Source organism: Sminthopsis crassicaudata, chromosome 3 (assembly GCF_048593235.1).
Source record: "Sminthopsis crassicaudata isolate SCR6 chromosome 3, ASM4859323v1, whole genome shotgun sequence".
Taxonomy (NCBI): Eukaryota; Metazoa; Chordata; class Mammalia; order Dasyuromorphia; family Dasyuridae; genus Sminthopsis; species Sminthopsis crassicaudata.
The window spans coordinates 552,856,417-553,000,595 of NC_133619.1; the positions used below are offsets into that span (position 1 = coordinate 552,856,417).

The window sequence follows — 144,179 nt, forward strand, 5'->3', positions numbered from 1 at the left end:
AGGAACTAGAGACTTTAGTGGAGAAGAGAAGACCTTGGGAAGTTGACATGACAGCTAACTTTAAGATTTAGGGACTATCATGAGGAACTAGACTTGTTTTACTCAGTCCCCCTCATCTGCTTCCAGAAGCTAGACTTAGGAGCCATAGATAGAAGTTGTAGAGAAGCAAATTAAAGTTCAGAACAAGGAAAAATTTCCTAATAATAAGTGGTATCCTAAAGAAATGGACTATTTTAAGAAGTATGAGATTCAAAGTCAGGATCTAATCCTGAAACAACATCTGACCCAGTCCCTTTAGCCATGTGTGCAGCCCATCAGATGGAGAAGTCTAGAAGAAAAGAAAAATGGGAAACCCCAAACCCAATGAAGAAATGTAAAAAATATCTTTTTAACACCTTGTTGTGATACAATTCAATTCATTAGCTTTTGAATGTAATCATATTGGGTCTTTCATAATTACAGACTCACATGATCTTGTACATTAGCCATACCTGTCACATCCTTAATAGCATACCACAAAAAAAGTTTCACAAAGATTGACAACATACAATGGTAAGTTTGTTTCTAATTTGCATTTACGTCAATAAGTAAAATGAAAAAGTTGGATATATGGCATTAAAGAGGCACAGAAAAAATAAGTGCTTCCATTTTTTAGTTGGCTTAGCCAAGTTATACATATACAAGAATTGAAGATTTAAAACACAAACGCACCAAAAAATAACATGAAAGGTGATGAGTCAGAAAGTTATTCTATCATATGAAAGAGATGCCCAAATTATAACTGAACTTGCTTCTATGAACCAGAGTTTCTTAAGGTGATTGAGAAATACACAAAAAATTGTTCTGTATATGTCTCACTTATCACTTCACTGGGCAACATATTTGGGAAAAAAATCAAAAACATACAAATCATATTTTATTCTTGGTGGGTATGGCAAGAATTATCTCAATAGGCATTAATTGTTCAAAGGCTTGGTGGGCTGCCATCAAGACTGTGCTCTGCTTTGAACCCTGCATTGTCATCAATTACCACAGTATTTTGGTCGGCTCTGCTCTATACATTTAACACTATCCTCAATTTCTTGGAGATAATTTGTTACCTTAGAACAATATTATTATTTGCTGACATTTTTAAAAAATCATTTTCAAATGTTTTCTTCTATATAACATTGGTATTAGGGAAGAACAAGGGGGAAGAATGAAGAAGGAAGGGCAAAATAGCAGACAGTAAGGAAGAAGAAATGATTCCCCTTTCCAACACATCAAAAGAGAAGTAGAGCTCTTCTGAACAGCTCAGTTCTAATCTAGAAAAGGAGGTAATGAAACGTTGAGAAACAGCAGTTTTTATTATACTTCCCCTATTTATTTCTACATAACACATTCAGAGGATACTAATGTAGTAAAACGTTTGGTCTAAGGAATTGTCAGCTGAACCATTAGCACCAAAAGGAGTCACAGGACTTGTATCCTTTGTTATCCATGATTGTTACTGTTGGTTGTAGATCAAAAGTCCTTTAAATTACTCAATTCCAAAGTTCTTGAAAGGGAGTATGGACAAAAGATGTAATACTTTTCAAACAAGTGGTGCTGAAAATTCCTCAGGATATGGCAGATCCACCATAGATATTATAGTTGGCCTTCCCAGTGTTCATTTGGCTGGCAGGCTAGAAAAATCGAGGTGTCAAAGGATCCCAGAGAAGACCCTACCCATTCACCAAGTGCTGGGCAGAGTCACTCCTTTGGGGGGTGATGGAGAGAAGTTTTCCCTCCTTTCAGTCCAGAAAGGCTGATTTGTTGGGGGGGATTTGTTTTTTTTGGGGGGAGGATGTTTATTTTTTGCTTTTTTAAAAACAAAAAGCAATTATCACAGCACATGCTCAGCGTCTCAGGGAGCTCCTAGTGCAATCTTCCTCTCACTCCAGCCCAAGCCTGCAAAAGGGTCAAACCATATGAATGTTTTGCTAGTACTGGTCTGTGGACAATGCCCTTGGCCTGCCATGCTTTTTTAAGCTCAGGAACCTGGAGAAGTCAGAAGGTCCAAAGAGCAAGAACCACCATCTTTGCTCTACCTCCCAGGAACTCCTGGCCTCTCAGAGCAGGTGTGGATTCTTTTTCTCCTTTTCTGCCTTGTACCAGCTTTTAATTGAAATTACAACAAGTCAAATAGCTGATGCTTTTCCCTTCTCCTGGTAAAGGGGAGGCCACATTGTTCACAAGAGTATTCTGCCTGGCCTCACTGATGAGTCGGCATGCCAAGTCCAGGAATAGTTTCTCCACATTATCAGACTCCTTGGCTGAGGTTTCCAAGTAATACATGTCCTGAGCCTCAGAAAATTCTTCAGCTCTTTGCTGGGAGACTTCTCTCCTTTCAGCTAGATCAATCTTGTTGCCTGTAGCAGGAGAAGGAAATAGAGGAGTTACCATTTAGGAATTTGATGGGCTCAGAAACATCTCAATTGAATTAAAATCTTGAAGTCAGCTCCCATTGGTGAGAAATGAAAAGCTTATAGTTACTCTTACTGCCATTTATTTTTCAGAATGCCATTGCCACCTAATGCAGTCTTTCACATGGAACTAACTGGCTCTTGCCCCTTCAGTCTCTCTTTACATCTTCATTTAATGGCTTTGGATGAAATCCCAGAAAGTGGTGTTTTGACTTACAATGGCTGAAAGGTCTCTCTGTGATGTAAAATCCTCATATTCCAGATACTGCGACTTACACATTTACCCAGTGAAGTGTTTCAAGCTGATATACACACTGACCCAAATAAAGTATTTCCAGGTTTGCCTTATAAAAAATAAACTAGTTATTTGTAAGTTTTTCAGCTGAACATATGGAATAATGGAGGGTTATAAGTCTTTGCAGCCTAGAACTATAAGCTACTAGGGTTAGTCAATCAGGCAATCACTAAAGGAAAAACCCAGTTTTAAGATTTATACTGTAACAGTGCCATAATTCTGATACCTGAATTTTCAAAATTTGAGTTGCTATTTCTCACTTGATGAAACTGAAGCAAGCATTCTTAACAGCCAGGCTTCCATTATTAAAAATTAACTACTAGCACTTTTACATGATTGCTAGAGAAGGTAGTTTTGAGGAACAAATTTAGAAGTCAAAAATAGTTTTAGTGTATTTTACTAAAAATATCATTTCTGCCTAGTACATCTACCACTTATAGAGCTCTTTTACATTAGAATCATTCTGAATGTGTTCTAAAAGATCAAAAAAAACAAAACAAAACACATTCTCAATCAGGCTCCTCCAATGATTTATAATTGTATAAAATAATTAAATGAAAGGAGGAAAAATAATTAAAGCCACTTAGATATTTTAATGATTTAAACAAAAACAACTCATATTTCTTTAGTGCTCTGACACAGAATGACTTACACAAAGCCATGCATCTTGTTAGCTAAAAACAATCTATTTTTTAAATCTTCATATATGCTATATAAAGAAAAGGCTTATGATAGGAAGAAAACCAATCAAGTCATTTGTACCATAGCTACAGCCCTGGAGAGGACTTTCTTTTATACTATGCTTGATCTCTATTGGCCTAAATCCCATGGCTAGTGGAGTGAAGGGTCAAATGTGCATGACCACTAATCAGTATTCCCTTTCCCTATATTTTCTGGACCTTACCTCTTCAACTTATATAACTTTAAAATTAACTTTAACTATTAAAAATAACTTTAAAATGTCCTCTCAGCACAACACTTTGAGGTAAGTGGTTAGAGTAGCATTGTTTCCATTTTACAAATGAGGATTCCAAGGTTCAGAAGTGAAGTGAGTCACAGAGCTAATATGTGTCAGATTCATGATTTATAGAAAAACAAATTTAGCACCAGAAGGATCTTCAAGATCATATAAGCCAAGTTGAGGAGATGTCCAGAGATGAAGTGACTTGTTCAAGGTCACACAAGTTATAAGTAGCAGACTCAGTATTAGAATTCACCTTTCCTAATCCCAATTCCTGACAATGATATAACTTGTAAGTCATCTCAAGGAATATATCTTATACCTACTTGAAACACAGTCTATGTTTCATAGATATCTGAAGTCATTTTTGTGGATTCTGAAAGTGTTAAATAAGTGAAAAGCTACATGAGGCCAGGCTCTATTATTAGCTGTATAAGCTTGAGCAGGGGCAGCCAGGTGGCACAGTGAATAGAACACCAAACTTGGGGTTAGGAAGATCTGAGTTCAAATCTGGTCTCTGACTCCAGCTGTATGATCCTGGGCAAGTTAATCCGATTTGCCTCAGTTTTCTCATCTGTAAAAAGAGCTGGAGAAGAAAATGGTAAACTACTCCAGTATCTTTATCAAGAAAACCCCAAATGTATATGAAGGCTATGGAATATTACTGCTCTGTAAGAAATGACCAGCAAGATGAATTCAGAAAGGCTTGGAGAGACTTACATGAACTGATGCTGAGTGAAATGAGCAGAATCAGAAGATCACTATACACTTCAACAACAATACTGTATGAAGATGTATTCTGATGGAAGGGGATATCTTCAACATAAAGAAGATCCAACTCACTTCCAGCTGATTAATGATGGACAGAAACAACTACACCCAGAGAAGGAACATTGGGAATTGAATGTAAAATATTAATACTACTGTCTATCTACTCAGGTTACTTATACCTTCGGAATCCAATACTTAAGGTGCAACAAGAAAATTGGATTTACACACATATATTATATCTAGGTTATACTGTAACACGTAAAATGTATGAGATTGCCTGTCATCTAGGGGAGGGAATAAAGGGAGGGAGGGGAAAATCTGGAAAAATGAATACAAGGGATAATGTTATAAAAAAATTACTCATGCATATATACTGTCAAAAAATGTATAATTATAAAATTAATAAAAAAAGAAAACCCCAAATGGGGTCACAAAGAGTCAATTATGACTAAAAAGTGACTGAGCAAACTTTGAGCAAATTATTTCACTTCTCTTAACCTCAGTTTTCTTAATGAAAGATAATATTCACAATCTCTATCTCACAAAGTGATTTTAAGGAAAGCCTTTTTAAAGAGACCTTATATATGAGAACCACTATTAGCCTTGTTATTAAAATGAATATCAAGGCATGGTTTTTGTACACTAACCGAATCTCTGATGCCTAAAGATCAATATCTTCTTTGAAAGTAAAGACAAAGTCATTTCTTAGTATAATAAGAGTAGTGGATTTAGAATCAGAAATGTGGGTTTGGCTACCAGTTCAACCAATTACAAGGTATATGAATAAGGGACAATAAGTTGTTTTGTTTTTTTTTTTTAATCTGTAAAATAGGAATAACACTTGCACTGCCTTACAGAGTTGGGAGGTTCAAATAAGCTTTGCTTAATACATAGATGAATATATAAAATAATGCTAATAATAAAATTAGTACATGTTATATAAACTCAAACCAAGTCCAATGTAAATGTGAACTTTTTTATTATTGTGAGTTATTTTTGAGCTTCACTTACCCACTAATACAGTGATGACCTTGTTGCTGGCATACTGCTCTATTTCTCTTAACCATTCTGGCAGACAGCGAAAGGATTCTTCACAGGTGATATCATAGGTGAGTATCAAGGCATTGGCACTTCGATAGTAACTCTGGGTAATTGATCGGAATCGTTCCTGTCCTGCCGTGTCCCAGATCTGCAGCTTTGGATACATTAAAAAAAAAAGGAAAGGGTAAGAGACAGGAAGAAAGCACAAGTTACCATGCCTTCATTTGGAAATGTTCAGGCTTCCAACCAAATGCTTCCAAAAACATTTTCTATCCTAAAAAGACATCTAAGACTTCTTATTTTTAATGAGTGTTTTAGAGTGGAAACCAGAGAGTGAAAAGAGGGATGAAGATTTTTGTTTTTTGTTTTTTTCTGGTATTGCTTTTTTTTCAAAATCCCTTTTCAGCTTTACTCCTCCAAGATTTTTAAATTCAAATCACAGAAGAGTCAGACATTCCAGCTTATTCCCTAGGAAGCTGAAGTGCTATGCTCTTTCATGTGACTTTTAGTTTCAATTAGCAATTGGAAAAGCAAAACAGAAAACCTATAACCCTCCAATTCTCCATTTAAGAGACAGTTATTAACATATTTCTTCTGATGACAATAGGAGCAATACATGGTAAGATAAAGCAGTATACAGACAAAAGTGGAATAGTCCCTGATCTCTAGGAGTTTACAATTTAGCAAAGGGGAGGTATATAAATATAGGTCTCTACAAAATATAAAGGAGAGAATTGGGAGAGAAGTGGGGGGATCTAGCAGGGCTTCATCAGGAAAGGCTTTCTATAGAAGATGATTTTTGAACTAAGCCTTTAAAGAAGCCAAGGATTTCAAGAGGGATGGGTGAGGAGATAGTGAAGGTAAAGCACATGATTCAGGATCAATAAGAAGGCTAATCTGACAAGATCACAGTGTTCCTGAAGGAGAGTAATGTATAATAAAGCTGGAAAAGTAGGAAGAAGCTGAAAGATTTTAAATACTAAACAGAAAAGTTGAAATTTAATCCTACAAGTAATCAGGAGCTACAAGAATATACTCAGGAATGACATGGTCATTTTAGGAAAAGTTACATTGGCAGCTGTGGAGTATGAATTAGAGGAAAAAAGACTTAAGGGAGGGAAACCAATTGAAGGGCTAGGTTATTGCAGTAGTCCAGGCAGAGGGTTAGGAGGGCTTGATCTAGAGTGCTGGCAATGTGAGGAGGAAAAAGGAGATGTATGTAACAAACCTTATAGACATAAAAACAAGTTTTGGCAAATGACTCAGTAATAAACTCTTTAACCTTTACCAGCTGTAGGACAATGGATCAAGACAGAAAGGAGACATAGTAAATCTCTCTATGAAATTTTGTCTATACAATCCCATATAATGGGGGGGAAATGGAAACTTATTCATATAATATTGTATAGTATTCTGTATGAGTTTTATTCTTGAAATATCTTGTAAGTTCCCCTAGGACAGGGACCACGTCTAATCATATCTCTGTTAAATTTAGCGTCTCCCTGAGTGGATTGTATAGTACTTTGCAATCATTAGGCACTTAATAATTGTTTGTTAAATCAAGGAATGTACAACATGAAGGATCATAAGATCAGATATTTAGAACTATAAAATACCTCAAAAATCAACATTTTACAGATAAGAAATTGAAAGTGATTACCTATACTAAAAAAACAAGGGATCTTTCAAAGAATCTTAAGTCAAAAATAGTCAGATTTAGTTTTTCCTGGTTTTCTGGGAAGGAGGTGGGGAACCATGACTCATCCATCCAAATGTATGGAAGTAAATGCAGCCAGTTGCAGAACTATGAGAGATGAGAAATGTTTAACTGAGTGTTATCAGTCTGGACAAATATTGCAAATAATGATGGCCAGGAACTTTGAGCACAAAGAAACTTGAAAATGGACTGCTTTTGACCTAGGAAAGATACTTATTCTGAGAGTATCTCCTTCCACAACAGCCTGAAATTGATCACTTATCCTCCAGGTTTTTCATATTGCCCACAAGTATTATTGGTCTGTAAATTGTCTCAGTAGTCCCAGATCTTCTACTGACTCTATTTACTTTCTATGTGGTAGGCAGTAGTTAGCACATGTGTTAGGTTCTTAACTTTCTCTTTCCTAGGGTCAACTAAGTGAGTGATTTGTGACCCCAAACATAAGGCCAGCAAGCACCACTGGTCCTGAATTCATGTCTCTCCTTCCTGTCTACCGAGGCCTTCTGCAAGGCCAACTAGAACGTGTATCATCCTGAAACAATGATAAAGCCTCAAGCTCAGGGTTTGAGACTTAACTCTTCTACCACCACCTCCTCTAGCTCTCACCTTGGTAACTTTTGGATCAGTGAAGAAATGTAGCGACTCTTTTCCTACCTAGCCCAGGAAAGGCTTTTAAGCCTCTTCCCTGCAGCCAAATCTTTGAACCACTTGTTGCTTGGCAGTGGTCCTGAGTGGCTAGAGCTTAATCTTCCTGGTTTTTATCTCTGGAGCTTGACTTTCAGACAATTATCATTTATTTAGGTCTGCTGTGTGTTGGCACTCTGCTAAGCCCTGGGGATAGATAGAGAAAAAGGCCAAAAGGGTCCTGGCCCTCTTGAGTCTCACAGTCTAAAGGGGGAGACAACAACTATAACAGAACCCAAAGTGAAACATAGTTGTTTTGATCTGAGGTTCAAGGCCTGCCACGACCCTTAGTTGAACTGTTTAAGCCAGCCATAAATTTGGCCTTGCTTACAGTGCCATTTAAGAACTTATCCTGGCTTCCCCAGCATAAGGTGACTGTTTTGATACTCTGTGTAAAGGGCTAGAACTGAGCAAATGCACTTAGATAATGGAGCACGTGAGACTAATTGTCAATTGGACGGTTCTCTATTAACGTGTTTGAAGGGTGACCCTCCCCAGCTGTTCTTGACTTGATTGGTGGGACAAAGAGGGGGAAGTGATGTGGGGGGAGGGGGAGTAGGAAGAGGAAATTGAGGCATTCTGTCATGGTGGTGGAGAGAGGAAGGTGGTGTGGAGATTACTAGATCTAATCCCCTGATGGTGACCTCAAGAGACCAAGAATAAAGACTTTTGGTGATCCTGACTCCGGCTGATTTCTGGGAAGACAGTTCCAACAACTCTGCATGCTAAAACCTTTGTTTTCTTTGGCCTTTTAACCTTTATTTGTTTGTAAGGTCTTTGTTTTATAACCCGAACCTCTTTCTTGGGTACATGAGAAAGATAACTGACTATACTGAAAAATGGACTTGGAGTTAGAAAACCTGGTATCAAATCCCACTCCAACACTAGCTAGTCACGTGACCTTGAACTTAAGTCTCAGTTTCTCCATCTGTACAATAAAACTGATATCCTTTACAAGGCCTATTTCATAAGGTAATTGTGGGGGAAATCTTTATACATTTTAAGGTGTTCAATATATGAGTTATTATTAACAGGAAGAAAAGTAAGGCCAGGCAAATATGGATAGGGAAGGAATCAACTTTCCCCAGTGACCAAGCAAGCGACAATGGCAGCAAGATCTCTATCCCCAAGAACTTATGATACAGGCCAAGGAAAGTCAAGCAGAGTTTTAGGAAATGTTTGCTGAATCCTTTTCTTGACTGGCTGAAAAACTGAAAAACAATTCAGATTTCCACTAATTCTATGTGGCCTTGGTCAAATCCTTCATTGGAGTTCTCTGAGCCTCTGTGGGAAATAATAATTCATATCTTAAAGGCTTATTTAATTTTTTTAATTGCCTAAATACAGGGACCTGGATCAGATGAATCTGATAGGGAAAGAGATAGGGACCATCTTAACCTCCGTGTTCTCAAGTTCTTCTTGGAATACCCACAAAAAGCATGATAGATACTTGGTGTCCTTCCAGAGGAAATGGTTCTTAGCTCAGAATCTCTGACATATTCCAGCAACATCACTGTAGATTTAGAGATAGAAGGGACCTTGGACATCATCTAGCCCAAACTCGGTCTGCAGATGAGGAAAGTGAGCCTCAGTGAGGAAACACAGCTAAAAAGTGGTAGGGAGGCTTCAAACTTGGGTCCTCTGACCCCACATTAGATTGCTTGGTTGGTTGTTGTCCTTCGTACTGGAAGAGGAACAAAATGACATCATGATGTTGGAGTCGAGTTACAATGTGTGTGACTATGGTTAATCAAACCACTATAAGCTTGGAATGCTCTGCCACAGGTCAGACACATGTAATCTCTTTTAATGTTTGGAGTAGCTTCTCTAATTTTGTATATCTCACATTTATTTTGGGCTAATTCAATTCTGCTTAGCTCATTAGGCTAAGTTGCTACTGAATCACCATTTAGTCCTCAAAGCTATATTAGAAAGAACAGTTTTTATTCAGAAGACCCTGAGTACGAGTGAGTCTCAATGCTGCTACTTATAAACTGTATGATCTCAGACCAGGCTTTTAACTTCTTTGTAACTCAGTTTTCTAAGGATGAAAATATTTAAAACCATTCACTGAAATGCTACAAATCGCTAGCAAAAAAAAAAGAGAGAGAGAGAGAGAGAGACAGACAGACAGACAGACAGACAGACAAATCAAAACAACCTCAAGGTTTCCCTTCACATCTAACAAACTGTCAAAGATGACAAAAACAAAATTCTTACAACCAATCAGAATTTAAACTCCTTGAGGACAGTCATCATTTCAGTTTGGGAGCTGTTTTTTGTGAGGGTTTTTATTTTTTGTCTTTATATTCCCCTATTGAGTTCCTTGTATATTCTGGGTGCTTAATAAATATTTATTAAATCAAGAAAGTTCTCTTAATTTTTTTTTTTCTCCATAGGCTCTGAAATTGATGTGCTAATAGCTTAGAGCTGCTTTTAATGGTAGATTCCTTGATTTATGTCCAAACTAATGCTTTTATGAATTAATTAATAAATCAGCATCTATTAAATGGTGAACCACCCACTGTGCTTAGCACTTGAAAATACAAAGAAAGACAAAAAATAACGATTATAATAATCCGATACAATTTAACTATTACTATGGTAACTCAAGTGCTACTTTATTCTTCTCCAATCCAGAGAAGTGCCTACATGGTAAGCACTTACTGTGATCAAGACAATAAGAATAAAAAAATAGACAGGTGGTACCTGAAGAGAGGAAGACCTAACTTTAAATCCTGCCTCAAGTATTTACTATTAGTATTCTAGTGAAACCTAATGGATCCTTCTCAGAACAATATTTTAAGTGCATAAAATAAGACAAAATACATAGAATTATAAAGTAAACCATATGTGCAGACATAAAATTATAGTTATTTTCTCATCCAAGTTTAGAGATCCTTAAAATCCATGGACCTCTTGATATCTAGCATCCATAGACCTACAGGTTAAGGACTCCTAGTCTAGTCCAACCCTTTCATTTTATGGTTTAGGCTCAGAGGTTAGATGATTTGGGCAAGGTCACTCAGGCAATAAATAGTGGAGCTGGAATATAAATTCAGAGCCTCTAACTCTAAATCCTAAACTCTTTTCTACCATATGATACATTTATGAGCATTGTTGGTATTCTCAAAAGAAAGTGGATAAATTGTGTTGTATCTCATCTTCATATATGTTAATTTGTTCACTTTACTTATTATTATTATTTTTTTTAGAAATAGCTATTCCAGTGACCCTACTTAAATTATTTAACCTCTTCAAATGAGGATAATACTTATAGTACTTAAATAGCAAGGAGTTGATTGTGAAGTTCAACTGAACTGAGATAAAATATAGACAGCACTTTATAAACTTTAAAACACCATATAAATGTCAGACCTTATAACTATTAAAAAAAAAACCTCATTTTTAAAAAATTGTTCAAGCAAGGACAATAGATCTTCTCTAAGCAAGATTCACTTATTTTCAGAGGTAGCTAAAGAAAAGTAAAATACAGGATGAAAGAAAACTTATGTATTAAAAAGTCCTTCATATTCAACTTCTTTCTTTTTAAGAGCCTATTCCTAAAGTTTTCTGGGTTAGCAATCCCTCCCCCTCTTCTGCAAGCATCAGACTTGCAAAGGCCTTCCTCCACTGGATTCTCTTCCTCCCTCCTCCCCCCTGTAACCCCAGTATGCTGAGCTTTTGAATTTTCTATTTGGCATTCACATGGCTTTCACATCCTGCTTTTGTTTTCCAGTACACTTAGCACGCCATTCATTATTGTATTTGGTATGGATTTCATTGCTATGAGGAACTAATTTGAGGAGTGAAGCCAGCTGACTGCAGGGGCTCCAAAGACAGCTTTCCAAGAGGATCTGCCCATCCACTGTTTCTGTCCCTAACTCAGAAAAAATAATTTTAAAACTAACTAATTCATTCTCTCTCTCTCTCTCTCTCTCTCTCTCTCTCTCTCTCTCTCTCTCTCTCTCTCTCTCTCTCTCTCTCTCTCTCTCTCTCTCTCAATCTCTCCCCCCCTCTTCCCTCATCTTCTCTCTGTGTCTCTGTCTCTGTCTCTTTCTCTCCCTCCTCCCTCTCTGTCTCTATGTGTCTCTCAACACAATGTCTCCAAAGCACCTAACGCAAAAGAAGGATTTTTGTCTTAGAAATCCAAAGTGTTTACTTCTTAAAACTTAAATGCTTAAATTAATATCTAATGCCTAAATTGTCTTCAGTTGAAACCTTTGGGATTGATATTTTTATTATTAATGTTTTTCTTTTAAGGGACTCAAACTTCATTGTAAAATCTCATTTCAAGACCTCTGTGAAGAGGGGCAAACGGCATTTCATTGCCAGAGGAATGATGCTAAAATGATAGAATTTCTGGTCCTGTAACACAGTAGGGTATCTTCAAGTAAGGGGCTCTTATCAATACTACTAAATTACTCAATTTACTTAAAAGGTAAGTCCTGTAGGTTTCAAAGAGTTAGTGGAAAGTTATTATTTTGAAGTCAAAATACAGGCAAATAACTCATCCTTAAGAAAAGGGTTTAAAGGAACAGAAAAAAAGAGATCTACCTATGTAAGACGTGCAATTATTAATAGGATCTAATCTTCAGTAGGCTCTTTTTATGAAGTTCATAGGGACAGAACTGTTTAATAGACTGAATTTAGAAATTGCTAAATTGTCTCAAGTATTTTACCTCTTAAGATAATTCAGTTTTAGGGTAAAAGGGGCTTTAAAGATCATCCAGTCCATTCTCGTCATTTTACAAATGAGAAAATTAAAAACCATAGTAGGGAAGTGTTCGTATGTCATAGAATCAGGCTTCAAAGCCAGTTTAGCTCTAAATCCAGCAATCTTTCCACTTTCCAATTTATCTCTAAGGTGAGAAATGCTAGGCTATCTATAACCATCCCCATTCTAATATACAATATCTTCTCTTCCCATACTGCAAAAACTGTTATCCATATTGATTTACCTAGAATCATGGAATAAGAAAGCTTTAAAAGGCTCACCTAAAGTATGAATGCTCTCAACAACCTAGCTCAAATAATGATTATCTGTATTCTGACCTAACACCTCCAATCGCAGGAAAAAGCAACCTTTTTTGTTTTTTAATAACTCTAATTGTTAGGAAGATTTTCAGACTCAAGATTTTGCAAGGGTGAATGTTGAAAATCATCTTTGCATATATTTTGAAAAATAAAAAGGTATTATAAAAAAAGAAAGAAAGAAATATGCAACTAAAAAAAGGAAGTTTTCCAGATATCAGTTAAAATCTTCCTCCTTGTTATTTCAATCCACTGAAACTACTTTTGCTCCTTAAGACCAACCAGATCTAGTTCCCCTTCAGCATCACAGTTCTTCAAAGATCTATAAGACAACAGTCAAGCTCCCACTACAGTCTTCTGTAGAAGAACATTCCCAGGTTCTTCAACTAATCCTCTGATGGAACAGTTCTAAATCCTTAATCCATCCCAGTAACTATATATTAAGAGCATCCCACCTGATTCACAGAAGTGCTAGAAGGACTTTAGAATTCTACATAGGCTAATGATTACAGTTTTACTTTAAAAAGTAAATTTAAATCAGGTGACTTAATAAAATCTATTATGTTAGCTATTTATGTAATGTATAAGATTATGTATTATAATGTATATGATATATCATATCACATATAATTTAACCTGTTTGCCTCAGTTTCTTCATCTGTAAGATGGAGATAACAATATAATAGTATCTATCTCTCAGGGTTGTTATAAGGATCAAATGAGATATTTGTAAAGAGATAAGCATATATAATATGCATGTGTGTGTATATATAGATATAGATATAGATATAGCTATAGATAGATATATCTATCTATCTATAGCTATATCTATACACACACACACACACACACACACACACACACACACACACAGATATGTTATATACACACATAATATATATCACATTTGGCAAAGTGTCTTAAGCTGTGGGTCACATCCACATGGGATAACTAAATATGAGGATTGCAAAAAATTTGGCAATAGTAAAAGGTATCAAATATTCTACCAAGATTTAATTCTTTATATAAAAATAAGTAAGCATATCCATATAATTAGTATGCAAATGTGCTTTCACTTTTAATAAGTGGTAAAAAATTATGTGTATACCAAAGAATTATTTTAAAATAAATTATCTTATGATTTATTATAAGTAAATGTTTGATTTGTATATCTATATATCTGGGGTCACATAAAAATTTCTTAGATGCAAAGCTATAATGAAAAAGATATAGTGAAAAAAGTTTAAGACGCCCTAACAAATGGTATACATATCATATGATATACATTTGTAAGTGAATAAGTGTGTGTATATGTGTATGTGGGTGTGGGTGTGCAAAACCTGTTATAGGCAGTTGATGGCACAGTGAATAGAGCACTGTGCCTGAGGCGAGTAAGATCTGAATTCTAATCCAGCCTTAGACACTATATTATTTTATATATCAGACACTATATATATTATATAGCTAGTAAGCTAGCTGTATAACTCTGGGCAAATCACTTAATCTGCCTCAGTTTCCTCATATATAAATGAAGGAAATAATTACACCTACTTTCTAGGATTATTGTGAAGAACAAGGGAGAAAATAATTTAAAGTACAGTGCCTGGCACATAGTAGGCATTATATAAATGCTAGCTATTTTTGTCAGTATCATCATTATTATCAAGAAAGTTCACTTATTCCCCTAACCTCACAAACAACACAGTGTCTCATTAAAATTCTAGAAACTTACCTTGACTTTCTCACCATTAATCTCCACTGTTTTAATCATAAAGTCAACCCCAATTGTGGCTCCCTGACCTGGTGGGAAAAGACCCTAAAAAAGAAAATAGTGGAGTTAAATAAACTCTGTAGGAAAATGGAACCATACCAGACAATTAGGTTGATATATTGATATTTCAAAATGCTAGATCCAACCTAGTCATTTCCCCTACTCAGAACCAAAATTATCTTGTTTGACATGTAAAAAAAGCCCTCCATAGTCTGATTTCAGTCTACCCTTCCATTCTTACTGCACCATCCTGTCCTTCACAGAGGCTACAATTCAGCCAGACTAAGTCTATTTGCTGTTCCTCATATACAATACTCTATGTCCTGCCTGCCTCTCCATACCTGGAATACATGCCTTCCTCCACTCAGTACCACAGAATTCCTAGGCTTCAGCTCAAGTGCTCCTTCATAAGTACTGTTTTTATTCCCCCTAAGGTGTTAGTTCTGTTTGCCTCCAAATTTAATTATTACATATTTTCAATTTATTAATACATGTTCATGATTTTTTTTTCTCCTGATGAAATGTAAACCATTAGAGAGCTGGAACTGTTGAATGTCTGTCTTTTTGTCCCCAGAACTCAGCACAGTATCTGGCACACAGTTCATGCTTTAGCAAATGCTTGTCTAATTGGCTTCTATAGAAAAACATTCCTATTTCTATGAAGGTTGCTTCATCTTGATCCTGAGTGGTCCTCAAACTTTTTAAACAGGGGACCAGTTCACTGTCCCTCAGACTGTTGGAGGGCTGGACTATAGTAAAAAAGCCCACACTCTGTCTCCGCCCCTCAGCCCATTTGCTGGAAGCATAAATGTCCTCAGCGCCACATCTGGCCCTTGGGCCATAGTTTGAGAACCTCTGATTCCAGACCCTAAAATATCTACTCATTCTGAGTAAAGGAGAGAAAGAGCAAGTAATTAAAATGCCATTGAAATTTTAAAAAACAACAAGTTTTGAGAAAAAGAAGAGATGGAATTGAAGCTAAAAAAGACAGAAGATTGCTACTGAGACAAGACCATGAAAGTCTCAAAAAAGAAAATCAAGTATGGCTTTGATAACATGAAATACAATCCTTAGAATATTATTAACCAAAAATTCAGGTTTAGGAACATGGTCAAAGAATTACAGCCATGCACAATGATAATCAAAATTGGAATTTTCCCTATTTTTATAATTTCCTGACACTTCCCTTATATGGCATTGTGTTTTATACATCTCTAATGTACTTATATAATATTTTATTGCATTTTTGCATGTCATATCTTCCTAATAAAAATAAATAAATAAATTCAGTGGAGGCAAAGGCTGTCATATCTAAACTTTATCTTATTAGCACAGTATTATGCATCCAATTGGTGTTTAAAAAATGTCCAATGAATGAATAACTTTTGAAACTTGATTTTTTTTAAATTATGCCTTTCATCAAAGGTATAACAATTTATTTCACTTTTATATCTCAACTTCCCCATCTCAAGAATGGGATGTACTACCTGTAGAAATAAGAACAGTAATAATAGCTCACATGTAAATAGCACTTGACCAGTGACATGTTTTCCTCGCACCAACCCGGTGAGGTGAGACAGATATCTAAACACGATCATTGTGAGGAAAATATTTTGTAAACCCTAAAGCTCTACCTAAAAATGAATTGGTTTTCTAGTCCTTTCCTTTTTATTTTTCAATTCAATTAGCATTAATTAAGTGTTCTACCACAAACCCTGAAGATCCAGTCACAAAATGAAATGGTCTCTGCCCTCAAGGTCCTTACAATTCTAAGTGGGGTGGGGATAGGCAACCATAAGAACAAAATCCAATTATCAATATCAAATGCAGGACTCAAGTTTGGCTCAGTAATGGAATAGAAAGATTGCTGGATTGCTCGCCGTGTAACATTGAATAAGTCCTCCAAGCTCTTTGGGTTCCAGGTTCCCTATCTGCCAAAAGGGGAAGAGGGGTGAGGGTTAGCCTCAATAATCTCAAACTTTGATCCTATGAATCTTCCAGTTTTTCTTTATAATTATGTCCCAGCAAGCTATGGCTGAGGCCAAAAGGGCAATCTTTTGATAGGCCAGTTAGAGATGTATATTTAGAGAAGGTAGAAGGAAGAAGACTGGATAGAAGAAAGGGGAGAGGATAGGAATTATCCCTTTTACACCTAAACTAGTCACTTCTATACCTAAATTTTTAGCAGGCTAGATGGTGGAGTGGAAAAGAGGTTAATTCTGAAATCAGAAGAGCTAGTTTCAAATCCTAGTTCTGATATGAATCTGTGTGATCTCAGCTAAATCATTTAATGTCCTGAGCTTCTGTTTCCTCATTTATAAAATGAAAAATTAGACTCGATGGTCCTTTATGTTGGTCCCTTTTTGGTTTATATCCATCATCTTGATTTCATGATCATGAAATGACAAAGGGGGCTTTTTCTTGTAGCATCTTAAATATTGAAGAAATCTTAGCGCTTATCTAGTGTAGAGGTATCAAAACACATGGCTGTGTTTGATGTCCTTCCATTGCTGTTCACTGGAATTCTTCAAATTAAAATATGCTTGGAAAATATTTAACAAAATAAATAAAAATAAAATAGAACACAGCTAATGTTAAAAATCCTATTTTCTAGTCAACATGCAACTCAAGGAGATCTTTGTATATGATTAAGTGATCCTGTTTCTATTTGCTTTTGCAACCGGTGATTTAGTTTATTCAATAGCTAGATGAAGTATGAATCCCCTAACAATATTTCTGACTAAATGATCATCTAGGCCCTCTTGAAATACCTCCAAGGAACTAGGGACTTAATCCTTAATGAGGAAGTCCATTCTAATTTAATGGTGGGTAACTTTCTTGTAAATGGAAGGCTTGATGTTCTTCAAACCTGGCACAATTACATTAATATAAAGCTGTCCAAAATTATTTTAAAATAACAACAAAAAAAGATGATGACAAATAACCCTGCAACTACCCCATCCCCAAGTATTCCTTGATTCCTACCAATAAAACTAGGATGGACTATGTTTAGGACTTTTTAACTGGCAGCTGTAACTGGGTCATTCTAAGTTAAACTTGTCCCTAAGAAATGAATTCTTTAATTAAAGTTTGCCCCTCACAGACAGAGCCTGAAACCAACAGAAAATGTTCCCCTACATGTCTGCAAAATATGTAAATGTAAACATTCATAACTTTACACACAAATATTGAAGTAATTTCATTCTCATTTGGCTCAATTGAATCAAAGGCCTGCCAAGCTTCAAGTTTATAGCCCCAGCTGTTTTGTAATTTAACAAATGCCAAAAAATTTTTTTTAAAAACTTCTCAATGTTCTTCCCTGTCTTTTTTCCAAATTCACATAACTAAAAAAACAGCTGAATCAAATTTGTTCAAACTTTCTAGTGAGCAGAAAAGTATTGAAGCAAAAAAAAGTTTGGTTTTTTTCTACTTTAAGGGTGAAAAGAAAATCCAAAACGAAGCAAACACATGAAGTAGGAGAAAGGAACGTAGTCATGGAAATGGAAGCTACTTTAAAATTTTCATTATATAATTGAGATTTTTAAAGATATGGTTGTTAGTCCCATAAGCATTATAGAAACAATTATTCATAATATTCTAATTACTGGACTCAGTCAAAAGACTTGAATTTCCAGCTCAGAGCTCTGGTTCACCAAAACACAATTTCATCTTAGGCAACTCATTTGCTTTCTCTGAGTTTCAGTTTCTTCTTCAAAATGGACAAAGTTATGGCTAATATCTTTCTCAACACTAGCAATTGGATTTATTCCAACACAATGTAAATAATTTAAGGGTAGAGAACATTTCTTTTTTGTCTTTTTTATGCCCAATATCTACAATGCTTTTCAAATAACAGGTTTTTCATTGTTGGATTATGATCTTTAACTAGGCACCTTCCATTGACCAGCTCTAGGATCAAGACACATATAACTGAAGCTGGTTTCTATAGTTTCGTTCACCTTTGAGCAGCAGAGAAAATTGCTGAAGTTTCCATGAACTGAAACTATTTCTTATTTCAGTCAAGTTTCAGTTGAATTTTGGGGCTGACTAGGTTTAAATGCCTGCTGTTCACTACTTGCTTTTACAACCTCACAAACCAAGAGAAGAGGGAAGACTCTAGCATTCATTTTCCAATTAACATAACAGGGGGAAAACTATGTCATTTTCCCAACGACTCCCCCCCAACTAATCCTGCTCCAAGGTAACCTGGCTATGTTACCCAATCTGTCACATGAATTTTTCTTTGTCCCAGTTTAGAAGCCAGGTGTAATCTTTTTCCAAATCACCTTTCATAAAGGCAGAAGAAATACACAGAGTATGTGGACTTATATTGCCAGAACCATTTTTTCACTTTCTTTACAGAGACAGCATGGTGCAATGGAAAATGCACCATATTGGGAGCCAGGACACCTAGATCCAAGAACTGACTCCATCCCTAACTAATTATAGAACTTTGGTCAAATCACTTCATTAAGTCTATTTCCTCCCCTGAAAAATAAAAGTAATTATCTAACTCTCACAAGACAGCATATATAAATTTTGCAAGCATAATATAAATGTAAACTAGAAAACTGGAAGAAACCCAGAAAGATGGTCAAACAGGTTTAAAACTAATAAGCAATAGTTCTAAAAGCCCTCCAGGACAAGGCTTCTTTAGGTGATCTAAAATCTGTTTAGTAGAGTATTTATGCTTGTGACAGGTAAGTATGCAAGCCAAGTAACATGCCATTTCAGGTTTGAACCAGAGAATAATTCTGGGTTTTCATTCCAGCCAAACAATTTTAGGAGAAATATATAAAAAGATATACATAAAAGTATGTACACATACATATGGATCCCAATACTATGCAAGTAATATCCAACTCAAATCCAAATGTATTTCTATATATTCATACACATGTGTATGTACATACACATATATATATAAACACATATATACATTTACATTTAAAATGGTTCATAGGGCACTTTGGGTGTTTGTATGTATGGGTGTATATTTAATCCTGGATTGTTACTTGAAATTAAAATACATATGTATAGATTTGGGTGCATGGGCTAGAAGGGAACTTAGAAACCACCCAGATGTCCAGCTCCTTCATTTTACAGACGAGGGCATGAGGCAGAGAGGTTGTTCTGATTGCCCAGAGACACCCACTTGTACCGGGATAAGATTTGAATCTCGGTTTTACAGACTCCAGGTCCAATTTTTGTTATGAGTTGAGTGTTCAACATAGTTGGAACTCACAGTCCTGGCAGGAGGGCAAAGAACGTGGCGTATGCCATCAAATTAACTTTGTAATTCAAAATAGGAAAACAGTCCAAGAGTTAGGAAGGCAAATTCATTTGATCAGATGGGACGTTACTGCCACGGAGGCTCACAGATGACTGCTATTCCCATAGCGTGATCCGGTAACTTCCTATTTCAGCTCATTTTTCTGGATAACAAACCCCTGGGTTTTACTGGTTACTTCTGTACATCTAAGTCAAGTTGTTCAATTGTGTGCCTTCCAAATGTTGCTGCCCTTACGCAAAGCTGGGGTGGCTCCGACCTAGTTACATTCTGGTCTTCAAAGCACTTTGTGGTTCTATTATTCAACTCCAATCTCCCACTTAGGAGCCCACGTTTGTTGTTGTTCTTTTTTAAACACATCCCGTGTCGTTAAAAACAAAACTGTTTTCCTCATTCATTCCAAGTGACAAATGGGTCTGAAAGGAGGCCCATGGAGGGTTTTGCCTTGAATGGTCACAAATATTGGAAAAGTGTGAGAAGGACTGATCAGTCACAGCGCCACTTCCTTTGGAAGGCCCACACTCGGCCCTACCGTTGGAATTCAGGGACCGGCATCCCTCCCGTCATTTGTCCTTCCCAGTCTGTCACTCAGGACCACTCCCTCTCCCCACCAAGAGCCGTTACCTGAGTAAAGCGTCGGACCAGGCACGTCTTCCCCACGCCGGCGTTTCCAATTAAAACAATTTTGAACAGGAAATCATAATCTTCCATACTCATTGACACAGCTGCAAGGCAAAGAAATGCGCGGTTAGGAGGCTCTGGGGGGAGCGGCTCGGTCAGACGGGCCAGGAGCGCTCTGTGCCGCCTCCTCAGAAACCGCTGGCCGGACTCATCCAGAGGCAGCGCGGCTTCCCTCCCAGAGCGCACCGAGCGGGACCGGTGCGCAGTCCCAGGCGACCTTTGCTCCTCCACGCAGCCGCAACCCCGGCCCTCCGACGCCAGTTCTGTTTGCTGGGAAGGACGCGCTGGTTCAAGGGTCAAAGGGAAACACAAAACCCTGAGTGAGCCGGAGGATAAGCACTGCGGCCCGACGCGGGGAGATGGCCTTGCGCCGCCCGTGATGCTCCGGCAGACCCTAAGCTTGGGAGAGCAGCTAGCCCATCTTTCCTGGTGCCCCCGGCCCTGGAGGCACCGGGGCAGAGGCGCTGGCGCCAGCCTCGGGATCGGGAAGCCTCGGCGTTACACCTGTTATTCACTGGGTGACCCGGCCTGCACCCCACTCCCCGCGCCCCACAACCCCCCGCGGCTCCAGAGCGGGCAGCCGGCCGTCTTACTGAGGGAAGAAACGTCCTCACCCTGCGGAACCACAGCCCGAGCCCGAGCCTCCCACCCAGGGCACTCGCATCGCGTCCTGCCCGCCCTTTATCACATTCTCTAGTGTGATGTTATCTGTCCCTTGAAGTGGCGTGCGCGCTCCGAGGCCGCCCGCGCCGCCGCTCTCTGCCGCCCAGGGGTCCCACCTCTCCGGGAGCCCACTTCGGGGTTTCTTGACAAAGGCACTGGGGGCTTTGCCACTTCCTTCTCGGGTTCATTTTACAGATGAGAAGACTGAGGCACACAGGGGAAGTGACTGGGGTCACACAGCTAGGGGGCATCTGAAGTCAGAAAGTGTAAGTGCATCCACAGCCCGTGGGGGTTTTTGCCTTATTGGAAAAGTGTGAGGACGACTGATGAGAACATAGACCCGCTGCATTATTAGAATGGCCCGGCTCCTGGAATTCTGGAACCGCTCATCCACCCTATCAACTGTCTTCCCACCTCGAGGCCCAGGACCTACCCACTGCGGCGCCGCACTGCACAATCTCCTGCTTCAGTCAATGGTTCTCCAACTTGTTCCCAGCATCCTTTTCTACTAGGAAGAATTACCGAGGGGGAGGCCGGCCGGTGCAGTGGATAAAACTGGCTCCGAGTCAGAAGAGCTGCTTCACTTAACAATTCCTAGCCTTGTGACCCCCCATTCACTTTACCCCAATTGCAAGGAAAGGAAGGCAAAGGGAAAGGGACGGGGAAGGGAAGGAAAGAGAAAGGAAGGGAAGGAGGAGGGGAGGGGAGGAAAAAGGGAAGGGAAGGGAGGAGAAAGGAACTACACAGAATGCCTATTCCCTATTATTTTAACTAGATTGTACAGATGATATATGGAGAGTATAGATGATGATTATGGACTTGGAGTCAGGAATAGCTAATTAAGTTCAAATCCTGCCTCAGATTCGTAACTAGCTATGTGACACCAACCAATTCCTTACCTTCTCTCAGTCTCAATTTGCTCATCTGTAGAATGGAAATAATAGCGCCAAACTCACAGGGCAGCATATATTTGTATATATAAAGCCATATATGCAAAGTACTTTGAACATCTTAAAGCGCAGTATGTCATATTCTCCGGCTATCATATTCTTCTTATGTGGCAGCTTTTTATATATTTGAAGACCTCTGTCATGTTCCCACTAAGTTTTTCTCCTCCAAGCTAAAAATGCCTATTTCTGACAGTCAGTCGTCCCTAATGACACAGTTTTGAGCTCCTCCTCCCTTGCCATATACTTTATCAGAAAATTAAGGATCTTCCATGATCTCTTCCAGATGCTCTTCCAAGCACCCATGCTGAAACATTCTCTTTGCCACCTGAGAAAAGGGACAGACTTGCATTGTAGATTGAGATTCTATTTTGGGGACACAGCCAATATGGGAATTTTTTTTTTTTTTGCTTGACTATACTAATTTGTAATAGGGATTTTGTTTTTCTTGACTGTTCAGTTAGGAAAAGAGGTGAAGAGAAGTGGGAAAAAGAGAATGTCAATCTGAAAATAAAATTTAATTTAAAAAAGAGACTAAACATGGAGTGAAAAAGAGGCTACATCCAGCTTAAAGGAAAAAGGCTACTTGGTGGAGTTAGGGGCAGGTAAGGGAATGGGAAGGTAGAAACAACCTTTCCACAATGGTGATCTGTCAGTAGGCCAAGTCAGCAGGGGGAATGTAGGCTAAAGGCAAAGCCTGCTGCATGAAACCAATTTTAGAGCCCAAAGGGCAGACTCTTAGAGATCATTCCAACTGGATTCTGAGGTCTCTTTGGAATAATTATAGACTACTTTGCCAGGGTCCAGATGGTGTTACAACCCCTCCAAAAGCACCGCCTTCTCAGCCTGAGGGCAAACAGCAGAGCAACTTGGGCAGACTTCATTAAATATTTCTCCTTTGGAGCATCTGCTTATTGTGGAAGATAAATTGTCCAGATTATTTCCATCTCTCTCCCTCTCCCACCCCTAGAATTAGAAAATCATCTGAAGCCCAGGAGAAATTATAAAAAGAATGAGGGTCCTTTTTCATGAAGTAGTTTTTGTTGGGGGAAATAATACAAGACTAGGAATTAAGAGTTTGATTCACATTCTAATACCAGCTGTATGTAAACTTGGCCAAGTCACAAAATGTTGGAGCTAGAAAGGATGTTCCAAAACAAAATGTTGGAATAAGGAATGGGAGAGCTAGATAGGACTTCAGAACAACGTTGTCAAACTCAAACAGAAAGAGATCCCTCTGGCCACATAATGATTTAGAAAACCACAAATTAACATTATCTATGTTGGATAATATCTTATTCCTTTTATTAAACATTTCCTAATTACATTTTTATCTGGTTTGGACTATCCTTAGGAGTTATAAAATAGTGTGCTTGACATTTCTTACTTAAAGAATTATTTGGAGACAGAGTGGTATATTCAAAAGAGCTTTAAGGAAAAGACTTGTCTTCAAACCATCAAATCAGAAGTTTGAACATTGATTCTGATCTTATCATCAATGTGACCCTCAGTGAGATCACTTAGCCTGAGCCTCAGTAATTTTGTCTATGAAATGGGGATAATAATACTTGTGCTATCTACCTCAGGTTATTGTAAGCTAAGTGATCTTGTTAACTGTAACTCACTATAAATACAAGTTATCGTTATTATATTCCCATCTTCCCCAGGGGAATATAAGCTACTTAAGGGGAAAGAAGGCTTCTTGTTTTGTTTTTTATATCCCTGGCAACTAGCATAGTACTCTGCATATAGAAGGCGTTTAAATATCCATGAAAAATTGAACTAATATTATTTTATATATAAGATAACTAAGACCTACTGCCATTAAGATATTTGTCCAACCCACACTTAACACCATACACCAAGATAAGATCAAAATGGGTCCATGATTTAGGCATAAAGAATGAGATCATAAATAGATTAGAGGAACAGAGGATAGTCTACCTCTCAGACCTGTGGAGGAGGAAGGAATTTATGACCAGAGGAGAACTAGAGATCATTATTGATCACAAAATAGAGGATTTTGATTACATCAAATTAAAAAGCTTTTGTACAAACAAAACTAATGCAAACAAGATTAGAAAGGAAGTAACAAATTGGGAAAATATTTTTACAGTTAAAGGTTCTGATAAAAGCATCATTTCCAAAATATACAGAGAATTGACTTTAATTTATAAGAAATCAAGCCATTCTCCAATTGATAAATGGTCAAAGGATATGAACAGACAATTTCCAGAGGATGAAATTGAAACTATTTCCACTCATATGAAAGAGTGTTCCAAATCACTACTGATCAGAGAAATGCAAATTAAGACAACTCTGAGATACCACTACACACCTGTTAGATTGGCTAAGATGACAGGAACAAATAATGATGAATGTTGGAGGGGATGTGGGAAAACTGGGACACTGATGCATTGTTGGTGGAGTTGTGAAAGAATCCAGCCATTCTGGAAAGCAATCTGGAACTATGCCCAAAAAGTTTTCAAACTGTGCATACCCTTTGATCCAGCAGTGTTACTACTGGGCTTATATCCCAAAGAAATACTAAAGAGCGGAAAGGGACCTGTATGTGCCAAAATGTTTGTGGCAGCTCTTTTTGTAGTGGCCAGAAACTGGAAGATGAATGGATGTCCATCAATTGGAGAATGGTTGGGTAAATTATGGTATATGAAGGTTATGGAATATTATTGCTCTGTAAGAAATAACCAGCAGGATGAATACAGAGAGGTTTGGAGAGACTTGCATCAACTGATGCTGAGTGAAACGAGCAGAACAAGGAGTTCATTATACACTTCAACAATAATACTGTATGAGGATATATATTCTGATTGAAGTAAATATCTTCAACATAAAGAAGATCTAATTCACTTCCAGTTGATCAATGATGGACAAAAACAGCTATACCCAGAGAAGGAACACTGGGAATTGAATGTAAACTGTATGCACTACTGTCTTTCTACCCAGGTTACTTACACCTTCGGAATCCAATTCTTAACGTGCAACAAGAAACTTGGTTTTACACACATATATTGTATCTAGGTTATATTGTAATACATTTAATATGTATGAGATTGCCTGTCATCTAGGGGAGGGAGTAGAGGGAGGGAAGGGAAAATTTGGAAAAATGAATACAAGGGATAATGTTGTAAAAAAAAAAATTACTCATGTATATGTACTGTAAAAAAAAATTATAATTATAAAATTAATTTTAAAAAATGAAAAAAAAAAAGATATTTGTCCAAGGTCACAAAACCAAGTGGTAGAGTCAGGTCCAATACCTATTAATCTCTTGTCTTATATTCATATTACTAAAAAGGTAAATTTACACTAGATCATCTTGTCCTCCAAGACCCATAGTAAGGCTTAATTGATTCCTCTAGCAAATGGACGTTTCATTCACTCATACAAAACTGCACAAACACTCATTAAGTACCTATTATATCCTATATCCTGCACTAGGACCTGTGGGAGATATAATGATAAATAAGAAATATCCCTGATCCATCAATTGCAGAATAGCTAAAGAAATTGTGGAATATGAATGTAACCATCCTGCTCATCCTTAAAGATTACAGAGAGGAAATTTCCAGCTAGAGGATTCAAGGATGTCTTCATAGAAGAGGAAGTGGTATTTAAGCTGTTTTGAAAGATAATTAATAATGAAGAGATCTCATTTTTATACCCTACTTTGCAATTTACATGGCATAAGAACTTAACAACCCTGTGAGATAAATGGTTCAAGTGCTATTATCTTCAGCTTTATAGATGAGGGGACAAAGTTTCAGAAAAGTTAAGTAATCCAAAGCTACACATCAAATAATAGAAATGGGATTTAATCAGAGAATCTTTGAAGGAAACCTGAGTCAACCTCCATCTATCCCAACCCATTCCCTCTTGAGAAGTATCCTTTACAAGTGGTCATATTGTTTCACTTTAGAGATCTCACCAAGGAAGAACTTATAACCTCAAGAAAGCTCACTCTATTTTCAACAAATGATATAATAATAATAATGAACATCTATCTATAGACTACTATGTGCCAGGAACTGTGCTCTGTGCTTTACAATGCTTTATTATCTCATTTAATTGTGACAACAACCCTGGGATATAAGTGCTACTATCATTCCCATTTATAGATGAGGATGCTTGAAGCAAACAAGGATTAAGTAACTTGTCTAGCTAGAGTCACACATTTGAATTAAGGTCTTCCTAACTCTAGGCCTGGCAGTCTAACCACTGCAGCATCTAATTGAATCTAATAAGATACACTAGGAAGGCATCCTAAATTGTGCCCCATGTGTGAGCACAATAATACCCCATCAGGGTTATTGTGAAGATAAATCTAGATAATGCATGTCAAAGTGATTTAGAAACTTTCCTATGCTACAGATAAGACTATTAGATTATAAGCATCTTCAGGGCAGAGACTGTTTTTGGTATTCCCAGAGCTTAGCACAGTGCCTGGCACAGGTTGCTATTGTTGAGTCATTTCAGTCACATCTGACTCTTTGTCACTCCATTTGGAGTTTTCTGGGCAAACAATTTGCCATTTTTCTTCTTCAGCTCATTTTACAGATGAGGCAACTGAGGCTAACAGGGTTAAGTGACTTGTCCTGGCTCACACAGCTAGGAAGTGTCTGAAGTTAGCTTTGAACTCAGGAAGATGAGTCTCCTGACTCCAGGCCTGGCATTTTGTCCACTGTACCATCTAGTTACCTGACTCTGGCATATAGTAGGCACTTAATAAATATTTATTGATTGATTTATTATCAGGCTGAACTTTTATTTCTTGCACATCTCTCTTCTCCCACACATGTCATACCTCCTTCTGTCTCTTAGCTCATTATTAGTAAGTTGGCTGAAGAAATCATTATGACTAAATTTACATTTTTATCTTCTAGATTTACTTACAATACACACACTCACACTCACACACACACACACACACACACACACACACACACAATGTTGAAAATGGTCCATAACCCAAAAAAGAGTAGTTTCATAAACACTTAATATGAGTCAATAGAAAGAACACTTCTGTGAAATGATGGTGACCAAGTTTGGCTTAAAAGAGATATGAGAATATGCCTCCCACCTGTCTTTGCAGAAGTGAGATATTCTGGGGTAGAACACTACATACCATATTAAATGTGCTTCATATCATCCTTACCCTCTGCCTCTCTGATTGGAGAATGGGGCCATGAAATCTACATCTCCATTTAAGGAGATAGCTCAGACATCTCTTCATTTCTGACTTTTCCTAAATCTTCTCCTCCACCCCAAAATTTTCTTTTTCCTTTTATGTTTTGTCTTCCTTCATTAGACCATAAGCTCCTTGAAAGCAAAAGATAGCCCTTAACTTCAGAGTTTACAATCCAAAAGGGAAGAAAACATGCAAGCAAATATATACAAAGAAGCAATATATAAGATAAAAGGGAAACATTAAGAAACAGAAGGGAAACACTAGAATTAAGAAAGATTAGAAAAGGTTTCCTGTAAAAGAGGAGATTTTAGTTGGTACTTAAAGGAAGTCAGGAACAGGAAGGAGAGCATCCAGGCATAGGGCATAACAGAGAAAATAAATATACAAAGCTGAGAGCTGGAGTGCCCTGCTCCAGGAATAGACAAGAGGGCAGGATCACTGGATAAAGGACTAGGGAATGGGGAATAAGGAGTAAGAAGACTGGAAAGATAGGAGGGGGCTAGGATATGAAAGTCTTTGCACAATTAATGTTTGACCTTAAAAACAAAAGGAAGCCACAGGAGTTTACTGAGTAGGGGAGTGATATGGTCAGATCTATTATTTAGAAAAACTGCTTTGGTGACTGACTAATAGATTGGATTGAGGAGAGACTTAAGGCAGGCGGACCCACTTGCAGCTATTGCAGTAATCTAGGGATAAGCTGACAAGGACCTGCACTAAAGTGATAGCAGTGCTGGAGGAGAGAAGGAGCATGTAGAAGAGATGTTGCAGAGATAAAATAACAGGTCTTAGCAACATTTCGGTATGGCAAGATGACTCTTCCATTGGGAGCCTGAGGAAATGGAAAGATAGTATAGGTGTGTGTGTGTGTGTGTGTGTGTGTGTGTGTGTGTGTGTGTGTGTGTATACACCCTGTATAGTAATAGGAAAAGTAGGAGACAGAGAGGGTCTAGGGGGAATTCTGTTCTGGACATGTTTAGTTTAATATGTCTACTGGACATCCAGTTTGAGATGTCTAAAAGACAATGAACATGGGAAATCAGAGATCAACAGAGAGTTTAGGGCAGGGGTTCTCAAACTACGGTCTGCAAGCCAGATGCGGCCCGCTGAGGACGGTTATGCGGCCCACTGGGTTATGGCAAATGGGCTGAGAGGAGGAGACAGTGTGAGTTTTTGTTTTTACTATAGTCCAGCCCTCCAACAGTGTGAGGGACAGTGAACTGGCCCCCTATTTAAAAAGTTTGAGGACCACTGGTTTAGGGCAACATAGGTGGACTTGAAAACCATCAGCATAGAGATGATAACTAAATTCATGGGAGGTGATGAGATCATCAAATAAAATAATATAGAGGGAGAAGAGAAGAGACAAAACTTTGTAGAACACCAAGCATTAGAAAGTGTGATCTGGATGAGAATCCAACAAAGGAGACAAAGAAAGAATAGATCAATAGGTGGGAGGAGAACATGAAATGAGGGGCATCCTAAAAACCCATTGAGAAGAAAATATTAAGAAGGCGAGAATGATCACCATTGCTGAAGGCTGCAGAGAAGTCAGGAAGAATGAGAATTGAGAAAAGGCCATTAGATTTGGCAACTAAGAAAGCATTAATAACTTTGGTGAGATTTCATCTCATTTAGTTAGCTCCCAGTTATCTCCAGGATCAAATAGAAAAGCTTTCCCCTTCTCACATGGCCTTTAGCTTTCCATTCTTCTTACATTTTACTGCCCTCCAATCTGTCCTCACTATTCCTCACATGACATTCAATTGCCTCATTCTTTCACTGGTGGTTTCCTATGCTTGGAATGCTTTCCCTCCCTTGCAGTCTCCTGACTTCCCTGGCATCCTTCAAAATTCAATTCAAATCCCATCTTCTGCAAGAGGGCTTTCCTAGTCTTCCTTCATCCTAGTGCTCCCACTCCAGATTATCTCCAACTTACCTTGTATATACCTTGTTTATTCATAGTTGTTTCCAATTCCCCTCCACTTCCCCTCCACATACTCACTGATCTAGTGACATTCTTGTTGATCCTCATCTGATAGCCCCATCTCTTAACAAACTCTAGGCTTTTTCCCTAGCTGTCTTCTGTTAGTATAATATTCCAGATGTCCAATGGGTAGTTGGAGATGAAAGACTAGAGAGACAGGAGAGAGATTTGGGCTCAAGAGAGAGGTTAGAATTAAGCTCACTTCATATCTACTTTTAAAACCTACTATGATTTGTCTTGATGTCTTTCAAAATGTAAAAGCTATGAAAAGAGAATTGTCTTTTTAAGTGAGAGCCTGTACAGAGTCCGCGATGTAACACTGACCTCCTGTCCTTGGATTATTCTTGGAGCAAATTTGGGTCCCTTTTGGCAAACCTTTTCTGCTCTTATCATAGGAATCATTCACAATAATGATCATAGCAAGAACTAACATCTAAATCTGTCTTTACAAAAAGTTTTCTGTGCTTTACAGAGGTAGAAGCAAAGAAGGTCTAATTATTCCCATTTTACAGGAAATTAGGGATCAGAGAGGGTAAAGGATTTTCCCTGGTTCATGTGCCTAATCTGTATCAGAACCAGGTCTAGAACTCAGGTTTTCTGCCCTGATTTTTTCCACTGCATCAAAGTGCCATGAAGCTTTAGCCACGGCACCATGTTTTTCCTTGTGATAACTTAACTGAAGTCTACTAGGGGTCTAGAAGTCAAGTAATAGATCATTAGAGTCTCAAAGGACCAGCTTAGTCAGAAGACTATAGGATTTAGACAAGAAAGGACCTTTGAGAGCAAAACAGTATAACCTTTTCAATTTACAGATGAGGAAACAAAGACCCAGAAAGCTTTAGTAACTTACAAGGTTACATTAAGGCATTAAATGGTAGAACCAAAATTTAACTCTAGGTCTTTTGACTCCTTTGACTTTTGTTCTTTCAACTGTTAGAGGTTAGTGATCATCCACTAAACTCCTCATTTAAGAAAGAGATATTTGAGGTTGATATGATTTTATAGCATACCTAAGATCACAAAGCTAGCCTGGTTCTCAAATTTTATCAGTAAGAAAACTGGAACCCAGACTTTATCTAAAGTCACAGAGCTAACAGCAGAGGTTTTGTTTGATTCTCACATCTTATTACTATGAAGCATTTAATATACATTATCTCATTTGAGCTCCACAACACCCCCATGAAGTAGGCTGTGAAAGAATTTTTATTTTGAGTTCCAAATTCTCTCCCACCCTCCAACCCCCCCACATCCATTGAGAAGACAAGCAATGACACCCATTATACATGTTATATAAAATATATTTCCATATTAATCATGCTGTAAAAAGAAAAAGAAAGTGGAAAAATATAAATAGGAGTATTTTTAGAAACCCCCATTTAAAGATAAGAAAATGGAGACTCAAAGAGTTAAATTAAACACATCATAGTCATCTATCTAGCAAGTGGCTAAGTCAGGTTTGGAGCCCAACCTTTTGACTCCCAATCCACCATAAATAGTATAGACTATCCTTGCAAACCTAGATCCTATATGGCAACTTCAAAAAAAATACTATTGTGAAGATAGGAAATATCCTGTATGGATATAATAATAATAATATAATAATCCCTGTATGGGATGTCTTTGTTTTTCACCGTCCCAAAGACATCCAGTTGAACTGGATGTGGCCTTAAGTTCCCTTTGAGCTATAGTATTCTAGGATTCTCTGTTCCCCTAGAGACATCTGGCCTACAGTTACCAGTACTCAGGGTAAGGCCTTTTAAAGAAACCCAACCCAGAGCAATAACCCTGTTCTCCCGCAGTGAAGTCAAGGCAAAGGCCCAAGTAACACAAACCAAGGAATAGCTTCCCACAAGTGCATACACCCAGTGGAGATGCAGAAAAGCTGGAGAATTTTAAATAGATGAGTGAAGAAAGGATATGGGAAATTTTTATTAGAAGCCTGAAGCAAAGGGCTGTAAATATCAATTGCAATTCTAAACAGTGCTGATTTTGGCAACATAAGCCATTTATCAAAATGACCTTTTTCAAGCAGATTCAGAGTTACATGAAAGTACATTTTTTCTTCCCTCCTCCTTTCATGAACTGATTCAGTTCATGCACAGTGAGATGAATAAAATGGAGATTCCTGCTGAGCTGGGACTCAAAGAAACAAATTATACTTTGTGGATTTTTCATTGTTCAAATGGAATTTATACTAACATGTGACCACCTACTAAGAGATTCTCTAACACTGCAGAAAATCCAAGCCCTTCCACATGCCCATTTTTTCTCCCTTCCTCCCTGTCTTTATTCTTTACCTTCCTATCCTTTCTGCCTATCTGCTTTCCCACCTTTTTGCTTTCTATCCCCCTCTTTGCTCTTTTCTTCTATCATTTGTCTTTTCCATCCCTCCCTTTTTCTCGTTTTTCTATCCCTCTTTTTGTCTTTTCTTCTTTGCCTTCTCTTTCACTCCTTCCCTTTTTTTCTCCTTCCTTACTTTGCCTTTCTTTGCTCCTTTTTTCCTTCCCTCTCTTTTTCCTAAAAAAAGTCTTCCTGACTGGCTTCCTTTCAGAAACATATTCTGAGCATCTACTATGTGCACATACTGCATAGCAGGTCTTAAGGGACATTTAGAGGAAGCAAGTTATGAATCCCATCCTTCAGGAGTTTACAATCTGGTTGAGAAGATACAGGTAAGTAATAATGCATCATCATATATCGTTAAGGGACCAAAGGAGTGATATAGATAATAACTGTTGTAGGAACGGAGAGAAAACAGAGGAAGAAAAAGATCTCCTTGGACTAAATGGGCCAGGGAAGGCCTCAGAGAGGAAATAGAACTTGACCTAGACTTTGTTTAGGAAGGATTAGGGTAAGGGGCTGGAAGAGGGAAATGATAAGAACAAAAAGAAAACTGAATTACAGATAGAGGACCTGGACTTAGATCCTGGCTCTGTCACTTACAACTTGAATGAGTTTAAGAAGGCATTATCCTTTCTAGGCCTCAGTTTCTTTATCTGTACAATACGAATCAGTGTTTACCCAACTTAACTATTAGAGTTGCTGAGAGTGAAAAGAAATATCTATAAAGCTTTTTGTAAATTGTAAAGTTCTATAGCAAACAAATGATGATCTAGCAGAGAACAAGGACCAGAATTAATAGAACACAGGACAAATAAGTTTTGATGGGAAGGTAGGAGGTCACAAATAGTCTGGAACAAGGATCTGTAGCAGAGAGAGTTACTGCTTCAAAGGCATTGAGAGCCTGAAAGGGAAATGTAGATTTATAGAAGGTCAGGCTTTTGAGATTATCTGCTCTAAGCTCCTTAGAGAAGAAGACAAAAACCTGGAGAGATCAGGTGGTATTATCTGAGATTCCATGGTTAGGTGGGAACAGAGCCCTGACTCGAACCCATGTGTACCAACTCCTAGACCAGGTCTCTGGGAAGACTCAAGGAAACCTGACTCCTTATTCCTGTGTTTTCCTAGTTCTGTGTTTTGGTAGGGCATACCACCATCTCCCCCAAACACACAAATACATATACACACACACACACACACACACACACACACACACAACATTTTGTCAGGAACATGCTCTCATTTCATGTTAGTGAGGTAGCCACAGCAGAGGGGATAGAGTACTGTACTTGGAGTTAGGAAGTTCAAATTCTGCAATAAATCTGAGGAAGTTCAGTTGGTTCATCATTATTATAAGTCCTTGAGAGCAGGGACTATCTTTTGCCTTTTCTTGTATCCCTAGGGCTTAGCACAGTGCCTGGCACATAGTAGGTGCTTAATAAATGTTTACTAAATGGATTTGTAAAATGGGGATAATAATCCCTATGCTTTTTTTGTGAGGATCAAATAAAATTATATGTGTAAAGTGTTTTACAAACCTTAATGCACTATATAAATTGTAACTATTATTGTTGTTGTTAATATTAATATTATTTACCCAATGCCATACCAACTCTCTTCAACAATGGTCTTCCATGGGCTTTAAAGTCAGAAAGTCTTACCTCTTACTTTTCTCACAAGGCCTAACTCATGGATCACATTTCCTGGTCTCTTTAGCTTAAAATGTTCTCTGCTGTCTCAAATTTTCCTGTAACTTTACCTTGTTCTTTTCTTTGTTCTTATCACACAATACCTTTATATTATTGTTGTATACAGGTTAAATCAACTTCCCATCCCTCTCTATAACTCTCTTCCTTCTCCTCCCTTACTCCATGTCCCACTCACTGGGAGGTAACTAGGTAGTACAAAGGACTGAAGGTTGAGCCTCGAGTCAAGAAGACCTGAATTCAAATTCAACTTCAGATAATTACTAGTTATGTGACTCTGAGCAATTCACTTGAACCTCTTTCTAAGTCAATTCCCTCAAGTGTTAAATAATACCTAGAATTAAATAGCACTCCTAGAGTTGTGAGATTCAAATGAAATAATATTTGTCATTCACCTATCATGGTACTTGGTATATCATAGGTGTTTCATAAATGCTTATTTCCTTCCTTCCACTGCCCTACCTCTGATTGTAAACTTTCTGATTTTTCATTTCTTGTCTTAGTATTCTCAATACCTAGGCCTAGGACTGAAAAATGGGAAAAACTTAATAAATTTTGAAGAGATAAATGATGAGATAACAGACACACTTCACAGGCTCTATTCCTGTGTTCAGCACTAGCCTGCCAGGTAGTCTACCTGCCTCAGGCCCCTCCCCAATCTAATCCATCCTGCATTCAGCTGCCATACTGCCAAATTAAAACTCTAAAGCTCACCCCACCCTATTTTTATTCAATAAAGTCTAGTGACTCTCCATTATTTCCAGTATCAAATGGAAAATATTCTGTTAGGTTTTCAAAGCTCTCCATAATCTGGCCTACTTTTCCAATTTCCTTAAAGCTTATTCCCCTCCACACACATAGCTTTCTTCTTATTCTTCAAACAAGACATTCCATTTCCTGCTCCTATACATTTTCATTGGCTGTTCCACTGTCTGGAACCTTCTCTCTCTTCATCTGTCTCTTGGCTTCCTGGGATTCCTTCCTATTTCAACTCAAATCCCATCTTCAGCAAGAAGCATTTCTGTGGCAGCTATCTGGTGCAGTGGATAGAGCACCAGCCTTGAATTCAGGAGGACCCGAGTTCAAATCTGGCCTCAGACACTTAACACTTCCTAGCTGTGTGACCCTGGGCAAGTCACTTAGCCTCAGGGGGAAAAAGAAAAAAAAAGAATAAGAAGCATTTCCCAATTCCCCTTAATTCTAGTGCCTTTTTATGAAATTGCTCCCAATTCATCTTATATATTTTTTGTTGTATTTAGTTATTTGCCTATTGTGTCCTTCATTAGACTTTGTACTCCTTGAAATCCAGGGCTGTCTTTTATCAGCACTTAGCACAGTATCTGGCACATAGTAGGAGCTTAATCAATGTTATTTGATTGACTGACCAGCCCTGCTCCATATGCACAAAGGAAGTACTTTTTGCTTCCCTCCCAAACACTTTCACGGAGCAAGACACAAACACTAATAGAAGCATAAGGAAGTTGGTGCCTTTAACATCTTCCAATCCTGCCACAGCCAATTCATTTCAAGCAAGATTTAAAGAAACTCAGAGCTCAGATGAGCTAAAAAAAATTGCCAAAGGTTAAACTAGTAAGGTACTAAGTGCTAAAGGTGATATGCAAATTGAAATCTTCTGACCTAAAGACTAGTAAATGGCTAAAGAATGCTCTTTCCTCTGCTTCATGATGCCTTTTTAGTTTTTAAAATTCAGTGTCCATGGTGAGCCCTGGATTAGCCCTCTGGGACCAAAGTGTGCAATAGAGAAAAGAATATCTGATTTGACGACAGGAGACCCAGCCTCAGATCTTGACTCTATCCTCACCTTAGACAAGCCTTTTCTTTGCTCCAAGGCTGCCATTCAATCCTGAAACAGGTATGATAGTCCCTATACTACCTATCTCAAGGGGTTATTGTGAAGAGAGTCCTGTGGAAGCCTGAAAATGCTATATTCATCATTATTAATCTCTAATTCACTAGCCAGTGCTAGAACTCCTGCTAAAAAAGAGTTCTTGGCTAAATGCTAAATGCTACTATTAGTATTACCATAATCAATAGGTATAAGCTCTTTCCATAAACAATTTCTAGATTTATCTTATTGTGAGCATCTCTTTGCATACATAGGTCAAACTTTAAGTTACTATCTTCAGCAGATTGAATCCTTCCTTCCCCCCATTCACAGAACCTAAATTTGTCTCTCTAATAGAAGGAACAACAGCAATAATAGTACTATTTAAGGCTCAGGAACCAAGTCTGTGCTCGCCCTATCCATATTTTCAGGATCCTGCCTCTACCAGAGAGGTTCACAAACTCTCTAAAACTTAGGAGTTGGCCTTCATTGAGATGGTGTGGCCAAATAATTTGCACATTCATGGACCAAACTTCTGGTAATGTGACTCTCCAGATTTCTTGGAGAATAGAAAAACAGTCCATTGCTAGGCCCATCTTCAAAGCTTTTCTAGTTGCTATTACTTAATCAGATAAGCTTTAAGAACTCAGGGATTTGTGCAGAGTGTTAGTGGTATGCCTTTAAGAATTTAATGTGTTTCATTTATTATATATGGGATTGCCTGTCATCTAGGGGAGAGAGTAGAGGGAGGGAGGGGAGAATTTGGAAAAGTGAATACAAGGGATAATGTTGTAAAAAAAAAAATTACCCATGCATAAGTACTGTCAAAAAATTATAATTATAAAATTAATAAATTTTAAAAAGAACCTTGAAAAAGAAGGAAAAAAAAGAATTTAATGTTTTTGTTTTATATCAAATATATATATTTGTATATATATATTCCCATTCCCTCCAAATAGAAATCTCCCTTGTGACCCTCCCCCCCCAAAAAAAGACAAAAATCAAGCTAAAGTATTAGGTACAAAAGCCTTGTGGACAACGTACAAAATATTCTGTTCTAGTAATCACCAACTTGTCTGTCAGGGAAGAGGAGGTATGTTTCATTATCTCTTCTTTATTTTCCATTACTGGGAGTTCAACTTCCTTTTGTTGATCCTTACATTTCTGTGGATATTCACATCTCTGATCTCATTAAAGCTTGAGGAAACCACAGTTTTCAACATTCATTTTTGTAAGATTTTGAGTTCCAAATTTTTCCTCTCCCCTCCCTCCAATTCTTCTTCCTTCCTCAAGACAGCAAGCAATCTGATATAGCCTCTACACATACAATCATGTTAAATATATTTCCATATTAGTCATTTTCAATTCATTTCAATAGACATTAAGGTCACAAAATCATAGATTTTGAGTTGGAAGAAAGATCATTTAGTTCAATCCCCTCATTTTGCAGATGAAGGCACCAGAGCCACAGAGATGTTAGGCTCCACTACTGATTCTCCCAATAGAAATCTCTTTACCCTGGAAGCTCACTAAGTCTCCTGGACTTCACACACTGGAAGTACCTACCAGCTCTGTGGAGTTTAGACTACATGACCCCTAAATAAAACCCCTTTTGGATCTAACATATTATGATTCTAAGCCATATAATACATTCCTTGATTAGTAAGGGGAGAAAAAAAAGATGGGGTGGGATTATATGGTCTCAGATCCTTCATGCTGAGACTCTTTGATTCCAAGAATCTTTTTCTCCTAAGTAACTGTTTACAATGAGGACCCCCTATATCATCTTAGTATGGAATTTGACAAGTAGATTACTCTCCCCAAACTCTCCTACTTCAAAAATAAACAAACCCATCTCTAAAATGCTTTATGTTTTGACCCATTTCCCTTCTTGAATTCCTCCCAAGGCTTTATGTAAACTAATTTTTTTTCCTTGTGGAACATTTTCCTGTCTCTAAACAGAAACAGAAAAGGTTTTCTCCTTATCTCTGTCATCCTCCTCTATGCTCAGCACACAGTGTGAAGCCCTTTTGACTTGGTGCCCGAGCAGTCAAAGTTCAACACTATCGATGAAACAGAATCCAGCCAGGAAATAGAGCAACAATTGCCCACGTCACAATCCACTAGGGCTTCACAGGCCTTGATGTTGGAGAGACATAGGACTAAAATAAAAAAACATCAACAGAGACAACTCCCTCTTACATTGGAATGCTACTGCCTCTGAAGAGAATGGTTTCAACATAAATACCCAAATTAGGAAAGCAAAATGGACCTTACAACATAGACTGGTAGAGCTGAAAAAGACTCTAGAACACAGAATGTAAGAACTAAAAAAAACTTTGAAAATGTAGAATATTAGAGCTGGAACAGAACTTAAAGCCTATGCCATTATAACACTAAACATTGAATGTGAGATCTGAAAGAGATGTAGCATCAGAGCTGGCTGGTTCCTAGAGATAACACAATTTACAGATGTGGAAACTGAAGTACATTGACTTATTCGTGGTTACTCAGCCACGTAATAAAAGACCCAGAGAGCAGCATCTGTTTTGGAACTCCAAGTGTTCTTTTAACTTTATCTCTCAACTTTTTCTGAAGGTCTCCATCCCTAGTCCTGGCTCTGTTCTTATTAGTCCATCAGTTAATAAATATTTACCAAGCTCCTTCTAGATGCTAATCCCTATGTTAAGTGTTCAGGAATACAAAAAAGGGCTGCAAGGAGTTCACCTTGGTTGGTTAGTGATCCTTCATTCTCATCACTGTTTGAGTCGAGTTCCAGTGTGTCTGACTGTGACTGATCAGAGCAATACGAGCTCTGCCACAGAAGTCACATCATACTGAAGAAGATTTAGGTCATCTTAGAGGGAAGGCCCTGGCAGTGAAGAAGACCAGGAAAGATCTCCCTTAGGAGGTAGGGTTTGATTTAATTCTGGAAGGGAATCTGGTAGACCAGGAAATAGGAGGGTGAATAGATCTCTCCAGGTTCTCAAAACAAATGAGATCCTCTACAATGTCTCAACATGTGGAAAAGCATAGCACAGTCTCTGCCAAGAGCCATCAGAAGACTAAGAACTAGTGGTCACAGAGAAAGCATAGGATCTTTTTTAGAAGCTCCTGGAGGGCAAGGATTGCATTTTGCTCTTTTTTATCCCAAGTTCTTAGCACAGTGCTAGCCCATAGTAGGCACTTAATAAATGGTTGCTGGTTGGTCCTATGCCATTCCTGACGGAAAGAGTGAGGGAGTTGTGACAAAAGAGGACACACAAAGTCCTCTGGCTTGGGAGCATTCCTCATCATACCAGAGCAGAGATAAGAGCAGAGACTAACAGGAAACAGCAGAGGAATGGCAGGGAGCCCAGTGTCTTGAAAAGCTACAGGCTATTGTGGAAACAAAAACAAAACCACAGCCTCATACAGTGGATTTGGAGGCAGAGTTCAAGTCTCTGGGGCACCACTTTCTAATTGTGTGGCCTTGGACAGGCTGCATTCTCTCTCCAAGCCTCTCAGGACAACAAACCTCAAGGTGCTACAGAAATATTTATTACCCTCTTTATCAACATCATCTGAGGATAGCTGGAAAGCACAGTGGATAGAGAATTGGCCCCGACTCAGGAGGACCTGAGTTCAAATGTGACCTCGGACGTTTAATGCTTCCTAACTGTGTGACCCTGGGCAAGTCACTTAACCACACAAAAAACAAACAAACAAAAAATCATCATGAGATAAGACAGCATCTAAAGCACTTTATAAAGGGGTAGTCCTCAGTGTGGTTTTAAGCTATTAAATACAAAACTAAATGTTTCATAGGTTGCTTTCACTTCATCAATTTCAAAATGATTTTTAGCTATTGAAGTAATTTAATAAATTTAAATTTATACACATATACCTATACAGTTATATTATTTCATTTGATGTTTACAACACCCCTGGAAGGTGAGTGCTAATATTTTCCCATTTTACAGATAAGAAAATTGAGCCTTAGAGAATTAACTTGTTACACAGCTAATAAACATCAAAGACAGCATTTGAATTGAGATTTCCTTTCTCTAAGTGGTACTCCATGTTTCAAGAGATCAGTCAATGCTAAAGCAAGAACTTAAAAAAAAAAAAAAAAAAAAAAAGCAAGAACTAATTCAGATAGCTAGATTAGTTATTTAGGGGTACTCTGACAGAAATTAGTTGTGAAATAAATCGTTTCACCTCTCATTTGATCCACACAAATGTAACTAGTACCTCTCTTATTTTATAGATGATTATAGATAATTGTAGTTGAGATAGATTAAATGACTTTCCTTCCCAGAGGCACAAAATTGGTAGGTTATGAAATTAGATCCTCTAACTCTAAAATTGGTGGTTTTTTTCTGGTAGACCTTGCTGCATCACATAATTCTGTGATTCCCTCATATGTCTAGTTGATTTGACACAGGGGAAGTCATTGGGCAGTAGCTGAATAGGTGGTACTGAGCTTCCACTTCTCCCTCTCCGTGGTACCAGAGTGATAAAGGGCATCGTGGTCTTTCATCAGGGAAGTGACTCACATCCCGCTAAAACAATATACACATTCTTCTATGTTGTAAGATCTTATGTTCAGCACTGAAGACACCAGGCCTGACTGGAAAGATGAAAATGTGAGTCACATTCTGTCTCATATAGCCTATACCATTCTCTCTGTGGTGACTGTCCCCTCTTCAGTAAAGGTAACTTTTTTGAAAATCTTCCACTTTTCCTGACAATCTGCTAAATGAGCTTGCTTGCCACCAACCATCCCTTTCCCAAATGCTGGAAATCACTCTGGTCAATTGGCACTGCCAGTTTCCAAATAGCCACAAGCAGTCCCACACCATCCTAGACCACTATATAAATGTAAGCTGTGTCATGGGTAATTCAATCCCTAAACTAATCTGTTAACACTAATCCTACCAGGAGCCAGTCACAGGCAGAGGTTGTTTATTTATTCATGTCAGTGATACACAGCTGGCATATCCTTTAACTCAGACACTTGTGCATTTGACAGGCAATAAACATAATTGCCTATAACTGGCAAAGACTACCATGGTATGGTAGAAAACAGAGCTGGATCCAGTCAGAAGACAAGACTTTGAACTCTAGCTCCCACACTCTCTAACAAGGCATTTACCTCTCTGATCCTCAGTTTCTTTATCTAATAAATGGGGACAAGTTCTACCTACTTCATTTTAAAAACCTTAAAGCACTCCAGAAATAAATTTCCAACCCCATGCGCTTGCCCTTATCCACCACTATACCTGGAACACCCTATACCTCAGCTTCCTGGCTCCTCTGGCTTGCTTCAAGCACAGCTCAAATCTCAACTTGCATGAAAGGCTTTCCCCACTCTTCACTCATTAGCAGTGTCTCCTCTCAGAGATTACCTTATACAAATATTTTATATGTACATAGTTATTTGTGTCTCTCACCCTCTCTTTGAACTTCTGTATCCCGAGTTCACAGTTCCTGACATACAAGTGCTTAATAAAAGGATTGTTGAAGTCATCATAGAATGTTTTCATTTACAAAATATTCTTCCCAGCTCCATGAAGAAGATGGTACAAGCAAATAAATGTTATTATCCCTTCCCCCTTTACAGAGGAGAGAACTTACAACTGAAGTAACTTGTTCAAGGTCCTGCATATACCAAGGGTTGGAGTCAGGATCTGAACCCAGATGTTCATACTCCAAGCTCATGGCTCTTTTGCATGCTGGTAGTTCTCAAGCAAGACTTAAGCACCAAGTAGACTCAAATTCTGCTTACAATACTTACTAAATATGTGGCCCTAGGAAAGTCAGTGGATTTCTCAGAAAGGCTCCTCATCCATAAAATAGGAATAATTCTTTCTTTGGATAAACTCATAGGCTTATTGCAAGAATCAAATAATGGGAATCACTCTACAAGCCTCAATCAATAACATTTACTAAGCATCAACTATATGCTAGAAATTATGGTAAATTAGTTGGTATCATTATTATTATTGAGTCATGTATGAGTCAGTACTCAGTTATTAGTACCTGTGACGGTATCTTTTTATGTCTACCAAGTATATTAAAAAAAGCACTTCTGTATACTTACTTTTGAGAAAGCACCATTCAAGGTCACACAAGCCTCAGGTTTTTTTTAACTGAAAGACCAAGGAGACTGCCACCACAAAGAGTTGGAGGCCTTGAACTGGTATTTCTCCAAGACATTTTGTGTGTGTGTGTGTGTGTGTGTGTGTGTGTGTGTGTGTGTGTGTGAATGTAGCTACATGCATTCATATACACACATGTGGGTATATTGTGTTGTGTGTTGCTGTTTGCATATATGTACCTATTTGCTTGTATATAAACATGCAATGTACACTACAATAAAATGAAAATTATATGTAATATTTATCCTTAAATTTAATACTCATAGGTAGGGCTATCTAAAAGTTCTTAACCATGGCTATTGTAATCTGCATCAATTCATTCATTGAACCCACATGTGTTAAGGCACCTTTCCCAATGGGTCTTTCTGCCTCCTGTCTCTTTTCTCTTGAATTCCTTCCCTATCAAGCAGACAAATTGATATTCCTAAAGCATCAGGCTAACTATCACTCTCTTGCTCAAAAAGCTCCAGTGTTTCCCCACTGCTTCTAAAATCAAACACAAATTCTTTGGCAGATTTCCAGCTCTAGACACTTTTTCCAGGTTGATCACACTTCACATTTCCCTTTCTGTAGCCTCCATTCTAATCAAACTGGCCTGTCTCAGGATATTCTGTGTTCTATCTCTGTGTCTTTGTCTAGAGAGTTTTCCTGAAAACTATTCCTTCTTCATCTCTGCCTCTCAGAATATCTACTTCCTTGAAAGCTCGATTTAGATGCCACCTACTACATGAGGCCTTTCAGTCTCCCTGCAGTTACTAAAGTAGAACCCCAGAAAATTGCTTTGCCTTTACTCCTTAATGTTCCCCTCCACACACACACACACACACACACACAAACACACACACACACACACACACACATTCCCAACTTAAACACCCCAGTGGGAACAAGAACAATTGCTTTTTTGTCTTTGAATCCCGAGGGCCTAACTCAGAACCTGGCACATAACAGGTACTTAATAAGTGCTTATCGCTGATAAGATGCCCAGTATATTAAGGAAAACACACAGATGAACAAAACCCAGTTACTGGCATTTGGAAACTTATTGTCTAATACTGGAGAATAGATATGTAAACCAAAAATTAACTAATTAGAATCTTATAAGCATTATTGGAGGAAATGGAGTATCCAATTTGGGAGGAACAGAAAATGCAGATAAAAATGTGAAATAACACTGGGAAGGAAATATGCCTTTGTGGAGGTGTTTTGATGCCATGAAAAGAACTTCGGATCTTATTTGGTAAATAATGGAAAATTCGTGAAGACTTCTGAGTTCTGAGAACATATGTTTTGCATGATTTCACCTGGGCAGACAAGGCCAGTGAAAAATGGATTTCAGTAAAAGAAGGACAAGAAGCAGGAAGGCCTATCAGGTCTTATCTACTAGAAAAGAGATAATGATAACTCAAAATATAATGGGGGCCCTGGGAGTAGAGAGGAAGGGATGAATGTGAGAGAAACTGAAGAGACAGAAACAAGAATTGGTTTCTGATTGAATGTGGGGAAAAAGGTGGTAAGGAGTTAGGAAATATTCAAGATAGTCAACTCTCAGCTCTATAACCTAAGTGACTAGAAAGTAGGTAATTTAATTGAATGAAATCAGGAGTACCAGGTTCTCAAAAAAAGGGGGTGAGTTTAATTTTGTGCATGTTGACAATTTCTAGTAACTTTTTCCATCTTTTTTCCAAATTATATTGCAAATTCTGTAGATTGATAAATATTTGTATTTGCAATATGAGTGTAGAAGAAATAACAAAATTGCAAAGAATTTTAATTTTTATACTTGAGGTTATTTCACACAAAATCTTCTTTGGAAAAGTGAAAGAAAGTTTTGTGAGTTTTTTAATGGCAATTAGCAACCAGAATTAAGGCTCATGAAGATGATGATAATGAATTTGGTAACTGATATTATGTAACTTGTTAAGGTTTGCAAAGCACTTTATAATTGAACACAACATTCCTGTGAGATAAGAATTATAGCCATTCCACTCATTCTACAGATGAAGAGACTGAGGCACAGGGTAGTGAAGTAGCTTGCCCAGACATGGTTCCATGCCCACGCAAGTTTATCAGAATCCAAGTTCAAACCTAGGTCCTCCAAACTCCTACTCTACTGATCTTTCTTCTATGCCTTGCTGCTTCTCTCAAGCTGAAAAGATTTTTAATATTAGTGTGTATACAAGATGAACAGAAACTAATTAACAGAGAAAAAGCACTACAATTAAGAGAGGTTGGGTCTTCAGGAATCTAATATATTTGGTATTGCAGCTAGTTAAGTTTATGTCTTATCCCCAATTAGAAGGCAAGAACCTCCCTAGTACCTAACACAGTGCTTTGTACACAGTAGGATTTAATAAATGTTTCTTCAACTCCATGAAACAGTGATAGGTTTAAGGTTTTGGTTTTTTTTTTAAATAAATGTTCAGTGACTGTAATAGAAGCAGATAGCTTTTAAAAAAACAAAAACTCACACACTTTTAAGATAACAATCTTTTTTAGTTACTCTGATCAATACAATGATCTAAGATAATTCCAAAGACTATAATGAAAAATGCTCTCTACCTCCAGAAAGAGAACTGATGCACTCTGAGTACAGATTGAATCATACTTTTTATACTTTCTTTATTTTCCTTGGAGTTTTTGTCTGTTTTCTTTTATAATGTGACCAATATGGACATATGTTTTGCATGATTTCATATCATATAATTAATATCAAACTGCTTTCCTTCTCAGAGAGAGGGGAGTAGTGGGAAGGAGGAAGAGAATTTGGAACTCAAAATTTTTAAAAATGAATGTTAAACAAAAAAATTAATGAAGTATTAGTGTTTAAGAAAGAGGGAGAGAAGTAAGGTTACTAAGGTTTTAGCTCACTGACATTATAACCAAGGAAGGTAAACAGCTATATAGGCCTACTCAAGAACAAAAAGACCTTTCTTTAGCCATTTCTTTTCTCATCAAAGAAGAAATAAAAGTTAAGAAGAAGGAGGCTACTAATTCTTCTAATGTCCTTCCCAAATTTAGCCCCATCTAGAATATCATCCTCTGTTCTTGTCACCCAAATACATTCTTGCCAGTCCAGCCCTCTGCCCCCCAAGCTTCCCTGGCGATTTTAGCTCCCATTCATCTCTGACTTCTTTGAGCACTTTGAGACTGAGCCACATAACTCAGCACCTGATTGTCTGTCCCATACTATTATTTAATTTGGAGATGTGTTACATGTATCTTCCAACAAAATATTTAGTTCTATAAGTGCAGAGGTTGTGCTTTATCCTACTTTCATATCTTCCACAGCACCAAAAAACACTGCATGGCAAACAGGAACTTTATCTTATCTTTCTTCTCCTCTCCTAGAGGAATGAAGATTAGGTGAAATTCTGTCAAAGGTGATGTCAAGTCAGAGAAAATTGGTAAGAGTTGTCACAAACTCCACAAGTTGGACAACAATTAAACAGACTCCAAAATTCAATTTTGGAACCCTTATCCAGCTTCTATTTGCAAAAGGCAGCAAAATTGTACTGAATATTCTGGATCCATCAAACACTTTTTTTCAGGCTGCTCAGAAACTAAAAGAAATGGGAAAACCATGTATCACAGATAGTACTAGACAGAATTAAAGCACTCCAATTACATGAAATGAAATGATATATAACACTTCCTCAGGCTTAATTGAAAAGTTTCTTGAAAAGGAAGAGAATCAAATTTTACACCAGAATCTACCATTGATGACTACACCCTTCCAGATTCAAGATGGCATACCTGAACTATCTTGGTATTTTTAGATTTTAGATTTAGATTTTATAATCAGTCAAAATACGTATTCCATGGGTTTGGTTTTAATTTTATCTTTCTTTGTCTAATCTTTTATGCATGGTAAGCAGTTAATAAATAACTGTTGGGTTAATTTGTTTAATCTTTTCAATCATGTCCAACTCTTGATGATCTTCATTTAGGGTTTTCTTGGCAAAGATGCCATTTCCTTCTTCAGTTCATTTTACAGGTAAAGAAACTGAGGCAAATAGTTTTGACTTGCCCAGGTCACACAATTAGTAAATATATGAGATAAAATTTAAATTCAGGAAAATGAGTCTTCCTGACTCCAAGCCTGGTACTCTATCCACTGTATCACCTAATTGCTGGATTAATAGATTAGCTAAATACTTGATCACTAAATTTATCATCAAACTTTATATTATATGAGGACTATTTTATACAAAAAAAAGGTCTTTAACTTTGACAAAATTTGTGACTTGATCACTGTCGATACTTCCTCTAACAATTCAATCCCTTCATGCCATATTACAGGAGTTCTTTTAGTCAAAGATATGTTTGGCATTCAAAAGTGATATCATTTTTAATCTCTTTGATTACAAAGGACAACAACCAACCCACACCAGTTCTTAACACGTTTTGAATCACGGGTATCCTTTGGCTGTCTAGAGAAATCTATGGTCCCCTTAAGGCTGTGCCCCCTTCTCAGAAAAAAAATTTTAAGTACATAAAATAAAATATATAGATATCTAAGAGAAACCAAGTATATTGAAATAAAGATATAATTTTATTCCCATCAAAATTCACATCCACTAATATCTATACATGAGCCCTAAGCTAAGACATTATTATAAACTGTCTTCATGAAAAACATCTATATGTATATAAATTAATATATGTATATAAACATACATGCAGATATGTATGTGTATAAATATATATATGTGTGTATAAATTCATGTGTGTATATATATGTATATATTTGTGTATATACATATATACATACATGTATATTACCTAATAGCCAAAATCCTAGTGACAAGTTTTTCCTTATTCATTGATGTCAATCTACAGATGACCAACACAGAGTGCATCAAAATACCTGTATACAAGGCCTTTCCAATTTGGTAGGACATAAACCATTTGACTTCCATGTCCCAATTTGAACACGGAAGCTTCTCAAGTCTTTCCTCTTCAGAGAATTTCCTAAACATTATTTTATCAGTCCTTCCAACATTTCCTACAGGCAATAGTGGCCTCTTTTTACAGAGAGCCTGGCTAAATCCCTTTGGCCACTGAAATTTCAGGCCAGCTAAAGGAAGAAAAAGAATGTTGACCCTTGTCCCACTTTTCGGGTGTTCTAATTTAAGAAAAGGGAGCCAAAGTCCAGTCCTGAGAGCAAGGTGGCAGCAAAGAGTACCAGAGAGAAATGCTAATGTATATGCGTAGGGATACAGTCTACATGCCCATTCATGCTAATTAAAGAAAAAGTTTCTGAGCTATGTGTCATCATAACCCTGGAGAAAGAGTCCTGAACTTCATATCAAGAGAAATTTGGGTTTAAATTCTGATTCCTAAATTTCTTAGCTGAATGATACTGGGTCACTTCTTGAGACTCAGTTTCCTCATTTGTAAAATGGGGATGGGATTATCTAATGTGGGCTGCCTTCTGGATTTGATGTGAGGAAAGTACTTTGCAAACCTTAAAAAACAACTTCATATGTGCCTTTATAAAAGTAAAACCATGACAACTGCCACTTCAAGTAAAACTGATATCAGATGGTAGCCAGGTGCTAGTCTTGGCTCTGACACTTACTAGTTATTGATATTAAACAAACCACTTTACCTCTATTTCCCCCTATGTCAGATGGTAAAATTTAACTAGACTAGAACAGGGGTTTTTAATCTGGGATCCATAAACTTGGGGGGTTTTGCTTTTTTTGCTTATTCTTTTCATATTGGCCAGGGGGAGGTACAGTGTAAAGAGTCCTGGATCTTGAATTAGGAAAACCTCAGTTCATATCTATCCTCAGACACTTACTGGCTGTAGGTTCTCAGGCAAGTTACTTAACTTTGGCCTACCTCAATTTCTTCAGTTGTAAAATGGGGATAACAACAGCATCCCTTTCCCAGAATTGTTATAAGGCTAAAATAATATTTGTAAAAGGCCTGACAGAACTTAATGAACTATGTAAATGCTAGCTAGTGTTGTTATTAACTATATTTCAATATAATTAGGTTATATTTGTAATTTAACCTTATGTGTTTTATTTTATAAATTTAAAAAGATGCTTCTTAAGTGAAATGAGCAGAATCAGGAAAACATTGTGCACATTATCAACAACATTGTGTAATGATCAACTATGAATGACTCAGTTCTTCTTAGCAACACATTGATCCAAGACAAATACAAAAAACTCACAATGAAAAATGCTATCCAAATCCAGATAAAGAATTGATGGACTTTGAATACAGATTGAAGCATATTATTTTCACTTACTTTATTTTTTCTCATTTTTTTCTTTTTGTTTGTTTCTTCTTTTGCAACTGTGATTAATAAGAAAATATGTTTTACATGACAGCACATGTATAAACTATATCAAACTGCCTACTATCTTCAAAAGAGGGACGGGAGAGGAGAAAAATTTGGAACTCAAAATCTTGTAAAAAATTAATCCTAAAAATTTTCTTGATGTTTAACTGGGGAAAAAATAAACAGCATTAAATTAAATTTTTTAACTCCATGATTATAGAATTCATAGTTTTCACTAGATTATCAAAGGACTCAGAACACAAAAAATTTAAGAACCCTTGGACTAGAGAGTAGTTGGGGTCCCTCTCAGTTTGGGAATTCCATGTTTCTACAGGATTAACTATCCTTAAATCTGGTAGGTTATCAAACACCAAAGACAAAAAAGTTCACCCTGAATATCCATCTCTTCTGAGTTCCAATCTGGTAAACTATTATTGGCACAGATTATTCAAAGGTAAAACAAGGAAAGAATTTGGCTCTCAAAAAAAAAAAAAAAAATCTTCAAATGTTTCCAGAATACTAGCTAAGAATTAAATTGGTTTAACAGTTTATAGAATTGCATTAAGAATGAATGTTGTAAAAACTCACTATTCTTTAATCTTCATCTAAACACATATAGTTAGTCATATAGGATAAATCTCTGGACCATGACTTAAAATATAAAAAAAGATGGGCTCTTAAAAAAAGCTACCTAATGAGGGCTTATTTTTTTGTCCTAGAGTCTCTAATCAAGAGATTTATAAACTAAAGAGAAAGGAAAGGAAGACAAGTATCCACAAAACTCTTAAAAGTCTGGTGCCAAGAAGAGTAGCAGATATAAAGTAAGAGAAAGAATAGAGTAAGAGAGAACTAGTAACTCAAGAGAGATTACATCTAAGACAGCTAGCAATAAAACCCATAGGTGTAGATGTCTACGTTCAAATACATTAAGTATACACAGTAAGTAAGGTGAAGTGGGTGAACTGAGAACAGGAACTATTTCTACTATTTTGATTTCATATTCCTTATACTCAGCACAATACCCTCCCTATAAGAGGTGAGGTCAGTCAATGAGCATTTATAAAATGCTTACTATGTGCTGGGTAGTCAGCCATTCATATAATAAGCATTTATTAAGTCCTTATTACAAGAGGCAGCTAGTTGGCACAGCAGATGGAGTGCTGGATTTGGAGTCAGGAAACCCTGAGTTCAAAACCACATTCAGAAATTCACTAGCTATATGACCCTGGGCAAGTCACTTTCCCCTTAAGATGGAAATAATAATAGCACCTACCTTTCAGAGATGTTGTAAGGACAAACTGAGATTTTTTTAAGTGCTTTGCAAACAATAAAATGTTATATAAATTCTAGCTATCATTATTATTATTATTATGTGCTAAGCACTAGAAATACAAATAAAGGCAAAATTCATGCCCTCGAGGAACTCAGTGGTAGGTACTTAATACATGTTAAATTGAACCCATGATTCCAAATTTGACCTGTTAGATATCATGTCTTGATAAGATGAGGCTCTTAACCAGAGCTTGGTTAGGCTCTGAAAGTGTATGCCGTCTTTAAAACAAATATAATACATAAAGGAACTTGTGCAACAGACTTGCATAGTAAGACTATGTATTCATAGGAAGAAATCTAGAAACTTAAGGAGAGGGAAACATTGTTGAAAGGATTTGGGGGAGTAGCAACAGAAGTGGAAAGGTTAATTGTACTGTTTCAAGAGTATACCACAGACTACCAGGACAGAAGAAGGAATTAGCTATTTTTTTTTTCCCTGAGGCTGGGGTTAGGTGACTTGCCCAGGGTCATACAGCTAGGAAGTGTCAAGTGTCTGAGACCAGATTTAAACTCCAGTCCTCCTGAATTCAAGGCTGGTGCTCACTGCACCACCTAGCTGCCCCCTTAACAGACAGTGATTTTTTTGTTTTTGTTTGTTTTTTGTTTTTTTTTAGAAGAAGGAATTAAATGAGGAGTTTGGGAAATGCATCAGAAATCTGCCCTAGAAGCACAATACTCTGATGATGGGAGACTTCTATGATCTGTATTACTGTTGGTACTCCTTCTGTCAAAAGCAGAACAGCTATATTTCTGACTTGCCTGAAGATAATTTCATCTCTCAAGAGCAAAGAAAATCACAAGAAGTGTCATTCTGGATCTGATTCTGATCAACAAGAAAAGACAGTTTACTAATATACTCTGGATATACCATGTGTGAAGATACTTATTTACAAGTCACCTCTTCCATTAGAATATGTTTTTGCCTTTTGTTGTATCCCTAGCACTTAGCAAAGTACAAGGAACATAATAAGCACTTGTTGCCCGGAAGGGCACACATGACAGGAAGTTGGGGACAAGTGACAATTTGATCATAAAGTTCATGATGGGCATACTTGATCATGGTATTAATGGACTATTTTGTAAGGGCCCTTTAAATGGGCGGACACAGTGCAGGGAGATTGAGGCCCAGAAGTATTAGGACTGCCCTTGGGCGGGATCCTGGCCATATTGAGATAGTTTCGTAATGGGTGACTCTCTCGCTGATTGGCTGTGTGTGTGACCTCACAGGCCCTATATAAGCCCACTGCAGGCAGCAACCGCCCTCTTTAATCTCCTGCTGTTCACCCTGGCTCCCCAGCTGGGTGGCCAAGCCAAGATGGGTAGCCGAAAGAGGTAAGGATTTTGGTAGTGAACACGTGGGTCTTCTGACCAGGTGTTCACTCGGGAACCAACAAGTCAGGGCATCAGCTAGGGCATTATGTGAGTAGGTATAATAAAGGCTTTTAAGATTACACGTGGTTGTTCTTGAGTGCGCTACCGGTTACTAAGCTATAGATTCAAGAGATTGTGGCCAGAGACCTTAGAAGGCCTCAGAGGAGGCGAGCCGGGTAGAGCTCACACTGCAAAGGACAGTGGTCAAAGGTACTCTGGTGGGTCTAGGACAGACTAGTAATTGTAACTGCCAGGAGAGCACGCTACAAATGGCGCCCAACGTGGTGGACGCATCAGAAATTATCAGGTTTTGAAAATATTTAATATTCAGAATTAAGATTCTGAAAGATCCGGTAGAAACGCCACTTAAGAGGGAAGACAGAGAAGCAATATGGACCCAGGTAAATCTGGGATCAGACTCAAGGACACAGCTGAACATAATGCTTATTATATAAAGAGGTTAAAGAGCCAGATGGAAGATCTTTTAACAAAGATCACCACTGAAGAACAGCAGGAAGCTTGTAATCAAGCTCCACAAAGGCTATCCCCACACCCAGTAAATAGAGCTCAGAGAGGGAGCAACCTAGAGCTAATGCGATTGTATGACAGTAGAGAGTATAAAATGCCACAGCAAGAGTTGCTGGAATTGCAGGTTAAACTACAGATGGAGATAGAGAAAGAAGAAAAAGCTAGGTTACTACAGACAGAACAGGAAGAGTTCAAACCAGTGGCTGAAACTAAGGAAGGAAATAAAGGAACCACATGGACTAAAGTTGTAGAAATTCTTCTTAGCATTTTGTTGGTTTACCTCCTGCATTGTTGTTTTAAGGAATTTATCCATTACTCTTCCATTGAGAAGAAGTTTAGTTCTTTTTATGTGCAAAGCTCAGGTTTGATTTGGAATCAGCCTTTGGGGGATTTTCCAATTCTTCTTCCCTCTGCCTCACCTTCTTGGGCCAAGGGAGAAGGGGGAGGAGGAAAAGGAAGGGCGATAATACTATCAGCACTGCCCATTAATCCATTCAAAACTCCTGTGTCTTCATTTCAAAGGACAGGAGTAGGCTTTATGCCCCAAGGCAAAAAGGAATTGTGGGGTATTGAGTATAATCAGAAAAGTTTTAAAAATACAGTTGAGTTAATTTCTAAGAAACCTTACAGGGACAAGACCTTGCAGTTAGAGAGAGTGGAGTTTTATACTTGTAAAACTGCTAGGATCGTCTTTGGAGAGTTGGAACTCCTCTTTTCTTACCTCGTGGATTTTCCACTTCCACAGGTGAGCTTGATTTCCCAACCCCCCACGGGTACTTATAAAACAGTGTTTATGTCTAGAATGGGTTGGAAAATTGCTGTTTTAATCACTAGAATAAATAGACAGTGTGTGATCTTTGACCCAGGAGGAAAATATCAGATTTATTGATTCACACTCCTGGAGTACAATTCGGTATCAGAAACTCAAACTTTGATTTTTAGGCAAAAGAATTCAGGGATATAGCCAGAGTGTTCTAGTAAAGTCATTACTGCACAGACTATCCCCAAGATCTCTTCTAAACAAGAGAAGGGAATTTTGGGATATGTGATTGCTTACAATTTTAAATTTTGATTTTACATTTTTAAACATTTTTGATTTTACATCTTCAAAGTATTTTGATTTTACATTTTAAAGTTATTTTGGTTTTATATTTTTAATCTATTTTGGTTTTACATTTTTAAATTCTTTGCCTTTTACCTTAGCAATGCACTTCGGGCATACACAGAAAGTGCAGCTAAGTGACAGACTAACTTTTGTCTGACTTTTGATCTTTTTGACAACAACTTTGTTTCCACTGTGATGTGGAAAGGCCTGGATGGCATTTGGAAAGGCCCAAGTTGGGCCCCGAGTACATTCCTTCCTAGGTGCAGATCCAGCAGTAGAGTTCATCCCCACCAGAGACTTTTGTAACCTGGGGATCCAAGAGAAGGACCAGACAACAGCCCAGAAGGACCAGCCAGATGTCCGAAGCCCTCCAGACACTGATGGCAGCAATGCCCCTCCTGACCGTGACACCAGAGACAGCAGACACGGTTCCAGTGTTGCAGCTGAAATGGACTGTTTTGGGTGATACGCAATATAAAGACTGTAAATGGACAATGGGCCTGCTTGCTTCTCCCGTGGCCACTTGCCATATGGTGGCCTGGGAAGAGGCTTTGCCCTATGCTTTCTATTGAAGGACTATGCTTTTAAATTAGTGGGTGAAAAACCAACACACCCACCTGCCATTGTTATTGAGACAATGTTACTGGACATGACTGCTTATGTGCACCTGTGAAACTAGAATTGCTCTAGGAGTGTGAAAAGTGTAATAGAGAATTGTGAGAAACTAGAATTGCTCTAGGATTGTGAAAAGTGCAATAGAGAATTGTGATAAGCTAGAATTGTTCTAGAATTGTGAAAAGTGCAATTGAGAATTGTGATAAACTAGAATTGTTCTAGGAGTGTGAAAAGTGCAACAGAAAATTGTAAGAAACTAGAATTGGTCTAGAACTGTGATAAATGTAACTAGAATTGTGGCAACCTACCTACTGATATTTGTTAACTAGAATTGTGATGTTTTACCTTGTTGACTTCCCACCTCAGTGTTGACATCCTACCTCATTGGCATCCAATCTCTTTGGCATATTATCTCGAGTATGACTTTGATGAATGGGTTGAACACTTGGGCCACTGTTGAGCCTGATTCTCATTGTCATACTTCTGTTTACTGATCTGCTGCTTTGTACCTCCTTGGGCATAACACTCTGTCATCTCATGGATCAAGTGAACTATAGCTGGTGCTAAAAGTTTAGCTTGATGAGATGTGCGGTTCCCGCAAAACAAGAGAAAGGGAATTGTAAGGGCCCTTTAAATGGGCGGACACAGTGCAGGGAGATTGAGGCCCAGAAGTATTAGGACTGCCCTTGGGCGGGATCCTGGCCATATTGAGATAGTTTCGTAATGGGTGACTCTCTCGCTGATTGGCTGTGTGTGTGACCTCACAGGCCCTATATAAGCCCACTGCAGGCAGCAACCGCCCTCTTTAATCTCCTGCTGTTCACCCTGGCTCCCCAGCTGGGTGGCCAAGCCAAGATGGGTAGCCGAAAGAGGTAAGGATTTTGGTAGTGAACACGTGGGTCTTCTGACCAGGTGTTCACTCGGGAACCAACAAGTCAGGGCATCAGCTAGGGCATTATGTGAGTAGGTATAATAAAGGCTTTTAAGATTACACGTGGTTGTTCTTGAGTGCGCTACCGGTTACTAAGCTATAGATTCAAGAGATTGTGGCCAGAGACCTTAGAAGGCCTCAGAGGAGGCGAGCCGGGTAGAGCTCACACTGCAAAGGACAGTGGTCAAAGGTACTCTGGTGGGTCTAGGACAGACTAGTAATTGTAACTGCCAGGAGAGCACGCTACACTATTTACTGGAATTCTCATAAAAGACATTTTGTTGTTAGTCATATCTGACTCTTCATGACCTCATCTGACATTGTCTTGGCAAAGAAACTGAAGTAGTTTGCCATTTACTTCTCCAACTCATTTTACAGATAAGGAAACTGAGGCAAACAGGGTTAACAGACTTGCCCAGGATCACACAGCTAGTAAGTATCTGAGGCCAGCTTTGAACTCAGGAAAAGGAATCTTCCTGACTCCAAGCCTGATACTTTCTGCACTGAGCCATCAAGCTAACCCCATAAAAATATACTGAAATCATGATAATGCTTCTTTGTGGCACATAACAAATACTGAATTGCTTCCTGTGGATATATAGCAGGATTGAAAAGAAGTAGAGAGACTGTTGTGAAGGAGGCAGATTTTCTGATGATCCCTTCCCTTGAAAGGCATGGTTCCCATCTTGTTGACATGGATATATTACACTTTGGGGTAGTAATATGAAGACATATTGCCTGGGTTAACAACTCTGAAACCAAACCTTATTCAGAATTTAAACTAGGATTAAAACATGACAAGAAAAACAATGCATGTTCAGGCTGTAACTCCCAAACCCAAACTTGGCAGAACATAATCTACAAATTTGTTCTTACTCCCTTCCACATTAAATTAGGATGATCCTTGAAGACATCTAAACTATTTGTAACAATTTTTTGTAGTATTATCTAATTTGCCTATGTAGAAAAGAAACAGTGAATGCAAGGTCAAACTAGAATACAAAGAGAACAAAGATTACTCCTAGACAGCCCCACTTTGGGAAAATAGAGATTATTCGGTACCTAACCACAGGCCAAAATAATAGTTTGCAAAGCCTGTGTACTTTTATTTTTTTGGTTTTTAATAAAAGGCCAGAAGACCATGACCTTGAAAAATCCCAGATTGTAACAAATTGTAAAAGCTGCATTCAGCAGTATGAAATATACAGTGTCCCAAAAGTCTTAGTATTATTTTAATAAAGCTTAAAATGGCCCTAAGACTTTAGGGTGTGTGTGTATCTGTGTCTGTGTGAGAGAGAGACAAAGTTGAAGAATTTTTAGGGGCTATTTTATTTAGCTCCTTTTTTTTTTTTTTTTCTGAGGCTGGTGTTAAGTGACTTGCCCAGGGTCACACAGCTAGGAAGTATTAAGTGTCTGAGACCAGATTTGAACTCAGGTCCTCCTGAATTCAGGGCTGGTGCTCTATCCACTGCGCCACCTAGCTGCCCCCATTTAGCTTCTTTTCTGATTTGAAGAACTCAAAGAACCATCCTTCCCTTTAAATTTTCTTATACTTTACTTCCCACTATCTATTCATAGAATAAGACACTATCTCTTGCTTTATGGCATTTTCCCTGATTCTCCCTCCTGCCTGAAATACTTCTCCTCAATTATGCCAATGAACTTCCTTGGCTTCTATTAATCCCAATTAGAATCCCATTTTTTAACAGGGAATCCTTTTTCAATTTATTTTAATTCTAGTTAATGTCTTCCTTTTTATCCTATAATATAGATTGCTTTGTAATATAGTTATTTACATGTCGTCTCCCTCATTAGATTGTGTGCTCTATGACTACAGGGATTATCTTTTGTCTCTTTTGAATCCTTAGGATTTAGCACTTTGCCTGGCAGAAAGTAGGCATTTGATAAATATTGATTGATTAATTATTACCACCTTCCAGGTTTGGTCCTAAGGACTAGGGATACAAAGAAAGGCAAAAAGCGTCCTCAAGGAACTCATAATCTAATAAGGGAGATGTATGCTAACAATATGTACCAAAATAAGATATATAACAAGAAAAATTTAAAGTAATCAAAGAAGGAAAGTCCTTATCTTAAAGGGGATTAGGAAAGGTTTTCTAGCAAAAAGTGGGATTTTAGCTGAGATTCCTTAGAAAGCCAGGGAAGTCAGCTATAAAATGCTTGGATTTAGAATAATGACAAAATAATTAAAATTATTTCTGGAAGATTTCTGCCTAAATGCAGAGCATAATATTAATAGTTTCTCTTTAACATGATCAATGAATATTTTAGTTTTGTGTGTTTAATAAATCTACTCTCCTATTTTCAAGGAAAGGCAAATGTAAGAATATTAATTGTTGGATATAATGTGCCAAAATGATTATGGCCAAAGCTAAAGGATTTCAGTTTACAAGACAACTGGGATATACAAAAGGAACAAATATCCATGAGAGGTATGAACTTCATATTTAGAGAGTTCAAAAGATTGTTATGTTTTACTGTATATTGGTATTATAATAAAAATTTAATTTGTTTAGATATTTTTAGATAATTTGTTAGGATAAGTTATATAGATTTTACTGGCTTAAAACTTTGAAGAGGGAAATCAGGCTTAAATAAGAAGTTTTTAAGAATAAGAATTTTAAGATACGAGCAGAAATTATCCAAGTGAAGAAAAAAGAGAGCTCACCAAAGAGATCAAATCATATACAAGAAGACAAAAGTATACGAACAGACTTAGATTTTTTTTTTTTTTTTTTTTTTTTGAGGCTGGAGTTAAATGACTTGCCCAGGGTCACACAGCCAGGAAGTGTTAAGTGTCTGAGAACAGATTTGAACTCAGGTCCTCCTGAATTCAAGGCTGGTGCTCTATCCACTGCACCAAATAGCCACCCATAGACTTAGCTTTTTAAAAGTCACATATAGGAAACCGAAGTACAGCCATATAATCATTAAACCTTGAAAGGCAGATGACAGCCTGAAGGTAAATTGTTTAATCCTTACTTTATTTTTATCTTCTCTTCCAAGAAAAAAAATTATCTCAGGACTGGGAAACATAGAACCTCCCAAAAAAGTTACCAAGGAGTGAAACCTCAGAATAAGTAGAGAATAAGATAAGCAGAGATCAGATAACTCTTACCTGCTTTTAGTTCATTCAAATCACCAGGACATGTTGGACTGCATTCTGGAATATCAAAATAATTGACAGAAGAGATTTCTGAGCTTCTATAGGTGGTCTCTAAAAAGTCTTAGAGAACAAAAGTTGTGGCATAAGATTAGAAATGGACAGGTAGGCTAATTTGGAAGTGAGGTGGAAGAGAAGAAACTATAGAGCCCACAATCTTGACTTTTACTCCTGGCAAAAATCTAGAATAAATAATTGAGGAACATTTCATGGACTTAGCAAGGAAAACAGTAGTCAGATAATAAACATTTATTAAGTATCCATTATATGTCAAACATTACGCTAAGTACTAAGGATACACTACAGGGATAAAAAGTCTCTGCCTCAAGGAGCTTATAATATAATGGAGAAACACAACACAGAAAAGGAAGGTGACAAGTGGGGATGGGGGGGAATCACTAAAAACCAGCATGGTTTGAGTAATGTCAATTTAGAATACATTTCCATTTTTGACAGAATATCTAGATGGGTAGATCAGAAAAAAAAAGTGATAACAATCGCAAACTTATGTTTCAAAAAACATTTGGAGATATTTATCATGTTATGACGGTTAAACTAGACTCAAAGAATAGTCATTAGTTAGTCAATTTAGAGGGAAATCTCTAGGAGAATATTTCAGGGATTCCATGCAGTTCAATATGTTTATTAATTATTTAGATATATGGCAAGGCTGTCAGATTTGTGGATGACATGAAACTCAGGATGGTGGTTAACACATATCATCCCCATCCATCCTCCCCACCAAAGAGAGTTCCCTTCCCAGCATTGGAGGAAGGGAGGTGGGGGAAAATATTCAAATAAGTATTCATATAGCTCCATGTACCAGAAACTTGTGCTGCTTTACAAAGATGACTTTATCTGATCCTTACAACAACTTTTCAGAGGTAAGTGCTGTTATTATCTTAGTTTTACAGAAAAAGGAAACTAAGGCAAAGAAACATTAAGTGATTTACCCCCAGTGTCAGTTGGTAGATTTGAACTCAGGTCTTCCTGATTCCAGCCCAGAACTCTATCCACTGCACCTCCTAGCAATCTCTTTGCTGCCTCATTACTCTCCCATCAAAGTTGTTCTATATGCTCTCAAAAGAAATCACTAATTTAATCAATGAAACCTCCATAAACCGTTAATCCTCACAAAATCCAACTCATATGGAAAGAATGAATTCCCTGACAAGGGGTTATCCAGGCTACAGTAAAGCCCTTTAGGGAGTTCCCCACCCTCTTCAGCAGCACATTCCATTTTTGGACAGCTCTAAGGGTTAGGAAGTTTTCCTTATGGTGGGCCAAAATCTGCCTCCCTATAATTTAGAATTATTGTTCCCAGTTGTGCCCCAAGGGCCAGAGAGAACAATGTTAAATCCTCCTCCTCATGCCAGGCTCTCCCAAGTTTTTGAAAACTGTTGCCATATCATCCTAGAAGAAGGCTAAATGGCTTATAATGAATCTTCCTAAAATGCCGCTTTAAAGTTTCTCATGCTGGCTAATCCCTATTAGAGGAGTTCCATCTTTCAATGTCCCTTTTGGAAATGTGGTAATTTGAACTGAATACAATCCTCCAGATGTACCCTGGCCAGGGAAAACTACAGTGGAACTATATCCTCCCTTGGCCTAAATATTACAGTCCTTTTAATGTTGTCTCAGAATACATAAATTTGTTTGATAACCCTATCTCTTAAGGACTGACAATAGTGCCTGGCACATAGTGGTGCTTAATAAATGTTTATTGCTTTATATATATATATATATATATATATATATATATATATATATATATATATATATATATATATATGCAGTTGATTAAGTGAAGCCCAGGGCAGGACTTGACAATTGCATCTATTGAATTTTACCATCTTAATTTTACTTCAGTCGACTTACTCATCCAGTCATAAGAATAAGGTCCTTTCTGATTCTGCATCAGTCAAATAATGTTTTAAATTATCTCTTTTACCTTCATGTCATCTGCAAATGTGAAAAGCATACCATCTATGTCTTCACCCCAATCACTGATAAATATTGAGCAGCACAAAGCCAAGAACAGAGCTCATAGGCATATGACTAGGAATCTCCCTTCAGTCTGATATCAATCCATTGATCAATACTTTTGGCATTTTATCAATAAATCCATTTCTAAATCCCTCAGTCTGTAGGGTAGTCCAGCCCATATCTCTCCATCTAGAATTCTAGGGACTCTACTTCCCAGGTAATATATTTGCATTTTAATGGAGATCTTTTAGAGACAATGCTTTGACCTCTGTTATTGTTCAATTTTTTGATTCTCTGTAATCCCAGTTGGGGTTTTCTTGGTTAAGATAGTGGTTTGCCATTTCCTTCTTGTTCTCACTTTACAGAAGAAACTGAGGCAAACAAGATTAAGTGACTTGCCCAGGGATCACACAACTAGGAAGTGTCTGAAGCCAAATTTGAACTCATGAAGATGTCTTCTTGACTCCAGGCCCAGAACTCTATCCACTGCACCATATACTTGCCTTATGCTTTGACCTTAGGAAAAGATGAAGAATGAGACCCAGAAGCAAACATATATTTTTTCTGATGTCAAAAAATCAAGAGAATTAAAATAACAAAAGGAACATTCTAAATTCCAGAAATGATGAGATTTGGGAGAAAAATTGAGGTAATATGCCTGCAGGAGAAATGTATGAAGTATATCCATTTAGCTCTAACAATAATATTTGGTATTTATTTAGTACTTTAAAGTTTGCAAAAAGCCTTGCATGCAAGTTATATTGGAGAATCATAATGTAGAAGAAAAAACTTAGATCTAGAGAGTGAAAGGGGTTTGCTCAAGGACCTAGACCAGTGTCAGGGCTAATCTCTTAAATCCTAACCTTTCCACAATCCCATACTGCTTCTTAGCTGATCCTCCCAATAAGATGTAAGAAAATACTTGTGAGAAATGTTTGGGCATTTGGTTTCTACAGTGATGAAGATTAAATTGGAGAAATAAAACTGAAATTAGAAAACTGAAACCCACAAGGACTTGTTTTATTATCTTCCCCCAAAAGAATGTAAGCTCCTTGGGAGCAGGGACTGGTTATGTGATGAGGAGTGGAGAATCACGTGTAACTTCTGTAACATCCAATTAATGGAGAATCAGGAAAGGGACTTGCATTTCAGCATAGGAAATAAAATGCTGCCTTTGGAGTTTCAAAGGTGTGTCTGCTCACCTAGGCACTTGTTCTTGCAAGAATGTAAAATCTTTCCTACATTCATCAGTGAGTTAGTGGAATGCTTGGTAAGGAATTTTGTTTTTTACAATACTGACCTTGCTATCTCTGAATTTAAAAATGAGGAAATCAAAGTTTAGGGAAGGTAGTTAAATTGCCTAAGGTCACATAACAAATAAATTGCAGGGCCAGGAATTAGGGTTTGTACTTTCTAGTCCAATGTGCCTCTATGGTACCAATCCCCATTTCCCAAGTATCTAAAAAGTGGTCATTAACCCAAACAGTCTGCCAAATTCCTAATTAGATGGAGGCCCATTATTTTTCATTGTTACCTGATTTTGTTAGCACATGTCAACTAAAAGACCAGCAGACCCTAACCACTTGCTTGTTAAAAGTGGTGCTGTAGCTGCCTGCTAGAAAGTGTCATGTTAGCAGATTTGGATTCAACTCAAGTCAACCTACATTTTTCCAATGTGTATAGAATACAGTTTATCTTTGCCCTTTGCCCTCATCAAATCCATAAAGTGATCAGATAAAATGACAACACATTACTATAATATAAATATAAATAGTAGACATATGTCAAACATATATAGGTGAAAGCTGAAGGCAACAGTTATAGTCTAACAAGAAGCATTAGGAAAGTTTTGTGGAGATAAACTATATGAATTGGGTTTTCTTGGAGCTAGGGACTTAGAAACAGAAGTCTGGTTTTTGTCTCCTAGACAAGTGAAAGCAATCCTGCCTAGTACTATGGAAATCCCTGAAAGAATAAGGGAAAATGGGGAAAAGGAAGATGGGAAAATAGAAATGAGGATTGAAAGGAAAGAAAAAAGTTGGGATATCTTCAATTAGTTACTGTAAAAGAATCACATGGATTTCTAGTCAGATGGCTTATTATTGAAAAAACTCAGATGCCCCTGCCTGTAATCACTAATCAGACTTCTGACCTCAATTTGTTTACCAAGTTAGTTTCCTTATTTAAAAGAAATATTAGCCAAGAGATTGGCTTCTTGGAACAGCTTAGCATCATGTGAGACTGGTTGACATGAGCCAGATTTTCTTAGGTCCTAATCATCACTGGATAAGCTGGCCATCGGGTTTCAGATTCTCCAAATTCTAAGAGGTCACAGCCACCTTAAGGAATTTTCTGACATCAAACTACCTCACATAGCACCCCTTTGTTTCACCACCACACCTACCACCAATCAGTCATTAAGCATTAAACAAGTATCTACTATTAGAAATTATGTACTACTACTTCTGACCATTGGTTTTTCTATGAGACATTAAAATATTTCAACCAAACGTCCTTCTTGATGATAATTATAATAATGGATTACATTTATAGAGCTTCTCTATAAAGCAACTAAGTAAGGCAATTGATAAAGCACCAGGTCTAAACATCTTCAGATACTTCCTAGTTGTGTGACCCTGAACAAGCCACTTAAATCTATTTGCCTCAGTTTTCTCATTTGTAAAATGAATTGGAAAAGAAAATGGCAAACCACTCCAGTATCTCAGCCAAGAAAATGCCAAAAAGGGTCACAGAGTCTATTGTGACCAATAACAATAGCATTGAACAATAACAAAACTAGAGGTTCTTTAAGATTTGCAAAATGTTTTACATACAGTAACTCATATGATTTTCACAACAATCCTATCAATAGTAATTTCTATCATTATCTTGATTTTTATAAATGATGCAAACTGAAACTTGGACAGGATATATATGACTTGCCCAAAATCACAGTGATACTAATTATCAGAGGAAAGATTTGAACCTCTTTAATCTCACTTTAGATTATTTCAACCCTAGAACTCCCATCTAGTATGAACTGAGCACTGATTTAAAGGCTCCACCAAATGGAATACTGTTGTTATGTTATAAGAAATGATAAGAAGGGGGCAGCTAAGTAGTGCAGTGCACAGAGCACCAGCCTTGAATTCAAGAGGACCAGAGTTCAAATCTGGTCTCAGACACTCAACACTTCCTAGCTGTGTGACCCTGGGCAAGTCACTTAACCCCAGCCTCCAAAAAAAAAAAAGAAAAAGAAAAAGAAAAAATGATAAACAGAAGATGACAGGAAAAGATAATGACAAATGGTGGAGGGGATGTAGGAAACTTATGACACTAATACATTGTTGGTGGAATTGTGAATGGATCCAGGCTTTCTGGAGAGCAATTTGGAACTATGCCCAAAAAGTTATCAAACTGTGTATACCCTTTGACCCAGCAGTGTTACTACTGGGCTTATATCCCAAAAAGGAGGGAAGGGGACCCACACAGGTAAAAATGTTTGTGGCAGCTCTTTTCATAGTGGTTTGAAACTGGAAACTGAGTAGATATCCTTCAGTTGGAGAATGGCTGAATAACTTATAGTATATGAAGATTATGGAATAGTATTGTTCTGTAAGAAATGATCAGCAGGATGATTTCAGAAAGGTTTGGAGAGACTTACATGAACTGATGCTGAGTGAAATGAGCAGAACCAGGAGATCGTTATACACGGCAACAACAATACTAAACAATGATCAATACTTATAGACTTGGCTCTCTTCAATAATGACATGATTCAAACCACTTCCACTTGTTCAGTGATGAAAAGAACCATTACACCCAGAGAGAACTGTGGTAATAGAGTATGGAACACAACATAGCATTCTCACTCTTTTTGTTGTTGTTTGCTTGCATTTTATTTTCATCATTTTCTTTTCTGGTTTGATTTGGCTTTTCTTGTACAGCAACATAATTGTATAAATATGTATGCACATGTTAGATTTAACATATATTTCTACCATGTTTAACATATATTGAACTACTTGTCTATGGAAGGGGATGGGGGAGGGCGGGGAGGAAATTGGAACACAAGGTTTTGCAAAGGGTAATGTTTCAGAATTATCTATGGATATGTTTTGAAAAATAAAAATCTTTAAAAAGAAAGAAAGAAGGAAGGAAGGAAGGAAGGAAGGAAGGAATTGATGAACAGGTATATTTCAGAAAAACCTGTGAAGACTTAACATGAACTGATGCTGAGTGAAGCAAGCAGAATCAGACGAACATTGTATACAGCAACAGAAATACTGTGTGATGACTTAAATGATTTACTTATCTCTTCTCAGCAATACAATGATTCAAGACAATACCAAAAGATTCATGATAGAAAATGTCATCCACATCCAGAGAAAGAACTATAGAGTCTGAATACAGATTGAAACATATTGCTTTCATTTTTTTAGTTTTGTGTGATTTTTTTCATGGTTTTTCCTTCTTGTTCTGTTTCTTCTTTCACAACATGACTAATATGGAAATATGTTTGACATGACTGCACATGAATAATCTATTAGATTGCTTGCCATCTTGGAGCTAGGGAAGGAGTAGGGAAAAGGAAGAAAAGTTTGGAACTCAAAATCTTTTCCAAAAGTGAATGTTTAAAACTATCTTTACATATAATTAGAAAAAAATATATTTTTAAAAGGGTCCATCAAGAATCTCAATTTAAGGAAGGTACATAAGCCAGTTATTTATTAATTTCCTACCAGGCTGCACTCCTCCAGATATCTCCACCATACCCCTACCCACTACTTCTTCTTCCTTCCCTGGCACTTCTCATCTTTCTTTTAAGTGTTGTCTTCTCCATTATCCCATCTGCTCCTGGAGGATTACAACAGTTTTTTTTTTTACTTTGGGGTTTTTTTTGTTTGTTTGTTTTGCTAGTACTGTATTGTTTGTCACTGAGGACCAAGACTTTAGGATTGGATTTAAGAGGGAGTGGCAGGCACACAATAAAAGCTTAAATGCTAGTTGAATGACTTTTACTAGTAAAATCAAAGGTCTCTCTTCTGATCCATTTTCTATTAAGTGAGAAGCAATAATACAGAGAAAGCTTTAGATCCTGGAACCTCAGATGAAAATCTTTAAGCTTGAAATAAAGTGTTGCTTCAGCTGAGCATAGTATCCTGGCTCCAAGGAAGATTAGAGATCTAGCACTAGAATGGTAGAAAGAACACTCTGTGAGAAATCAGAGGATAGCAGTGTAAATCTAATTCAGCCAAGTGACTTTGAACAATTGTTTTCTATCTCTGAGCCCTACTTCCCTTAAGGATCCATGAAATAAGGAGCTTGAATGAGATTAGAAGTTCTTAATTTAAGGTTTATGAACCTAGTTTTCTAAATAGTTTTATATTAGTCTAGAGACCTGAGTCTTGAAATCCTAGACCTACTACCAACCAATTATGTAATTTTACTTCTCTGGAATATAATTTATTCATATATACATGACTAGGCCAAATGACTTTATTGGATCCTCCAGAGCTAAAAATCTGAGATTCTTGATTAGTAGTCAGCTAAAAGGAGGAAATATTTCTACTCTTAAAATAAATCTAATCATTCTCCAAAACATTTACTGCCAATTAATACCATAATAATGATTATATCTTTGTCAAATATAGTGAAAGAGATGACATGGAAAAGGAAATATCAGGTTTTCACAATTTAAAAGCAGTAAACTTAAGTAAATATAACCCAGTATGCCTACCCAAAAGGAAGGGTTTTCAAAGATATGAAGAATCAAGTGACTTTTAGGGTAAATAAACAGCTTTGACTTCACAAAAAAATACGTTTAATGAACAACTAGCTCCTCTTTTAAAGTGCTGCAATTCATAGTTTCATCATTGTATGAAAGTTATGATGCAATCTAGACTTCCTATAATGAGAAATGATTCTGTAAAGAACCTGGATTGCAGAAAGGCAAATGGTGTCCCAATTTTCAGTAAAGGAAACAGAATAGAGTCAGAAAATTATAGGCCAGTGAATTTGAATTTATATCTGGCATAATTCTGGAATAGATTATTAAGGTATAGTTAGTAAATATCAGCATGGTTACATAAAAAAGAAGTGATGTCAAACTAATTTCATTTTTTTTAATAGGATTTCAAGACTAATAGATCAGAAAATGCCATTATGGAGAAATAAAAGTGAAGGTAGAAAAAAGAAAAAAACAAATTTCTGTTATTTAAAAAAAATAACTAATGAAACAAAAAGGTGTAATTTACCTAAATTTTTGGAAATGATTTGATAAAGTCTATAATGGTATTATTATAAACAATTTGGAAAGATGAGGACTAAAAATATTACAAAACTAGTTGAATGGCTAGATCCAAAAAATAGTTATTAATGTTTCAATCTGAAGTAGCAAGAAGGTCTCTAAAGGGATGAGTGTTGCAGCTGAGTCTTTTAAAATAAATGTGTGCTGTAATAGTCACCCAAGAGACTGTTAATTCAATGTTGACTCTAATAAGATGAATTATAACAGAGATAAATGTAAAGACATATTTAGATCCAAAAATGCAACTTCACATGTATAAAATGGGGTAATGAATAATGTATAAAATGAGAATAAAATTCAAAAGTTCAAATGAAAAGGATTTTTAGTGATTATAAAGTAGCCCAAAAAGTGAGTGCAAAGTAATTTTCACAAAGAGAAAATAATTAATCCTACTATACTTTGTATCATTCAAATCACAGATAGAAGATTGGGTTCATTTCTAGGTACCACTTTTTATTAAGGACATTGAAGAGAGACAGAGACAAAGAGAGATCAAGTTGTCAAGAGCCATGAAGAATCTGTTGGAGTGACTATATTTAGCCTGTCTTCAAGCACCTGAAGGACCCTTATGTGGAAGAAGGCTTTGATTTATTTTTCTTGAATCCCACTGCTAAGCATATACTCAAAAATTTTGAGTCAAAATGGTCACAGACAGAAAAATATCATAACTACAAAAATATTCATAGCAGCCCTTTTTTGTAACAATAAAGAACTGGAACAAAAATCAGTGTATTTCAGTTGGAGAGTGGCTAAACAAATTGTAATGATCAAAAAAAAAAGTAATTACATGCCTACTCTGTGCCAGAAACTATGGTAGGTGGTAGGGAAACAAGGAAAGACTAATCTCAAAGAGTTTGATTTCTATCAAAACAACATATATGTATCTGTATATATGTGTGTGTATATGTATGATAAATCCAAGATAATTGTTATCATTGAGGAACTAAGTGACTTGCCCAGGGTCACACAACTTAGCAAAGAATCTGAAGTCAAATTTGAACTCAAGTCATCCTAAGTTTAAGTCCAGTACTTTATTCACTGTGCTGGCTAGTTGCCTCTTGGGAATTTATTATCTGGCTAGAAAAGTAGTTTGAACTAGCTTGTGAAGTATATGAATAGAATAGAATACTGCTCCTTGGTTAAATAAAAGACATAAAGAATTATAAAAAAAATTAGGAAAACTGAAGTAAGCAAAACCAGGATAACAATATACAAACTGTGTATAACATGAAGAAAAAAAAAAAACAAAAAATTTTTCCATGAAGGTTATGTAATTATAATGATCAAGCTTGGCTTCTGGAGGTGCCCCCTCCCCCCCGCCAAGAAGTAGTAAATAGTCTCCTACTGTACAGAATATTACATATAGAATATCTACATATAGAATACTAAAGAATGTATAGAACAGTACATATACTGCCAGATATGTGCTGTGTTAGCTAAACTACTTCCCAGCTACCACAATATCTCCTCCCCCCACCCCGCCTTGTTGATAAAGGGAGAGCATTCTGGATAGGAAAGGAAGAGAAAAATACTATGATCTCTTCTGTGTTGTGACTTTCCCTTTTGAGGTTTCAATATATTATAGGTTGACAAAAGAAAGTAAATGGGAATTTTCCAGAGGCCACTAATGACATGGCAATCTAACACATGACACAGAAAAAGTTAGGAAGTGAGGAAATGCATAAAATATATGTAGAGAATTGTATAATAACAACATATTTTATTTTTAATATCACAATAATTCAAACTTTCTTCTTTGGTATGAAGAGCTAAAAAAACTTTATGAGGATTTTCTAGATTATGGGGGTTGTACCCCCCCAATCCCCAAGATATAGAAGGAATAACTGTATTTGGAAATGAATATGATATAAAGCCAAAAAATGTCAATAGAAATAAGGTTTTTTTAAAAAGTTTTTTGGTCTGTTTGGTTTTTTTTTCTGCGTGCCTCCAAATTATAAAATTATGATGACCATTGAGTGTCTATAGAGGGGCAAATTTGACTTATGTATCAGATTGACCTTTATTTTTAAATGTATTTACCATCAATTTCATGAAAATGTACCCCTAAATATGAAGCATGAAAATAAGCTTTGGGTAATTTATAAGTTAAAAAAAAACTTTCTGAGATCTGATCTCAAAGTAACCCCCTCCCTTGTCATTTCAGACCCAACTACTTTCAAAAGCTTTTATCAAAGATTTTCTTCTCCTTTTAAAATTAAATGTTTGGTTATGTAATGGAATCAATGGTAATAACTCTAAGACAACCAACTAAAGGCATCAGATTATGTATTAAAAAATTAAGTAGAGGGAGGAGAATTAGCAATTAGTAGAGAAAACTATGGATAGATTCTAAGAGGTAGAATGAGGATGGAGTATATTCCATTCATGGGAGCCAAGCAATACCAAGGCACAGAGATAGGGGATGGCATATTGTGCATGAGGAACAGAAAGTTGCCTCATTTGGTTGGAACATAAAGTACATGAAAAGGAATAGACAGTAATGTGGACAGATAAGCTGAAAAGACTTTAAAAGCCAAACAGAACAGTGTCTATTTCATAAGAGAAGCAAGGGATAATATTCCCCTTTAAAAAAAAAAAAAAAAAAATGGTTCCAACAGTTTTACTATCACGAGTAAGTTTTGTGGGTCATTTGTTTCTCATTTTCTGGTATGCCCATCAACATACCACAAAAAGCATACCTTTAAAGTATCTACTGATAAATTATAAAAGCAAACTAATTTAGCCCATCCTCAAAATGGCTTAATGAAAGGAAAATATCCTAACAATTGATCCTTTGGGTTGGAATCAATGGCCTCTGAGGTTTTTCCAATTCTGATATTTTGTGAAACTCTTTATATTCATCTGTTCACATCTCCTTTTCCTACACTCTCATTGATTAAATCAATAAACAACCATTGAGTTGAAAAGTGGGAGGGAATAATTTTTTCAACATCATGCTCAGTTCATATCCACAAACACTTATTAAACACCTATTATGTGCAATGTGCCTTTAAGACTGGATACAAATATAAGTGAGACATGATCCTTGCCTTTAAGAAGTTCCAGTAAGGGAGATAACACTTGTACAGAAGTACCGGAATGCCCCTTTATTGTTGATAATTTCAACAGTTTTGTCTGATTCTTCATGACCCCATTTGGGGTTTTTTTTGGGCAAAGATTCTGAAGCAGACTGACATTTCCTTCTCAAGCTCATTTTATAGGTGAGGTCACTAGGGGCATTACAAAGTTGTTGGAGACATCCAAAGTAGTAGGAGAGATCTGCAGAAAAGATTTCTTCTCAATAGGGTAGAGAGACCAGGAAAAGAAAGTAACCTTTCAAAGGCGACACCTAAACTTACATCAGAGCTAGGTGATAGGATTTCAACAGGCAGATGTTGGTAGGTTTAGGAAAATTGGGAAGGTTGGGAAACAGTAAGAGAATAGGCACAAAAGGAGAGAAAGTGAGAGCAGGGAATAGTGAAGATTTTGATTCATATCATACAGTGAAAGGCAAACATGAGAGAAGATTGGAAAAGTATTTGGAAGCAGATTATATAATGACTTGAACATCAAAAAGGAAATTAGGTAATATTTATTTTTCAGTGAAGATTTTTGATCATAGAAAGGATATGAACAGATAAGCATTTTTTAATTCTTTACAAATATCATCTAATTTGATCCTCACAATAACCCTAAAAGGTAGCTGCTATTATTATCCACATTTGCAATTGGGGAAACTGAGGCAAGTAAAGGTTAAAAGACTTTTTTCAAGGTCACACAGCTAATAGGTATCTGAGGCTATATTTGAACTCAGGACTTCCTGACTCCAGGCCCAGCATTCTATCCACTGGACTATAACACAAACATGAAAGATAAATAAGGATAGATAATGATGGAGCAATTTAAAAGCCGATTAGACTAGTCCAGGCCAGAGGGAATGAGGGCTGGAATTAGAATGGGTGCAATAAGAATGGTAGAAAAGAATATATTTAAGAGTGTGAAAAAACAGATTCTATCCAACACCTGCAATTGCTAAGTGGTCTGTGGTATAGACCATAAATTTGAGCACTTTCTGATTCCCAGATGCAGAGGCAGAGACAAGTTAAACTCAAGGGACTTCTCCAGGATGAGTATCATGAAACATCTGTGTTTGCTGCACAGACTGCCTTCACAGAGTCCCTCAAGAGCAGTAAGAAAAACATAGCTCATCCCAGCAAATTGTCTGTATATGAAAGACCATAAATCTTAAGCCTCTAACATGGAAAGATGATTAATATGTTTTTTTAATGTTTTTTTCTAGAGAGAAAAAAATATAACTTGTCCCAGAGATAGCTTCATTCGAGACTAGGAGATCCAAAGCCTCCAATTAATATCATTATACATAATTATGTCAATAGCAGCATTTCTATGATATCTAAGATTAGCAAATCACTTTCCACAACTTCCTCTCGGTTAGCTCAGTTACTTGTCCTGATAGAGAAACAGAGAATAAGGGATCTGAAAAAGGAATTTAGAAATTCCAGTCACCTTATTTAAATAAATAAATAAATGAAGATTCCATGCTTAAAAAAAAAAAACAAAACTCCCACTTACAATACACTGCAGTTTACAAAGTATTTTTTCCTCATAATTCTGTAAGGCAGATATCATTATTATCCCCATTTTACAGATGAAGACAAGAAGGTCTTCCACCTGAAAGTTCCATATTCTTTTCATTAGATGGCATCTTTGCATCTGCCAAAAGTTCAATTATTTAAATATCACATATTCTTGACAATCATTCTTCCCTTCCCCCATAGAGCACCCTTTTGGAGGCCTAAAGGCTTGCCTAAAATTCTCAAAGGGGTCCATGACACAAAAATAGGTATAGAACCCCTGGAATGAATAGAAGATGCAGAATAGGAAGCAGAAGGGCCATATAGTATATAGTATATAGGATCATAAAGTATTCATATTTGAAGAGAAAGTTGATCAATGCCTGATGGCTTCCAGGAAATCTCAGTACATCCAAAAGACCAAGAACCAATTATGTCCTGAGCAATGATGCACCCCTTGATTCAATCCAAGTTTCTCTCTTCTGCTTATCTTTCTCCTTCTCAGTCTAAGACTTGAGCACTAATAAATCCTTGCCCCACAAGGTTAAATATGGAATGGCCCTAACAACATAGAATGTCAGATTTGGAAAACACCAGGGATAATAAATCACAGAATATCAGACTTGGAAGGGATCTTAGACCTCATTTTAGCCCAATCTCCAATTTTACAGGTGGAGAAACTGAGGTTCTACAGATAGAGGAATTCTTTTTATTACTAATACCTCAGTTTAGGACAGCAGAGCCCTTCTTCAACTTTATATTTCCTTTTTTTCTCAGGAACATTTTATTCCCACTTGTAATTTTATGGGCGTGCAGAGTATTAGGGGGAAAAATACTGCAAAGCCACCAGGAACACAGAAACAGTTACGGAACAGTCTTGAAAGCCATCCAGAGTATTTTAATGAAAACCATAAACCCCCAGTCACTAACTTATACTGTATTTCATTCCAGGCCCATTGCCCCACCCCCCTCCCAGCTCAACATCCCCAGGCAGCTGAGTCAGCAGCAATCCAAAAGAAAGGGAGCGGGATGAAGTCTATTTTATATTCAGCAAAGTCTGAAAGCTGTAGCTTGCAGGGGCCAGCGAGATAGGGAGCTAAAGTCAGCTGGATCCAAAGACCTTGAGAAGCTCTAGGTACAGCAACAGCAGTTTGAAATCCAAGAAATTATGAAACAGTTATATGGAAAACAAACAAACAAAAACCTACTCAGCCAAAACTGTCTGCACACAGCTGTACCAAATATAGAGGGGGATTTCTAGCAAAAGGAAGGGGAACAGATTTCAAGGCTTATGAGATGGAGATTTGGTGGTTTTGTCATTTGTCATGAAGAGTCAGGGTAGATTAATGTAGGAGTTCTGGGGGTATGTGAAAGAAGGAGGAAAAGAAGGAAGAAAGAAAGGGAGGAGGGGAAAAGAGGAGGAGGAAAGAAGTGAGGGAAGGGGTTGGGAAGAAGAAGAATGAGAAGAGGGAGGTGGGAAAAAAAGGAGGAGGAAGGAAGTAAGGGAAGGAGTTGGGAAGAGAAGGAAGAGGAGAAAGAAGAAAAAGAAGGAGGGAAGAGGAGTATTCAAGGAGGGAGGAGAAGGATAAATAACATTTACATGGAGTTTATTGTGTGCCAGGCACTGCACTAAGTCTTTACTTTTATTTCTTCATTTGGTCCTACCCACATAGATTTTAAGGAGTCTGTGAACTTGGGGAGAAATTAACATCCTTATTTTCACTATTTTCTCTAATTGAATTTTAATATTTCCTTCAAATACTTAATTTTTTTTGAGACTTTATTTTGAGACAGGAACCATAGGCTTCCCCTAAGATTGCCAAGGGAGTCCATGGCACAAAAATATGTATGGAACACCTAGAATGGATAGAAGATGCAGAACAGGAGGCAGAAGGGTCATATAGTATATAGGATCAAAAAGTATATAGGACTCCTGGCAAATCTTCGGAAGTAAAAAGAAACCATATAGAGGCTGCAACTGAGCATCCATCTACAAACATTAATTAAGCACTGACTGTGTGCTAAGTACTATGCTAGTCTTAGGGACAAAAAGACCTAAGTAAAATGATCATTTTCATGAGGGGCTTACATTTTCATAAAAGAACATATGGAAAGGGCACTAGATGGCACAGTGGATACAGCACCATCCCTGATGTCAGGAGGACACTTAACACTTCCTACCTCTGTGACCCTGAGCAAGTCATTTAACCCTAAATGCCTCAGTTAAAAAAAAAAAAAAAAGAACACATGGAAAAAAATCACAAAGTAATTTCAGGTGGGGAGATAGACAACATAGGAGATCAGGAAAGGCCTTGATGCTGGAGGGATTATTTGTGGCATCAAAAGAAACTAGAAATTCTAAGAAGGAATACATGACTCTTCCAGAGCAGAGGCCATCAAGAGAGGGAAAGAAAAGAAAACAAACAAGAAAAAAATATAGGAAAAAGGAGAATCAGGATCTTTATTTAAGAAAAGTCAGGAAGCCTCCTTTCTCCATCAGTATAATAATTCTAATTCCCACTTCAATAATGCTTTATAGTTTTATTTTTAAACTTTATAGTTTATTTTTATCAGCTCTGTTACAAGAAGGTTAGTACAAGAATTATTAGTCACATTTTATAGATAAGGAAAGTAAGGTTTGAAAGGGACAGACTAATAAGGGATGCATACAGGACTTGAGGTTGGTTTTCTGACCTCAACTCTAGTTTTTACTATTCTACACAACCCTTTAATATCATATACAAATATAAAAGGGCTTTCCAACAAGTGGAACTGCCCCCAAAATGGAATAAGTCACTTCAGGAAATTTCCCATCACAGAACATATTCAAAGAGAGCTTAGATGGATACTTGTCAGGGATGTTACCAAAGGAATTTTTTTAAACAAGCATTTATTAATCATTTATGTGCCGGGCACTATATTAAGCACTTTGCAGATATTACCTCACTTTATCCTCACAACAACCCTGGGAAGTAGGTGTTGTTATTATTATCCCCATTTTGAAGACAGACAGAGGTTAACTGACTTGTCCAGGATCACACAGCTAGCAAGTGTCAGGCAAAATCTAGACACAGCTTTTCTCAACTCCAAGTCCAGAGTCACCCCGCTACATCATCTAGCCTGGTATTGCTCTAAATGATCTCTTGGGACCTTTGTCATTTTGGCAGTTTATAATTCTAAGTCAAAATCTGGATCTGCCCTACCACGTATAGGCCTTGCCTCACCATATGACACTCTTTCACATCTCAAATGAGCACTCAGAGCAAGAGAGACGAATTTGGACTAGGTAGTCTATGAGCCCCTTCCAGCTCTGAACTCTCCTTCTATGACACTGGACAAATGCAAGCTGTTGCTATGGCCACGTTTTATACCTGGGTCTTGTCTTCAGATCACGGGGCTTGGAGAGGCCCAGGAGTGCGCTGCTCTGGTCACTCGGCTTTCCCCCTCCTGCAGCACTGAGGCCCCTTTGTAAATGAGAACAGTGTTCTGGGCACTCCCAGACACTGGATTCTGCTCAAGCTGGATTCAAACAGCTCTTTGGGCCCGAAAAGCCTCAGAGCCAAGCAGCTTTAACGTGGACTCCTCTGGCCTGCTGCAGACTCACTTGATATTCTTAGGAGACATACAAGGGCCTGTTACCCTAACAATAATTATTTCCCTGGAGAAAGTGTCTGTCTAAATAGAGCAGTCCATTTACCTTTGCTGCTCTGTCACATTTCAGAAAATGGTTCTGGGGTTTACAGATCTTATCAGCCAGGATGTTAGACCCAGTAAGACAAAATGGCCTTCCATCCCTCTACCCCAGAGGCCGGATGGAAAGCCTCAGACTTAGCAGAGCTCCCTACACAGCCCAGCGGCAGCAAGACAGAACACTACTGGATCTGTACACAAATAAAATGTCCATGACTGGTTAGGCGAGAGTCCTGAATACATCTCTACTCTGTACTCCGAGCAATGGAGAAAGGTGACAACTTAATGCAGACGTGATGATGACCCCCATTTAAAGAACTATCTCATGGAAAAGGGAACAGGGAATAAACCTTTTATGATTGGTTCCAGGGACAAAGTGTCTAAGTTGGGGGAAAAAATGCAGTTTTGAGGTAAGGAAACTACATCCTAACAATCAGAGTTTCCACAAGGGGAATGGGCAGCCTGGGGAAGGAGTAGGATACTCCTTACTGTAGGTCTTTGAAGAAAGGTACATGACCACTTGTCAGAAACATGAGGCGGGGGTCTTATTGGACATTGAGTTGGACCAGAGGGTCCTCCATCTCTGGGCCTTGATATACTCATCTGTAAAATGAGAGAAGAATATTTTCAACTGTCTATCTCAGAGTGTTGTTATGACCAAAGCACTCTTTGCCAGCCTTAAAGTATTACAGACACGTGTGAGCTTTGTTGTGGTGGAGAGTCGGCTATTTTTGGAAGGAATTAAACTAAATGATCTCTAAGATCCCTTCCAACACTAAAATTCTATGATTCTATAGCAACAACCATGTTATCACACACGCATATATTCATACACATACACATACATCACCAAAGTCATCTATCATTCAACTGCATGGCTTATTTTGAATAATGGGCATTTTAAAATTCATTTAGTTCCCCCCCCCCAAGGATAATTAGACTGATATATTTTGAGTCATCATAGATGATATTGGGAAGGCCCTTGTAATGCTTGAGGGTTAGATGCAATCAGCACAATCTCTATAACATTAATGTCTAGAGGACCTCCTCATTAATGAGAAATTTTTGTTTTCACTTGGACACTAGGCAGGACATACTCCTTGATGGTAATCTTAGGATCTTACACCTAGAACTTCAAGAGACCCCAGAGGCTATCTAGTTCAACCTTCCCATTTTAGAGATGAAGAAACTGAGACCTAGAAAGGTTGTCATTTGACCAAAGTCACACAATTAACAAGTGAAATTGAACCAAGGTCCTCTGACCTCAAATCCAATGTTGTTGGGAATTATTTTTGGGGGGAAGGGGAAACTTTTGGTGTTTTTTTTTTTTTTAATCAACAAAAGGTATTAGTGAGTGATTCAGAACAGAGAAGAAAAAATTAATGGCAGGGAGGGAGAATATCCTCAAATATCTGAAATTGTTATTGTGTGGAAATGGTCATATATTAGTAAGTATTGTATGTTAGACCCAGTAAGACAAAGTGGCCTGGTGGCAAGCCATACCTCTACCCCAGAGGCTAGATGGATTTAGGAGTGCTTCCTACACTCCCCAACAGTAACAAGACAAATCTGAACTCAGGTCTTCCTGACTCCAACCCTGGCACTCTATCCAATTTGCCATCTAGGTGCTGCTAATTTTTATTAGCTATCTACCATGTGACAGGTATTGTGCTTGGCTCAGAGAATAAAAAGAAAGTGGGGAAAAAAACCAAAATATAAAAAAGTCCTTTTTTATAAGGATACCTCAGTGATGCAGTGGGTAGAGGGCAAGTCCTGGAGTGCAGAAGACTGGCCTCAGACACTTAGCTGTGTCTCTCTAGGCAACCTGTCTGGCTCTTCTTCATCTATAAAATGTGGATTATAATAGCACCTGCCTCCCAGGATTACTATGAGAATCAAATAAAGCAGTAATTGTGAAGCCTGGCGCAAGTAAGTATTAGCTATCATTATCATTATCATCATCATCATCATTATCAAAAAGCTCACAGTCTAATAGGGAATTCCCTATTACATCCCAATAATTATATACAAACAAGATACAGATACAATAAACTGGGGATAATCTCAGAGGGATGACACTAAAATTAAGGAGAACTGGGAAAGGCCTCGTGGGCCTTGAACTGAGACTTGAAGGAAGCCAGGGAAGGTAGGAAATGGATATGAAGAAGGAGATCATTCCAGGCCCAAGGGATAGCCAGTGAAGACTCTCTGAGTTAGGAGATGGAAAGTCATGGGCAAGGAACAACAAGCAATTAAAGCTACTCCAATCATAGCTGTGTCAAAATGCAAGAACTCTTACAGGAAATGAGTGTTTTAAGTAGCAGCTAGACAAACAAGATATTATAAAGGAATATTATAAAGGAATTCACATTTCTAGTAAAGGTTAATAACCTCTGGTTCTTCCCAACTCTGAGATTCTATGATTCACTATATTCTCTATATTATATGGCATGAATATTTACATATATTATCTCCTTTGATTGCCATTATCAAAGGAGATAATATATGTAAATATTCATGCTATATAATTCAATGCTATATAAATGCTATATAATGTACATAAATAAAAACTATATAAATGCTACATAAATTCTAGTTATTATCATAATGTGAAAATGTTTTGCAGTTAAGTACAGTTTAAATATTACCATGATTGGACCAAGTACCCACAGTAATGAGATTACAGATCCACTGAAGCATATTATGCATTCATTAAACCAATATCCATTAAGCAAAAACTGTAGAAACAAGTTAGAGAGTAGCTTGGAGTCAAATTTTTATCTGTCCCCAGTTTTTCTTCCAGATTCCCTGACCACCTGACCCTTAAACCCTGGGATGACTCACAACACCATTTGAAAACTACTTCCTTAAAAATTAAAATAGTCTACAGAAAAAAAAAATTGGTTGGCAACATTACATGTAGAGCTAGTCTTCAAGTTCATTCAATGAAGACTTCTCAAGCCAGGAAGAGACAAACACACACACACACACACAAAAAGTCCTTACCCTTAAATACACTTTACTGAGGGAAAAGCATGTAAAAAGCTAATTAAATGAAAAAATATATTCAGGGCCACTAGGGGATACCATGGGTACAGCACTGGCCCTGAATTCAGAAGGACCTTAGTTCAAATCCAGCCTCAGACAGTGACTATCTATGTGATCCCAATTTAAGCCTCAGGAAAAATAGACATATAAAGTAAATACAAAGGAATTGGAGAGGGGGGAGGAGGAAAGGGAAAGGGTCAGAGGCAGAGTGCTAGCAATTGGGGAGGTAATGAAAGGTCTCCAGTAGCTATTCAGCTAATCTTTGCTTTAATAGACAGGAATTCTAAGAGACATACATGAGGAGGGGGAAACAGTCCCTTCATTTACAGAAGTGAATGATGGCATACTATGCGTGATGAAAAGCAAACAGACCAGTTTGCCTGGAAAAAAGAATATGTTAAAAGGAATAACATAATATGTCTAGATAATAGATACAGGTTTAAATGCCAAACAGAGTACTTCAATATTATTCTAGGATCAATAGCCAGTCACTGAAGCTACTTGAGCAGGGAAGTGACATGGTCAGGTCTATACTTTAGAAAAATCAGTTGGGCAGCTGGGTACATGATGGATTGGAGATGGGAAGGGTGGACACTATTACACGTGTCAAGAGAGAACATGAGGGCCTAAATCAGGGTGATGGCTGTGTTGATTGAGAGAAAAAATGAGAGATGTCATAGAGGTGGAATAGATAAAATTTAGATTGTTAGAGTACAGAGAAACCCAATTTTATAAATAAAAGCCCAACTTGGCTAGTTACAGATATTCCTAGCTCCAAATCCCATTTTCCCATAGAAGCAGAGTTCCAGCCCTTACTCTGCCATGACTTCTGCTACATAGCCTTAGACCAGGAGAGGGGAATGTCGGGCCCATGGGCCATATGAAGCCCATGAAATAATTTGCTAAGGCAACTACAGGCAATGATAAGGTGAAAGTTGGGTATGCTTGCTTGACTTCTCTAAGTTGATAATTTTGTATGGTCTGTGAGTGATCTTTTAAATAATTCCCATTCTTGTCTTACAAATCACTTCACAGGTATATTCTGGGTCTCATTTGTAATATGAACACTTGATGATTTTATAAGGCATCCTCCAGTTTCAAAATGTTATGATTCTATTATCTTACAAGGTTAGAGTAGCCTTTCTTACTATATTAATATTCCTTCCTCAAGGATATGTATGACTAAAAAAAGAGAAAAGATAGTTGTGAAAAGCAACAGATGGACAGCTTGGGTGTTACAGCGGTGCACTGAGATATTAAAATATCCAAAAGAGGACCCCGGAGGGCATTGCGTGGGAATCATCACTTCATGAGTCATGTACGAGTGGTGAGAGTAACTGGGTCTCTGATCAAATCCATCAAAGCTTCTAAACATAGTGGTTCCAAATAGCAGTCCTCCAAGCAAACCACTGTGTCCTGACAGAATTCATCCTTTCCAACCTCTGAAATAATTTCCCCTCTGATTCCTGTAACCTCATTACTCACTGAATTCATAAACAGGCCATGCACATGGCACCAGGAGGTAAAGGACAGATTGTCCCTAGTTGGTGAGCAAATACCCACAGGAAAAAACTGGGCCTATGCCGGCTGCTCCCCCAACTACTACCACACGAATTTATTTCAGTTTGCAATAATTGCTAGGATGTGAGCAGGGAGGGAAAGGGGAAGGGAAAAGGAAAAGAGAAGAATGCTTTTATTGGCTTGTCAGAGTCAAAAGGAGCACATGGCAGACTGCCGATGCTGAGACTAAAAAAAAGACTTTATGCACCTTAGGATCCTGGAAGATTTCTATCCCATCTCTTTGTTCCAACAATAAGCAAACAAATAAATAAGGAAAATGAAAATGAATAAATAAATAATCAAATAAATCCATAAAGCTAGAATCTAATTTACATTTTATGCTTTCCTTCCCCCCTGAAAATGTCAATGTATTCTTGTAAATTGATTGATTCAAAATTAATTTAAAGATAGCATCCAGAACTAGGAAGTTTCTGCCCTAAAGGAACTTAAATGATACTGTTGGGGAAGAGAATTCTTACTTTTATAAATATACACAAAAGAGATAAAGAAATTTAATGGAGAATAGACACTAACAACAGGAATCAGAAAAGGCCTCAAGGAACTTGAACTAAGCCTAAAGGTTAATTAAGGATTCTGACAAATGGAGCTGCAGAGGGAGTTAGACACCCCAAAGGTATGATAGCAAAAGATGGACCAAAATGTATGAGATATAGTAAGAAGACCAGCTTAGTTAGCTAGACCACACACAGTGTCCACAATGATAAGTCAGGACAGGAAGTCAGGCTGTAAAGTGTTTTAATATCAGAGGAGTTCATAATTTGGGGTAAGCGATGGCCCCTAGAGTTTATTCTGTAGGAGAGTGACATTCACACTGAGTTTTAGGATAATAATTTGTTGGGGGGTTGTTACAATATGCCAACTCCCCCAATTCTAGCATCCTAGAAGGCATCTGTATACTTCCTGCACTCTCTGTACTCCCCTCTATATCCAGGAACAGTATGGATACCCATGCTCTTCTTCCCACAAGAAGCTCTTGTCTCCTGACTCAAGCAATTTTACTGGTTATCCTTCATGCTTGAAATGTTCTCCCTCCTCGTATCCATCTCCTGATTTCCATGACTTATTTCAAGTCTCAGCTCAAGCTAAGTTGCAAGAAAACTTTCCTGTTCTTCCTTAAGAGAACTGCCTTCCCTCTGAAACTATCTGCAATTGATTTTATGTATGTGTAGATGGAGAGAGACAGAGACAGAAAAAGACGAAGAGAGAGACAGAGAAACAGACAGAGAGAGAGAGAGACAGACAGACAGACAGAGACAGGGAAGAGAGAGAGAGAGAGAGAGACAGACAGAGACAGAGACAGACAGGGAAGAGAGAGAGAGAGAGAGAGAGAGAGAGAGAGAGAGAGAGAGAGAGAGAGAGAGAGAGAGACCGAAACAGAGAGAGAATCCAAAAGAAGAGTCAGAGAAGAAAGAAAACACATGAATATATTTGTTCCCCTATTTTCTTCCTGATTGACTAGTAGTAGCACCTTGAGGCCATGAATTTATTTTGTTTTTTCTGAACACTCAGAGTTTAACACAGCGCCAGCACACAGTAAGTACTTAAAAATTTCTGTTGACTTATTTGTATCAAGAAAGAAAGTTTTAGAAAATAAAGGATGGCATTAAAACAAATCCTCCTGGCCAACAGTATTACAGTTCTATCAGAAATGGAAATTAAAAGGTCAAGGGTAGGACTTAAGAGATATCTGTTGCCATGGGATTAAAAAGGCCAAGGCCTATATACATCTGAACCCTGCCCTTTGCTTCTTGGATACAGAAAAAAAATTACGAAAATGAGAGAATTTCAGAGTTATAGGAGACCTTAAAGGTCTAACTCAATGCATGAATCCAGCAGCAGTGTATCAATTAGACCATAGACATATGATAGAGAATACACTTAATACTGGTTACACATAGAACTTTTTACTCTGATTATCTTCCTAAGAATATAACTGTGCCAGTAAAGAGTTAAGAGTTGGCTCTAGCCCAGCTGTAGCATGTTAAATAGGACAGAAAGAGAAAGCAATATGGTCAGGCGTCCAAGGACAATTTCTATGGCTGTGTTGAAGGACAGGACCTTCGTGTCAGTTTGATGGATAGGACTAGGTGCATAGTGTACCAGACTTCAAGTAAAGAAGACCTGAGTTCAAATCTTGCCTTAAACCCTCACTAGCTCTGTGTGGCCCTGAACAAACTATTTAACCTCTCTCAGCTTCAGCTTTCGCATTTGTTAAATGAGTGTTATTACACTTATCTTCTGGATTACTGAGACTCAAATAAGATAACCTGAAGAATTATTTGTAAACCTTGAATATAGCTATAAAAAATGCTATTATTAGGAAAACTCAGGTTTCCTTTACCTTTGTCTCCCCTTTCAACCCAATTCAATTAGCTTTCTTAAAATTCAGCTTCAGCCTGTATTTCTTAATGGTAGCTGTGCCCCTAACTGATTCCCCAAGGCAGAATAAATCACACTAATATAAGCAGAGAGGAGGGTGGTAAGCACCCAGTGACTCAAAAGTAACAGCCACAATGCATCACTGTCATAAATCCTACCTGCTTCTTCTCTCCTGGTGGTAATCCTTCCCAGGATTAATATGTTTATTTTGTGTTTTTCCTTTTTATTCACCACAGGTCTTCTTTTCAGCAATCAACCATAAGATCCCAACTTCATACATACCATCAAAGACTGCTAAATGGTTTTTTCAGTCCTGTCTGACCCTCATGATCCCATTTAGGGTTTTCTTGACAAAGATATTGGAGTGGTTTACCATTTCCTTCTCCAACTCATTTTACAGATGAGGAAACTGAGGCAAACAGGGGTAAGTGACTTGTCCAGAGCCACACAGCCAGTGAGTATCTGAGGCCAGATTTGAACCCAGAAAGATGAGTATTCCTGACTCCAGCCCATTATCCAGCACTTATCACAGTGCCTGGCACATACTGTTGCTGTTATTGTTTGTTTCAGCCTTGTCTGACTCTGCAAACTCATTTGGGGGTTTTCTCAGCAAAGATCCTGAAGTGGTTTGTCATTTCTTTCTACAGCTCATTTTACAGTTGAGGAAACTAAGGCAAACAGGATTAGTGATTTACCCAGGGTCACACAGATAGTAAGTGTCTGGGGCCAGATTTGAACTCAGGAAGAGGAGTCTTCCTGACTCCAGATCCAACACTGTGCCACTTAGCTGCCCACAGTAGGTAGTTAATAAATGTTTATTGATTTTTTTTTTTTTTTTGCCTCTCCAATTTCAATTCTCTTTGTGCATGTTGGCTGGAAAGAAACCCAGAACATTAATATCCAAACAACCACATTTCTTAATTTCCTGCCTCTTAAATTGCCATGCACTTGTCTTCATCATTACACAGATCACAGCTATACTTGATATACAAATCCCCTCTACAATATCCCCAACAAATGAGTATTTACTCAGCCTCTGCTGGAATTCCTTAAAAGCTTAAAAAAAATAACTATACTGATGAGTAATATATCTAGTTTAATATATCTAGTATTAGAGCTCTATCCAAACAGAGTCAAATTGCATTTTAATAAGTACTTGTAAGATGATTACAATATTTCTAAAGCAAAACTTTCCCTCTCCTACTATTGGTAACAATTAGAATCCCATCAAAGTCAAAAATTCTACACCACCCTGGTCCCAGTGGTCTATAGGCACAAAGTCTGAGTCTCTTGAAGGCAAATCTGTGAGAAAGAGCCAACCTCCAACCTCTTAAGAAAGGCAGGAATTTTATGAGGTGGATGTGAGAAGGAAACTCATTTCAGACATGGGGTGATCTTCTGTGATCTTTAAAAGAGGATCCTGTGTTAATTTGCCATTTGGCTTGATGTGCCATTTGGTCTTATACTAGTATTCTCATTCAATTGTGGTGTCCTGTGGTGAGTAATTTGCAAAGGGCACAATTTTATCAATTTAACTCAAAAAGGAAACACAATATAAGCATGCAACAATTCTGGAAAGGGATGTTTATCACCACTACAGTGAGGCATTAAAATAAAATGTTACTTCTCTTTTTTTCAATTTCTCCTGATTGTTAAATGGCATATAGAAATGTAAGTGATAGATAACAATGTTAGAGTCAGAATAGTTTGATTTTGTTGTTGTTGTTGAGTGTCTTAGATTGTCTCAATACGCAATCCTATTACTTGTTAATAGAAGTATTCTATTGTCTTTATAAACTATGTTTATTCTTTAATTTCTTTCATGTCTTATTGTTATTGACATTTCTAAGAATACATTAAACAAGAATGACAAAAGTAGATAGTGTATTTGCACTAATTTTAGTGAAAATGCTTCTAATGGTTCTCTACTAACTGATTCTAGCCTGTGGTTTCAATATTTCATGTTTATTTTATCATATTAAAGAAAGATCCTTCAATGTCTACATTTTGTAGTTTTTAAAAACATAAATGAATGTTGTATTTTGTTGAAAGCTTCTCCCACATCTCTAATATAATCATGTCATCCATTTTTCTCCTTTTCTTGAAATAATTATGATATTGGTATTAAACCAACCTCGTATTCCAGTGAATATATGCTATTCAATTACAATGGATAACAATACAATAAAATAAGCCTTCCTCATTTTACAGAAAGGGGAAGTGATAGGTCTATGATGTAATGGAAAAAGCTTTGGCCTTTGGAAAGTTCATTTCAAAACCTTAGGGTTTTTGGTGATTCCTCCTTCTCCCTTAATGCTCATAATTGATTAGTTACCAAGTTCTGCTGACTCCAATTCCACAACATTTTTTAAATCTGTTCTCCCCATCCCCCTTTTCTTTATTCCCATTGTCCTCATTCTAATAAAGATTGTTAGAACTGTATCTAAGGCAGAGGAAACAGGGTTTTGCCCCAGGCTACCATCATGTAGGTAATTCATTTCTTGTAGCAATCCAAAAGCTCTCATCTCTGTGTTTCATACCTAGATCTTCTACCAGTTTGTGCTGTATAGTACAATAATGCTTCCTTCCTTCAAATCTCCAGAATCTCATTACTTTGTAACCTTTGGTTAAGGTCTGTCTTCCCCCTAAAAACTTTTCAGGGACATAAACTAGACTCTTTGTCAAAGGAGCCACTCTCTCTCCCATAATGATGCTGTTCATCCTTAATTTTTGAAGAGGACCAATGGCATCACTGGTGATGTCTTGATTTATGCATGAATTGGATTTAAGTGAGATGATTTTGCAACTCTCTACACATATGATTGAAATGTCTTTTGTGTTACTAAGTGATCCTGCAGGCCCTCATTCCCTCTCACCTAGACTGTAAGAATAGCCTTTGAACAAGTCTCAACAGCTCTACTTTCCTCACATTCCCACCCAATCTATCCTTCATAATCAGTATGCCCTTACACTGGCTGTCTCCTATTCCTGGAATGCATTATTTCTTCATTTCTACTTCTTAAGATCCACTGTTTCCTTCAAAACTGGAATGAAGCCTTCTACAAAAACCCTTTTCTAAGCACTCTGCCTCCTCCACCCTGTTACCATGCATTTTTATTTATTTATTTTTTAATGTATGCTTATTTAGGTGCATTGTTTTCTCCCTTGATAGAATGTAAACTCTTTGAAATTGGGTAGGGTTTCATTTTTATCTTTGTATCCTCAGCACCTAGGACAGTTTCTGGCCCAAAGTAGGAACTTCATGAATTCTTGTTGATAAATGCATGGAAGGATGGATGGGTGGAGAGATAGGTGGATAGAAGGAGGAAGGGAGTAAGGGAGGGATGGGACAAATCTAATAAAGTTATTTATCTATTCAAAAAATCTTCAATGGCTACCTAATTTTTTGTGAATAAAGCTAAATCTCTTCTGTTTTACACTCAAAGTATTCTACAAGCTGTTGTCACTCTACCTTTCCAGCTTTATCTTTTTTGACTTACTGTTCTAGCCCACATACTCTACGCTCTAGACAAAATGAATTTTTCTTTGTCCTCAATAAATACTATAATGACTTCCATGATCCTAAGATCACAATGTCTTCTCCTTTCTGCTTTGTTTATTGAATTCCTATCTATCCTTTGGTCAAATCAAATGATACTGCATTCATAAACCTTACCAGATCCTCACAGAGATAAGAACTTTTTCTTTAGACCTCCCATAAACTTTGTTTTACTCATATCTAATACTCTGCATATAATATTGTATATTACACTTATCTGTGGTTTAGTCTTATACTTTAACAGAATGTAAGGTCCTTGAGAGCAGAAATTCTATTTTATTCAAGTTTTAGATCTCCCCCATCATCTCTCACAGGTTGCTATATAGAAGTCTTTAATAAATGGTTGTGTTACTTAAAAGACCTAGATTCAATGGAAGGCCTTACCCCAAACTGATGCAAAGTGAAGTGAGCAGAACTAGAACATTGTACACAGGAACTGAACAATACAGTACAACAATTAACTAGGAATGACTTAGCTATTCTCAACAATATAATAATGATCTAAGACAATTCCAAAGGACTCATGATGAAAAATGCTATCTACTTCCGGAGAAAGAACTGATAGAATCTGAATACAGATTTGAGGCATGCTATTTTTTATCTTCTGGTAAATTGATTTGTTTTTTTATTGGGGGAGGGGGTGTTAGTCTGTGTCTTCTTTCACAACATAACTAATCTGGAAATATATTTTGCATGATTATATATCTACAATTTATATTAAATTGCTTACTGTCTCAAGGATAGGGGGAAGAAGGGAAGGAGGGAAAAATATGGAACTAAATTTTTTTAATAAATGCTAAAAATTGTTTTTACATGTAATTTAAATCTGAATTTAAGTGTATACAAGAGGAAGTAAGGGATACTTAGGAATGGAGAGAGGGCTGTATGAAAATGGGGAGGAGGAAGTAAGCAGCCTTTGAGTGGGTAAAAAGTAATAATGGTTTTAATGCTTAATTGTATTATTTTTTAAAAAATAAAAGATCTGGATTCAAATCAAGCAATACTATTTACTAGCTTTATGATCTGGGTAAGAAGTCATTTAACCATTCAGTGTCTTGCTCTGTCAAATGAAGATTATAATGCTTTCAGTGCTTATTTCACAGGTCTGTTGTAAAGGCTACAAATGAAATGATACACATGATAGCATTTTGAAAATTATAAGATAAAGTATCATTATTCTCAGTAGAAGCTTCACAGAGCAAGTCAATATCATGGAAGAAAAAAGAGGGAATCCTATGGCATGGATGCCAAACCACCAAACTAAATTAAAAACTCCCCAAATCCATTAACATTGAGTATTCCCTGAAATCAATATTCAATTTGGCAGGATCTATCAGTTCAGACACACACCTCCCATACACATGGTCCTTGTGGTATTACAAAGAAAAATGAAAACATCCACATTAGTACCAAAGGTTAGAGAAAACATAACAATTCCATGTTCACATCTTTTTTTTTTTTTTTTCAATAGAAGCCTGGCAATGAAATGTTTTAAAAATCATACACACACACACACACACACACACACACACACATACACAGAGAGAGAGACAGAGAGAGACAGAGAGACAGAGAGAGACAGAGAGATAGATAGAGAGAGAGAAAATGGAGCCTAGTGAGAAGGATGATGTACTGGGATCCACAACACCTGGCTTTGGGTCCTAGCTCTGCCACTTATTTTCTCTGTGATTTTTGGTAAATCATCCCACCTTTCTCAGCCCAAGTTTCCTCATCTGTAAAATAGAAATGAAAATACTTACATACCTTACCTAGGTATTTGAAGAGACTTTAAGGAGAGCAGCAATTTTAATGAGACACAAGCATTTATCATGTACCTACTATGTGTCAAGCATGACACCAGATACTACTGGGGTACAAAAAGAAAAAACCAAAATGGTCTCTGCATTCACCAAATTTGTATTCTACTGGGTCAAATAAGATAATTCAGATAAAATATTGTGTAAACCTTAAAGTTCTATATAAACCCCAGGTAGTATTATAGAAGCTAAATCTAGATTAGGAATTTTGTTTATATTTAAATACTCTGTCTCCTGAAGAAAAAAGATAAAATGTACTTTGTAATTTTTGAAATAGCTTTTCATACTAAAAACTAGATTTCTCCTTATGCAAGATGTGTTAAGAAGCTTCACTTTGGGGACAGGTAACCAAGATCTTTTTCCTTGCTCTAGATTTTGGGGGCAGAGGGAACCACACTGTAGGAACCAATAATCTGGGATCTGAGCAATGTTTTGTGGAGACAAGTGACACCCCCCCCCAAAAAAATGACTCCTCTAAGGTCCCTTCTGCTTCTAAACTACAATCCTGTGAATGAAGGGATAAAACCATTATTACCATTCACCCAATCAAAGGCTGCTTTTCCTCCTCCCCATTTCCACACAGCCCTGTCCCCATCCTTAAATTTCCCTTACACTCTTGTATACATCTATATTAGGATTTAAAATGCACATGCTAGGCCAGCTAAACTTGGAGCAGTTGCCTACAGTGTGTTTTGAGAGCATACGGAATGGTGGAAATTGAATAGGAGAGACAGTAAAGGGTATTTGAAAGATCAGTGTATTTATCTGGTTTCATAGTCTGGATTTGAGTTTTGGCTTTTAGTTGCCACCGAAGCAGAACAGTGCCACAGTACACAGAGTGCCGGGTCTGGAGGCAGTAAGACTCCTCTTCATGAGTTCAAATCTGACCTAAGACATTTATAACTAGATGAGTGCCTTAATTGCTCATCCATAAATCAAGGATCATAGTCAGGGCCCTGCCTGGTCTTCTTCACTTGATGAGGATCAGAAGAAATAACAAGTATGAAAGTGTTTTGAAAACTGTAAAAGTGAGATGCAAATGTAAATCATTATTATCATCACTGAGTCACAGGAGTAGATGTGCCCCTCTTCTTCCTCTTCCAGACTTCAAAGTTCATTTTAATCCTTTTGTGACATTTTCCTTACTTCATCCCAGGGCTATCTAGGAAGTCCTCTTGAACATGATGGCTAAGGAGTCACAATGTAATTTGCCCCCCCCCCCCAGTTATCTAGGATAGATTCTGTCTAAATTCCACCTTCTATCAGCTGTTTATTCAGACCTCCCAAGTATTTTTCCATTGAGGGTAAGGATTGAGGCAGAGAGGGGCATAGAGCTTTTTTCAGCTATATTTCTTAGCATTCTATCCATCTTGTGACTCAAATTCCACTCTGATCACAAGGACAGAGTTAAAGTGTGTATCTGTGGCCAAGGAAGAGGAAAACAAAGGAAAATGTTTGTCTTGGACTCCCTTTGCATAAAGATCTCATCCAAGAATGAGAATAGAGAGCCATATTAAAAAAAAAAAATCAACTTAATTTATGGTGCTACCCAGGGAGGGAGGAAAATAGAAGGAAAACTCAAGTAAGATTAAACATGACTTAATTCTTAAATGAAAGAGAGGAATGCAAAGTTGCTTGGTTATTCTCCACAAGATAAAACTAATATTTTAACATTTTTAGAACCAGTGGAAAGTACAAAAGAGAGAGAGAGAAAGAGAGAGAAAGAGAGAGAGAGAGAGAGAGAGAGAGAGAGAGAGAGAGAGAGAGACAGAGAGAGACAGAGAGAGAGAGAGACAGAGAGAGACAGAGAGAGACAGAGAGAGAGAGACAGAGAGAGACAGAGAGAGAGAGAGAGAGAGAGAGAGAGAGAGAGAGAGAGAGAGAGAGAGAGAGAGAATGATGAGAGGAAAAGGAAGAAAAAAGGGGAAAAGCAGGAAAGAGATAAATAGGTAAAAGAAAGAGAACCAGAAGAGAAATTTAATGTAACAAATATTAGGTGCCTACTATGTGCAAACCATTGTTCTGGACATACAGTCTTTTCAAGCAACTTATAGTATAATAATGAGAGGAAATGATGAAACAGCCAAAGAGAGGTTGACAGACATACTGAAGTTGAGCTGGAGGAAGAAAACAGGATGATGGGAGGGAGGGGCATGAATTGAGAAAAAGGTGAAGATTTAATAGATCCTGAAGTGTTAATAAACTTCCCCTGTCACATTCTACAATTTATTTAGGCAGTAGGCTCCAGAGTGTTATCATCCTTCAGCACAAGGGTATTACTGTCCTTTGAAAAGCTCATTAGCTGACTAAAGAATATTCACAGTGTCAGCTTCTCTTTACCCCCCTCCTCCCAGTGGCAGGAGATCAGGACTTTAGGGGAGACAGACTTGAAAAGCTGCCACATGGGTATGAAAATTACCACCTCCTCTGCTAATAGAGAATAAACGCACCCCACCCCCAAAAGGGAAGTGACTGTCAGATCTAAAAGATGGCAGAAAAACTTCTTAACATTTGAAAGGATGATCCAAAAGTGGAATAAGCTGCCTTAGGAAGTAGTGGGTTCCCCTTTCCTAGGGAGGTATTAAGAGAGGATTCTCTTCTCAGATGCCTTACAACATAGTATCTGTGACTACAGTTTCATTGGGGGTATTTAGAGGTATCAGAAGAGTGCTGGATAGGCAACAAGAGGAGGTTGGAAGCTGGCCTGCATGATTAAGTACCAGAGCATGGAAGGAAAAATAATAGTTATGTTGAGTATGTTTCACACATTCTTACCCTGTATCTCCTTACCCGATATAGTCATCATAGTGTGTGGTGATGTCTGTCTGGGTACAGAGCTTGTTGCTAAAGCCAATCCTCCTCTCAAAATGCCCACAGAGGTAAACAATCACCATCTGCCTCAGTTTCCCTGGATCTAAAATGGGGATGATAATAGTACTCATGCCCCAGTTTTTTTGTGGATAAAGTGAAGTAATAGTTACAAAGTTCTTTGTAAGCCTTAAGACATTATGTAAATATTAAGCAATAAAAATGATGATGATAATGATGTGACATGCTCAAAGTCATGAAAGTAGCTAGTAAGTAGATCTAGTATTTGAATCTAAGTCCTTTGAATCCAAATTGAGCATACTTCCCATTATATCATGATTTTTTGCTCTCATGAATTTAGTACTTCCTTTGTAGTAGGGTGAAAGGTAGCTCTCAAAGGCTATTGTTCAGTCCTTTCAGGAAGAAGTAGAAAAGGAGGAGAGCCTTAAGTGTTTTATAAGGCTCTCATTCTGGAATGTTGAATGTCTAAATCTGGATTACAAATTGGATCTGGACATTCGGAATACATTATGTCATTTAATTCCCCTTTGAGGTGCTTTTGTGGATGAGAAAACTGAGACCCTAACAGGGAGTCACTTGCTCAAAATCACATATGTGCTTATTTTTGAAGCCAGGATTCAAATTCAGATCTCGCCTAACTTCTTTGTCCAGTACTGTTTTTTACTATGCCACATATTCTGTTTTAATTTATCTTTTCAAACCAAGATATCTATACTTTTTTTGATACTTTTTTTTTTTTTTTTTTTTTTTTGCTGAGACAATTGAGATTAAGTAACTTATCCAGGGTCATACAGCTAAGAAGTGTTAAGTGTCTGAGGGCAGATTTGAACTCAGGTCCTTCTGACTTCAGGGCTGGTGCTCTATCCACTGCGCTACCTAGCTGCCCGATATCTATACTTTTATAGGCAATGAAATATGTACCTCAGATCCACTATTGTTTCCTGAACCCAAAATTAATTTAACAAACATTATTAACTATTTATTATGTGCATAACACTTGCTAAGAATGGTGAAAGGGACAATGATGAATAACTTGCAGTTCCTCCCTTCAAAAACCTAACAAATTAGTGGGAATGATGAAATATGTATATAGATAAACAGAATACTAATTAGAATAAGCAAAGCACAAAAAGAATACAAAATGTTCCGATTTCAGATAAGGGAAAAATGTTGTAGAAGGAATTTTTACTCAGGTCAAGTTAGAGTAGATGGCCTCTGTAGGCCTTTCTAATCTGAGAGTCTATGAAAACACTTCCAGTAGGGGGAAAAGGAGAGGACAGAGAGAAGGAAAAGGGGAAAGGGGAAAGCTTCATGGAGAAGGTAATATGTAAATTTAGTCATTCTATTCTTATTGCATAAGATTAAGTAATCTCCTGGGCAAATTATATTACAAAATTACACTCACTCAATCCAGCCCACAAAACAAAGGAAGCATCATTGCAGAATACCTGACAATGGTTGTCCTCCCTCCAAGGAGGTTGAACCAATGACCTTCCCAGGAAGCCTATTCCCCTTTCAAATAGCTCAAAAAGCCAAGTTTGTCCTAAACCTAATGTCTAAATTTTCTTCTTGACAACTTGCTCCTAGTCCTGCCCTCTGGGGTCAAATAGAACAAGTCTAATATTCCCCTTCAAATATTTAAACAGACCAGCATAATTCCTTTCCTCCATTATGGATCTTACCATGTCTGAATTAAACAATTAGAATATATCCTTTCAACTTTAATCTAATATGACATGGGTTCAAGCCTCTTTGTCAACTTCATTGCCCTCCTCTGGATATTCTCCAGCTTATCAATGCCCTCCTTAAACTGTGGTGCCCCAAACTGAACATATAAATATATGTAATACAAAATGTAACATTTAATAATATATTAAAATGACATGTAATATAGAAAATAAACACATATAAAATTACAACATAAAGCACCAACTGCCAGGGCCAGAAAAGGTCTTTAGAGATCATCTAATCCAATCCTCTTTTTTTTTTTCAGATGAAGAAAATGAGATCCAGAGAAGGAAAATAATTTGTCCAAGGTAACATAGCTATGGCAATCAAAAAGTAGTAGTTAACATATGTATCAATTAATTATGAAATTTATTTTAATATTTTAATCCTGCACATTCCCTTTTGTGCATTTTAAAGTGTTCTGAGCACTAAATAAGTTTGTCTCTATCTGTATAAAAATGTAAATTAGTTTTGCCTCTTAGAACTGGTAGCTCACTTCTTTTGCCCAGACAGGTCACATGTTGGAAATGGGATACTCCCTAGATTTGAGGCTTGCTATACTGTTCCCTTTTTTTTTTTTCATTGTGACTTGTTTAGTAACTTTAAATTTAAATGTTTATTTCTAAACTATTTCTCTATAAAAATTTCAAGAAACTTATAATAAATATAACACATTGTGTTAAAAAATTCACCTTTTCTTTGCTTCTTTGTAAGGAATGACTTTCATAAACCATTTTGTTTTCGTTACTATTCTTTTCTTTCTAGAAAAAGCAGTGAGAGTCCACCCTTAGGGGTTGATAATATTCATCTTTGGGAACTGAAACTCTTCAAGGCAAAGCCCAAGTAAGTGATTGTATAATTTACAATAAAAAGCAAACTCTGTTCTTCACAAGGTTTACTGGGGAAATTGTCTTACTATAGTTCAAAATATTGGGGTAATTACTCAGGGATAAATGGTTTCTAGTATGAGTACAGTCATACTTGATCAGAGAATATGTTAATAGATCAAGGGACAACATATCCATCAATCAAGGAAGTTACTGGGAAACTATAGGAAATTTTAAACACAGAAAAATAGCACAAGAACTACTATCTTTTTTAGCAAGGCAAATATTTCCCCACCCCCATGATATGTGCATATATTCTACTTAGTTTCCATTCATATCTATATATGTGTATGTACACACACACGTCTCTAGGGGATCTGAGAAGTAAAAGGAAGTGAATATTGTTTGCCATTTCATTACATAGGTATATATATTTCACTTTGTCCTTCCAACAAATCTATGAAAGCAAGTAAATTATAACTGAAAAGTGACAACCAAAGGCACCAACTAAGAAGTAGGAAGGACTTATATCCACATTCACAGAATTTCAGATTGTTAAAGCTGTAAGTTACATTAGAAATTGTCTAATTCAATCCCTTCATTTTGACAGATGAGGAAACTGAGACTCAGATAATTGACCAATTGGTTGGTTTTCCTGAATTACCCTCTCTTTTCATTTTTTTTTTCATCTTCTCAATGTTCTTCATTACAGGATATGGTTCTCCAGGAAGGGTAGGAAATGATGATAACATAAAAGCAAAAAACACCAAACTTTTAAAAAAAAATAAATACAACAAACCTAAAATGATGATCACTTCTGACAGCAAGGTTACCTGAATTATCTCTGCAGAAAAATTAAATCAGAAAAATCAGTTAAATCAGAAATTCAGGCCATCAACAAACTTTGGCATCTTTATTCTTTGTATGAGCTCAAGACCACCCGTGCAGGGTAGAGTATCTCACAAGCCTAGGTAAAGACTTGAAGAGCAGGTATATATATGTGAGAACAAGCCCCAAATCAGCCATGAGATGAGTTAAATTCTCTCCCTATTTCTCTTTCTTTCTCCTTTGCTCCTATCAACCAATTACAATGTTTAGAAATTCCAAAACATAGATCTGGGTGGTGGTTGGTAGCATGGAGTGGGGGCTGCTGAATAACATCTTTGTTCCCTACCAATCATTACCCAGAAACTCCCCAAAAACAAGAACACATCTGTAATCCACCTCAAAAAAGAGAATTTCCCCATAAGAAAGGGGAAAGTTACAAAGCTATCTTTGGAACTGCTCCATTAACAGCTTGTTCTCTTAAGCCTTCCAGCTCTGGTCCTCCTAAGGTTGTAATCAGTTCTACAGCAATTATTTGCAAACTTTTTGGACTCAGCACCCTATAACTTCCTTAAAACATATTAAGGACTTCAAAGAACTTTTGTTTATTGGTATTACATCTGTCTTATCAATATTTGCCATGCTAGAAATGAAAATGGATACATTTTTTAAAATATTCATTTAAAAATAACAATTATAAATCTATTTACATATCAACATAAATGACATACTTTATGAAAATTACTGTCTTCCAAAACAAACAAATTTAGTGAGAAGAGCTGCATTATTTTTATATATTTTTACAAATCTTTTTAATGTCTAGCTTAATAGAAGACAGCTTGATTCTGATATCTGCATCTATATTCAATCTATTGCAATATGTTGTTTTGGTTGAAGTATATGAAGAAAATCTGGCCTCATTCAGATATGTATTTAGGAAAGGGAAGAGAATTTTGACCGACAAACAATGTTTCAGTATTTTTATGACAACAGTTTTGACCTTGTGGACTCCCTGAAATGATCCTGGAGACCCTCAGGGACTTGGATTTTACTTTTATAATTGCTGATCTACAGAAAAATCTTTAATAAATTTCATTTGAAAACTTAAATCTTCTGTGTAAGTTTTTTTTCTTTTTTCCTTTTCTTGAACATATGCTAAATTACCACATAATCACTCATTTGGAGTGAGAATATAGCCAAATGTAGGAATTGAAGTAGGAAAAATTGATCAAGTCTTTTCATTTTAAAATTCCTACAACTCACACAGAGAGCCCTCATTCAAATTCTGCAGTAAATAGGCCCAGTTCATTACCTTATGAGGTGGCACATTCCATTCACTAGCAAACTCAGCTCATTCACAGATCATTCATTCCATTTGCTCATCTTCAAAACCAAATTTGAACATTTTACCATAGACTTCCAGACCACAGGCCTTATACTCTCACCTCTTTTCTAGTACTACTTTGTATCTATCTAGACTTTCCCAGATACCTGACAGAAGATCCAAACTTTTAAAGTGGGTGCCATTTCCTTCTCCAGCTCTTTTTTTACAGATGAAGAAACTGAGGCAAACAGAATAAAGTAACTTTCCCAGGGTCACATAACTAGTAAATATCTGAGGTTAGATTTGAAATCAGGACTCCAGGCCAGTGCTCTATCCACTGTCCTGAGTCCACAAAACACCAACTATTAGGTCATCAGTTATTTTTTGGTTCCAAAAAGATCTTATCAAACCAAAATTTAACCCACTAAACCCCTCATTTAACCAAAAATGTAAAGACTCATTTTATTTTAAGGAGAAAGAATCAAGGCAGCTAGGTGGTACAGTAGACAGAGCCCCAAATCTGTAGTCAGGAAGACCTGAATCCAAATCCAGACTCTTGGTAACTGGATTCCACTAAGTTTATTGGTACCCCTAGCTCACTAAGGGTACTCTTATTACCTATATGACCCTGAACATGTCACTTAATCTCTTCCACTTGCCTCAGTTTTCCCATGTATAACATAAGGTTAGTAATGATACCCACCTCCCAAGGTTGTCATAAAGATCAAAAAAGTTAAGCACAGTGCCAGGCACACAATAAATAATATATAAATATTAGCTGTTATTAAGTGACAAGAAAAAGGATCATATTCGAGATAATGGAATCAACCTATAGGGAGAAAGAGGAAGAGAAAGAAAAGGAGGAAGAAATGGAAGAGGAGGAAGAGGAGGAAGAGAAGAAGAAAAAGGACAAGGAGAAGGACAAAGAGGAAGAGAAAGAGGAGGAGGAGGAGGAGGAAGATGAAGAGGAAGAGGAGGAGAAGAAAAAGAATAAGAAGAAAGACAAGGAGAAGGAGAAGGAAGAGGAGGAGGAAGAGGAGGAGGAGAAGGAGAAGGAGGAAGAGGAAGAGAAGGAAGAGGAGGAGGAGGAGAAGGAGAAGGAGGAAGAGAAAGAGAAAGAGAAGGAAGAGGAGGAAGAGGAGGAGAAGGAGGAAGAGGAAGAGGAGGAGGAAGAGGAAGAGAAGGAGGAGGAGGTGGAGGAAGTCTTTTAGATCAAATAGCTAATATTCATTTAGTACTTTAAGGTTTCCAAGTCCAGCACTATACCTACTATAGCACCAAGCTAGTAGTACCTAGTATCTGGTCATGAATCCCCATTTAACCAAGATTTTTTAAAATTCACCTTTTTTTTAAGGAGAAAGAAGAAAAATGACAATAACCCACACCCTCTGAGTCCAAATGTAGCTTTCCATCAGACCACACTGGTTATCCCTCTCTGGGAGGCCTTCCAGCTGTGCTGATTGCTTATATAACATGTCTCAGATGATGAACTCCACCTCTATAGTGGCCACTATCCAGTCTTACATTCTTGTGTTTGTGTGTGTGTGTGTGTGTTGACTTTTGGGCTGCTGTCCTGGGCACTGGTCTTGGGAAATGTATTTTATTCTTTGTGATTTTTGAGAGAAACTACAGAACCAAGCTGGGCTTATATGAACTCTTTGGTTTATATGTCGACATTAAGGCAACAAGGATTTGGGAGAGGGTTCAGAATAAAATTATAGGGATTACAATCCACTGGAAAGAAGGGAGTTTAGGCTGATGTGATGAGACTCAGGCCTAAAAAGTAGGTTCTAAGGCTCTACCTAAACTTAAATGGAATGACAGGAGAAAAAGAATTATATTCATCTTTAATACCACACAATCAGAACTGATATTCATAATGCGACCTAGAGGCAAAACTGCCTGCAAGATATTCAGCTCTCATATTCAATAAACCTTACTAGAGTATGAAAAGTTATTTATGTATTATGTTATCTTGTTTTTTATTGCTATTTTGTTTTTATAGTATCTTCATTTTCAAAAATATCTCTCCCCCTTCTATTCAGAAGCTACTAATCTCTTATTTTTTAAAAAAGTAAAGATTGTTTAAATTGATTCAACAAAGCATACAAATCATTTATGTCTCACAGTGCATGCAATATCCCCTACCCATAGTCTCTTATCTCTACAGATTCATATATTTTATTTTTTAAATTCAATTTTATCTAGTCCGAATTCTCTCCCTTCTACCTCATACTTTCCCCACAGTGAGAAAGAAAAAAACTCAAAACCTATTATAAAAATGTATCATCAAAAAAAAATAATAATATGTTGCTGCATTGGCTATATTTTTTTTAAATTAACATAAGCCTCAAAATTTGTACTTTAAGTCTATTACCTTTCAATCTACTCAAGAATTGTAATTGGTCATTGTTTTTACTATGAAATATCACATACTTTCTTTGAGTTTTTAACTCTTCTGACTTCACTATTTCTGATTATCTCATATAGTCATTGGCTTCTATTTGATCAAGTCTAATTTTCAGGGATTGTGTTGCCTGAGAAAAGTTTCTGTGCCCATTGTGTCAAGCTGTTCATTCCCTTCTAATTCTTTTTTTTTTTCACAGTTCTCATTTCTTTTCCAAATTTTTCCTCTATCATTCCCATTTCACTGACAAAAATATGTTTCTTTTAAAACTCTTGCTTCAACTCTTCCAGAAATTCTGGTTGAATTTCTACCCAAACTTTGTTTTTCTTTAAGGTTTTGCTTGTAAATGTTTTTGGCATCATCCTTTGCTCCCAGGTGTCTTAAGTGTCTATCACCATAACATTTCTTTATAATGATATTCTTCTTTTGTTTGCTCATTCTTCCATCTACTTTTTAGATTTGTTGTTAAGGCTGGGCTTTGTACACTTTTGTAGGGAAGATATGGGGTGGTCATCTTCTTTTCTTAGGGTATTTAGTATCTTGTTGTTCCAGAAACTCAAGCTTAGAAGATTTCAGTGCTCCCAAAGTGGTCTGATACAGAACAAAATCTGATTTCTGCTCCTCCCTGATCTGAGTTCTGCAATTTCCTGGGATGGATTTGGATCTGAGCAACAGTAGACTGCTGTTGGGCTCAGTCACTGTAAACCATTTGGAAAGTTCTGTTGGATCAGAAGGATAGAACTTTGGTCTGGGAATCCTGCTCTGGTTATTGCTCTGAAGGGTTCCATCTGAACTTGAAGCTAGAAGTGATACCTTGTTCTGCTCTTTGGATACAGGTTCCCTCCTTACTTACCTTGAATCTGTGTCTTAGAACTAAATATTTGGTACTAAACTTGCCAATTTGCATCTGTCCCCATTATGGGGTCCTAGTATGGGCCTGGGACCTCTCCTTGCCTTAGAGCTGGGGTGCTCTGTGTGTTACCCACTCCACATTAGGTTCATCCCCAGTGTTCTCAGTCCTCTGTCTCCCTATGCTAACCTGGGCTGAGAAAAAATGATATTTATATACCATAAAGTGACACATACATATACCATAATTTGTTCAATTGATGGTCATTTCCTCAATTTGCCATTCTTTATCATTACAAAACAAGGTGCTATATTTTGTACATATAGGTCTTTTTTCCTCTTTGATCTCCTTAGTGTATAAATCTAGCAATGGCATCACTAGGGCAAAAGGTTTAATAGCTTTTTGGGCATGGTTCCAAATGACTTCCCAGAATAATATACCTGTTCTTCCACAGCCCCGATTGCATTTGTCATTTTCCCTTTTTTGTCAATTTAGCCAATCTAATGAGTTCGAGATAGTACCTCAAAGCTGTTTTAATTTGTATTTCTCTAATTATTCATTATTTAGAGCATTTTTTTCACATGGCTAATATTAATTGTTTGGATTTCTTCATGTGAAAATTATCTATTCATATCTCTTAGCAATCAGTTGGAGAATGGCTTATTTATTATATATTTGGAAGTCATGTTTTAGAAAGATGCTAAAACAGCAGTTTCTGTTGAATCCACGTCTATATAACCAAAAAAAAATTCCAGTTCACTAAATCAAAAATTGGGATAAAACAGCCTCTTCTATGTCTTTGAAATTGGCCTTTTTTTCTAATCTGTTGCCTATTAAATGCAACACAGGGAAAGATTGGCCGAGGAGGTTATTGATTTTCCATATTAGTTGGATTTGCATTTTTCTAATATTTACTAAAAAGAAAAAAAATTTCTCATGAACTATGGAATTTTACTGGTACTTGGTAAGAAGGGGAATTTCTAGACTATTTCAGTTTCACTTTTTTTTTTTTTTTCAAACCATGACAGCTCTATGGAGGAAAAGAAAATACATTTATTTCAATTTCTTTCAGTGGTTTCCCAAAATCTAAGAAAAATTCAAACTCTCTGTCCTTGAATTCAAGCCTTCCATTATTTCACTTCAACTGATATTTCCAAACTTTACATTGTACTATTCCTTGACTTAACTTTTATCACTCACACTCTTCTCTCTGCAATGTCCTTGCCTCTCCTTTCTGAAAATCCTATAGTTTCTCATCTAATTAAAGATCACATATAAGGCATTAGAGTGGAAAAAAAGTTGGCCTTGAGTTTAGGAACATCTGGGTTGTAGTCCCACTTCTGAGGTGTGCTGATCTCATTTCCCTCAGTAAACCTTTAAATTTTTGTGTACCCACCTGTCAGATTGGCTAAGATGACAGGAACAAATAATGATAAATGTTGGAGGGGATGTGGGGAAACTGGGACACTTATACATTGTTGGTGGAGTTGTGAAAGAATCCAGCCATTCTGGAGAGCAATCTGGAATTATGCCCAAAAAGCTATCAAACTGTGCATACCCTTTGACCCAGCAGCGCTACTACTGGGATTATATCCCAAAGAAATACTAAAGAGCGGAAAGAGACATATATGTGCCAAAATGTTTGTGGCAGCCATTTTTGTAGTAGCTAGAAACTGGAAGATGAATGAATATCCATCAGTTGGAGAATGGTTGGGTAAATTATGGTATATGAAGGTTATGGAATATTATTGTTCTGTAAGAAATGACCAGCAAGAGGAATACAGAGAGGCCTGGAGAGACTTACATCAACTGATGCTGAGTGAAATGAGCAGAACCAGAAGATCACTATACACTTCAACAACAATACTGTATGAGGATGTATTCTGATGGAAGTGGAAATCTTCAACATAAAGAAGAGCCAACTCACTTCCAGTTGATCAGTGATGGACAGAGGTAGATACACCCAGAGAAGAAACACTGGGAAGTGAATGTAAATTGTTAGCCCTAATATCTGTCTGCCCAGGTTGCATGTACCTTCGGAATCTAATGCTTATTGTGCAACAAGAAAATGATATTCACACACATGTATTGTATCTAGGCTATATTGTAACACATGTAAAATGTATGGGATTGCCTGTCATCGGGGGGGAGGGAATAGAGGGAGGGGGGGATAATTTGGAAAAATGAATACAAGGGATAATATTATAAAAAATATATATATAATAAAAAATTATTAATTAAAAAAAATTTTTTTGTGTACCAAGTGACTCTTAAATTGCAGTACAGGCACCAAACTGTCCTTGTGAAGGTGTTTCCTCACTGAGAATTCTATACTATTAAAATCATATCTGACTTTTTTTTTAAGAGAACTACTCCAAAGCAGAAATTGTCTTGCTTTTTCCATTTGAATCCACAAAGTTTAGTTCAATACTTTTGACACAATGAGTGCTTTCAAATGCACCTTTTTTTCCCTTCTTTCCTTCCTTCCTTCCTTCCTTCCTTCCTTCTTTCCTTCCTTCCTCCCTTCTTCCTCCCTTCCTTCTTTCTTTCCTTCCTTCCTTCCTCCCTTCCTTCAATAAAAAAATATGGTAATAATAATAGCTAACATTTGTATAATGTTTATTATGTACTAACTTGTCAAGTGCTTTTTTACAAATATTTCATTGGAGTCTGTGAATAATCTATGAGGTAGGTGCTGTTACTATCTTTATTTTACAAATAAGGAAAATGAATCAAACAGAGATTAAATGACCTATCTGGAGTCCCATAGCTAGTAAGTACCTAGGATTAAATTCAAATTAAGGTCCTTCTGACTCCAGAAGCACTTCACTGCCTGGCTGTTATAAAATCATAGGTTTTAAATCTGGAAAAGATCTAGTCTAATCTCTCTCTTCTCTTCTCTTCTCTTCTCTTCTCTTCTCTTCTCTTCTCTTCTCTTCTCTTCTCTTCTCTTCTCTTCTCTTCTCTTCTCTTCTCTTCTCTTCTCTTCTCTCTCTCTCTCTCTCTCCCCCTCTCTCTCTCCCTCTCTCTCTCTCCCTCTCTCTCTCTCCCTCTCTCTTTTTTAATGGGGAAGCTGAGGCCCAGAAAAGTCCAGGGACCCATTAAGCTACTGGCAGAGTTGAGGGTCTGAATTTACCTTCTGTAATTCTAAATTAATGCTCTTCTCTGTTAAATTACAAAATAGGTCCAGAATAATTTAGGGTGTTGAAATCCACTTCAATGATGTAAGAAGTTTTTTGCTCATTCCTTCATACACACACACACACACACACACACACACACACACACAAGCACACAGAGAGACAGACAATAAGAGAGAGAGAGTGAGAGAAAGAGAGCGCATTTTAAACATTTTTTGAGAACAAACCTTATCATAGGTCATCAAAAGTTGAGAAACATAATCAAAGAATCAAAGTTGAATGCTTCCTTAGAGACATCTGGCCTACTCCCGAGTAGGTTAGCTCATCAGGTGGTAATTAAAGATCAAAGAATCTCAGTTTTTTAGACAGGACCTTAGAATCTACCCAATCCTACTTATACTGTTGAATGAATAGACAGGAATATAACCCTAATAAACACATACTAGATGATCTCTTATCAGGGATATTATAGAGGGACCCACCTTCAAATAAGGATTGAATTAGATGCCCCATAAAGTTTAATTATGAATGCATACTTCTAATAGGGGCTTGCCAAATCTCTAATGGAATACTTCAAGTGATGAGAAGTTCAATGTAGTACAGACAGATGGTGTAATGGATAAAATGCTAAACCTGTAGTCAGGAAAGACCCAAATTCAAATCCAGCCCCGGATATGTCTTAGATTTGTAACCTAGGCAAGTTATTTAACTTCTATCTCAGTTGTGTCACATGTAAAATGGGGATAATAAGAGAACCTCTCTTCCAGGATTGTTGTAAGAATCATATGAGACAGAAAAGAAGGGAAAGGAAAGGGGATGGGACAATGGGAAATGAAAGAGAAAGAAAAGGGATGATGTGATTATAGTTGGGATTGGAAGGAATAAGCTAGAGCACCAGATTTCTCTTGTTTTGTATTCCTCAAGAGACCAGGCTATCCAAGTTCATAGAAGCTCTTCACATTAGAGTGATGGATTTTTCTAACCACAGTGACTCACAAGTGACAGAGGTTGCTTTTTATATTGTAGCATACAAACTGATAACATTACATACAAATTCCTGAAATGTTCCAGTAAAAGATTGGCTATATATCCATACCTGACAACAGAAATACACCATTAAGTACATACATGTTTCCTCAGGATTGGGACATAAAGCTGACTGGCTAAGAAAGTACTAAAGAAAGAAGGAAAATCATTATCTTCATGAGGATTTCTCTTCCCCACATGAGTGAGATTTCTCCTTTCCTGTTCACAACTTACTCATACATTATGTGCCAAAATAATTTTCACTAAGAGTTTACTTTTGTACCCACTTTCTATCTATCTGCTAGAAGAAAAGAGGAACTTGAAAAAGGAGAATGAAAAATGATCCTCAGCTTCAGGGACCATGAACTTGGGTATCCTTTTTTCTTCCCTTCTCCAAAACTCTCTTCCCTCCTCTAGTGAGAAGCATTGCCGGTGTTAGTGTTCTCCACAGAACTTCCAATGTGATTTTCATTAAGCACAAATCTATAAACTCCCATCTATTTTCAACATTACCCTTCCCAAACTCCATTCCAGTTCTGATCATCCTTTCCTTTAAATCATCTGGAATCTCCATTCATTAATTAAGAAACTTCCCTTCACTTGGTATCTTTTCCTCTTCTCTTCCTTCAATCTTCTGGCACTCAGAGACCTTGATTTCCTTCTGGCCACTCACCCACCCACCCTCCACCACCCTGAAAACACTGCCTCATTGCCCATTCTTTTGAGCACTGACTGCACCTTCTCTCCTGACTTAAGCAATAGTTCTTTAGGAGAAACAGGAATACTTCTTGCTCCTCACTGATACTTCTAAACTCTCCCATTGCTGCCATTACTTATCAATCTCTCATTTTTTTGTGGTTCACTCTATCCAATTTATCACACAATTCAGAGCTTATTGGCAAGTCCCAATGGCCTTCAGGTTACTCTCCTTTATTACGAGGTAGAGTACCTGCCTGTCTCATGCTCCATTCAAACTGTTTTATACTAAGGAACTCCAAAATACACATTAATGTCCCCTCAAAAAAACCCTAATTTCTTAATTCCTCAATCTCCCCAACTTTGATTAACTACAGACTCACATCCTTGATTTTGATATTACTCACAAGTATTTCACTGCTCCAATTTTAAAGCTCCAAAACTCCTTTATCATTCCATCCCTCCTATGACTTACCCTTCCTAAACATCTTCATTCTTCTTGTAAAATCTCAAATCTCTCTGTTCCTAGCTGTTCTCCCAGGCTATCACTCCGTACTAATTTCACTTTTTTCCCCTTTTCAGCTTACATCCTGTTGTCAAACAGTTGATGTCTATTCCACCATCTCCTTAAATCTCTTGCTCTCTTCTCTTATCCATGCTCAGGCCTTGATAAACTCCAACTCTGGATGACTCCCATCATCTGCCTCCTCTACTCCCACTCACATTCTGTTAAACAAAGCTGGAAAAAAAAGTCACACAAGGGAGCCAACTGAGCCCACTACAAATTTATGTTATCTAATCTCAACTGGACCCACTTTTCAGGGAGGCTTATTTTTTTTTTTTTTACTCCTTCTTAATTGATTAGCTATGCAACACCTCAAGGATATTCCAAATCTCTTTTTGCTCCTTCTGCCTTTCCACCAAGTCCTCCTTTACCTGCTAAGTTGAGGATCTTAGTTTATACTTTACTAACAAAAAAGAAAAGTCCTTATTATTCTCTCCTCCTTTGCTTCAATTCCATGATGACAAGGTGACACTTTATCTCACTAAAGCCCTTTGATTGCTTTCCATCCTGTCTTCTTTACAAGAAGAGAGAGGAGGCTCTCTCCTTCCCTCTCTCCTTCTTTCCACCTCCTGGATTCCATGGCTTTCTTCAAGTCTCAATTTAAAAAAATATCCCACCTTCTATCATCCCACCTTGTTACCCCTAAATGTAAGAGCTTTTCATCTGTTGTTTGTTTCCAATTTATCCTGTATATAAAAACTGTTTGTACATGTTTATTGTTTAAAGGTTGTCTCTCCATTATATTGTGAACTTTCAAAGAGCAGATAGTAATTTTCTGCCTTTTATCATGTGGTTTTTAAAAGTCAATTCATATTTGTTAATTAAAGCAAAATATATTATCTACTTTTCTGCCTTGGTACTTAGCAAGTACCAAGTACTTAGTACTTAGTAGAGGAATACTGAAAATGATTTAATCTTTTTTTTTTTTTTTGCTGAGGGATTAAGTGACTTGCCCAGAGTCACACAGCTAGGAAGTATAAAGTGTCTGAGGCCAAATTTGAACTCAGGTCTTGGGGCTTTATCCACTACACCAACTAGCTGCCCCTGATTTAATCTTTTCTTAAAGATTCAAGTTCATCCTGACGATCCCAGGGATTCTTGAGGTGCTATTGCTCTTACTTAATGGTCCTTGTCTCCTCCACTTTTATACTTCTTTTCCTTCCCATCTTTAGTCAACTCATTTTTCTCTGGCTGCAGCTGCTTCAAATTAGCTACCTATTACCCAAGGATCTGAGCAATAAAAACAATAGCTTAAGTACAGCATACTCTTGTCCCAGACTACATGAACTTTGTGACAACTTTTTACAGCCCAAAAACCCTTTCACTTTTTTCTATGTTCCAGATGATTGAGATTACCGGAAACCTAACTCTTAGATTACTAGACCATTACATGATTAATTTCCTTTAACTGATTCTCAAGATGAACAAAGATTTTTTTCAAAAGATATCTAGTGAACTAGATTAAATGGTAAAAGGGCATGTATGTTTTCTAAAACTATTATATTGAAACATCAAGAAAATCTCTGGACTAACATTTTATTCAATGTGCAACATTGCACATTAGATAGTATAACACTCTCCTCACTCAGAAAAAAATGTCATTTAGAGTTTTACTTAGTCTTTTTATTTAAAATTAATTTTCTCTGAAGAGCTTGAGACCTTTGGAGTTAACTACAGATATCTGAGGAAGGTACAGAGGAAAGAGCCCTAACTAAGGTAAGTGACAATCTGTTTGCCTCATTTTCTGCATGGAAATAAGAAAAGCACCTCCCTCTGAGTCATTGTGAGGATCAAATGAGATAATAATTTTAAATTTTAAATAAATTTTAAATTTATTTAATAAAAATAAAATTTGAATTTAAAAAAATAATAAATTTTTAAATAAATAAATAAATAGATTTAAAATACAAAAATAAATTTAAATTTTACATTTTAAAGCACTTAGTGCCTAGAACCCAGTAAACACTTGAAAAATTCTTATATCCTCCCTTCTTTTTTTACCTTGGAGTGTCACAAAACTGCTGCCTTAGATTTCTGGCTTTACAATTTAGAATTAGGATCAAAAGAGTTAGAAAGGACTTATGCTATAGTAAAAGGCCTGTAAAACATTTCTAATCATCCAGTCCCCTCTTGAAGACTTCCAGTGATGGGAAATTTAATGCCTTTGAGGGCAGCTCAGTGTATATATCACAATTATGGAAGCTTTTTCACATTAAACTACTTCCCTATAACTTCTGACCATTAATTCTGGAACAACATAGGATAAGTCTCATCCCTTCCTACAGCAACCCTTTCAATATTTAAAAACAAAAATTACATCTCTTTTAAGTCATCTCTTAACCAAATATTTTCCTTTTTTTAAAAGGATGGCATGGCCTTAAAGCCTTGACTATCCTGGTCACCCTTCTCTGAGCACACTTCAGCCTGTCAGCATTCAAGAGCTGAGCACAGTACTCCAGATGTCCTCTGATTAGAGAAGAGTAAAAAGGAATCATCACCTCCCTCCATCTACACATTGTTCTTAAAGTAATCTAAGATTACAATAGCTTTCTTAGCTGCCATAACATACATAACCAGTGTTTTATCCCACCTTGTCTGTACATAACTGTCTCCTAGACTAGACTGTCAGCTCTTTGAAGGCAGTCTGTCTTTTGCCTTTCTTTGTATCCCCAGCACTTAGCACAATGCCTGACCACAAAATAGACTCCAGATAAATATGGATTGATTAACTGACTGGAGGCAGATTTTTGTGAAGTAAACTATTTTTTTTAGTCACTTCTCTCTCATTTTGACACTAGCAGAACTGATTTTTTTTACCCTTTTAACAATCTTGCTCTACTTTACTCTGACACCTCTAGTATTTTAAGATAACCAGAACTTTACATCCATTATCTCATTTGCATCTCACAAAAACCTTGTGAAACTCCTGCTTACAAGTATTACTATTTCCATTTTACAGATGAGTAAAGACCCTCAGAGAATTATAGTGGCTGGACTTACAGCTACAGTTAGTAAGTGTCAAAAATCAGATCTGAACCCAAGTTTTACTGACTGCACATTCAACCCTTTATGTCATGATGCCCCAAGAACGACCTGTGACTTGACTAAGGCTACATAGGTAATGACAGGTAATGTATATATTGTTTATACACACACACACACACACACACACACACACACACACACACACACACACACATATATATATATATATATATAATGTCCTTGGAAGAACTCTCTAAGGTTAATATGGGAAAAACCATCTTTGAAGGCAATCCTATTGCATTTTTGGACACCTATAACTTTCTCATGTTAAATAAACTTCCTGTATTATCTAGTAATTAATTTTCATTCTACCTTCTGGACCAAACAGGATAAAAGCAATCCTTCTTTCCTAACCCTCTTGATATTTAAAGACAAAGGTTTTACTGATGAGGAAACTAAGGCTAAACTAAATTAAGTCACTGACCTGGAGCTCCAAGTACCTCAAACAGAATTTGTATCCAGGTCTCCCTTATTCCAAGCATCTTTTCCACTAAGCTGTTTGCTACTAATCACATTCTAGTATAAAAGGAAAAAAATACACACGCACATACACACACCTATAATATATATTTACATACATATATATATAATGGCAACTAGGTGGCACAGTGAATAAAGTGCCAGGCCTGGAGTTAGGAAAACATCTTCCTGAGTTCCAATTTGGCCAAAGATATTTACTAGCTGTATGATCTCAGGCAAGTTTCACCCTGTTTGCCTCTGTTTCCTCATCTGTGAAATGAGATAGAAAAGGAAATGGCAAATCACTCCAGTATCTGCCAATAATACATCTGACCTAAATATAAAATGAACAAATATAAATATATGTAAAGTAGTTCAAGACAAAGTAGTATGAGAGACAGGGTATTAGTGGTTGAGGGAACCAGGAAGGGTATCATGCAGAAGATGGTGCTCAAGCTGCATCTTTTTTTTTAACTTCATTTTTTTAATTATTGTTTTTTTTCTGGTTATACATGTACATTAATTTTTTAAATACACATTTCTTTATGAATCATTTTGGGAGAGAAAAATCAGAACAAAAGGAAAAAACTATAAGAGAAAAAAAATTAGAAGAACCCAAGCTGCATCTTTAAAGAAAAGAGGGACTCTGTGAGATGGAGATAAGCAGGGAGAGCACTGCAGGCAAGTAGAACAGCCAGTTCGTGGAAAGTCACCAAGACAGAAGATGGAATATGGGAGGAAGAGAGAGGAGGCCAGATTGGCAGAATCACAAAGTACAGGAGAGAGAGTGATGTCCCATGAATCTGGAAAGGTAGCAGGTTGCAAAGGGTTTTAGAAGCTAAAACAGAGGAGTTTCTATGTTATCCCAGAGCCAATAGCATAAGCTTCAAATTTGGTGTTTCAATACCAAGGTGATAAAAACTAGTGCTTTCATGACCATTTATTTCCTCTGCTGCTTCTAGTGTCCTCTGGACTGAATGGGGAGGGTTTCAGAAGGTTTACTGCAAAGGACTGCATTCGCATAGAGAGATGCATTTTAATTCGCTGACATCAGCAGAAGGGCATATCTCCATTTGGATAGCAGGAGGTGGCCACAACATATTGGCAGGTCAAACTGCCAGGGGCCAGCAGCTCTATTCCTTTATTGGGATCTGAATAGGATATAATATCTAAGCAAGTATTTGACTTCAGCACACATCTGGATAACAATTTTTTCAGAGTGATTAAATCATTCCACCTCTTCTAATCCTGAGTTCTGTGACATGTAAAATAAGACCAAATGATCTTAAAGTCCCTTCCAGAGTCATAGGAGAAGCAGCAATCAGGGTTTTGTTTTGGGATAGCAAATTAACAAGGCTCTGGCAGCAATTTAGATTTTTCAGGAATATAGAAACTCTCGAGCTTGGCATCTAGCTAACAGAATAATTGGGTAAGAATTATCAGATGGAAGGAGGGGTGAGGAAACTGGTAGGTTCAGTCACAGCTGGGTCACTTCTTCACCCTCCAGATTTGAAGAAGGGATCTCTTTCTATGTTTCCCAGAGATGGATCTGTGGTTCTTGCCCTACACACAAAAATGTCTAGTTATAACTCTAAATCTGATGATTCTATAAGAAGGGAGGCACGATGGTAAAGCAAAAAGAGGAATGGATTTGTAATTAAATGATCTGGGTTCAAATGCTAACTGCCATTTCCTTCCAGCAACAGTATATGGAAACTACTTAATGTCTTTGGGCTTCAATTCTTCATTTGCGAAATGAGGGGATTTTTTTACTAGATGGCCTCCAAGTTCTTTCCAGCTCTTAATCTATGATCCTATAATATAGTACACCTGAGGTTAATCTCTTTATCCTACTTTGCTGATGAAAAATGTTGATATAGAGAAAGGCCTCATTAAATCTTATTGTATTTATACAAAGGTCACAGGAAAATAAGCAAAAAAAAAATTCACAAACTAGGTATATACCTTTCTCAAAACTAATGGTCCTTCAGCCAGCAATTTTCAGAAATCACATGAGTTTATAGTGTATGAAACTAATTAAAGAGAGCTGACAAAGAATAAGAAATTAAAATACAATTAATGGTGAGCAAAAATTATTTCAGTGAAATATGTATGATATACACACATATATTTTCTTTTGGACCAGAAAGCAACTTCCTCTACTAACACAAATAACAAAACTTTTCTCCCTTAGAAAGTAATCTGAAGAACTCAGAGGTGAAAAGACTTGAATACAGGGCACACAGCCAGTATATCTCCAAGATAGGATTTAAAGCCCAAATCATCTTATATCTTTTGTACCATTCTACATATCTCTATACCCCATCCCAAATCTCATCAAAAAGGGGGGAGGGAGGAGGGAAAAAGACAGGGAGGAGGAAAGAGAGGAGGAGAAGGAAGGGAGGGAAGGAGAGAAAAAAAGAAAGAGATATCTATTTACTTAATAGAATTTAGAGAATTGGGAAGCAATCTTAAAAATATAAATCTCCAAGCAAAACAAGGTACATCTAGGTAAATCCAAGCTTTCCACCTAATGGATCAAGAAGCTGTTACCTGGACCAAGTAAAGTAATTTGCCCAAGGTCACAAAGACACTCACAGAGCCTGGGAAAAAGCTCCAGTTTTCTGATCTGCCAACTAGTGCTTTTCTTACTATATCACACAGTCTACTAATGGAGAGAAAAAATTACTAAATAAAGGAAAAATTTCCCAGGAAAAATTTTTCAGAATCCCTCAGAATCTTCTTTCACTCTCTGGAGACAAATGTACAAATGTAACAAAATATTTTTTAAAAGAAAAATGGGCAATGTGATAATAGACTACATTTAGAGATTTTTTTTTAACTTTTTCATTTTTTTAACCCTCCTCATAAACTAATACCAAATAACAATGGACTTTCTTTTACTTTATCTATATCCATTTTAAATATCTTCATCAGTTCCCTCTTCCAAGGGCATCATTTCACAGGCTGCTGAAATCTGGCTACCATGAAGTTAGCTATCACTTACAGTTATCCAAACCACTGCTTGTTATGCTTCACTTCATTTTTCACTTATTCATTTATTTTCATCATATTTATAAGACTATGGGCCCTAGGATAGCCACTGGTACCTTACATTAATCTCATTTGGTTTGCTATTTCCTCTTAGTTTTCATAGGCATGAGATCTCTGAGAAAGAGATCTCTTAGACTCAAGGAATATTGGAAACCTAACTGAACAAGATTATGACTGGTCCTTGTAAATGTCCCTTAAGTCCATGTTCAGGAGTGAATTCTCACATAGAGATAGCTTGTCTGATATAGTCATTGGGACATTCATTCTTATTCATTCTAGACTTGAAGAACTGTTTCTCAAGCAGTAGTGATTTTTTACAGTATAAGTTCCCTTTCCACGGATAGTCCTTCAGATACAGTACTATGGCTGAAAAAAAAAAATTTCCTCCAGTACTCAATCTTCTTGTGTTGAGGCTCCTCATCCTAAGAATCTTTCTGGCTCTGTAGCATCTTCAAAGACTTGACTATGTCTTGAAGAACACAACTTCATCTTGATACCATGAGGAAGTATCAGAAGAGGGCTTTAGTAGAGATTTGAGTATCTAACTCTTGAAATGAGTTTTAATGTACTTCTCAACCTCTCTGGTTTCATGGGTAGTTTCTAATGAGATTGATGCTTAGTTTAATTCGCTTAACTAACCAGAGGCTACCTGGCACTTATTTAACAGGACAGAGAGCCTTTATAACTTTAGAAGGATTTTCTAATTCAATTTCATTTTACAGATGAAAAAACTGAAGAAAGGCAATATTAAATGTGTCTTTTTTTCAGTTATCTGACCTTTCAATTAGATTCAAATAGCCCCAAATAGTTTAATTGATGTCTCTAAAGAATTGTATTTCCCAATGGAAGAAATAATACATGCACCCAAATAACAATAATACAAAATTGTACATGTTATATATCATATGGTGGTACAAAACAAAGTTATATAAAAGTTCAAAGAAGAGAACATGAGTGAAACTAGGAGAATCAGAGAAGGATTACTGGAAAAAAGTGGCCTTTGGGATTTGCTTTGAAGATGGGGAAGAATTAAGACCAAGATCCATTCCTCAGAGGATAAGAGGTCGAAAAAACATAATCTTCACAAGAAGACTTGTAAATTAATTCAATTACATGAAATAGTCTTCTAGATTACTAATAAAAACACAAATATAAATTAAATTAATTCAGAGGTTTTCCTCCCCACTTAAATATCAAAAAAGAAAAAAAAAAAGATATAAACAGCCAATTTATCTAAAGGAAGATAGGAACACTAACACACTTGATAGAACTATGGAATTGAACCACATATTTTGGAAAAATTATTTAGAATTAGGAAAGAAGAGTCACTAAACTATTTATATTTTTGATCCCCTAATGAATATGTAGCCCAAAGAGATAAAAGACAAATAAAAATGTTTGTATATATACACACACATATATGTGTGGGTACATAAATAATCACAAAAGCAAAAACAAAAAGTATGGGGGAAACAAAGTAGTAAGTGGGTAACCACTGATTGTGAAATGGCTGAATAGTCATATTTCCAGGCTTCTTATACCTTCATGACCATTCCCACATATCATATGATCCAATAACATTGGCATTACCTTCTTGTTATTCCTTTTATAAGATACTCCATCTTCCTACTCTGGGCATTTTCATTCATCACTGATGTCCTCATTCCTGGAACTCTTTTCCTTCTCATTTCTAAAATGAGATCTTCTTTAGATCTAGCTTCCTCCAAATCTCACCTTCTTCAGGAAGTCATTCCTGATTCCCCCTGAATTCTTATACTTCTCCCTTGTTGATTATTTCTAATTTATCCTGTATATATTTTATCTGTACAAAGTTGTTTTCATGTTGTCTCACTCATTAGACTGTGAGCTCTTTTGAGAGTAGGGACTCTCTTTTACCTTACTTTGTATCCCCAGTGCTTAGTCTGTCACATAGTAGCATAAATGCTTTATTGACTTACTAACTGAAAACAAATTAAATTGTAATCAACTAACATCACACACACACACACACACACACGTGTGTGTGTGGGGGGGACATGGCAAGAAGGACCTTCCAAATGAATAGAATACCATGAATAAAGATAAGAAGATAATATATAAGGAAGTCTTTAGAAAGAACTAATTTTAGGACCTATCACATTTTTAGGGCAGTAACAGGAGCCAAATCAGAAAGTAGGTTGGACCAGATTATGTTGGTATTGGTACTGGAATTATTATTACATTGGCATGCCAGATTAACTAAAGCAGGTAGAAATATGCCCCTTTTGTATATGGAAAAATGGGATCAGGGAATATTTCAGTAATTATTCAAGGACACCAGAATAGCTGCTAAACATAACAAGTCAAGCACTTCATTTCTGCCTTAGTTATCCTAGAGTGCTTAAATACTGCCTATTACTAACTAAATTCAGACAGTTAGCTAGAGTTGACAAAGTGTTTTGCATTTGTTCCTTTGATTCTCACAATAGTCCTGTGACATATGATCATCACTACACAGAAATACGGAGAGCAGTGAGAAGTGTCAGGTCTGATGACAGTTTCCAAACTCACCTGAAATACCAGCAGTGGCTGCTCTTAGAACACAACCGCTGTCTGGTTTCCAAACCTAACAGAATCAGTGCTGCAAAAGAATTCCTTTTTATAGCTCACATGAGATAGCTGTGTATAGTTACACAGTCCTTCCCTTCCTCAAAAAAGAAACAAAAGAAAAAGTGCAGCTACAAGACCCTGTACCTTACTGGAAAACAAAGGGCAGTTTGAATACATGTATCATTCTTCAGTAACTCAACAGGGAACAGGAAGGAAGGAAAAAGAAAATCTTCTCACCACTCATTCACTCACTAGAAAAAAGAAAATGGAATAACAAAAAAATATGAGTCGGAAACTGCTCTGAAGAATATTTATTCTTTGAAAATTACATGATAAATACTTATGAAGTGATTGTGTTAAAATCATCATGTCTAGGCTAATATAAACACACTGATGGAGAATGCCATTGTCCACAGAATGTTCTCTGGGATGTAACTCTGGAATGCCACCGATGTTCCCATCAAGGGACCAAAGTGTCGCCCAAGTCAACAGACCCAGAGCAGAACAATCATGAGGGTCACCTACAGCTTCCCTAGAGCCGAGTGGGAGACTGGGGAGCAGCACATTGCAAAATGGACATTGATGATTTTATATTTTTGTAGTACAGAAGGAAAGGCAAAAAGATGAGTAGTCAGACAGAGGGAAGGAGAAAGGATGGAAAGAAAGGGGGGTGAAAGGTGATGAAACAGGTGAGCAGGAGAAAAAGTAAAATTTAGAGTATAGAAAGGGAAGAGACAAACGTGAGAAGCTCCATACAAAAGTTGAGAGAGAAATCCAGAGAAACAGACAAGAGAAATAAAGGGGGTGAAAAGGCAACGCCATTCTAGAAATAGTAAAACTTTCCCAAATTTAAAAAGATACTCACTCCTGCCCACAACCCCTACACACACACACACACACACACACACACACACACACACACCCCGTCTTTATAAATCTGAATAGATTTTCCATTTGTTGCATCAGTCATAAATATTATATAACAAACCCTTTCAGCCCTGAAGGTATTTTGTGAAATGAATCCAATGTGGTTTTGAGAAAATGAAAACCAACTCTCCCCCCCCCCCCCCCCATCGATCCCACTGTGAAATTTCGGGGAATTTTTAAGAGTTAATGCTAGTCTAAAATGTAGAAATGTCTTGTCCTCTTGACATTCCAAAAAGGGGTGTGGTGGCCAACTCAAGTCATCCCTAGGGTTTACGACTTACGAAAAATCGTCCACTTCTGCTCTGGAACAAGCCAGTTGTTTATTTAAAGAAATATATTTATTAGGCTAGTACCCATAATGATTCCTACAAGAGCCAGTATCACAAAACTTAAATGATCTTTTGCCGGGTTAAATGGGTCAGGGGGGGAGGGGGGAGTGAAACCCGGCTTATTCGTCCGTTTACCTAAAACTGCGCTCGCTGCCTCATCCCTGTCCCTCCACACCAGTAAGTAACGGCAAATTAAGGTTAATAGCATTTGCAGCTATTCCGATCCCCACCATGCAAAGCGCAGCCAGGGCTTCCCTCATCCATCTGCACGCCAGATCCGTTACTTGTGCCTACTGGTCACTGCGACCGGGAACTGCTGGTTCTCACCTGGCAGCGGCGTGAAACTGTTCCAACGTAGATTCTCACACACAGACACACACACACACACACACACACACACAGGCGCACCACATCTCAGTCAGGGAGAACGGAACATCCTGAACAAAAATGCTGCTTCTCCCTTCGGAAGGGCCAGTGCCACCGACACGTGAACTACTTCTGCCTGGCACAGCGCTCGCCTCTAAGGACACTGTCACCTCCAGGGAGCAGAGGGGAGCAGAGCGGCTCCGCACGCAGCCCTAGAAGCCGCACAAAACTTCACCCACCCAGAGACAATCTCATCTCCGACAATGAGTTGGCCGCTTCCAACCTCGACATCAAAGCGTGCTAAAGTCGCAGTCACAGAAATGCATCCTCTTCATTTCTCGCCGCGCATCCTTCCCACTCAGAGAACTGTGCATGCAGGGGCCAGGGTTGCCTGAGGAGGACGGTGCAGACGCAGCTAACTCTGGCTCAGTCTCATTTCCCAAAAGCAGTTCTCTCCATCCTCCCCAACGCCCCTCCCCCATGCCCAAAGAGGGATGAGAAGTGGGGTCCCCTTGGGAGTGCGCAGCACCCGTCTTCTCCAGGAAGGTTACTGGAGTTGCTCTTCGCAATGGCCACATCGCTAGTGCATTTTTATGTTTCTCATCAGTGACTCCCCAACCCCGTCACTCCACCTCTCCCCAAAGAAAGAGATCAGAAGAAGGCACAAGTTGGTAGGAACCATTTCAATAAATCATTGCAACTCACCTGGTTTGGGATTTGTCCCCCCACCCCAGGCATAAACAGAAACAATGTGTGAGTGAAGCAATCACCCACACATGGGATGGTGCTGCGATGCCCCAGCTCCTATGTCCTAGAGTTGGAGTCAGTCCCCGCCAGGGCTCTAAGCTCAGCAAGAGCAAGCAGCAATAGCAGGAGGAGCAGCAAGCAGAAGGGGGATAGACCTTAGCACAATGAATGCAGTGGGGTTTTTTTCAATGACATCATCCCTCTGGCCAAAAGGCCCCAATAGCCATGCTCCAGACCAAGGCATTGTGGGAAAAGTAGTTCCACAGTCCTAGCTCAAGAGAGCGCTGGGTCAGCTGCTGGAACTACCATATCCGGCATGCATAGCAGCCGGGCGCACCCTGGGCTGACTGAGGGAGCGGGTGGCCTTGGCGGCCATGTTAGATCCGCACACACACGGAGGCAGCTGCGGAGCCGGGAGGATGACGGGGCCCAGTGAGCGAGCGAGGGTACGCCGTGGGTCGGGGGAAGAGACCGTGGGCTTAAGGGGAGAACTGGGCGGCTTGCCTAGGGCTTCCCGCCACTGAGGCCAAGTTCCTCAGGCCCCAAACTTGGGGCGGATAGTGATCGGGCCCGGTCCGGAACTCGGCGGGATGATCTTCTCACTTGGGCCCGGGGATCCAAGGATTAGGGTAGGCCTCGTTTCCCTACGAGAGGCTGGAGCGGCCTGATTCCAGGCCTTGTTGATTCCCGGGTTCGGGACGGGGATGGATCCGGAGGCCCCCTCCGTCAGCCAGGGAGAAGCGGGGGCGACTCCGTCCCCTTTCCGTCTCGAGGCCGCCTCCGCCCTGGCATGCCGCGCTTGCGGCCTCCGCTCTGCCCAGGTTCTTAGTGAGATGTTTATCTCCCCGGCTCCTGCTCCTCCCTCCCCCTTGGGAGGTTTCTGGGCCTTTCCACGAATTTTTTAATCTTATCTGGGATTCCTCCATTTCTCCCCTCCTTCAAAGGAGAGAAAAGAAAACAAAGAAGACTAAGAGACTACGATAGCCTTTGTACCACGGGATCAGGTTTGATCGGCGGCCAGCTAGATAGCGAAAGCCCTGCATTCGGGTGGGGTGGGGGAGGGGAAGATTGAGGTGTGTAATTGAGATACCCTCGGGCTCTTGCCTATCAGCAAATGGAGGCTGATTTGATTTATTCCTTTAGTAATGACGTAGGAGGGTAGCTGATTCGGTGGAGATTTTTCATCCATAATACCTGTTATTACAACGGGAAAGTAAATCTGAGAGGGAGGGAGGGCGTAGGCAGACTAGTGATGTAATATTTAATTCTCCACCTTTGAAAACTGTTCCAGGTTAAATTTAGGACTCCCAAATTCTGGTGACTGTTGGAGGGCCGATTTTGCTAAAAGATAATAGTAGAAACTAAAGTGAACTATGCTGAATTATCTTTTTCAGTTACATTATTAAAATCACTGTTTTTGTTCTTTTTCAGAGTTTGTCAGCACAATGGAAATGGAATGAAATTTCTTTTCATCTTAAGGGTTTCTGAACGAAGACCCATCTAATCTTTCTCTCCTTTATACTCCTATTCTAAAAAGACAAAAGCATTTTTGAATCAATAAAAGGGCATACTTTAGATCTTGGGAATAGCTGAATAAATAAAACGTATAATTGAGGTTATTTTTGGGAAATGAGATAAAGTGAGATTAAAAGTGAAAAGCTAGAAGAAAACATTTGGAAACTAACTAAAAGCTCTTTCTTTCAGATGTATGCAGTGATAAAACAGGTTGCCTTTTTAAAATGTCGAAATTTGGGGAACAACACAACGAATGGGCTTTTCTTTGGTCTCAAGCCTTGATGATCTCTTGGCATCATTTGTATATGTGATTTAAAAAAAAAAAAGGCTTTAAATGGGAATAACTTTGTACTACACATCTGGAAACATTTTTTTTCTAAAGTGATACTAGTAAGTAAAAAATGGTAAGTACGAGGAAAAAAATACATTTTGTTTTGTTTTTGCTTCTAAAACTGTTGAACTTTATTTCAAAATAATGTAAGTACTTTAAAAAAAATTTATGCATGTCTCTCGGTATGGCTCATTTCCTTATGGGCTTGAATTACCTGGAACCTTTCCTTGAACAGAAAAGATTTATTTCTTTACAGAAGAAATCTTCACTTCTGTTTGAGTTGCTTTTGAAGTCCTGGTTGGTGGAATGAAAAGACTAACACTAACTGCATTAAACAAGTTTACTTGTCAGACTGGTATGTGACTAAAAGAGGAGAATATAGTTCATTGTAGTTCGTAACATGATACATCTTACAGCAGTTTGAAATTTTTCCAGCCTTCACTAATGGACATGTGGGGTGTGACTATAAAATAATGAAACGCTACTGTATTTGTGAAGACAGTCATAAATGTTTTGTTGGTATCACAGCTAAAAGAAGCCATGATGAATTGCTTCATCTAATGTCTTTTTTGCCTTTGAAAAAGTGTTATGGTATACTTGTGGTAGTTTAACATCAATTACAATTGAGGAGACAATGAGACTGCTCCTTTGGGAAAAGCCATTGTTTACTGATGTCTGCTCTCTTGGGAAATTTCCTTTTGTGGCTGAGTTTTATATAAGTTAATTCTTCAAAACTGCTACTCCTTTCTTTCCTAATTTAGGACATAAGGACAATAGTTCAAAATTGCTGATCTTCATTTTTAGGAACTTGTTTCTCCCTGAGCCTCATGGAACATCCTAAATGAAATTACAGCTTTATTTTTAAAACTAGTGTCAGAATCCTTGATTATTATAATTATAATGCTTTGATGAAATTTTGCCTAGTAGTTTTTGATTGTACTGCTTTGGTTTTCACTGTCATTCCATCTTGTGGAATTGATTTGATGTCTTAAGGAATATTGTTGAAATATAACTTTGCTACATATGAGTTCTAGCCTAATTGATTAGAAAAACTGTTTAAAAGACAAAATTAAAGTCTCTATTTCCCAAATTTTTTTTTTGTATTGGATGAAAAAGCTTCAGACAGACTGGTACATTTTTGAAGCTAAGATTTTATTGGGGCACAGTACAAGCAGTATTCAAAAAAATCCCTTACCTTTGACAATTTAAAATGTAATCTGTTAAAATGGGAAAGTTTAGTACTAAGGAGCAAAGTGGGTTAGGACCAACTATACCATTTTTCATCTTTATGTAACACATTTCCTTGTTGACATAGTACTCTTGGGATTTCAGTGAGTCAGTTCCATATTCTCTTACCCATACTATACATTTATTAATTCAGGAAAAAAATGATTCTTAAAAATCAAGGCACTAAAAGAAAACTTGTTTGTGTATTACAGGTTATTGGTCTATACGCTGAGGCTGTTTATATGTAGAGATTTTTGTTTTAGGCACTGGTTGGATTGAATGATATAATTGGACATTTATGGTGCTAGGACAATTAGTCATTGCCCAGATAGGGTAGAAGGAATACTTTAATCTTAATTGCCATTCCTCCTGGCATCTGGTGGTTGGTTACTTTATAGGCTTCCACTTCTAGCCATAACCCCTGCCCCCCCCCCCCCAAATTGGAAAACACCACACTCTCATGCTGTCTTACTTTAAATAGTAGTGAGATGTCAGCAAAGAAAAAAAGTGCTTCATTCCAAAGTATTCTAAGGACTTGGTTATTTTATCCTATGTTCAGAGACATTTCTGTCATCCTCCTCTGTAGATAAAGCAAAACTTCCTACCTCCCATTTGCAGGTATTTATAGCACCTGTGTGTTATGTCCATTTTATATATTAAGGTAAGTGACTTTTTAAAAGTTATTATCTTTTAGGAAAGAATTAATTTTTTTTTTTGTTACTATCTCAGTATCAAACTTGTTAGTGTTTCCCCACTTCATCCCCCATAATAGTGCAAGTCTAATTAGTAATGGAAATGTTTTATTTTTCAGGTATAATGAATTTGTATACATGAGAAAGGTTTTGGGTTGTTGAACTTTCGGGAAAATGTTAAGATTTATGCAGTTTCATTATCTCATTGCCTGCATCTGTGACATTGGCAGAAACCACTGGATTTCAAATTGGAACTTCAAATCTTGACTTATATTTGTGTGAACTTAGTGAAGTCACTTAACTTTTCTGGGCCTGTTTCTACTTAAAAATGAAGTTTGATTAGATGGTCTGTCTAAGAATGGCAGGGATAGAAAATTAAGTAGTTTATGTAACTATACTTGCCCTAATGTCCAGATACTTGTTATTGCTTAATCCTAATTAGTTAATTGTAAACCTGACAAATGAAATTACAATATAAGAAAAATGCAGAACTTTAGAATTTTTAATATCAAATGTGAACTATTAACTATTTTATTTTGACCTAGTTTTTTTGTTTTTTTTTTTTTTTTTTTTTTTTTTTTTTTTTTTGAGGCTGGGGTTAAGTGACTTGCCCAGGGTCACACAGCTAGGAAATGTTAAGTGTCTGAGATCAGATTTGAACTCCGGTCCTCCTGAATTCAAGGCTGGTGCTCTATCCACATGCCACCTAGCCGCCCCCAGTTTGACCTAGTTCTGTGATCTTGGCTATTCAAAGTTTGTTTCAGATCTACCCAAGTACCAGAAAGGTTATGATTCTTACACACTTTACCTGAAATTATAAAACAAGTTCTTTTGTTAGGTTTCTAGGCCTAATGGTAGAAAGCAAAGAACCAGATGGCAAATCCTAGCTTTGCTAGCTATATCATCTTTGGCAGGTTACCAGATATATTTGTCCTTCAAACAAGGGATTAGGACTAAATATCACCAAGGTAGTTTTTAGCTCAAAATCTTATGGCTTATATTACTAAGATTTTATCAACATTAAAGCGGTCGAAATTAAAATTACCTTAGAGAGGTATGGAAATAACTTTTTGCAAAATGCCAGCCTAAACAATTCTGTTGAGTTGGAATACCTAACCAACCTGAAATGTATAAGAGTATTGAGTTCATGTTTCAATAATGTAGCAGGTCTAAGAAGTTAATTGAAGCATGGATTAAAGCTGTTTGGGGTAGAATGGGAAGAGAAGTATTGATTTTTTAAGGAGTTCAGTTTTGAATATTACATTTCATAAATATCAATCCAGGTAATTCTCCTGGATTGGTTGTCTTCTCCACAAAGCAACTCCATTATTCTAACCAAATTTCCCAAGTGAAAATGTGAAATTATCAATATCCTTCTAGTAGTCTACACATCCTCTGAAAAGTTGGAAAATGTTAAAAGTTTAAAATACTGCATGTTTAGAATCTAGTCATAAGGAAGTAAAGTTATGAAAGCTATTAGTCTGGGAAGTTAAGCTAATTTGCAAAGAGATAGTGGTACACTCTGAATTGCCTTGAAAAAGCAGTTAGGGTGGAGATATGCTCCCTTTCAAAGTGTTAAAACTAATGGTTGTGGGAGGAAAATTATGTAATTGTCCCACTTAAAAAAAATATATATGAAAAACTTTCCCACAGTATTTTCTTGGGCTTAGGTTTAAGAGAAAGACACAGGCTTAGGATTTTGTGGTATTTTCAAATGAAGCACAGTACTGGTTGATTTTCAAATTATCTCTGCCCTGGGATAAGGCATCCTAATTGCCTTAGCAAGCAGCAACAAAATGGAACAGGTAATTAATTTATGGTCTCCAAAATGTTTTTTTTGTTATGCCTTTTTAACTTTTTTTTTTTTTTTTTTTTTCTGTTTAACAGGTATGGCTAATTGCTGGTGCTGACAAATTGCTAGACAACAATGGCATATGAACAACAGAAGTTATCTTTCTGAATAAAGTTATTGAGGGAAATGGCAGTTTAAAAAAAAACAAAGCACAAGAATATTAACACATAAACAAGATTGCATCTGCAGTGGCTTTAGATGTATATGATACCCTTCAAAGATTTAGACTAGCACAACATTTGAGTGTGGATCTGGAATATATTTCTCCTTGAGCTAGCTTTAGTTTGAATCCTTGTGACAATACTTTTACATCTGACTTTAGAGAGTAGCATAGTGATTAACTTGGATTAGTCACCCAATGATTTAATGACCAATGCCCTGAGTGATTCCAAAGGTTTTAACATTTAAATTGGGGTTTTGTTTTAAAAAGTAGATCATATTGGGAGAAAAGATCTAGATTCACAGTTTTACCTGTACCCAAAGCAACTTTGCCATATTGCCTAATTATTTTGGACCCTCAGTTTCCTCATTTAGAAGTTACAATTTTTTAGAGTAAGATTAATTGTAGAAACTGGGGCCACAATTCTAATCTGACCAGTTACATAGCCTCAATATATTCCTTAAGGTTATGCTTTTCTAAATAAATGGTGATACATGGTTAATAGGATAGACACACCGAAGGAAAAAAAAAGTGTTCTGGAGGCAATTAATTTCAAAATAACATTTTATAAGGTTATATTGCACATTAGTTTGGGAGAAGTTAAACATCTTTCCAAGGAATTGTGTGTTACACTGAATTTTAAAATATTTTCACTGTATTCTATTAGCACAAAGTTGTGCTTCATTGACCAATTTATTTAAAACCTAGTTTGCTGCACTTCATGACTCAGTTTGACCTCTACACTGTGCATGTATTCTACTTTCACTCTGTTCTGGTGGCCTTTCTAGTCAACCACTGCTGTCCGTATTTTTCTACTAACATGTTTATTCTTCAGCAAGATTCTTATTGAGATGTTTATAAGGATTTTTTCTGTTGGGAGTAGGGGAGACGGTTTTGGTGGGTTTTTTGTTTGTTTAAATAATGGTGTCTGAGATCACCTGAACATTTTAGTTTTTACCCTCATGCTTCCTCCTTCCTGTGGCCTGAGGTCCCTTTTATTTGGTTTTCTTCCCTTTCTAATACTCACTTTTCCTCCCAAACTTCAAAAGCCGTAAGAATTTTTTTTTTTTTTTTTTACTATAACTTCCAAAAAGTCCTAAAATTACTCCCATAGCTACTTAATAAGGTATGGAGATTGCAATTTTGGTAAATGAGGTTAATCCTTTCCACATTTCCCATGTTTTTCCAGTCATGCCCAATTCAGTTCCCTAGTTAAAAGAAAAAAAGTTGATTGTACCTCAGTATAAAAGTGGAAGAGGATATGAGTATTGATTCCATCTGCTTTACATATACCTTGGTTAGCTTAACAATGCTTATTTACTGAAGTTATAACACTAAAATCAGTTACCTCAAAGATTTCGTGTTGGACTATATAAATTATTGGCAATAGCCTATAGGAATAGTCCTTGCCTTCAAGGATTTTTTAATTTTTCACTAGCATTTTGCCAATTATGCATATCATTTTCATCATTAATTTTGAGTTCCAATTTTTCTCCCTCACCTCAAGATTGCAAACATTCTGATAGGTTATGCATGTACAATCATTTTAAACATTTCCATATTATATGAAAAAAAATCAGAACAAAAGGGGAAAACCATGAAAAAGTCTTCAATCTCAGTTCCCTCTGGATACAGATGGCATTTTCTAGCCCAAGCCTATTAGAGTTGTCTAGGATCACTACTGCTAAGAACTAAGTTTGAAATTGGTCATCACATCTTGCTGTTCTGTACAATGTTCTGGTTACTCAGCACCACTTCATGGTTTTTCTGAAATTAGCCTGTTAATTTCTAGTGCAATCTAATTTTGCCTTGTAATGGAAGGATTTGTTGATGGAATTAGAAGTCTGAATCTGTTCAGAAGTTACTCACATGGAAGGCAGTGAGGAGGATGTTCAAGTGCAAAACCTATTGCTTTGTGACAAAACGTCACATGTAAATTAGTGTGGCACTGACATCAAAACAATGACTTTTTCTTTTTACATCTAAATTCCCCTTTGCTTTCAAGTTAGCTAGTTGGGTAGGCAGGAGTTTAGTCACTGGTTTCCCTACGTAACTACGACTTCCACATTTGTTTGATTTTCTAGTGACTTCATCCAGTCTTTGGAAGACAATCTCTTGGTTTTTGTTCCTGAAGAAAAGTTCACTCCTGCTAGCCATATTGGTTGATTGGTTTGTTGATTGACATTTACCATCTCGATTTCCAAAGTGCTTTTAGCTTTCAGACAGACTACTGGAAACAAACTGGTTTCTTTTTCTGAATAAGTTAAAGATTGCTGTCAGTGTTCCGTTGTTGGCTGTAGAGGGCACTGAGGTCCACATTTTCAGGGAAAAATTGGATAAACTATAAGTTTTGCTATTAAAAGTCTAACTGGTAAATAGTGGACTCGAGAAAACTGAAATAATGTTGCCCATTCCATAAATTAACCCAAAAAATGAGTTTCTAATGCATGCTACTAATTTTGAATATTCCTTAATTGTGGGCCTATTTAAAAGGTCTTAAATTGATATTAAGTAATATACAGATCTCTCAAGGTTTGCAAAGTATATATCATCTGAACCCCAAGGTAAGTACTAGAGGTTTTATCCCCATCTTGCAAGAGGAAACGGATTTAGAGTTCTCTGATTATAACCGAAGTCTTGATAAAGCCTTTTAAAGTTGCTATATGATTTTTGCCAGTTCATAAGTGAAAATGAGTTACAAACTTTGGAAACTTCAAAATGCCCAATGGTGTAGGTCTATAATTTTTAGTGAATGTGCTTTCTAATTCTTATGGTTATCAGATGACTACATCTATTAGAGGTCATTTTTGTTTCACCAAATGTTGCTATTTTAGTTTCCAAAACTGACGGAAATATATTCATTTTCTTAGAGAAATTTCCCGAGTACAAAATACACATTTGTCCTAGTCAATTTCTGGAACGTGGCCATTAGTAATGCTAAGTATACAATGTGAAATGTGTATCGGGAATTGCTATGTGCCATAATGCCTTGACAAAAAGGAAGAGACTCGCAATCATCGGGAATCCATGATTCAGTTTTTGATGGATGTGTGGTCTTTTTTTTGAATTCCTTTAGGAAGTGGAAATCGTCCTTTACAAATGCAAATAATGGCTCATCAAAGCACATCAATGGAGACAAGTATTGGATGAATGAATAGAAGAAAATACAATAGGGGACAGACTAACCCACATTTTTATGTACCTACCCCTAAGCACACCTTAGCCACAACATTCTATTTGGTAACGGTTCTTAAAAATTTTGGTTGAAGTACACCTTTGTACCATTGTAGGTTCCAATCCTATTTGACTTTTCCCAGCAAAATATTCTTAGTAACATGAATAATAGTTATGTGACGGTTTAAAGACCATTCTAGTCTTACCTCCAATTTGAAATCCCAAAGTATGGTGCTTAGAACTAATATGGTGGATGTAGTATAACTAGAACAAAATTTTCTTTTTATCATGAGTACTACATTACTATTAAGTGGGTAAGTTGCAGTAGCCAGGATGATAGCTGTGTTATACGGAATGTTCACTAAGGAAGGATACATTTGATTGTGCCTCCTGCTGTGAATCGGACATTGTGCTAGGCATTTTAGGAAAATCTCATTTGTCACAATTCTGTGAGAATATATTATCCCTGTTTTGCAGCTGAAGAAACATTAATTGCATTGTCTGGGGCTTCCCATTGTCCTGATTTCAACTTTGTCTCTAGACCTAGCTGTATACAATTTGTTTTCCTAAATCACCTTCCCAACATGAGTAGAGAAGGAGCTAGGCGATAGAGCAAGGGCCCTGGAATCAAGCAACTGAATTCAAATGTGGTGCCAGACATAACAGTTCGACCTTAGGCAAATCACAAAGGCATAGTCTCCCCCGAGTTCAGGACTCAATTTCATCTTGATAGTGGAGTCAATATCTTCAATTCTGCTTCAGTCGTCCAGCATTTGCCCTAATTGTTTCATCTGTTTAAATCTCATCCCCATCTTGAAAAAACCCTCACTTGATCCTTTTATCTTAGCCTACTAATAGTCCTAATTTTTTTCCCTTTGTGGCCAAACTTGACAAGACTAAGTACCTCCACTTTCTCTCCTTAATCCTTTACAATGTCTTTTGGACCTTCACTTTTCAAAGTTATTTCTCAGTTGTGTCCAACTCGATCCTATTTGAGGTTTCTTCACAAGGTTTTTGGAATGATTTGCCATTTCCTTCCCTAGCTCCCTTTATAGATGAGGAAACTGAGGCAGACAGGATTAAATGACTTGCTGAGAGTTGCAGAATGTTCCTTGCCAAATTCAAAGGCCTCTTCTAAATCTTCATATTGACTTAGCTGCAGCTTTTGAAGATGATTTACTCTCTACTTCCTAATTCTCTTGTTTTTGGGATGCTAATCTTTCCTGGTTTTGCTGTTCCTTGGATCTTCATTCAAATACCAATTAATCAACTGTAACAGCTGATACCTAGGATTTGATTCTGGGCCCTCATTTCTCCTATAATATTTCACCTAGTGACCTCAATTTTAATCACCATCTTTAAGCTAAGAATTTTCAAATTTTCTTATCCTGCCTTATCTGTTAACCTCCAATGTTGAACTGCTTTTCAGATAGCTAGAAGTCTGGTAAACAAAACCATATTCACCATATTCAAAGCAGAGCTCATTTCCCCCCCCCAAAAAAAAATTTCTTTTTCATGCTTTCTCTACTGTAGAATGCAATGCATCTTCCCATTTCCTCAGGTTTACTACATTTCATCCTTCGTGCATATTTAATCTGTTGCCAAGGCCTACCAATTTCACCTTTAAAACATTTCTTAAATACTTCTCTCTTACCCTGCTATTATGGAGTAGGCCTTTGTCACCTCATGCTTGGATCATTTTAATGGCTTGCTAATAGAGCTTCCTGCAAGTCTCTTCCTTGTCATACCTCTTACTCATTAAAAGCCAATAGGTTATTGCCTCCAAGATCCATGTAAAATGCCCTTTGGCCTTTTAAGGCCCTTTATAATATAGATTCCCCTCCTGTTTTTCCAGCATTCTTCTTAATTCTAGATAGTCTCTTAGATCTACTGGTTGGCCTAGCTAGTCTACAAACAAGATAACTCCATCTGAAATTTTCATCTCCAATATCCCAATTCTCAAATGTTCCCTGACTTTGCCCCAGCTAAAATTGTCTTACTGTAAGCCTTCTCTAACCCCTCTTAAATCCATAGCTTTTCCTCTGCTAGTTATATCCTATTTATCCTGTATATAGTTTGCTATATATGTATTTGTTGCATGTTGACTTCCCCATTATATTGGAATCTCCTTGAGGACGGAATCTTTTCCTCTTTTTGTATCCCCAGCACTTCATATAGCTCTTGCTCCATAGTAGGTGCTTATGGTTTATTGCTTTATTATAAAGGAAATGTGCTTAGTTTTTCATGACTGTTCAAAGTGAACCCATGTTGCCTTATAATGACTATTTTTTAAGTGCTTATACACCAATCTCTACAGGTGACAGAATCTCAACAAAAGGGACCTCAAAGACTTCCAGACTAGGAATCCCTTCTACAATAACCCTTACAAGTAATCAACCTCAGCTTGATTTAAGACCTCATGAAGGATAACATTACTCCAAAATAGTCCATTCTCTTGGCATTAGCAATATTAGTTTGTTATGCTGTCACCTTTATATTTCAGGAAAGACTTGCCAACTACCTGCTAGTAACTAATTCAAAAGGTGGTCATGCCTGGAATACATTGTGGCTTGACTTTGGATGATTAGGCTTAAGTTAAAACTCTCATTTTCTGATTTGATCGGATGGGAATTTGTGACCTAGAAGCTTACAATCATCCCAGAATGAAAATTTCATCAATAATACTTTTATGGGTAAGAATTTTTTCTGTGTGTGTTGATAAATGTTTTAATAACCAACTCTCCACAATAACCCCTCTAAAATGATGAGATTTTAATTTTTTTCCACTTTTTGAGCTATTTACAAAACATGCATTGGGTAATTTTTCAAAATTGATCTTTATAAAACTTTCTGTTGCAAATTTTTCCCTCCTTCCCCTGTCTAATACATGTTAAAATGTATGTCAAATTCAATATATGTCATTATCTTGCTGCACAAGAAAAATCAAATCTAGGGGGAAAAAAACCTGGGAAGGAAAACAAAATGACATCAACAGAAAGAGTGAAAATGCTGTGTTGTGATTATGGGTAAAAATTGATGAAAAAGTCCCAAAAGTCTTAGTGCAATTTTAAGATTTAAAAGATTAAAACTGCACTAAGACTTCTGGAACACCCTGTATAATCATGAAGTATTAGAAGCAAAATTTGTTATATCCTAGAGAAATGGTCTGCACAATGCTGAAATGATCACTAACTCATGAAATTATTTTCATTCTTAACTCTTAATTATTGAATGATTCTCATGTTAAGACAAAATTGGCTTTTTTGTAACTAAACATTCTTTGGAACTTAAATCCATCAGTCCTAGCCATTTTTGGAATAATAGAGGAGTCTCCCATTATAAACAGGTAGAAATGAAAAAACTTAATTCAATCTTTTTTATTTTACAGGTGAAGACCTCATTTTCTGTAGATGAATGACAAGATTGAATGAGAAAAAGTATTTGGGCACCAATCATGATAATTGGTGAAGAGGCTAAATAAGAAGAGACAAGGGTGACCATACTGGGAATGTAAAATCAGCTTCAGATGGCAGAAAGATTGCAGAGATAGGACTTGACACTTTTTTGGAGACATAAGTGAGAGGAGAAAACAATTGAACATAATTCATACTTTTTGAGCCTGGTTGCCTGGGAAGATACTAACAGAGAAGTCAGAGGAACTAATTTAGGAAGGCAAATCATAAGATTATGCTTAGAATTGAGTTAGAAGGAACCATAGATAACTTAGTCATCTCCATTCCCATCCTCCATCATTTTACAAATGAGAAACCAGGTACAGAGATAAGTTGGTCACAACCGAAAAAACAAACAGCAAAATAAGCTAATAGTAGTTTTATCAGAAAGGGATTTGATATGCTTCCAACTCTGAATTACAGACTTAGAATTGGAAAAGGCAGTTAGATCTAGGGCATTAAATTTAGACTCAAAGGACTTGGATATGAATGCAAGCTTTGCTATTTTATTGAGTAAATTTGTTCTGAGCTTTTAGTTTCCTCATCTGCAAAATAGGAGTAAGATGCACAGGGTTGAAATAGATCATCTTTAAGACTTCTAATTTCCAATCATATAAGTTCATAATGCACTGGTTCGGTTGCTTTATCTGGTTCAAGAATCCACTCTATAGTATCCCTATACAGGGTTGAACCTAAAACTATGTTGGGAAAATAGTCAAGAGGAATCCTTTGTCCCATGGCATCCCCACCCTTGGAGTGTAATTTCAAAAATGTTTCTTATAAGGGCGGATAAAGAAATGTGGAGTAGAACAACAACATCAGTGTCTAGAGGCATGATACTCTCTATAAACCCCAAGAATATTGTGTTGTACAGTAAATTGGAATAATTCCCTTCCTGAATTTCTCAAAAAACAATTGCTCAATGTAATGCTCTTTTGGCTGCTTTCCCTCTGCACAAACCATGAATATTTTAATTGGCTATGCATTTCAAATCTTGATGCTTGGTCCTCTATGGAAACCATTTAGGTGTGCTTGTGTTTGTCACAGCTCTTAATCACTTTTTGGGTAGGGATATTTAATATGTGGTGGTTATATTTCTAATATTTGGCTGGGTAGTTTGCAACCCAAGTCTCTTTGAAATTCAATGAAAAGGGGCAGTTAGTTGGTGCAGTGGATAGAGCACCAGCCTTGAATTCAGGAGGACCCAAGTTCAAATCTGGTCTCAGACACTTAACACTTCCTAGCTGTGTGACCCTGGGCAACTCACTTAACCCCAGCCTAAAAAAAAAAAAAAAAATTAAGTGAAAAAAAAAATCATAGAATCTATTTCAATACAAATATTTAAGATTTATAATGCATTGTCCTAACACTCCTGAGGTAAATATAGAAAAGGGCTCAGATGAAATACTTTGCTCTTGATCACGGTATTATATTGGAACAAGGTCTAGCTTTAGTAGATTCAGTAGTGGAACTGGAGTAATGACCCAAATTCAAATCTGGCCTCAGATACTTGCTGTGTGATAACTGAGCAAATCACCCAATCTATCAAATTGATGTGGCTATTCCTATCCAGTAATACAAATTATCCTCCATAGCTGGAAATCTTTTGCAACAAAATTCTGAGTTCTCCAAAGAGCATTTATCCACCTTTTTTGATGACAATGGGGCACATCTCACTTTCAGAATTTTTCTATTCCAGTTCCTCCAGAGTTCTCCAATTCTCATATATATCCACATGCCTCTCCATTGTCTTTTGAATGATGTACAGCTTTAATTTTTTTTTTTTAGAAATAATTTTCTGTGTTTAAGATATAGTATAAATTGATGCTGAATTGGAGAATAAGAAAGATAAAAATCGGCTGGATTGTCTGTGGGAAATATCAGATCTTATTAAAGGTTCTGTGCTTCTCCTTGAAATAACCCATATTAAAATCCTAATAGTAGGATTTCATATCCTCCCCTCCCACAAAAGCATTTGGTATATTAATGGATAAGTTCCATAGGTTGTCCATTTAGCAGAGGCTCCTAATTAAAGTTGAGTTGCTATCTTTTGAGAAATTGCATTGCTTTTCCTAAATGCATGAGACCTCTTAAAAGAATTACTTTGCTCTACCAAATAAAATTTTGTTTGCTTTTCAGGGGTGGAATTTCAAGAGCACAGATTCTAAAACCAGAGGACCTATCTTCAAATCTTGCCTTTGATTGTTGCTACCTATGTGACCTTGGGAAAGTCATTTATGGATAAAATGAAGGGATGAATTAGGTGACCCCAGAAATTATAATTTGAATTGTGCCTATGATTTAATCTATTCCCAAGGCTCATTTGACCTTATGGTCAACAAGCAATAAGCACCAGGGGATCTTGAGTTTCTACACCAGTGGCTTGAGTGATATGTAGTCCTCTGTACAATATCATTTTCAAAAGCCTGCCTGTTCCCTATTAATACCCTCAAGAATACCTTAAAATCTTATAAATTATTCTTATAAAACTTGTACAGATAAAACAGCATATAGTTTCATAGCTATTGATATTACCATTTTCTAGCTACTAATGAGATCAGAAATATTTTACATGCCTTTGAATTCACAGTTATCTTGTGAATCGATCTTTGAAAGTCCTCATGATTATATGATCAGTCTTCAGTATGGATCTCCTATTAACTACTTTTTTTCATTCTTGTGATCTTTTAGCTACTTTCTAATCACATTGGGAACATGATGTTAAAGTCTCTAAGAGGGTGCCTCCTCTTTCCTGAAAAGGGTTTGTTTGCAAATCTTTTGCATACCTTTAGATCTTTTCTGTCATATGTTTCCTGACCTTCTTAGTGCATTCTTAAATGCACTTAAATTTCAGCAAAAATTTTTAAATTGTTATTGATAATTTTTTTCCTTAACTTCATTTTGCAACATCTCTCCAGAGCTATTATATATAACCAAAATTAAAAAAAAAAAAAAAATGAGATAAGGTTAACAAACATTAAGTATCTACTATGTGATAGATACTGTGATGGGAAAAAATATCAGTTCAATAAAACTAACAAATCCCGTCTCAGTCCAGAACATAGTGGTCCATTTTCTCAGTCCCCACCTCTACACAGAAAGCACTAAGATACAGTTTCTCCTGTCTTTTCCAAAGACAATTTGGGTCATATTTACACAGTATTTTTCATTTGAGGAGAGTTCTATTTATATTGTACTGAAATCCTTTCCTTATTTCTGTTTATCTAAATCTTTTCATGTTTCTCTGAAGGCAGCTGAGTGGTGCTGTGAATGCAGCAATAGAAGGGGAGACTCAACTAAAACTGACCTCAATCACTAGTTGTGACCCTGGACATGCCAATTTAACTGCTGCCTGCTTCAGTTTCCTCGTATGTAAAATAAGTATAATAGTATTTACCTGCCAGGATTAAAAGGATCAAATGAATTAATATTTGTAAAATGTTTTGCAAATCTTAAAAGCATTATAATCTTTAAATTGTTTTTTATATTACAATATTATCCTGTTCACATGACATTTTGGTTAGCCAGTCCCCAATAAATAAATATATTTCCAATTATTTGCCAATGCTCCTACAAATATGTCCAGCGGAGGACCTTTCAGTCTTTGACCTCTTTACCTTAAGCTTTTTATAAACTACAAATCCTCTACTGCTTTCTCTAGGTTTTATAAGTCAATGCTACTTATAAGTTATTTTTTAAAAAGTTTCGAGTTTCCAATTCTATCCCTCTCTTTCCCTCCACTCACCCTTCCCTTATTAGCATTTTGATATAGATTATATGTGTGTGATCATGTAAAACATTTCCATATTAATAATTTTATACAAGAAGAGAACAAATGAAAGAAAAAATATGTTTCAGTTTATACAGGCAACAGTTCATGCTCTGGAGGTGGATAGAATGTTTCATCATGAGTCCTTTGGGACTGTCTTGAATTGTATTGCAGGGAAAAGAAAATTCACAGTTGATATGCAATGTCAATGCAACTTATAATTGTTTTATCATCCTAAATGATATAAATTCATATGCTATAGAATATAACATTTGGAATCAAAGAAAGTGAGTTTAAATCCTCATTGTGCCACACACACATTGTCACTTAATCTGTTTGGGACTTATTTTCTTCAGCCATAAAAAGAGGGATTTAGACTAGGAATCTTAAATGTCCTTTCAGATTTTAATCTATTATTTCTTAAGACACAGTCTCATATTTGTATCCCCCAGTCATAGCACAATGCCTAGCACATAGGAGGCTTTTAATAAATGCTTTTTGATCACAAAATATTTGCTAGAATAATATTCTGACAAGTCAAGTATGGAGTAAGGTATATTTAGGCTTTTCATCATAGCAAATGATCTAACTTCTATATGAAATTATTGTAATTAGTGTCTGTCATTTCTATTACTCATATTTTTGTCATCAAACACTTGTTTCATAGATGAGATATTTAGTTCTTTCAGTCATGTCCCACTCTTTGTGGGTTTTCTTGGCAAGGATACTGGGGAGGATACTTTTCCAGCTCATTTTACAGATGAGGAAATTAAGACAAACAGTTCATGACTTGCTCTGGGTCACATCTGTATCTAGATTTGAATTCATGAAGATGAGTCTTCCTGATTCCAGGCCCAGAAGCACTCTATCCATGGTACCACTTATCTACCCCCAGATGATATTGGAATTGTTTTAATTGTACACCATGTATTTTTTTTCTTATAGTTTTGTATTGTTTTTTATATTTGCTCCATGAAACTTATGATATAGCTGTACCTTTCTTGATTCAAAAATGACTTTTACCTTAATAACAAAATACAATCAATTTCATTTGGGGAGTATTCAGAGCTTACCATATATAGTGCCTGCCAATTCTTTTTTGGGAAAAAAAATTAATATTAATCTACAAGATTTTGATGTGGTCTGCAAATCTTTGGTTTTTTCCATTCATCATTCCTATTCCCATTTTTTCCAACATACTTTTTTACTACCCTCCAATATTCCCAACTTTGCACGTTCAGTTGTCATTGAACATAATCTTGGAGAGCTTCATAGATTTAATCTACATCTTCATCTACTGAGCTAGATGTTCATGAATAAATTATAATCATTTTCGTTGTGTTCTCTTTGCAAACACTTCTCTACGGCAATATATGCCCAAATAATCTGAGAAAGGAGGTGTCTTGTTACCTCTGAATGCATCATTTAAAAACAACTCCATCATCATTTGTCTCTTCAAGGGGAACTAGTGAGTCATCCATTTAGCTGCTACTAGCTTTTATGTTCTGCATAGTTTATGGTGAGAATGTCAAGACTGAGATTATTTACTTCCCCCAGTAATATGTACACTTATCCGAAGTATATAGAGTGTCTAAAAATTCAGTTATCCTTAGCATGTTCTTTTCCCTTTTCTACCACTGCATAAATATAAGGGAAGCAAACATAAAATGGAGATTCATTTTGAATTTTTCAAAAATTCATGTCCAAAGAGTACATACATCCCCAAGACTACTTCTAATGATAGTGTCTATACTTAGCTATGTTGATCCTTAGAAAAACAGAGTGTCCCCACTTGAAGTCTTTCTAACAGGGGAGAACTATCAATGGTTGTGTTATGTTGGCATAACTTTTGAAAACTCAGGGTTACTTCCATATCCCATCAGAGTAGTACTTTGTGGAGGGTAATAGGTTGTCTAAAAGAGAATAGGGACTAGACTTGTGATTTCTCTCATAGTGGAAATGCCCTCTACTACTTCAGGACAACACTTTCTCTACAAGTGATAGTCCTGAAAAGTTGCCTAAAGCCCTGAGTAAATTTATATATGGCAAAGGCAGAAGTAAGACCCAAATTCAGGACTTCCTAGTTTCAAAGGTTATTCTATCTGTTATGTTGTGCTACATATTTTCATAATTTAAATATATACAAATTCATTGGAATCCACACAAAGAAGCACTGGGTTTTTATAAATATCTTTTAGGCCACCATACCACACATGCTTTACTAAGTTTTATTTGCTTTTAAAATTTCTTTGTGGCTTGGGTTGGTCCTCATGGAAATATATATTAATTGCCAATAATGTATAGTCATGATTTTTTTTAATAAGTATATTGAGGGGGGCAGCCAGGTGGTGCAGTGGATAGAGCACCAGCCTTGAATTCAGGAGGACCTGAGTTCAAATTTGACCTCAGACACTTAATACTTCCCCAACTCTGTATGACTCTGGGCAAGTCAGTTAACCCCAATTGCCTCAGCAAAAAAAAAAAAAAATAAGAAAAAAAAAGCAATCAAGCATTTATGAGATATGTGTTCACAATTGTACTAGGTTCTGGAGACAAAAAGATAAAAATATTTCCCATGCAAATATAATATATATACAAATAAATGTAATGCATTAGTATAATGGAGGAAGTTTTAGAAGTTGGAGGGATTGATCTAGGCTTCACATATAAGGTGATATTTGAGCAGAGATTTGAAGGAACATTTCTAAAAGGCAGTCCATCTGAGATGTTGACTGTTCATATTACACAGGCTGTCCTGTGTAAAAACAGGGAGAGTATGAAAGATGGAATATTGTGTGTGAAGAACAGCTAGATTTATTTACCTGGACTGAAGAGCGCATGAATACCCACAGACACCACACACACATGTACTCATTTACAAATGACTTGAAAGCATGGAAGGCTTTCTGGCTTCCCTTAGTACTCAGCCACTGCCTACTAGGACAAGTCTTAGAATAGTTCTTGCTTTAAACTTCCAATCTAGAGCCTGGACCCCAAAGATAAAAGTTCTTTGGAAAAATCTAGTACAGGTAGATAGGGTCATAAAGATTAGTAAAAAGGCCTACAGTGATTAAAATTTTTAAATGACAAATTAGTTTACAACTCCCTGGGGACAGAGATAATCTGCTTTGTATTAGCTTCAATCTCAACCCCTAATTGAACCACCTCCGCTTTCCCATAGTGCCTTAATTTGGAATATTTTCTTGACCTTTGCTAAATACTTTAACCTGTACTATCAAATTAGACCTTTGTTTAAACTTTATCAAGTAGGTAGGCTGGTAAGTATTGTTCTCCACATCTTCTGGGTGAAGTGGTTTGCACAAGGTAAAGTTTATTAATTAGTGGCAGAATTAAGACTAGACTGAGTGAAACAACACTGTGGTAGGAAAAGCACTAGATTTAGTTAGACTCAAAGGATCTGTTTGATTCTGGTTTCTTCTTTGACTATAGATAGGCCTTCATCAAAGTACTTAAGCTCCCTGAGCCTGTTTCCTCATTTGTAAATTGAAAGGATTGAACAAATTCATCCTTAAGCCTCCTTCTCCATTATTAGTTCTAAATCTGAAATCCTTAAGAGCCCTAGTCTCCTTAACTCCGGGACCTCCCCGCCCCCCTGCTCTTTTCACTGTGAGATGTAATTTTTGGATATCCCAACATCCATTTTCCATGATAACATCCAGTCTTTGGAAAATAAGGGGTCTGTAGCTCTCAAATCAAAACTAACAAGAATTCACTCTTATATAGGACTTGAAAGGTTTATAAAGCAGTTTCCTTACCACAAATCTGTAAAGTAAGCATTATGGAAAATGTCTTTGACAGATGTGGAAACCAATGCAGTTAACTTTATCCAAAATCTAACTGTACAAATGTCAGAGCTAAGATATAAACCCAGATCTCCAAGTCCAGGATTTTTTTCATCTCACTATGTTTGGTGCATGTAGCATTGTGCCCTTTTAACTGAGAGGATGAGAATAGAAAGTGCTTAATTGTGGGTTCTGAGCACTGATTACATCTTATGACTCAATTTTGGAGTTAGATTAGTTCCTATTCAATTCTGGGTCTAGTTGAATCTCTACCTTTTGAGGAAATTTTATTGTGAGAATGTTATTGTACTGTTGAATTAATTAACCTTGTATATTTGGGAAACTGTACTAGCTCTCCCTATTGCTTAAGGACTCCCAACCAAGGACTTAGGTTATGCTGGGCAGGTAGGGGATGAGGTAGATAGAATACAGGATTTGGAGTCACCTCTTCCTGAGTTCAAATCTGGCTTTAGACACTTATTAGCTATATGATCCTGGGGAAGTCATTTAGCTGTTTGCTTCAGTTTTCTCATCTGTAAAATGAGCTGGAGAAGAAAATAGCAAACCGTTCCAGTATCTTTGCCAAAAAACAAATCCAAATGGGGTCATGAAGAGTCAGACATAACTGAAAAATGACTTAACATATAAACAGGTTAAACTGATCAGAAACTCTTAACTGATACAAAGTTTTCTCCCAATTGTATTTCTCAAACAATCCATATTATTAGAAAACATTGATCAGTTATAATTTCCATGTACCTCTATAACATTTGCAGGGAGTAAGACACCTTTTTTTGATTTTAGGAAACTACTAGTTCACTCTCCCTCTCCAATTTAGAAAATCCCTAATCTAATTGGACATCAGGTTACCTAAAATGGAATTGTTTTCTTTTAATTAATTGGTCTCATTTGTTTTTAATATATATAAGGGCTTGTCTTTCTTGGTATTTAGGGTCTAGGCTTCAGGTGAGGAGGTTTGGTCCTGCTTTGTTAAGCATTTGGCATGTATTGGCATGCATTGCTTAATAAACTGACATGTTTGGAAGATTGAACCTTTATTTTCTTCAGTCATTCATTTTTACCTACCATATTACTTAGCGTTTTTATTTAACTGAATTGAATCAGTAAAATGGAAATGATAATAATGCCTCAAATTTCACCCTGCTGTTCCTTAGATATGGGCACTGTGATTGTGTTGGAACTTCAGATTACTCAGGAATTTTTATTTGCTATACTATTAAAAGAGCTATGCGTATAAACTCCTAGTAATACTGACTTTAGCTTTTTAAATAACAAAATGTTTTGTAGTAATAAAGCCTTTCCCCTTTAAATATCTGAAAGCCCTTTGTAAACATAAGATTATGGCATGAGTATAGCTGCTACAAAAAAAAAAAAAAAAAAAAAAAAAAATGGGCTTCCTAAGCATCTAAATGAACTAGAACTGCTAAACTATCTAAATGAGCTAGAACTACTCACACCTATCATGTCCTGACAAACAGCTGCTCACCCTTTTCCCACTTAATGTCTATCTGACTCAGTTTTCTCACCTGTACAATGAAGATAGAAATAGCACCTATCTCCAAGGATTGTTGTGAGCATCAAATAGAAGAATATTTATAAAGTGTTTAGCATAGAGGCTGTTTTTGTTGATGATGTTGAGTCATGTATGACTCTTCATGACCCCCATGGATTATAGTATGCAGCTTTTCTATCCTTCACTATCTCCTGAAGTTTATTCAAGTTCATGTTCATTGTTTCCATGATACAATCTATCCATCTTGTCTTCTCCCATCCCCTCTTCCTTTTGCTTGGATCTTTCTCAACATCAAGAGCTTTTCCAAAGAATCACATCCTCTCATAATTTGGCACAAGTGTTTAAGCTTCATCTTTAGTATTTGACCGTCCAGTGAATAGCCGGAATTAATTTATTAAAGAAATGGAGGAGGCAGGACAGCTGCCACATTGCTGGTCAAAGATGAAGTCTGGAAACTGGAATCTCCTATCATATCATGGCTGAGAGAGGTTCTATCTCTGAGACTCCCTTAAATACCTCAGTACAATTACATTACTACAGGACATTGAGCCTGTGCAACCATTACAGTACTATACTAAGTATGTACTTAACTATAAATATCTTGCTGACCTAGATTTAAGTACACCTTTTCAGTGTTCCATCCCTCTACAGAAGTCTCTGTTTTTTAGTATACTGTTCAGATTTGCCATAGTTTTCCTTCCAAGAAGCAAATATCTCTTAATTTCATGATTGAAATCACTGTTTACAACGATCTTTGAACCTAAGAACATAAAATCTGACATTGCTTCCATTTCTTCCCCCTCTATTTGCTAGGAAGCGATGGCACCAGTTGCCAAGATCTTAATGTTTTTGACATTAAGCTTCAAGTCAACTTTTAAATTTTCCTTTTTCACCATTATCTAGAGGCTCCTCAATTCCTTTTTATTTTCTGTCATTGGAGTGTTATCTGTATATATAAGATTGTTGATATTTCTCCTAACAATTTAATTCTGGCTTTTGATTCTTCTAGCATGGCATTTCATATGATGTACTTTGCATATGAGTTAAATAAATAAGGTGACAATATACAGCTTTGTCATATTCCTTTTTCAATTTTAAACCAATCAGTTGTTCGATATTTAGTTGTAACTATTGCTTTTTGTTGGGTGTGCTGATTTCTCAGAAGACAAATAAGTTGATCTGATACTCTCATCTCTTTGAGGATCCATGAAGTCAAAGATTTTAGTATAGTTTTTCTAGAACATCTTTGCTTTCATCATAATCCAGTGAATGTTGGCAATTTGGTCTCTTAATTCTACTGCCTCTTCAAAAACCATTCTGGTCTTCTGGTAATTCTTGATTCCCATATTGCTTAATGGCACATAGCAGGCACTTAACATGTTCTTGCTTCCTTCCTTTCCTCCATTGCAAAAACCAAAGATAATTAAAGAGATTTCAATGCTACATTGTAGAAAGTAATGAGAGTACTGGGTTGGAAGTCTTCCACCTGCTACTTTCTACATGTTGGATCATTGGCAGGTTACTTGACCTTCCGAGCCTCGTTCCTCATCTGTAAATAGAGATAATACAAAGTATTCTGAAAGCCACTACACTAAGACTTTTGCAATATCCCGTATTATTTCCCCTGCCCACTGCATACAAAAATCATTAGAAAAGGACTTTGTAAATTGTTTAGTCCTAGATGAATGTGGGCTATTATCTGGTTGAATCTTCTCGTGCCAAAAATGAAGGAGGAAAGACTCGTTGAGATAAAGTAATTTGTTCAAGATGACAGATCTCTGGCTGCCTAATCCCAGTCTCTGTGTTATGAACACTTCTTGGTACTACCCTGTGTGTTTTTTTCAAGTCTTTTTTTTTTTTTTTTAATTAAGATATTGCTTTCTCCAGAAATCCTCTGTTGAAACACACACTCAGGTTTTTCCTCAGTCTAAGCTTTTCCATCTCAAGCCTATATATATATATATATATATATATATATATATATATATATATATATATTTAAATATATATATTTAAATAACAGCTTTTTATTTTCAATGTATATTCAGTGATAGTTTTAACATTCACCCTTGTAAAACCTCATGTTCCAAATTTTTCTCCCTTCTCCCCATCTTCTCCCCTAAACAGCAAGTAATCCAATATGTTAAACATGTGCAATTATTCTATACATATTTCACATTTATCATGCTGCACAAGAAAAATCAGATCAAAAAGGAAAAAAAAATGAGAAAGAAAAAAAAGCAAACAACAAAAAAGGTGAAAATAGTATGCTGGGATCCACACTCAGTCTCCATAGTTTTCTCTCTGATGCAGATGGTTTTCTCCATCACAAAGCTATTGGAATTACCTTGAATCACCTCACTGTTGAAAAGAACCAGATCCATCAGAATTGATCATCATATAATCTTGTTGCTACTATATACAATGATCTATTTCCTAGCTCTACTCACTTCACTCAGCATCAGTTCATGTAAGTCTCTCCAGGCCTTTCTAAAATATCCTGCTCATCATTTCTTATACAACAATAATATTCCAAACATTCATGTGCCATATTAAGCCATTCTCCCACTGATGGGCATCCACTCACTTTCCAGTTTCTAGCCACTATAAAGAGGGCTGACACAAACATTCTTGCACATGTGGGTCCTTTTCCCTTTGAGCCCACATCTTTTGATGCCAAGTTCAGAGCTCTTCCTATTTCAGCAAGCTATTAATCCCATTTATCCTAGAGTCACCTTCTTTTTCTTTTTTTTCTTTTTCTTTTTTTTTTTTTTTTTTTTTTTGTTTTCACTGAGGCAATTAGGGTTAAGTGACTTGCCTAGGGTCACACAGCTAGGAAGTGTTAAGTGTCTGAGATAGATTTGAACTCAGGTCCTCCTGTATCCACTGAGCCACCTAGCTGCCTCACTTTCTTTATAGTTGTTTTCCTAAATCATTTCCTAGAACCATCTGTATCCTCTCCATCCCACCCATGCCTGCCCTTGGGCATTTACACCCTTGTCCCCTGCATTCAAAGCAACCCATGAGTAATCCTACCAATAAAGCAGGTATCCCTGTTATTATTCCAAGCTCTCTTTTGACTGTGCAGAGAGACTCTCTAGGGGCAAGGTCTAGTAAGAGTCAGAATTTTGCATAAAACAAACTCAGCAGTTTCTGGCTTCCAAACAAGAAAATATACATTGTTTTTCTTTGTAATAGGAGCCCCAGAGCCAGCCACTGGCTACACTGTGAAGCCAATTAACTTTGGCTTCTAAGCACAAGAGCCTTCTTTTGCTTTGCTGCTTTTCTGAACCAGCCTAGAACTCTACTAGGGCCTGATCTCCTCCCCAGGCCTCAGAGATCTCCTTCATACTAGAGCTAAAACATCTTTGTGTGAGTGAAGATGATTCAGTGAGACTGGGAAGACCTATATTGTATGGCTCAGCTGGGTATACATCTTAAAGTGAATGGATGTTAGATTTTTGTAGAGATGTAGAGATTTTGTACAGATTTTGATAATTAGTAAATTATTAGTAAATTAGTAAAAACTGTCCTTGAAACTAGAGCTATATCAAAAGGTAATGAGCTGCCTTAGGAAGTAATGAGTTCTCCCTTCATTAGAGGTCACCCAATAAAAGTTGGATGATACTTATCCGAAATATTATGGAGGGGATTTCTGTTTAAGTGTGAGTTGCTCTAGATGGCTTCTGAAGTTCCATCCAGTTCCGATATTTGGTTGTTTCATAGTCTCCTCACAATCCAATTAAGCTCAAAAAGATCTTACTAAACAATTACTGTATGCAAGAAACCGAAGGATTCTTTTTTTAAAATTATTAATAGTTTTTATTTACCAGATATATGCATGGATAATTTTATAACATTGACAATTGCCAAGCCTTTTTTTCTAATTTTTCTCCTCCTTCCCCCCCCCCCATGGCAGGTTGACCAATACATGTTAAATATGTTAGAGTATAAATTAAATACAATATATGTATACATGTCCAAACAGTCGTTTTGCTGTACAAAAAGAATCGGACTTTGAAATAGTGTACAATTAGCCTGTGAAGGAAATTAAAATGCAGGCAGACAAAAATAGAGGCATTGGGAATTCTATGTAGTGGTTCACACTCATTTCCCAGAGTTGTTTCGCTGGGTGTAGCTGGTGAAACTGAAGGATTCTTGCTGTAAATAGTTTATAATTTAATAGAAAAGAATACAAGATTTAAATAAGTACAATGCAAAGTAACATAGAAATGGGTATGTGAAGTTCAAAACAAACCAAACTAAAAACTCAAAAGATTTATGAGTATTAGTAGGAGAAAAGTCATTTCTAGCTCTGGGAATAGAATAATGATACATGAAAGAGTATCACCTGGCATTTGAACTGAGTGTTAAAGAATTTTGAAAAAAACCCCAGATTTGTTAAGGAAATGTCAGATATTGATTTGACTGGAATTCAGAGGATCTAAAGAAAAGTTGAGTAAATCTGGAAAAGCCAGCTGGGGCCAGAGTCTAAAGGCTTTGAATATTATTGTAAAAAATTTAAATTATATTCAAACATGCTTACAAGTTCATCTATGCAATGGATAACTACTGCAGGATTTTGAGTATATAAATAGATATCACTTTCTATATACATACATCCACATATGGATGAATATATAGTAGCCAAATTAACCTGTTTGATGCTAAAATAATCAAATGATTATACTTAAAAGGCTTTCTCTTCTCTCTTTCCCCTTCCCTCTTCCCCTCCCCAACTCCTCCTTTGTCTTCCCCTCCTCAATTTCCCTTCCCCCTTTATATTTTCCTTTATCCTCTCTCCCTCTCTTTTGTTCACCCCCCCTCTCCTTTCCCCTCTCTTTCTCTCTCCCTTCCTCATTCCACATTGGTTAGTGATAAGGACATTGTCCTAGAGAGATGAGCCAAACCCTTCCATAGTGCCCTCGCCAGACTATCAGTACTGAAATCATTATTGAGTCATATCTCAGGTTGAAGTTGATCTCTCTCTAGCTAAACTTACACTTGGAGAAGAGGTTTTGAATGTCATTAGGTATAAGGGTCCTTTAAATGGGCAGCCACAGCACAATAGGAGATTTGAGTGTCCCAGAAGGAATCTCTGTGGATATAGTACGGCCCTGTGGGTGGGATCCTGGTCATATTGAGATAGCTTCGTAATGGGTGACTCTCTCGCTGGTTGGCTATGTGTGTGACCTCACAGGCCCTTTATAAGCCCACTGCAGACAGCAGTCGCTCTCTTTAACCTGGCTCCCTAGCCTGGGGTAGCTGAGCCAAGCAGATGGATAGCCCAGAGAGGTAAGGAGTTTGGTAGCAAACACTTGGGTCTTTAGACCAGGTGTTCACTAGGGAGCTAACAAGTCAGGGCATTATGAGACCTTTGAAGGCCTCAGAGGAGGCGAGCCGGGTAGAGTTGACACTGCAAAGGTCAGTGGTCAAAGGTACTCTGTTGGGCCTTGGACAGACTGGTAATAGTAACTGCCAGGAGGGCATGTTACAATTAGGCTTTTCTCTTGTGCCAAAGCCTCTGGTGCTGATTCTATTCTACCTGAAATATATAAGGGAGGGGTTCACTGATCATATAAAAACTGACTGAAATTTTCTAGGTTATATAGCAAGAGAAGATTATCCCCAAAGTGTTCAAGGATTCCCTCATTGTCCAAAAGGTTGTTCTGTGACAATTACATGGAGTTGGGGAAGACTCTCTCTTGATCATTGCTAGCAATATTCTCACTTAATAAGCTGATTGTTCCCCTGGAAGATGGGAAGAGCCAGTGTGGCGAGAAATAATTGATACCATGTTTGTGCCCAACAACTCCAAGAGAAATACAGGAGCAAAACAGGGATCTATATGCGAGGCTGAGCTGACCAAGGCTCTTGATACTGTCAGCTGTGAGAATTTGTGGAAGATCAGGGCAAAATTTGGCTACCCAGAAAAGTTCATCAGTATTGTAGGCTAATTTCATGCTGTCATGCTTTCCCAGTCATCAATGCAGTGAAGCAGGGCTGTGTGCTTGCTCCCATGCTTTTTACTATGAAGCTGTCAACAATGTTGTTGGACACCTTCATTGAGGATGAAAATGGGATTGAGGTCAGCTGTTAGGATTCTTACAAGGAACTAAGTCACTGGAATGGGTAGAAACAATAATTATATAATTTAGCATGGTTCAGTATGATTGATCTGACCCTACCAGGAGATGTTATGGGCCAGAACTTGAAACAAGGTACTGAGTGGAATTGAGCAGACAATGCTTAGCATTGTGTGAGTTGTCACACAAATTCATCTACTTTAGCATTGATTTAATCCTACAACAAATAATGGTTTCCTAGTGATATGATTGGTGTGTGCTCAGTGTGCAGCATATAAGCAAGAAGCTCTCAGAACTTCAGAGAACTTAGGGAGAGGGCCAAGGAGAAGCTCTAGGAGATTCAGAGTAAGGATTCATTCCCACATCCACCTTTGTGCTGGCTGGAGATATTCGGACAAGAGCTCTAGGGAACCAACTTGAGAGGAAGGCCTCCAGAAAATTAGCCAAGCCCCAAGTGAAGGAGATAAGATTTTGGAAGAGACAATAAAGGATCCTGGCTGCATGTTGGGATTATTGAACTGAAACTAAGGCTGCCTCCAGAAGCTCCCAAGAAAACTGCTCACAGAGAACAATTACAATTTAGAGAACAGAACATTACAGTTAGCTATTACACTGAAAGTAAATTATTTAACTTGAAAAGGCTCCAAAGCAAGACTAAAGTAGAGGGAGAGTTGGAGTATGACTTTTTGTTCACAGATATTATGCATTCAATGCAACCTCTGAGGCTGAGCTGCAACAGAACATGGATCAGTTCTCTGCCACTTATGCTAATTTTGGCCCAACAACACCAAGAAACCATATCCTCCACCTGTCAATACCACATCACCCATACATGGAACCATCAGTTACAGCAAATGGAGAAATTTTGAATGCTGTGGATAAACTCACTCAACTTGTCAGTACATTTTCCAGATGTACACATACATGATGAGGTTGACACGTGCATTGCCAGAGCTAGCTCCGTGTTTGGAGGGTTCCAAAGGAAAATGGGGGAGAGAAGAGGTATTTGACTGCCTACCGAACTAAAAGGCTACGTGGCCGTAATACTGAGCTCATGATTATGCCTGTGAAAGTACATGGTGTACCTGTACCATGCCAGGAAACTGAGTCACTTCCATCTGAATTGTCTTAGGAAGATTCTGAAGATTATCTAGCAACATAAGGGCCTGGGTGCTGAGGTCTGTTCTCAAGCTGAATTGTCAAACACATTTTATGGCAGAGAATGCAAGTGGACTAGCCATGTTATTTGAAGGCCAAATGTATCTTGTGCCTAAAAGACTATTTTATGGACAACTCACACAAGTCAAGCATATAAGGGATGTCAGAAGAAGCAATTGGAGAATTCTCTTAAAGTCTTTCTGAAGAACTTTAGAATCAGTTGTGAAACATAGGAAACACTGACATAGGACCATCCAATATGGCCCGCTCACATCAAATAAGACACCATCTTCTGTGAGCAAAACAGAATTACAATAGCACAAAAGAAATGTCAGGTGCACAAGTTTACAGATCTCCACTCCAGATGTTCATGTGAACTATTTGTGCCCAACCATGATAAAGCCTTCTGACAGTCCGATCATCCACAGTCGGATGTATTGTACCTTGACCCCAACATAGTGATGTCATGTTGGTCCCCTTTGAGGACAAAAAACAACAAACACACTCATACATACACACACTCACACTCATACATGTATACACAGGTAGGTGGTGTAGGGGATAGAGTACCATCTCTGGAATCAGGAGCATTTAAATTCAAATCTGACTTCAGACAGTAACGAGCTGTGTCACCTGGGCAAGTCACTTAACTCTGTTTGCCTCAGTTTCCTCAGCCATAAAAATGAGCTGGTAAAGGAAATGACAAATGACTCCTGTATCTTTGCTAACAAAATCTCAAATGGTGTTACAGAGAGTTGGATACAACTGAACAACACAAATACACACACATATACATATATAGAGTGCCTATATGTATATATATATATACATATACAAATATATACATTCATATATATATATATATATGCATTGATATATTGTGTATGTGTATATATGTGTATATAAATATATGAAAGATGATGACACTGGAATTAGGAAAGCCTGTTAGAATATTGGAAATGGTCTATTACCTCTTGGTAAGGAAGATCTGAATGAAGGCAGTGACCTTGGGGATGAAGAGAAGTGGTATGATTAGAGAGATTCTGCATTTATAGACTTAACAGGCTATGGGAACTTAAAGGTTAGTGTTGGCAAAAAGGCCTGAGTTTCTCTGGACTTGGGAAGGTGATTTCTTCCTTAGGGAGCAGAAGTCTCTAGATAGGAGTCTGGGACCCAGAAACATAGTTCTTTTGTTAGCCCCTGCTTTATAGATTGAACTCTACATTAGAAGGGAGAGGTACAAATGACCACAGAGGGACATACAATAAGCTTAAGACCTTAGAACCTGTCCACAGTACTGACAAGAGCCAAGACTAGGAAGAAAATAAAACAGAGTATCTATGGATACCCCACATGCTGGTCTTCTGCATCCTCTGAGATACACTTTTAGTAACTTCCCAGCATCCCAGACTGTTAGAGCTGGAAGGCAGGTTTAAGATCTTTCAGACTAATCCCTTCATTTTGCTGTAAACAGTCTCTGAGAGGCAGTCTCAGGGCTTTAGCTAGAAAGTGTCAGTTTATTCATAACACTGCTGTCTTCTGCTGCTGATTGTGGACAAGTCACTTAACCCACTAAACCTTAAAGGAATGATGACATTCTCACTCCCCACCCCATTGGGTTTTCTGGCAAAAGTGCTTCATAATCTCTCAAGGGCTTCAGCTTATTTACTTCAATGATCACAGTAGTTTTAGAGCCGGAAGGACCTCAGAGGTCACTGAATTTAACCAACAAGCCCAGAAAGCTTATTTGATTTGCTCAGGGTCACACAGATGTAAGTGCCTGAGGTAGCATTCAAGCCTATTCCTTCCTGATCCTAAGTCTAAGAATGGA

At 37.1% G+C, this 144,179-nt stretch overlaps 1 protein-coding gene across 3 annotated transcripts; it reads right to left on the reverse strand.

The window, feature by feature from the left end:
- Window positions 1-368: 368 nt before the first annotated feature.
- On the reverse strand, window positions 369-113,754 carry RAB30 (RAB30, member RAS oncogene family). 3 transcript variants are annotated; one of them, XM_074304570.1, is made up of 5 exons: window positions 113,554-113,754; window positions 20,633-20,733; window positions 14,680-14,763; window positions 5,483-5,666; window positions 369-2,390 (listed from the first exon to the last, which is right to left on the reverse strand). In XM_074304570.1, the coding sequence occupies exons 2-5, from the start codon at window positions 20,723-20,725 to the stop codon at window positions 2,140-2,142; spliced, it is 612 nt and encodes a 203-aa protein (XP_074160671.1). In that variant the 5' UTR covers window positions 20,726-20,733; window positions 113,554-113,754; the 3' UTR covers window positions 369-2,139. The 3 variants fall into 3 exon arrangements, with proteins under 3 accessions (XP_074160671.1, XP_074160670.1, XP_074160673.1); XM_074304569.1 differs by lacking the exon at window positions 113,554-113,754 and adding an exon at window positions 113,088-113,523; XM_074304572.1 differs by lacking the exon at window positions 113,554-113,754 and adding an exon at window positions 21,786-21,853.
- Window positions 113,755-144,179: the final 30,425 nt, after the last annotated feature.

Coding starts and splice junctions, on each gene's coding strand:
- RAB30 (XM_074304569.1), bottom strand. CDS start 113,139: ATGTCGAGGTTGGAAGCGGCCAACTCATTGTCGGAGATGAGATTGTCT. Junction 20,734..113,087: donor GGAGATGAGATTGTCTCTGG/GTGGGTGAAGTT, acceptor TTTGCCTTGCAG/CTGTGTCAATGAGTATGGAA. Junction 5,667..14,679: donor TTAATGGTGAGAAAGTCAAG/GTAAGTTTCTAG, acceptor ATGTATCCAAAG/CTGCAGATCTGGGACACGGC.